The sequence below is a fragment of the Pan troglodytes genome, chromosome 18 (assembly GCF_028858775.2).
Source record: "Pan troglodytes isolate AG18354 chromosome 18, NHGRI_mPanTro3-v2.0_pri, whole genome shotgun sequence".
Lineage (NCBI taxonomy): Eukaryota > Metazoa > Chordata > Mammalia > Primates > Hominidae > Pan > Pan troglodytes.
In genome coordinates this window covers 32,151,518-32,267,760 of record NC_072416.2, presented here as the reverse complement: position 1 = coordinate 32,267,760, position 116,243 = coordinate 32,151,518, and the positions used below count along the sequence as shown (strand labels likewise).

The 116,243-nt window shown below is 52.1% G+C and overlaps 7 protein-coding genes across 34 annotated transcripts; 4 read left to right on the top strand and 3 right to left on the bottom strand.

The window, feature by feature from the left end:
* Window positions 1–26,408: 26,408 nt before the first annotated feature.
* TMEM219 (transmembrane protein 219) lies at window positions 26,409–37,433 on the top strand. Of its 6 annotated transcripts, none has more exons than XM_510915.8 (6): window positions 26,409–26,521; window positions 27,500–27,698; window positions 27,798–27,987; window positions 32,398–32,627; window positions 35,785–35,955; window positions 37,335–37,433. In XM_510915.8, exons 2-5 carry the CDS (start codon window positions 27,534–27,536, stop codon window positions 35,920–35,922), a joined length of 723 nt encoding a protein of 240 aa, XP_510915.1. In that variant the 5' UTR covers window positions 26,409–26,521; window positions 27,500–27,533; the 3' UTR covers window positions 35,923–35,955; window positions 37,335–37,433. The 6 variants fall into 6 exon arrangements, with proteins under 6 accessions (XP_510915.1, XP_054525174.1, XP_009428878.1 ...); XM_054669199.2 differs by having other exon boundaries at window positions 36,427–37,433; XM_009430603.5 differs by having other exon boundaries at window positions 26,419–26,521; window positions 27,497–27,698.
* A 678-nt stretch (window positions 37,434–38,111) lies between these two features.
* On the top strand, window positions 38,112–56,666 carry TAOK2 (TAO kinase 2). 3 transcript variants are annotated; one of them, XR_010152324.1, is made up of 20 exons: window positions 38,112–39,033; window positions 42,121–42,287; window positions 42,472–42,543; window positions 42,635–42,736; window positions 43,184–43,229; window positions 43,359–43,455; window positions 43,580–43,693; window positions 43,801–43,892; window positions 46,052–46,145; window positions 46,250–46,331; window positions 47,128–47,295; window positions 47,466–47,726; window positions 47,897–48,058; window positions 49,619–49,984; window positions 50,064–50,267; window positions 50,671–50,910; window positions 53,999–54,211; window positions 54,949–55,053; window positions 55,190–55,372; window positions 55,453–56,666. XR_010152324.1 is itself a non-coding variant. In XM_016928702.4 (19 exons), the coding sequence occupies exons 2-19, from the start codon at window positions 42,156–42,158 to the stop codon at window positions 55,972–55,974; spliced, it is 3,150 nt and encodes a 1,049-aa protein (XP_016784191.1). In that variant the 5' UTR covers window positions 38,112–39,033; window positions 42,121–42,155; the 3' UTR covers window positions 55,975–56,666. The 3 variants fall into 3 exon arrangements, 2 of the variants coding, with proteins under 2 accessions (XP_016784191.1, XP_510917.3); XM_016928702.4 differs by lacking the exon at window positions 54,949–55,053; XM_510917.6 differs by lacking the exons at window positions 53,999–54,211; window positions 54,949–55,053; window positions 55,190–55,372; window positions 55,453–56,666 and having other exon boundaries at window positions 50,671–52,804.
* A 730-nt stretch (window positions 56,667–57,396) lies between these two features.
* On the bottom strand, window positions 57,397–60,083 carry HIRIP3 (HIRA interacting protein 3). Of its 2 annotated transcripts, NM_001280458.1 has the most exon segments (7): window positions 57,407–57,777; window positions 57,866–57,964; window positions 58,047–58,215; window positions 58,315–59,252; window positions 59,512–59,626; window positions 59,752–59,872; window positions 59,950–60,017. In NM_001280458.1, coding segments are annotated over 7 exon segments (1,671 nt in total). In that variant the 5' UTR covers window positions 60,015–60,017; the 3' UTR covers window positions 57,407–57,613.
* Window positions 60,084–60,670: 587 nt separating this feature from the next.
* On the top strand, window positions 60,671–70,208 carry INO80E (INO80 complex subunit E). Of its 5 annotated transcripts, XR_010152328.1 has the most exons (9): window positions 60,671–60,805; window positions 60,961–61,031; window positions 61,222–61,274; window positions 65,179–65,257; window positions 65,349–65,460; window positions 65,834–65,950; window positions 68,989–69,078; window positions 69,171–69,303; window positions 69,788–70,208. XR_010152328.1 is itself a non-coding variant. In XM_063796982.1 (8 exons), the coding sequence occupies exons 1-7, from the start codon at window positions 60,725–60,727 to the stop codon at window positions 69,055–69,057; spliced, it is 582 nt and encodes a 193-aa protein (XP_063653052.1). In that variant the 5' UTR covers window positions 60,671–60,724; the 3' UTR covers window positions 69,058–69,078; window positions 69,788–70,208. The 5 variants fall into 5 exon arrangements, 4 of the variants coding, with proteins under 4 accessions (XP_063653052.1, XP_063653051.1, XP_001147208.3 ...); XM_063796982.1 differs by lacking the exon at window positions 69,171–69,303; XM_063796981.1 differs by lacking the exon at window positions 69,171–69,303 and having other exon boundaries at window positions 69,641–70,208.
* DOC2A (double C2 domain alpha) lies at window positions 69,934–87,675 on the bottom strand. Of its 12 annotated transcripts, XM_063796938.1 has the most exons (13): window positions 87,384–87,672; window positions 77,870–77,999; window positions 75,292–75,382; window positions 74,382–74,652; window positions 73,899–73,978; window positions 73,623–73,697; window positions 73,417–73,526; window positions 71,595–71,721; window positions 71,453–71,512; window positions 71,207–71,370; window positions 71,018–71,099; window positions 70,835–70,931; window positions 69,934–70,754 (listed from the first exon to the last, which is right to left on the bottom strand). In XM_063796938.1, the coding sequence occupies exons 4-13, from the start codon at window positions 74,641–74,643 to the stop codon at window positions 70,609–70,611; spliced, it is 1,203 nt and encodes a 400-aa protein (XP_063653008.1). In that variant the 5' UTR covers window positions 74,644–74,652; window positions 75,292–75,382; window positions 77,870–77,999; window positions 87,384–87,672; the 3' UTR covers window positions 69,934–70,608. The 12 variants fall into 12 exon arrangements, with proteins under 12 accessions (XP_063653008.1, XP_063653009.1, XP_063653010.1 ...); XM_063796939.1 differs by lacking the exon at window positions 75,292–75,382 and having other exon boundaries at window positions 74,382–74,656; window positions 87,384–87,675; XM_063796940.1 differs by lacking the exon at window positions 75,292–75,382 and having other exon boundaries at window positions 74,382–74,656; window positions 77,870–78,003; window positions 87,384–87,618.
* C16H16orf92 (chromosome 16 C16orf92 homolog) lies at window positions 87,588–92,098 on the top strand. Of its 3 annotated transcripts, XM_024349484.2 has the most exons (5): window positions 87,588–87,794; window positions 88,117–88,275; window positions 88,389–88,476; window positions 91,488–91,569; window positions 92,003–92,098. In XM_024349484.2, the coding sequence occupies exons 1-5, from the start codon at window positions 87,611–87,613 to the stop codon at window positions 92,078–92,080; spliced, it is 591 nt and encodes a 196-aa protein (XP_024205252.2). In that variant the 5' UTR covers window positions 87,588–87,610; the 3' UTR covers window positions 92,081–92,098. The 3 variants fall into 3 exon arrangements, with proteins under 3 accessions (XP_024205252.2, XP_001147584.3, XP_024205250.2); XM_001147584.6 differs by lacking the exons at window positions 91,488–91,569; window positions 92,003–92,098 and adding an exon at window positions 88,597–89,095; XM_024349482.3 differs by lacking the exons at window positions 91,488–91,569; window positions 92,003–92,098 and adding an exon at window positions 88,597–89,095 and having other exon boundaries at window positions 87,721–87,794; window positions 88,386–88,476.
* On the bottom strand, window positions 88,818–100,980 carry TLCD3B (TLC domain containing 3B). Of its 3 annotated transcripts, XM_024349455.3 has the most exons (7): window positions 100,788–100,971; window positions 100,575–100,634; window positions 99,767–99,897; window positions 93,838–93,921; window positions 91,010–91,244; window positions 90,127–90,222; window positions 88,818–89,868 (listed from the first exon to the last, which is right to left on the bottom strand). In XM_024349455.3, the coding sequence occupies exons 1-7, from the start codon at window positions 100,824–100,826 to the stop codon at window positions 89,584–89,586; spliced, it is 930 nt and encodes a 309-aa protein (XP_024205223.1). In that variant the 5' UTR covers window positions 100,827–100,971; the 3' UTR covers window positions 88,818–89,583. The 3 variants fall into 3 exon arrangements, with proteins under 3 accessions (XP_024205223.1, XP_016784274.1, XP_054525170.1); XM_016928785.4 differs by having other exon boundaries at window positions 100,575–100,980; XM_054669195.2 differs by lacking the exons at window positions 99,767–99,897; window positions 100,575–100,634; window positions 100,788–100,971 and adding an exon at window positions 94,809–95,677.
* Between the last annotated feature and the right edge of the window lie 15,263 nt (window positions 100,981–116,243).

The window sequence follows — 116,243 nt, the reverse complement described above, 5'->3', positions numbered from 1 at the left end:
GTTGATGTTGAGATGGAGTCTCGCTCTGTCGCCCAGGCAGGAGTGCGGTGGCACGATCTTGGCTCACTGCAAGCTCCGCCTCCCGGGATCACGCCATTCTCCTGCCTCAGCCTCCTGAGTAAGCTGGGACTACAGGCGCCCGCCACAACGCCCGGCTAATTTTTTTGTATTTTTTTTAGTAGAAACAGGGTTTCCTCATGTTAGCCAGGATGGTCTCAATCTCCTGACCTCGTGATCCACCCTCCTCAGCCTCCCAAAGTGCTGGGATTACAGGCATGAGCCACTGTGCCCGGCCTGCTAATTTTTTAATTTTAAATTATTATGGGTGTATTAGTCCATTTTCATATTGCTATGAAGAGATACTTGAGACTCGGTAATTTATAAAGAAAAAGAGGTTTAATAGATTCACAGTTCCACATGTCTGGGGAGGCCTCACCATCATGACAGAAGGCGAAGGAGGAGCAAAGACACATCTTACATGGTGGCAGGCAAGAGAGTGTGTGCAGGGGAACTGCCCTTTATAAAACCATCAGATCTCGTGAGACTTATTCACTATCATGGGAACCGCATGGGACCATCTTGGTTCACTGCAACCTCCACCTCCCAGGTTCAAGCGATTCCTGTGCCTCAGCCTCCCAAGTAGCGGGGATTACAGGTGCCTGCCACCATGCCTGGCTAGTTATTGTATTTTTAGTAGAGATGGGGTTTCACCATGTTGGCCAGGCTAGTCTCGAACTCCTGACCTCAGGTGATCCACTCGCCTTGGCCTCCCAAAGTGCTGGGATTAGAGGTGTGAGCCAAATTTTTCTTGAGTTACAAAAGAAGACCATAGAGAGTCAAAGGTAACAGGATGAAGATAAGGAAGATCAGATAAAGAAAACTTTAATTAAAAGGGTATTAAAGACAATAACAGGCAATATGAATAACAGAACAAAGGGTAGGAAAACGGGTAATGCACAGCCATAGAAATGAACAAAATCATGTCCTTTGCAGCAACATGGATGCAGCTGAAGGCCATTATCCTAAGTGAATTAACACAGAAACAGAAAACCTAATATCATATGTTCTTACTTGTAAGTAGGAGCTAAACATTGAGTACACATGGACATAAAGATGAGAACAATAGAAGCTGGGGACTGCAGAGGGGAGGGAGGGAGGAGAAAGGGCTGAAAAACTTGCTATTGTTCCCTACTTGGGCGATGTGATCAGCAGAAGCCCAATCTTCAGCATCACACAACATGCCCTGGTAACCTCTGCATATAAAATTAAATTAAATTGAAAAAAAGGAAAAGGGCCAGGTGTGGTGGCTCACATCTGTGATCCCAGCACTTTGGGAGGCTGAGGCATGAAAATTATTTGAGGCCAGAAGTTCAAGACCAGCCTAGGCAACACAGCAAGACCCTGTCTCTACAAAAAAAAAAATTTTTTAATTGGCTAGGTGTGGTGATGTATGCCTGTATGTCTAACTACTCAAGAGGCTGAGGTGGGAAAAAATTGCTTGAGCCCAGGAGATCGAGGCTACAGAGAGCTATGACCACCACTGCACTCCAAACTGGGCGACAGAGTGAGATGAACCCATCACCCCCCTACCATAAAAAAGCAGAAGAAGAAAGGAAGAAAATAAAAAAGGTACCGAGTAATCAAATAACTAATCTTGTTCTGTTGTATTCCGCAGAAGGTGACATATGTCTTTTCATTTGGGAAATGTGAATCCAAGGATCAACAAACAAGTTTTATTATTGTGTCAGTTACCTGTTAAGATACTTTCCTTGGCCAGGCTTGGTGGCCGACATCTGTGATCTCAGCACTTTGCAAGGCTGAGGTGGGTGGATCACTTGAGACCAGGAGCTCAAGACCAGCCTGGGCAACAAAGGGAGACCTCACTTCTAAAAAAATTAAAAAGATTAGCCGGGCATTGTGGTGTGCACCTATGGTTCCAGCTACTTGAGAGACTGAAGCAGGAGGATCCTTTGAGCTCGTGAGGTAGAGGCCGCAGTGAGCCTTGATCATGCCATTGCACTCCATCCTAGGCAAAAGAGCAAGACCCCATCTCTTAAAAAATAAATAATACTTTAAATTTTAGAATACATTGCATGAAATTTACCATCTTGGCTTTTTTTTTTTTTTTTTTTTGAGACAGAGTCCTGCTCTGTTGCCCAGGCTGGAGTGCAGTGGCGTGATATGGGCTCACTGCAAACTCCACTTCCCAGATTCAAGCAATTCTTATGCCTCAGTCTGCTGAGTAGCTGGGACTACAGGCACACATCACCACGCCCAGCTAATTTTTGTATTTTTAGTAGGGACGGGGATTCGCCATGTTGGCCAGGCTGGTCTCGAACTCCCGACCTCAGGTGATCCGCCTGTCTCGGCCTCCCAAAGTGCTAGGATTACAAGCATGAGCGGCTGTACCTGGCCCATGTTGGCAATTTCTTTTTTTGAAATGGAGTTTCGCTCTTGTCACCAAGGCTGGTGTCAAGTAGCTGGGATTACAGGCGCCCGCCATCATGCCCGGCTAATTTTTGTTTTGTTTTGTTTTGTTTTTGAGATGAAGTTTCACTCTTGTTGTCTAGGCTGGAGCGCAATGGCGTGATCTTGGCTCACTGCAACCTCTGCCTCCCAGGTTCAAGCGATTCTCCTGCCTCAGCCTCCCGAGTAGCTGGGACTACAGGCGCCCGCCACCACACCTGGCTAATTTTTGTATGTTTAGTAGAGATAGGGTTTCACCATGTTGACCAGGCTGGTCTTGAACTTCTGACCTCAGGTGTTCCACCCGCCTCGGCCTCCCAAAGTGCTGGGATTACAGGTGTAAGCCACCGTGCCCGGCCTAATTTTTGTTTTTTTTTAATAGAGGTGGTGTTTCATCATGTTGGCCAGGCTGATCTCAACCTCCTGACATCAGGTGATCCACCTGCCTTGGCCTCCCAAAGTGCTGAGATTACAGGCGTGAGCCACTGCACCCAGCCAACATCAACAATTTTATAGAACACCACGACAGAGACAAGGCCACTCTATGACTGTGGTGGATCAGACAAAAACAAGGCCACTGTGTACTCATGATGTCTGAACACAGACAAAAACAAGAACATTGTCCAAACTATTTAGTCCTGCTCCTTTCTCCCACCTTTCAGTTGAAAATTACGGTACTCAGACATAGAATTACCTCTTCCTGGCCGGGTGCGGTGGCTCATGCCTGTAATCCCAGCACTTTGGGAAGCCAAGACAGGCAGATCACGAGGTCAGGAGATCAAGACCATCCTGGCTAACACAGTGAAACCCCGTCTCTACTAAAAATACAAAAAAATTAGCTGGGTGTGGTGGCGGGCACCTGTAGTCCCAGCTACTCGGGAGGCTGAGGCAGGAGAATGGCATGAACCTGAGAGGCGGAGCTTGCAGTGAGCCGAGATCGTGCTGTTGCACTCCAGCCTGGAGACAGAGCGAGACTCCATCTAAAAAAAAAAAAAAAAAAAAAAAAGTATTACCCCTTCCTTCCTGATGCATCCAAACCAGAGCAAACCCTCTTGCCTCAAATCCTCTCCTGAAACATAACACGAGCATAAGTCCTACAATAAGTCTTTTTTTTTTTTTTTTTTTTTAATTAGACACGTGGGGTTTCACTATGTTGCCCAGGCTGGTCTTGAACTCCTGGGCCTAAGCGATCTTCCTGCCTTGGCATTCCATATTGCTGGGCTTACAGGCGGGAGCCACCATGCCCAGTCTAAGTCATCTTCAACACCTCTTTCTGAGATGCCTTAGAGTTCCCCATATTATGTGGGTCTGCCTTATTGCTATGAGTCCGTAAAACTGCCTTTGTTTTTTGTTTTGGGTTGTTTTTTTTTTTTTTGAGACATGGTCTCATTCTCTTGCCCAGGCTGGAGTACAGTGGTGCAATCATGACCTACTGCAGCCTCAACCTCCCAGGCTCAGGTGATTCTCCCACCTCAGCCCCCTTGAGTAGCTAGGACTACAGGCACATGCCACCACACCCCACTAATTTTTTGTATTTTTTGTAGAGATGGAGTTTCATCATGTTGCCCAGGCTAGTCTCAAACCCCTACGTTCAAGCAATCCTCCCACCTTAGCCTCCCAAAGAGCTGGGATTACATGCATGAACCACCACACTCAGTCCTCCAACGTTGTTTTAAAACTTTCTTTTAGGTGTGTTCTTGGTGGCCCTTAACAGAAGGACATTGACACTGGAATCTGGATGTTTGTTTGTTTTGGAGACAGGATCTTGCTCTGTCACCTAGGCTGGAGTGCAGTGGCACAATCTCGGCTCACTGCAACCTCTGCCTCCTGGGTTCAAGCGAATCTCGTGCCTCAGCCTCCCAAGTAGCTGGGATTACAGGTGCCTGCCACCACACCTGGCTAATTTTTGTATTTTTAGTAGAGACAGGGATTCACCATATTGGTCAGGCTGGTCTTGAACTCCTGGCCTCACGTGATCCACCCACCTCGGCCTCCCATAGTGCTGGGATTATAGGTGTGAGCCACTGCACCCGGCCTGGATTTTTTTTTTTCAGTGAAAGATACTGATTTTTTTTAAGTTGACTCAAAGCAAGTTTTAAACACTCTGTGTCCACTTCATGTTGCTATCACAGAATATCACAGTCTGCGTAGTTTAGGAACAATAGACATTTATTTGGCTTATGGTTCTAGAGGCTGTGAAGTCCAAGATACAGGAGCTGCCTCTGGTGAGACATCATCACGTGGCAAGAGAGCATGAGAGAGAGAAAGAGGGGGCTGAATTTGCTTTTATAACAAACCCATTCCTGAAATAATGGCATTAATCCATTGACCTAATTGCTTCTTAAGGATCTCACCTCTCAACAGTATTACATCAGGGATTAACTTTCCAACACCTGAGATCTGAGGGACTCATTCAAACCATAGTACTCTGAAATCGGATATATAGGTCTATGGGTGAGATTCCCACTGAGGGTTGCCAGTTTGCAACCTTTCAGTTGAATGGTCTCCCTTCTGGATGTCAAGGTTAATACTGCTATGAACAGCTATTATGCACCTAAGTTGAACCAGGGAGAGAACACATCCTTCCGCATGTACTATTTTATTTAATGTTCTTTTCTACTAAGTCATTCAGAACTCTCTGGACTCTCTTCATGCTGTGTAATTTGCAAGGTTGCCTGCTGCATGTTTGCTTATAAATGAGGTCAAATCCCAATTTTGCAGGAGGACGTGGATGTATGCCCATTCCCTTCACACTGTGAGCCAGTAGCCATGGGAACTATAATCAAGTACACAATAACTCCCCCATGAACAAATCCTCAGGGAACAAGCTTCATTTGAATGAAACTGGCTTGACCACAGAGGAATCTGGGGGACTTTCTGAGCTTCGCGGCCTTGTGCTGCCTCCTGACTTTAAGCTGGCTCTGGAGGAGGAGGAAGTGGAGGTATCTCAGGTATGGACCTCTTTCTGGAAGCTGGGACTTGGACCAGGCAAGGAAAGGAGGCGGTGGGGAAAATTCCCCCAGAGAAGGCAGGAGTGGGCCCTGCATACCAGGTCCCCAGGTCTCTGAGAGCTTTACTAGTTCTGGGAGTGTGTGGATCAAGCCTAAAGTCTAGAAGGAATTCTAGCATCACCCAGGGCGTTGGCTGGAATATCTTTAAGGACCCTTCCAGCCCTGGAATCATAGCAGCAAAGGACCCAATTGTATGACAGCTGCTTTGGCCAGTGAAGATGGAAAGACCAGGAAAAGCTTTAGGCTAAGCAATGGAGTTCACACCCCGCTAATTCACCTCCCTTGCGGCATCCCTGACATTTCCCACACAATATGTCCTTCATTCTGTTCTCCAAAAAGCCATTGCCTTCCTCTAACTGACTGAGATGAGCCCTGGAAACCCTGATGCCCACCAGACCCCTGCCTTTCCTCTTCTCTGCTGTTGGCCAAGGTTTCTGCCTCAGTTGCCCTGTCTGACAATACAGTTTCCCTAGGACTGGAGCTAGCCCTGGCATCCCAGAATCCCCAACAGGTGCTAGCCCCTGGAGTCAGGACTGTCTTCCTGTGTCCCTGTGCTTGCTGCAGAATAAACTGATTACTTTTAACTACCATTCTGAATATAGTCACTACCAGGAACCGCTGACTACCTGTGACATGTCATCTAGCATGGTACCACAGCACCTGGCCCAGCATCTTGGGAGGCCAAGGTGGGAGGATTGCTTGAGGGCAGGAGTTTGAGATCAACCTGGGCAACTACATAGTGAGACCCCACCTCTACAAAAAATTTCAAAATTAGCCGAGTGTGATTGCACATGCCTGTAGTCCCAGCTACTTGGGAGGCTGAGGCAGGAGGATGGATTGAGCACAGGAAGTGGAGGCTGCAGTGAGCTATGATTGCACCACTGCACTCCAGCCTGGGAGACAAAGGGAGATTCCGTACATAAATAAACAAATAAATAAAAAACAAAGGAGATGGATTTTTTCTACAAGAGAGTTACATGCAGGGTGCTAGGTACTATAGGTGGAGACTTGCCGAGGTTCAGTGGGAATGGGAGCTCAATCCTGAGAGTGGTGATAGGCATTACAGAGGCTGTGACCTTTGAGACTGGTCTTGAAGAAAGAGAAAATGTGTACAAGGCAGAAAGAAGGGAGAAAGTTACCCGAAGAGAGAACTGCACCAGCCAAAAATATGGAGGTATGGAGTAGGTAGAATTGTGAGACATTTATGTGACTGGAGTGAAAAATGAGAGATGATGCTGGAAAGGAGAGTTAAGGCCAGGTTTTGAAGGATCTCTTAAAAAAATAATAGGCTGGCGAGATTGTGCCACTGCACTCCAGCCTGGGCGACAGAGCAAGACTCCGTCTCAAAAAAAATAATAATAATAGTAATAATAGGCTGGGCACAGTGGCTCACACCTGTAATCCCAGCACTTTGGGAAGCCAAAGCGGGCAGATCACTCAAGATCAGGAGTTTGAGACCAGCCTGGCCAACACGGCAAAACCCTGTCTCTACTAAAAATACAAAAATTAGCTGGGCGTGGTGGTGTGCACCTGTAGTCCCAGCTACTAGGGAGGCTGAGGCAGAAGAATTGCTTGAACCCGGGAGGCAAAGGTTGCAGTGAGCAGAGATTCTGCCACTGCACTCCAGCCTGGGTGACAGAGCAAGACTCTGTCTCAAAAAATTAATAATGATAATAATACATTAATTTTGAGATAAGATCTTGCTCTGTCGCCCAGGCTGGAGTGCAGTGATATAATCACAGTTCACTGCAGCCTCAAGCTCCTAGGCTTAAGCGATCCTCCTGCCTCAGCGTCCCAAGGTGCTGGGACTACAACCATATGACACTGACGGAGCAAGAGCACTGTCATCTCAGACAAACACCGCCCCTTTAAGTTCCAGCTCCCTTTCTAGCCTCATGCATTTCAAGGAAATCACTTCTCTTCTAACTACAAGCAGACAGAAAGAGCAGACAGGAAAACACAGATAAGACAGTTTGGGCATAGAGGGAGGTGGGGGCAAAGTCTCTTGGGTAACTGCCAAACTTCACCCTCACACAATGGGCCCCAGTAAAACAGTGGGCCTTAGGCCGGGCGTGGTGGCTCATGTCTGTAATCCCAGCACTTTGGGAGGCTGAGGTGGGCAGATCACGAGGTCAGGAGTTCGAGACCAGCCTGATCAACACGGTGAAACCCCATCTCTATTAAAAATACAAAAATTAGCCGGGCATGGTGGCGCGCGCCTGTAATCCCAGCTACTCAGGAGGCTGAGGCAGGAGAATCCCTTGAACCTGGGAGGCAGAGGTTGCAGTGAGCCTAGATCACGCCACTGCATTCCAGCCTGGACGACAGAGAGAGATTGTCTCAAAACAAACAAACAAACGAAAATGGGCCTTAATAAGCACATTTCTTTCCCTTCAGTTGCACTAAGATAGGGAAGTTAAAAGCAGACTCAGGGGATATGCCTATAGCTGCAGAAAAAAGATAAGCACAAGATAAGCACAACAAAGAGACACAGAAGCAGTCCAAGCCTCTGATAAACTCTCCCAACCTGAATCCTTACAAACTCTTAGTCTGTAAGAGAGGGTGGCTCTGACCTAACTTGGCCAGCCGCCAAGTTTATTATTCAAAATAAACCTGTCCCTGATGACTGTCAAACCACCCTTCATGTTTCTCTCCTCTTTCTTTAATTCTTACAGCCACCACGCCTGGCTAATTTTTTTGAATTTCAGTGGAGGTCTTGCTGTGTTGCCCAGGCTGGACTTGAACTCCTGAGCTCAAGTGATCCTCTCGCTTCAGCCTCCTAGTGTTGGGATTGCTGGAGGATCATATCTGTTTCAAAAGGTGGAGCTTTCTGCTGGAGGCAGCAGAGTTCTTCAGGCAGAGCAGCTGAGTCTTGAGGTTGCTCTTTTAGGAAACAAACTCAGGAGGCACTGTGGAAGATGCATTGAATGGAGTAGGAGGTGGAGGCAGCGAGAAGGGTGAGGAGACACTGCTGAGCCCTGATGAGAGACAACGAATGTCTGAAGGAAGCAAAGGGAATGGAGAGGAGGGGAAGGCTTTGGGAAGACTGTGATGCATGCATTGCGTGGGATAAGGGCAGAGGGTGGAGTCCAGGCTGACTCAGAGGTTTCTTGCCTGGGAGACTGGGTAGATGATTACACTGTAACCTGAGATGAAGATACAGTAAGAGGAGTTTATATGAAGAAAAAGTAGGCCAGGCGCAGTGGCTCACGCCCATAATCCCAGCACTTTGGGAGGCTGAGGCGTGTGAATCACCTTAGCCCCAGAGTTCCAGATCAGCCTGAGCAACATAGAGAAATCTCATCTCTACTAAAATTAAAAACAATTAGCTAGGTGTGGTGGTGCAGACCTGTAGTCCCAGCTACTTGGGAGTCTGAGATGGTAGAACCGCTTGGGCCCAGGAGGTCGAGGCTGCAGTGAGTCATGGTCGTGCTACTGCACTCCAGCTTGGGCGACAGAGCAAGACACTGTCTCAAAAGGAAAAAACAGAAAAAGTAATAAGCTCAGTTTTTAAACAGAAATTGTAGTAAAATACAATGTAAAATTTACCATTTAACCATTTTACAGTGTACAATTCAGTGGCATTAAGTAAATTCACAATGTTTGAAAGCATCACCTTGTTCTAGCTCCAAAACATTCTCATCACCCCAAAGGAAACCCCCAAATCCATCAGGCAGTGATTCTCTATTCCCCTGTGTGCCCAGCCCCTGGCAGTCCCTAATCTTCCTGTAGATTTGCCTGTTCTGGACATTTCATATGCACAGAATCATACGATATGTGACTATAGTTTATGGCTGGCCACTTTGACTTAGCACAATGTTTTCTTTCTTTCTTTTTTTTTTTTTTTTTTGAGATGGAGTCTCGCTCTGTCACCCAGGCTGGAGTGCAGTGGCACGATCTCGGCTCACTGCAAGCTCCGCCTCTCGGGGTTCACGCTATTCTGCCTCAGCAGAGTAGCTGGGACTACAGGTGCCCGCCACCACGCCCGGCTAATTTTTTGTATTTTTAGTAGAGATGGGGTTTCACCGTGTTAGCCAGGATGGTCTCGATCTCCTGACCTCGTGATCCGCCTGCCTCGGCCTCCCAAAGTGCTGGGATTACAGGCGTGAGCCACCGCGCCCAGCCAGCACAATGTTTTCAAGGTTCATCCATGTTGTAGTATGTATCAGAATTCTTTTTTTTTGGAGACTCAGAGCCCCATTTTTTTTTGGAGACTCAGAGTCTCATTCTATCACCCAGGCTGGAGTGCAGTGGTGCAATCTTGGCTCACTGCAACCTCTGCCTCCCAGGTTCAAGTGATTCTCCTGCCTCCCGAGTAGCTGGGATAATAGGCAAACGCCACCATACCCAGCTAATTTTTGTATTTTTAGTAGAGAAAGGCTTTCGCCATGTTGGTCAGGCTGGTCTCGAACTCCTGACCTCAAGTGATCTATCCGCCTTGGCCTCCCAAAGTGCCGGGATTATAGGCGTGATCCACCGCGCCTGGCCCCTTACCCATTTTTCAATTGGTCAATTTTCTTTTTCTTATTGAATTGTAAGAGTTATTTCTATGTTTTAGATACAAGTACTTTATCAGATGTAAGATTTGCAAATACTTTTTCCCATTCTGTGAGCTGTCTTTTCACTTTGTGGCTGGTATTCTTTTTTTTTTTTGAGACAGAGTCTTGCTCTGTTGCCCAGGCTGGAGTACAGTGGCAGGATCTCGGCTCACTGCGAGCTCCACCTCCCGGGTTCACGCCATTCTCCTGCCTCAGCCTCCTGAGTAGCTGGGACTACAGGCGCCCGCCACCATGCCCGGCTAATTTTTTGTATTTTTTTTTTAGTACAGATGGGGTTTCACGGTGTTAGCCAGGATGCTCTCTATCTCCTGACCTCGTGATCCACCCGCCTTGGCCTCCCAAAGTGCTGGGATTACAGGCGTGAGCCACCGCGCCTGGCCTTGTGGCTGGTATTCTTTGAAACACAAAACTTTTTATTTTGATGAAGTCCCCTTTATCTATTTTTACTTTTGTTACCTGTGCTTTTGGTATCATATCTAAGAAATCATTGCCAAATACAATATGATGAAGATTTTCCCCTATGTTTTATTCTAGGATTTTTATGGTTTTTGCACTTAAGTTTAGATCTTTGATCCATTTTGAGTTAATTTTTTGTATGTGAGCTAAGCTTTCTATGTGGGGTACAGAAAAGGTCTAACCTCATTATTTTGCATGTTTCCCCCTCCCCCTGCCCACCAACATTTGTCAAAAATACGAATCCTTTCCCCCATTGAATAGTCTAAACAACTATTTTCAACAAGGGAAAATAGTTGAAAATCAATTGTTGAAAATCAATTAACCATATATGTGAGGATTTATTTCTGGGTTCTCTATTCTACTCCATTTGTTTCTCTATCTACCCTTAGGTCAGTATCACACTGGGTTTTTTCTTTTGTTTGTTTTAACTTTTTAAATTTCTTGTTTTTAATTCTTGTGGGTACATAGTAGGCATATATATTTATAGGGTACAGGAGATACTTTGATAGAGGCATGCAACACATAATAATCACATCATGATAAATGGGGTATCCATCCCCTCAAGCATTTATCCTTTGTGTTACAAATAACCCAGTTATATTCTTTCAGTTATTTTAAAATATACAATTAAATTATTATTGACTGGCCTGGCGCAGTGGCTCGTGCTGTAATCCCAGCACTTTTGGAGGCCGAGATGGGCGGATCATTTGAGGCCAGGAGTTCAAGACCAGCCTGACCAACATGGTGAAACTCCATCTGTACTAAAAATACAAAAAAAGTTAGCCAGGCCTCAGGCGCCTGTAGTCCCCACTACTCAGGAGGCTGAGACAGGAGAATGGCATGAACCCAGGAGGCAGAGCTTGCAGTGGGCTGAGATCGTGCCACTGCACTCTAGCCTGGGTGACAGAGCGAGACTCCATCTCAAAAAAAAAAAAAAAAGTTAGCCAGGCCTAGGGGTGCATGCCCATAGTCCCAGCTACTTGAGAGGCTGAGGCAGGGGAATTGCTTGAACCTGGGAGGCGGAGGTTGCAGCAAGCCAAGATCATGCCACTGCACTCCACCCTGGTTGACAGAGCTAGACTCCGTCTCAAAAAAAAAAAAAAAAAAAAAAGAATGGCCTGGCGCTGTGGCTCATGCCTGTAATCCCAGCACTTTGGGAGTCCGAGGCGGGCAGATCATGAGATCAGGAGTTCGAGACCAGCCTGACCAACATAGGGAAACCCGTCTCTACTAAAAGTACAAAAATTAGCCAGGCATGGTGGTACATGCCTGTAGTCCCAGCTACTCAGGAAGCTGAGGCAGGAGAATCGCTTGAACCTGGGAAGCAGAGGTTGCAGTGAGCCAAGATGGCACCACTGTACTCCAGCCTGGGCAACAGAGCAAGACTCTGTCTCAAAAAAAAAAAAAAAAAGAAGAATCATATTGCTAAAAAAAATAGTTTTTCATTCTGTCTATATGTCATAAGTGAGATGACTTGAACTCCCTAAGCATATGTGTCCATTATTTCCACCATTAAAATGAATTAAGGTGCTTGGCATGACTGCCCCCTGTTTATTAGTTCTGATAGTTTTTTAGTGGAGTCTATGTTTTTTCTAAATATAAGATCTTATCATCTGCAAACAAGAATAATTTTTACTTCTTCCTTTCCAATTTGGATGCCCTTTGTTTCTTTCTCTTGTCTAATTGTTCTAGCTAGGTCTTCCAGTACTATGCTGAATAACAGTGGTGAAAGTGCGCATCCTTGTCATGTTCCAGATCTTAGAGGAAAGTCTTTCGGGTTTTCCTCATTCAGTATGATACTAGCTGTGGGTCTGTCATATATGGTTTTTATAATGTTGAGGTATGTTTCTTCTATACCCAGTTTTTTGAGGGTTTTTATTATGAAGTAGTGTTGAATTTTATCAAATGCTTTTTCAGCATCAATTGAAATGATCATATGGTTTTTGTCTTTCGTTTTGTTGATATGATGTACCACATTAATTGATTTGTGTATGTTGAACCATCCTTGCATCCCTGGGAGAAATTCCACTTCGTCATGATGATCTTTTTTTTTTTTTGAGGTGGAGTCTTGCTCTGTCACCTAGGCTAGAGGGCAATGGCACAATCTCAGCTCACTGCAGCACCTGCCTCCTGAGTTCAAGTGATTCTCCTGCCTCAGCCTCCCCAGGAGCTGGGACTACAGGTACATGCCACCACACCCAGCTAATTTTTTTTATTGTAGAGTCAACATTTTGCCATTTACCCAGGCAAAATGAGTAACATTGTGAACTCCTGGGTTAAAGTGATCTTCCTGCCTCAGCCTATCAAAGTATTGGGATTATAGGCATGAGCTACCATGCCCAGCCAAATACTATCTTATTACCCATTATTTTAAACTGATAACTGATGACAACTTTTTTTTTTTTTTGAGACGGAGTCTCGCTCTGTCACCCAGGCTGGAGTGCAGTGGCACGATCTTGGCTCACTGCAAGCTCCGCCTCCCGGGTTCGTGCCATTCTCCTGCCTCAGCCTCCCGAGTAGCTGGGACTACAGGCACCCGCCACCGTGCCCAACTAATTTTTTGTATTTTTAGTAGTGACGGGGTTTCACTGTGTTAGCCAGGATGATCTCGATCTCCTGACCTCGTGATCCACCCGCCTCGGCCTCCCAAAGTGCTGGGATTACAGGCGTGAGCCACCACGCCCGGCAAACTGATGACAACTTAACACTGGTTGCATAAACAAACAAACAAGCAAAATGAAAAAAAAAATAATAAAAACTCTACACTTTAACTTCCTCCCCCCTTGCTTTTTTTTTTTTTTTGAGATGGAGTCTCGCTCTGTCGCCCAGGATGGAGTGCAGTGGCGCGATCTCAGCTCACTGCAACCTCTGCCTTCCATGGTTCAAGCGATTCTCCTGCCTCAGCCTCCTGAGTAGCTGGGACTACAGGTGCACACCACCACACCTGGCTAATTTTTGTATTTTTAGTAGAGACGGAGTTTCACCATATTGGTTAGGCCTGTCTTGAACTCCAGACCTTGTGATCCACCCGCCTCAGTCTCCCAAAGTGCCGGGATTACAGGCATGAGCCACCGTGTCCAGCCCCCACTGCTTTTTAATGTGGTTCCCTTTATGTCTTATTGTACTATGCCTTGAAATGTTGTAGTTATTGTTTTTTTATTGGTTCATTGTTTAGCTTTTCTACTTAAGAGTAGTTGGCCAGGCGCGGTGGCTCATGCTTGTAATCCCAGCACTTTGGGAGGCCTAGGTGGGTGGATCACCTGAAGTCGGGAGTTTGAGACCAGCCTGACCAACACGGAGAAATCCTGTCTCTACTAAAAATACAAAATTAGCTGGGTGTGGTGATACATGCCTATAATCCCAGCTACTCGGGAGACTGAGGCAGGAGAATCTCTTGAACCCGGGAGGAGGAGGTTGCAGGGAGTCGAGATCGCACCATTGCACTCCAGCCTGGGCAACAAGAGTGAAACTCCATCTCAAAAAACAAAACAAAACAAAACAAAAACAGATAATGGTAGTTTATATACCAAAATTACAGTGTTATAATACCCTGTATTTTTCTGTGTGCTTGCTATTACCAGTGAATTTTGTACCTTCAAATGATTTCTTATTGCTCATGAACATCCTTTTCTTTCAGATTGAAGAACTCCCCTTAGCATTTCTTGTAGGACAGGTCTGGTGTTGATGAAACCCTTCATTTTCGTTTGTCTGGGCAAGTCTTTATTTATCCTTCATGTTTGAAGAATATTTTTACCAGACATACTATTATAGGGTAATTTTTTTTTCTTTTAGCACTTTCAATATGTCATGCCATTCTTTCCTGGCCTGTAAGGTTTCCACTGAAAAGTCTGCTGCCAGATGGGAATTGGAGCTCCATTGTGTGTTTTTTTGTTTGTCGTTTGTTTGTTTGTTTTTCTGAGATGGAGTCTCGCTCTGTCGCCCAGGCTGGAGTGCAGTGGCGGGATCTCAGCTTACTGCAAACTTCACCTCCCAGGTTCAAGCGATTCTCCTGCCTCAGCCTCCTGAGTAACTGGGACTACAGACATGCACCAATACACGTGTGTGTGTGTGTGTGTGTGTGCGCGCGTGTGTGTATTTTTAGTAGAGACGGGGTTTCACCATGCTGGCCAGGCTGGTCGTGAACTTCTGACCTCAGGTGATCCACCCACCTCAGCTTCCCAAAGTGCTGGGATTACAGGCGTGAGCCACCACGCCTTCTAATGCATTCTTTAGTATGTCAATTGCATTTTCCAACTCTAGAATTTCTGCTTATTTTTAGTTATTTCAATCTCTTTGTTAAATTTATTGATAGAATTCTGAATTCCTTCTCTGTGTTATTGTGAATTTCTTTGAGTTTCCTCAAAACGTCTTTTTTGAATTCTCTGTCTGAAAAGTCCCATCTGTGTTTCTCCAGGATTAGTCCCTGGTGGCTTCTTTGGTTCATTTGGTGAGGTCATGTTTTCCTGGATGGTCTTGATGCTTGTCAATGTTCATCAGTGTCTGCACATTGAAGAGTTAGGTATTTATTGTAGCCTTTGCAGTCTGGGCTTGTTTGTGCCCATCTTTTTTGGGAAGGCTTTCCAGGTATCCAAAAAGACTTGAGCTCCAAGCCCAATAACACTGTGGTTCTTGTGGACTCATATAAGTACCACCTTGGTGGTCCTAGATAAGATCCAGATGAATTCTCTGATTACTAGGCAGAGACTCTTGTTCTCTTTCCTTACTGTCTCCCAAATAAATGGAGTCTCTGTCTCTTTGCTGAGCTTCCTGGAGCTAGGGGTGGGGTGATGCAAGCCTTCTTATGACCACCACCATTAGGACTGTGCTGGGTCATACCTGAAGCCAGCACAGCAGTGGGTCTCACCCAAGGCCCACTGTAACCACTACCCGAATACCATCTATGTTCACTCAAGGCCCTAGGGCTCTACAATCAGCAGCTGGGGCCACCAGTCTGATTTCTATCTTTCCCTTCAGGGCAGCGAGTTCCCCCAGGTCCTGGGAGGGTCCAGAGATACTGTCTGGGAGCCACGGATTAGAGTCAAAAACCTTAGAAATCTACCTGGTGTTCTATTCTACTGCAGCTAAGCTGGGACTCAAACCACAAGACAAAGTGCCTCCCACTCTACCTTCCCCTTTCCATGGACAGAGGACAGAGGAGCCTCTCCCAGTGGCCACTACCACCACTGGCCTGCAGAGAGTTCTGAACACTCACTTAAAGCCCAAGGCCTCTTCAAGTCAACTTGTGGTGAATGCTCTCAGGCCTGGGACTCACCCTTTAGGACAGTGGGTCCCCCTCTGGCCCACAGCAGGTCCAAAAATGTTGTCCAAGAGCTTAGGTCTGGACTCGGGGACCCCAAAAATCTGCTTGGTACCCTACCCCACTGTGTCCGAGCTGGTATCTAAGGTGCAAGACAAAGTTCCCTTTACTTTTCTCTCCACTTTTCTCAAGCAGTAGTCTTTCACCAGAGCCACCACAGCTGGTAATGTGCTGGGCCCTACCTGAAGCCAGCACAACTCAGACTCTTATCCAAGGTCCACAGATACTACCTGGGTATTGCTGTTGGCTATTCAGGGACCAAGGGCTCCTTAGTCAGCAGGTGATAAGCCCTTCCAGGACTGCGTCCTTCCCTTCAGGACAGCAGGCTCCCTTCTGGCCCAGCGCATGTCTAAAAATGTCATCCAGGAGCTAGGGCCTGGAATGAGGGCCTCATGACTGCCTGGTGCTCTATCCTATTGTGGCTGATCTGGTATCCAAGATGCAAGACAAAGTCATCTTTACTCTTCGCTTTCCTCTCCTCAAACACGAGGAAGGAGTTACTTTCGTTGCTGTGAGCTATGCCGCCTGGAATCGGGGGAAGGGTGGTGCATGCACTCCTTTAGCTGCCCCAACTACTGCCTAGCTAGGTCATGTGCCATCCTAGTCCACTGGCTCTAAGGCCAGCCCAGCACTAGGACTTGCCTAGAAGTTGCAGTCCTTGTATCCTAAAATGCCTTTCAAATTTACCTAGGACCCCAGAGCACTTTAGCCTGCAGTGGCAAGGCTTGCCGCAACTTGAGTTCTGACCACTAGGATGGACAATTCCCCTCTGGTTTGGGCTGATACAAATGCTCCCTCCTTGGGCAGGCACTGGCTGAGTCCAGCATGGCTTTGCTCTCCACTGTGACAGGGCAGCACTGAGTTCACTGGCAAGTCCCTCAGTTCAATGCCAAGTCCCCCAGTCCATGTGCTCTCTCTGCTCCAAGTGCACAGTTTCTCTCTGTGCCATGCAGCTACTGCTAGGGGGTTGGGGAGGGGTGGTGTCAGCGATTCAAGACAGTCTTTCCTGCCTGGGCACGGTGGCTCACACCTGTAATCCCAACACTTTGGGAGGCCAAGGCAGGCGGATCACTTGAGGTCAGGCCAACATGGTGAAATCCCGTCTCACTGAAAATACAAAAACCCGGCGGGCGTGGTGGCACATGCCTGTAGTCCCAGCTACTAGGGAGGCTGAGGCAGGAGAATCGCTTGAACCCGGGAGGCAGAGGTTTCTGTGAGCCGAGACTGCACCATTGCACTCCAGCCTAGGCAACAGACAGAGGGAGACTTCATCTCAAAAAAAAAAAAAAAAAAAAAAGGCTGTCTTTCCTACCCTCTTCAGTGCCTCTTTCAGTGATATGAAGTTAAAATCAGCTACTGTGACCACTCACCTGATTTTTGGTTCTTATGATGGTTCTGAGGAGGCTTCTATTCTGCCATCTTGCTCTGACCTCCCACTACATTGTGTTTTGTTTGTTTGTTTTTGACATTCACTCTATCACCTAGGCCGGAGTGCAGTGGCCAAATCTGGGCTCACTACAACCTCTGTCTCCCAGGTTCAAGCAATTCTCGTGCCTCAGCCTCCTGAGTACCTGGGATTACAGGCGCTTGCCCCCACTCCGGCTAAATTTTTGTATTTTTAGACGGGGTCTCACCATGTTGCCCAGGATGGTATTGAACTCCTGGCCTCAAGCGATCCTCCCGCCTCAGCCTCCCAAAGTGCTGGGATTACAGGCATGAGCCACCACGCTTGGGCCCCCTACAGTTTTTGTTTGGTTGTTTGTTTGTTTGAGACAGAGTCTAGCTCTATCCCCCAGGCTGGAGTGCAGTGGCGAAATCTTGTCTCACTGCAACCTCCGCCTCCGGGGTTCAAGCGATTCTCCTGCCTCAGCCTACCGAGTAGCTGGGATTATAAGCACTCGCCACCCAGCTAATTTTTGTATTTTTAGTAGAGATGGGGTTTCGCCATGTTGACCAGGCTGGTCTCCAACTCCTGACCTCAGGTGATCCACCCACCTTGGCCTCTCAAAGTGCTGGGATTACAGGCGTGAGCCACTGCACCCAGCCCCTACACTGTTTTGATTATGATAGCTTTGTAGTAAGTTTTAAAATCAGAAAATTGAGTCCTTCAACTTTTTTTCAAGACCATTTTGGTATTCAGGGTCCCTTGAGATTCTGTATGAATTTTAGGATGGGTGTTTCTGTTCCACTGCACTCCAGCCTGGGCGACAGAGCGAGACTCCATCTCAAAAAAAAAAAAACCAAAAAACAACAAAAAAAAACATCATAGGGATTTGATATGATTTGTTAGGAATTTGCATTGAAACTGCAGATCGCTTTGGGTAGTATTGCCATCTTAACACTATTAAGTCCTTCAATCCATGAATGTGGGATGTTTTCTCTTTTGGGGGTCTTCTTTAATTTATTTCAGCAGTATATTGTAATTTTCAGTGTACAAATCTTTGAGCTCCTTGGTTAAATTTCTAAGTATTTTATTATTTTGATGCTATTGCAAAGGAAGTTATTATCTAAATTTCCTTTTCAAATTGTTTGCTGCAAGTGTATAAAATCTGAGTTGATTTTATGTCCTGCAACTTTGCTGAACTTAATTCTAAAATTTTTGTGTGGATTTCTTATGATTTTTCTATATATAATTATATAATCTGTGAAAAGAGATCCTTTTACTTCTTCCTTTCCAATGTGGAAGTCTTTTGTTTCTTCTTGGCGAATTGCTTTGCCTAGAACTTCTAGTACTTTGTTGAATAGAAGTGGTGAGAGCAGGCATCCTTGTCTTGTTCCTGGTCTGAGGGTACAAGCTTTTAGTCTTTCCCTGTAGAGTATGATGTTAGCTGTGGTTTACGGCCTTTATCATTTTGAGGACATTCCTGTCTATTTCTAGTTTATTGAGTGTTTTAATCATGAAAGGGGTTTGGCTGGGCGCAGTGGCTCACTCACGCCTGTAATCCCAGCACTTTGGGAGGCCGAGGCAGGCAGATCACCTAACGTCAGAAGTTCGAGACCAGCCTGACCAACATGGAGAAACCCCATCTCTACTGAAATACAAAAAAATTAGCCGGGTGTGGTGGCGCTTCCCTATAATCCCAGCTACTCCAGAGGCTGAGGCAGGAGAATTGTTTGAACCTGGGAGGCAGAGGCTGTGGTGAGCCGAGATCACGCCATTGCACTCCAGCCTGGGCAACAAGAGTGAAACTCCGTCTCAAAATAAATAAATAAATAAATAAATAAATAAAATCATGAAAGGGTGTTCATTTTTTCAAAGCCTTTTCTGCATCAATTGAGATGACCATGTGTTTTCTCCCCGGTTCATTCTATTAATGTGGTGTATTACATTGATTTTTTTCTTTTTTTTAAGACAGAGTCTTGCTCTGTCGCCCAGGCTGGAGTGCAGTGGCTTGATCTCAGCTCACTGCAACATCTGCCTCCCAGGTTCAAGTGATTCTCTTGCCTCAGCCTCCCAAGTAACTGGTATTATAGGCGCCTGCCATCATGCATGGCTAATTTTTGTATTTTTAGTAGAGACGGGGTTTCACCATGTTGGCCAGGCTTCTCTCAAACTCCTGACCTCAGGTGGTCTGGCTGCCTCGGCCTCCCAAAGTGCTGGGATTACAGGTGTGAGCCACTGCACCCAGCCACACTTTGCATATTTTGAAGTGCATCTATTTACTTAGCATTCGTGACTTGAATAATTTCACCAAATGAATAATTTTGGGTAGTTTGAAATTCGTTCTTCCAATTGTTACACCTTGTTTGGTGTTTGTAATAAACACGTAAAGGTAAAAAAAAACAACAGTTTTTCTGTATTCTGCCAATCATACTTTTATATAATAAATCATCCATTTTTTTCCCATAAAAAAAAGAAAGTTATTGCTTAATGTTACAGAATTTCTGTTTGGAGTGATGAAAAAGTTTTGGAAATAGTAGTGACAGTTGCACAAAATTGTGAATATAATTAATACCACTGAACTGTGCACTTAAAAATAGCTAAAATGGCCAGGTGCGGTGGCTCATGTCTGTAATCCCAGCGTTTCCGGAGGCCAAGGTGGGTGGATCACCTGAGGTCAGGAGTTCAAGACCAGCCTGGCCAATACGGTGAAACCTCGTCTCTACTAAAAATACAAAAAATTAGCCAGGTGTAGTGGCAGACACCTGTAATCCCAGTTACTTGGGAGGCTGAGGCAGGAGAATCACTTGAACTCAGGAAGTGGAGGTTGCAGTGAGCCAAGATTGCACCATTGCATTCCAGCCTGGGCAACAGAGCGAGATTCTGTCTCAAAAAAAAAAAAAAAAAAAGCTAAAATGGCAAGTTTTATATTATATATGTTGTTTACCACACACACACACACAAATACTAAGAAAAAAATCAGGCAGATCCTCTTCTAACAACACTTACAGTCTATTAAGTGAATCTGGGCATTTTAAAGAAAAAAATAACTATTTTTGGTTACGGAATCAGGATAGTAGTTGCCTATGGACACGGGCAGTGGGGACTGACTAGAAAGGGAAGGGAAGGAAGTTCTTGGAGCCAGAAGTGTTTTATGTCTTGATTGGGGTGTTTAGATAGGCATTACATTTGTCAAAACTCATGAAATTTTATACTTTAAGATCTGTGCATTTCACTCTATGTAAATTTTACCTTAGTAAAAAACAAAACAGGCTGGGCGTGGTGGCTCACGCCTGTGATCCCAGCACTTTGGGAAGCCGAGGTGGGTGGATCACTTGTAGTCAGAAGTACGAGACCAGCCTAGCAACATGGTGAAACCCCATTTCTACTAAAAATACAAAAGAAATTAGCTGGGTGTGGTGGCAAGCGCCTGTAATCCCAGCTACTTAGGAGGTTGAGGCAGGAGAATCGCTTGAACCTGGGAGCTGGAGGTTGCAGTCAACTGAGATGGACCCACTGCACTCCAGCCTAGGTGACGGAGCGAGACTCCATCTCAAAACAAAACAAAACAAAAAATGTTAGCAACTTCTAATCCCTTGACGGTTTATATATACTGCAGTGATTTTCTCCCACTTCTCACTCACGTGGGATCTTATCATACAGAAGTTTTAAATTTTAAACAATTAAGTTTATCAACCTTCTTCATTTATGGTTTCTATATTTGTGTGTCTTGCTTCAGAAAGTATCTCTTATTCCAGGTAATCATATTATCCTATTTTTAAATTCTATTTTGGAATAAATATTTCTTATTCCAGGCAATCATATTATTCTATTTTTTTTCTATATTTTCATTGTTCTTTCCTGTGTGGGACATGTAGCTGGTGGGCTAGCTGCAGACCATGGGCAAGTTTGCTAACATTGCTAAGTCTTGGTTTTCTCATCCATAAAATAGGGATAATAATTTGTTTTGTTATTGACATGATTTAATAAAGTAATATTTATTTGTTTATGTATTTATTTTAGAGACAGGGTCTTACTCTGTTACCTAGGCTGAAGTGCAGTGGCAATCTCGGTTCACTGCAGCTCAAGTGATCCTTCTGCCTTAGCCTCCAGAGTGGCTGGGACTACAGGTACTGGGACTACAGGCTGGGACTACAGAGTGGCTGGGCATCCAGCTAACTTAAAAATTTTTGGGGGCTGGGTGCGGTGGTTCATGCCTGCAATCCCAGCACTTTGGGAGGCCAAAGAGGGATTAAGAGGTCAGGAATTCGAGACCAACCTGGCCAAGATGGTGAAACCCCGTCTCTACTGAAAATACAAAAATTAGCCGGGCGTGGTGGCAGGCACCTGCAGTCCCAGCAGGAGGCTGAGGTGGGAGAATCGCTTGAACCCGGGAGGTGGAGGTGGCAGTGAGCCGAGATTGCGCCATTGCACTCCAGCCTGGGCTACAAGAGTGAAACTCCACCTTAAAAAAAAAAAAAAAAAAAAAGCCGGGCGCGGTGGCTCACGCCTGTAATCCCAGCACTTTGGGAGGCCGAGGCGGGCAGATCACGAGGTCAGGAGATCGAGACCACCTTGGCTAACACGGTGAAACCCTGTCTCTACTAAAAAATACAAAAAATTAGCTGGGTGTGGTGGCGGGCACCTGTAGTCCCAGCTACTTGGGAGACTGAGGCAGGAGAATGGTGTGAACCCGGGAGGCGGAGCTTACAGTGAGCAGAGATCATGCCACCGCACTCCAGCCTGGGCAACAGAGCGAGACTCAGTCTCAAAAAAAAAATTTTTTTTGGCCAGTCACGATGTGTCACACCTGTAATCCTAGCACTTAGGGAGGCCAAGGCGGGTGGATCACTTGAGGTCAGGAGTTTGAGACCAGCCTGGCCAACATGGTGAAACCCCGTCTCTACTAAAAATACAAAAATTAGCCAGGGACGGTGGCATGCCTCTGTAATCCCAGCTACTCAGGAGACTGAGGCAGGAGAATCACTTGAACCCAGGAGTTGGAGGTTGCAGCGAGCCGAGATCACACCACTTCACTCCAGTCTGGGCGACAGAGCAAGACTCCATCTCAAAAAAAAAAAAAGTCTAGATGGGGCCGGGCAGGGTGGCTCACACCTGTAATCCCAGCACTTTGGGAGTCTGAGGCGGGTAGACAGCTTGAGCTCAGGAGTTCGAGACCAGACTGCACAACATGGTGAGACCCCGTCTCTACTAAAAATACAAAAAGAAAGAAAAAAAAATAGCTTGGCATGGTGGTGCACACTTGTGGTCCCAGCTACTTGGGCGGATGAAGTGGGAGGATTGCTTGAGCATGGTGAGGAGGGAGGTTGCACTGAGTCAAGATTGCGCCACTGCCCTCCAGCCTGGGTGACAGACCAAGACCCTGTCTCAAAAAAAAAGAAACAAAAAAAAGGTGGGGCTCACTGGCTCACACCTGTAATCCCAGCACTTTGGGAAGCTTAAGGTGGATGGATCACTTGAGGTCAGGAGTTCGAGACCAGCCTGGACGACATGGCAAAACCCTGTCTCTACTAAAAATACAAAAAAATTAGCTGGGCCTGGTGACGCACGCCTGTAGTCCCAGCTACTAGGGAGGCTGAGGCAGGACAATTGTTTGAACTCAGGAGGCAGAGGTTGCCGTGAGCTGAGATCGCACCACTGCACTCCAGCCTGGGTAACCAGAGTGAAACTCTGCCTCCAAAAAAAAAAAAAGAAGAAGAAGAAAAAAGGTTTAGGCAAACATGCACTTTTCCTGTTGCTTTTTTTTTTTTGAGATGGAGTTTCGCTCTTGTTGTCCAGGCTGGAGTGCAATGGCGTGATCTTGGCTCACTGCAACCTCTGCCTCTTGGGTTCAAGCGATTCTCCTGCCTCAGCCTCCCAAGTAGCTGAGATTACAGGCATATGCCACCACACCCAAATAATTTTGTATTTTTAGTAGAGATGGGGTTTCTCCATGTTGGTCAGACTAGTCTTGAACTCCCAACCTCAGGTGATCCTCCCGCCTCGGCCTCCCAAAGTGCTGGGGTTACAGGCATGAGCCACTGCGCCCAGCCTGAACATACCAGATTGTAGTTCCAGGAGGCCAGAGATCATGAATACTTTGTCCACCACTATATTCCCAGCCCACAGAATACACAGCCTGGCAGCCAACAGATGCTTATTGAATGAACGAGCCTCAACAGGGCTTTCTCATTCCCACATGCCATGCTGTGGTCAGGCTTAAATCATAACCCAACTTCTGCCACCTAATATATGTATGACCTTGGTTAAATTAAACCAGCAGTCCCCAACCTTTTTGGCACTGGGGACCAGTTTCATGGAAGACAATTTTTCCACCAGGGGAGCAATGGTTTCGGGATGATTCAAGCACATTACATTTATTTTGCACTTTATTTCTATTATTATTACATTATAAGGTATAATAAAATAATTATACAACTCATCATAAAGTAGAATCAGTGGGATCCCTGAGTTTGTTTTCCTGCAACTAGATAGTCCCATCTGATGTTGATGGGAGACAGTGAGAGATCATCAGGCATTAGATTCTCATAAGGAGCAACCTAGATCCCTCGCATGCGCAGTTCACAATAGGATTCATGCTCCTATGATAATCTAATGCCGCTACTGATCTGACAGGAAGCAGAGCTGAGGCGGTAATGCAGGCAATGGGGAGTAGCTGTAAATACAGATGAAGCTTCTCTCACCAGCCATTCACTTCCTGCTGTGCGGCTCAGTTCCTAACAGGTCACGGACTGGTACTGGCCCCACGGCCCAGGGGTTGGGGACCCCTGACTTAAACTAAGGGCCAGCTTTCCAGAATAACATCCACTTTGAGGGCTTGTTGAGTGGATTAAGTCAAAATGTTGGTATACTTGGCTGGTGCGGTGGTTCACACCTGTAATCCCAGCACTTCGGGAGTCTGAGGCGGGTGGATCACCTGAGGTCAGGAATTTGAGACCAGCCTGGCCAACATGATGAAACCCCATCTCTACTAAAAATACAAAAAATTAGGCTGGGTGCGGTGGCTCACGCCTATAATCCCAGTACTTTGGGAGGCCAAGGCGGGTGGATCATTTGAGGTCAGGAGTTTGAGATCAGCCTGGCCAATATGGTGAAACCCTGTCTCTACTAATAAGTACAAAAATTAGCCAGGTGATAGTGGCGTGCGCCTGTAATCTCAGTTACTCGGGAGGCTGAGGCAGGAGAATCCCTTGAGCCTGAGAGGCAGAGGTTGAGGTGAGCTGAGATTGGGCTGTTGTTGAGTTGCAGGAGTTCTTTATATATTATAGATATTAACCCCTTATAAGATATATGATTTGATATTTCCTCTCATTCTGTTGGTTGCCTTTTCACTGTCCTTTCCTTTTTTTGTTTTTGTTTTTTGTGGGGCAGAGTTTTGATCTTTTGCCCAGGCTGGAGTGAAGTGGTGCAATCTCAGCTCACTGCAACCTCCACTCCCCAGGTTCAAGCGATTCTCCAGCCTTAGCCTCTGGAGTAGCTGGGATTATAGGCGCCCGGCACCATGCCTGGCTAATTTTGTACTTTTAGTAGAGACGGGGTTTCACCATGTTGGCCAGGCTGGTCTCAAACTCCTGACCTCAGGTGATCCACCCGCCTCGGCCTCCCAAAGTGCTAGGATTACAGGCTTGAGCCACCATGCCCAGCCTGTTGTGTCCTTCGATGCACAGAAAAGACTTTTTTCTCTACTGAACGCCCACAGCACCCTTGTCAAAAATCATTTGACTAGTCAGGGCACAGTGGCTCACGCCTGTAATCCCAGCACTTTGGGAGGCCGAGGCGAGAGGACTGCTTGAGGTCAGGAGTTCGAGACATGCCTGGGCAACATGGCAAATGGCAAAACCCCGTCTCTACACACAATGCAAAAGTTAGCTGGGCATGGTGGGTGGCATGTGACTACCGGCTGTCTCAACTACCCAGGAGGCTAAGGCGGGAGGATCTCTTGAGCCCAAGACGTCCAGACTGCAGCGAGCTTTGATTGTGCCACTGAACTCCAGCCTGGGCGATGACAGAGCAAGGCTCTGTCAAAAAAAAAAAAAAAAATCGGCCGGGTGTGGTGGTTCACGCTTGTAATCCCAGCACTTTGGGGGGCCGATGCGGGCAGACCACGAAGTCAAGAGATCAAGACCATCCCGGCCAACATGGTGAAACCTCGTCTCTACTAAAAATACAAAAATTAGCTGGGCGTGGTGGCGCGCGCCTGTAGTCCCAGCTACTCGGAAGGCTGAGGCAGAAGAATCGCTTGAATCCGGGAGGCGGAGGTTGCAGTGAGTCGAGATCGCGCCACTACACTCCAGCCTGGCGACAGACTGAGACCCCGTCTCAAAAAAAAAAAAAAATCATTTGTATATGCGAAGGTTTTGTGCCACAAACTTTTGTGGCTGTTGATACAAACGACATGGCCTCTGCCTTAAGGAAGCCACAGTCGAATTAAATAGATTCCGTTTCAAGTAGCATCTGTCCTGTGTGCTTAGTGGGCACTGGGCCCATGTTTTCCCACATTTTACCCTTTAAGCTTCTGATCCAACCGGTGAGATAGATAGGATGATCCTCTTTAGTAGAGGGGTAAGCTTAGTCCCCTGAGAGCGCGGCTATGGCTTATGCGAGGGTACGGACAGTCAGGATTTGAACCCAAAGTTCCTGGCTCCATGTGTCATGCTACCTCCAGTCAGATGTTCTCACCTCCAAAACTTGGGCAGAAGTGAACTGAGATGCTCTCTACTGAGCAACTCTTCAGCTCCAGCATCCTATACATTAAGGAGTCACTAAAAGTCAGGGTCCACGAGAAAGGTGCAGATCGGGGTGCACAGAAGAGCGGAGTCCAAAACACCACTCCCAGCCCCAGTGGACAGAGTCCTCAAGTGGCAGCCCTGCCACTCTGAGCGGATGCCGAGTCCTCACCGGGAACCCGGGCGCGGCTGGTCTGTGCTATTGGCGCGGGTAGGGGACGCACAGCCCAAAAATGCCCGCGACAAGCTTCTGGGGCAGTTCTTGCCAGTCTCTCTGGAGGGAGCCTACGGGTTCTGCGACGTTTCTCGCACTTGCTCCCTGGCCTCGCTCCCGTTTCCACCCCTCCCACGGAGGTTTTCCTTTCTGGTGGCTCCTTCCTTGGGTGTCCCTTTGGTACGCCCCCACCCTGGCGGTGAGGGGCGAGGCTGGCGCCCGCGTGGCCACTGCGCATGCGGACCCGGCCGCGGGGCGGGGCCGCGCGAGGAGGAGGGTCGGGGACGGAAGCGCAGAGCACGGACCCCGCCCCCTCGCGGCCCCGCTCGTGACGTCGCGGGGGGCGCCGGCATCCGCCCGGCCCCGAGGGGTAAGAGCGAGCGGCTGGCGGATCCGACGCGCGAGACCGGGAGGGGACGAGGGTGTTGCAATCGTTCGGGGCGGGGGCTTTCCGGGGAGGGGGTGCTCAGGTGCACCAGCGGCCGCGGACCCTCAGACTCTGCCCTCCCCTCCCTTTAACCCCCTTCCAGCCGGACGGGAGGCGGGGCAGGGCTGAGCATTTGTGACACCTACATTTCCGTGGCTCCCTTCTTTTCCCCCCGACCCCTGTTTATCTCTTCGCCTTCCAGAAGTTCTTTTCCATCAGGCCGTCGCACCTTGCGTGGGAAGGAGCACCCCACTTGGAAGCAGGAGGCGGGGTTCAGATCTTGGCCCTACCCCTCCTGTGTTAAAGTCCACGAGCCTCAGTTTCCCTCACAGTATTTTTTGCCTCGCCTTACCCGGTTTTGAGGATCTGTACGAGAAAGAGAAAGGAAGTGGACATTTGTTGAATTCCTGCATGGCCAAATACCACGCAGACTGCTTCATCCGCCACGTTTAATCCTTATTACTTGGTGTTCTCAGAACTCCCATTTCATGGATTCTTAAGCTCACAGAGTCAGTGAATAACAGAAAGGGATTCAGATCTAGCCGTTTAGCTGCACAGTGGAGTTCTTCTCCAGAGTCTTCCCTTGTCTGGGCTCTGGCTGGAACTATTCCTCAGCCAAACCCTCGCCCCAGAACAGTGCTTCCTGTTTCTCCAGCTGAGAAGTCTCCCTTTCAGTTTCCTTCTTCCAGCACGGAGTACACTGCTCTGCCTCCACTTAGATTACTTCAGAAATGAAATGCAGCAAATATTTATCCAGCAGTGCAGGGAGTTGAACTTTTGGAGTCGGGAACCTTGGATTCTTGTTCTGGCTCTGCCACTTACTGTGTGGCCTTGGGAAGTCCTTTGTCTTCTCTGAGCTTTCTTTTCTCTTTGCGTAAAAGAGGTGCTCTTGTCCCATTCTCCCTCCCTGTCTTCCAGCAGGCTCTCCCCGGAGGCTCAGCCCCCTCTGCTCCCCATGGGCAACTGCCAGGCAGGGCACAACCTGCACCTGTGTCTGGCCCACCACCCACCTCTGGTCTGTGCCACTTTGATCCTGCTGCTCCTTGGCCTCTCTGGCCTGGGCCTTGGCAGCTTCCTCCTCACCCACAGGACTGGCCTGCGCAGCCCTGACATCCCGCAGGTAAGTTCCCCACCCCCGTACCCGCTCTTCCTTCCAACCTAGACAGGCTTTTGCTGCTAATCTCATCTCACCCGTCTCCCACCCTTCTTTTGCTCACAGGACTGGGTCTCTTTTTTGAGATCTTTTGGCCAGCTGACCCTGTGTCCCAGGAATGGGACAGTCACAGGGAAGTGGCGAGGGTCTCACGTCGTGGGCTTGCTGACCACCTTGAACTTCAGAGACGGTCCAGACAGGAACAAGACCCGGACATTCCAGGCCACAGTCCTGGGAAGTCAGATGGGATTGAAAGGTGAGATCAGAGGCTGGGTGTGGTGGCTCACGCCTGTAATCCCAACACTTTGGGAGGCTAAGGTAGGTGGATCATTTGAGGTCAGGAGTTCAAGACCAGCCTGGCCAACATGATGAAACACCATCTCTACTAAAAATACAAAAATTAGCCAGGCATGGTGGCAGGCGCCTCTAATCCCAACTACTCGGGAGGCTGAGGAAGGAGAATCGCTTGAACCCAGGAGATGGAGGTTGCAGTGAACCGAGATCGCACCATTGCACTCCAGCCTGGGTGACAGAGCAAGACTCTGTCTCAAAAAAAAAAAAAAAAAAATCAGGTGCGGTGGCTCATACCTCTAATCCCAGCACTTTGGGAGTCCGAGAAGGGCAGATCACGAGGTTAGGAGTTCGAGACCAGCCTGGCCAACATGGTGAAACCCCGTCTCTACTAGAAATACAAAAATTAACCTGGTGCTCTGGTTGCGGTGGCTCACAGCGGTAATCCCAGCAGTTTGGGAGGCCGAGGCGGGCAGATCATGAGGTCAGGAGTTTGAGTCCAGCCTGACCAACATGGTGAAACCCCATCTCTACTAAAAATACAAAAATTAGCCGGGCATGGTTGCACGTGCTTGTAATCCCAGCTACTCAGGAGGCTGAGGCAGGAGAATCACTTGAAGCCAGGAGGCGGAGGTTGCAGTGAGCCGAGATCGTACCACTGCACTCCAGCCTGGGCAACAGAGCAAAACTCAGTCTCAAAAAAAAAAAATTAGCCAGGCTTGGTGGTGCAAGCTTGTAGTTCCAGCTACTTGGGAGGCTGAGGCAGGAGAATTGCTTGAACCCGGGAGGTGGAGGTTGCAGTGAGCCAAGATCGTGCCACTGCACTCCAGCCTGGGAGACAGAGCAAGACTCCGTCTCAAACAAACAAACAAACAAAAATACAAAAAGTAGCCAGGTGTGGTGGCAGGTGCCTGTAGTCCCAGCTACTTGGGAGGCTGAGGCAGGAGAATCGCTTGAACCTGGGAGGCGGAGGTTGCAATAAGCAGAGATCACACCACTGCACTCTAGCCTGGGCAACAGAGACTCTGTCCCGCCCCGCGCCCCCCCCACCACCCTGCGCCAAAAAAAAAAGTAAGGTGAGATCACAGAGGACTGTGGGGTCGGGTATCAGAACACTCAGGGCTGGGCCCTGCCTCTGACCTCACCAATGATGACCTTGGGCACATCCCTGGACTTTAGTCACTTCTGTGATTAGGGCTTTCAGTGAACATGCTGCCGACAGGGTAGGTTTTCTATGAATGCTTTCTTCCTCTGCCAGTTCTGATGTTCTTTGAGTCTATCCTTGGAGGTAGGATGAAATGGGCTAGGTTTGACCTAATGTGTTCTCATCCTTTAGCCACCTCCTCCTAGAGGCCCCTTTTTCCTTAGCATAGTTCTGTATGCCACAAAAGATGCAGAAAAAAATTAGACACCATCAATTTCCAAAGAGCTATAGTCTTCTGGGAAAATGACAAGCGATAGGGAGAATGTGAAAATGTCAGTGGATGCCAATAATCCCTGTGTGACATTTGGCCTTATCTAAAATATGCTAAGATAAAGAGGGATGGAAGAGGGTGGTATTTTCTGACTTCTGAGGTCCTTTACAACACTATCATTCTAAGATTCTCCTGTGAGTATATATGTGTCGGGGGAGTGGGTCTCTGCATGTCCAGGTGTACATGTATGTTAACAAAAATAAGGAATGTGTCCGATATATGCAGACTTGGGACAATTCTTTCCCATTCTTTTTACTTTTAAATAGATATATAATAGTTTTATTGAGATATGATTCATGTACCATACAATTCACCCATTGAAAGTGTACAGTTAGGGCCGGATGTGGTGGCTCATGCCTGTAATCCCAGCACTTTGGGAGGCCAAGGCAGGCAGATTGCTTGAGCGCAGGTGTTCGAGACCAGCCTGGACAAAATGGCAAGACTCTGTCTCTACTAAAAATACAAAAAAAAAAAAAAAAAAGCCAGGTGTGGTGGTGCACACCTGTGGTCCCAGCTACTCGGGAGGCTAAGGTGGGAGGATTGCTTATCCCTGGGAGGCAGGGCTTGCAGTAAACATTCTCCTGCCTCAGCCTCCTGAGTAGCTGGGATTACAGGTGCTCGCCATCACGCCCACCTAATTCCCGCCCCCCAGCCCAAGGAGTCTTGCTCTGTCACCCAGACTGGAGGGCAGTGATGCGATCTCAGCTCACTGAACCTCTGCCTCCCAGTTTCAGGAGATTCTTCTGCCTCAGTCTCCCAAGTAGCTGGGATTACAGGCATGTGGCACCATGCCCAGTTAATTTTTGTATTTTTAGTAGAGATGGGGTTTCACCATGTTGGCCAGGCTGGTCTTGAACTCCTGACCTCATGATCCGCCCGCCTTGGCCTCCCAAAGTGCTGGGATTACAGGTGTGAGCCACTGCGTCTGGCCAATTTTTGTATTTTTTATAGAGATGTGGTCTCACTATGTTGCCCAGGCTAGTTTCAAACTACTGGGCTCAAGTGATCCTCCTGCCTCACCTCCCAAAGTGCTGGGATTACAGGCATGAGCTACCGGGTCTGGCCTATTACCCAATTGTTTTATTTACTTTCTCTTGATTGCTAGTAAGGTTGAGCCTCTTATGGTTTATTGTCTGTTTTCATGTTGCCTGTGAATTACCTGTTTGTTTCCTTTGTTCGTTTTTCTTTTCAGTTATTTGTCTTTTTCTTCTTGATTTGTAGGTCTTTATTCTAGATAGTAAACCTTTTGTCATTTAAATATATTATAGGTATTTTCAATATGTTACTTTTTTTTAACTTATCTTTCATTGCATAGAAGTCTTTAATTTTTATGAGGTTAGGTTTATCACTCTTGTCCTTTATTAAGACTTTTAGGTTTTGTGTCTTTCATAGGAAGCCCGTCCTCATTTTAAAATTAGAAAATATTCTGGCCAGGCGTGGTGGCTCATTCCTATAATCCCAGCCTTTGGAAGGCTGAGGCAGGTGGATCAGCTGAGGTCAGGAGTTCAAGACTGGCCTGGCCAACATGATGAAACCCCGTCTCTACTAAAAATACAAAAAATTAGCCAGGCATGGTGGTGGGCGCCTGTAATCCCAGCTACTCGCAAGGCTGAGGCAGGAGAATTGCTTAAACCTAGGAGGTGGAGGTTGCAGTGAGCCGAGATTGCACCACTGCACTCCAGCCTGGGCAACAAGAGTGAAACTCTGTCTCAAAAATAATAAAATAAAATATTCTGTATTTTCTTTAAATGTTTTTTTTTTAGTTTGTATAGTTCTTTAATACATCTGAACTTTATTTTATAAGATAACAGTTTGACGCTATGTTTTTTTCTACATGGAAATTTTCCCAAGGCCATTTACTGAGGCCATCCTTTCCCCACTAATTTAAAACAGGGTGAGAACCTTTTAATGGATTTTGGTACCAAGTGAGAAACTGCTTTCTTAAAAAGAATGAACTAGTTTATGCAAACTGACATGGGCAATGTGTATCTGCCCATTTCACTGCAGCCTTGCGAGTATTGGTATGGTTGTTGTATTGATTGTAATTTAAGTTAATTTAAATTACAACTTAATTTGTGTTTATATTGATACAAAGTTATTTTCATTTCTCAGTGATATAAATAATGGTATATGGAATACTTTATTGAATAGAATCAATGCCAAAACACCTGGTATTATAGAAAGCCTTAAAAAATGACTAGGGTCAGGCGTGGTGGTTCACGCCTGGAATCCCAACATTTTGGGAGGTCAGGGTAGCAGGATGGCTTGAGCCCAGGAGTTTGAGTCCAGCCCGGGCAATACAGTGATACCCTGTTTCTACAAAAAAAATTTTTTAAAATTAGCCAGGTAGGTGGCACACGCTTGTAGCCCTGCCTACTCAGGAGACTGAGGTGGGAGGATCACTTGAGCCTAGGAGGTTGAGGCTCCCGTGAGCTGGGATCGTGCCACTGCACTCCAACCTGCACGACAAAGTGAGACCCCATCTCAAAAAAATAAAGAAAGAAAGAAAATACAAGAAAAGGGCCGGGCACGGTGGCTCACGCCTGTAATCCCAGCACTTTGGGAGGCCAAGGCGGGCGGATCACGAGGTCAGGAGATCAAGACCATCCTGGCTACCACAGTGAAACCCCGTCTCTACTAAAAATACAAAAAATTAGCCGGGCCTGGTGGTGGGCACCTGTAGTCCCAGCTACTCGGGAGACTGAGGCAGGAGAATGGTGTGAACCCGGGAGGCGGAGCTTGCAGTGAGCCGAGATTGCGCCACTGCACTCCAGCCTGGGTGATAGAGCGAGAATCCGCCTCAAAAAAAAAAAAAGAAAATACAAGAAAAGAAGCGTGAAGACAGAGGCTCCCGCGTCACCTCTCATTTTCTTCCATTTTCTCTTCTGCGCCTTTCACAGGATCTTCTGCAGGACAACTGGTCCTTATCACAGCCAGGGTGACCACAGAAAGGACTGCAGGAACCTGCCTATATTTTAGTGCTGTTCCAGGAATCCTACCCTCCAGCCAGCCACCCATATCCTGCTCAGAGGAGGGGGCTGGAAATGCCACCCTGAGCCCTAGAATGGGTGAGGAATGTGTTAGTGTCTGGAGCCATGAAGGCCTTGTGCTGACCAAGCTGCTCACCTCGGTAAGAGCCTCAGATGGGTCGCCAGGGTTTTGTAGACTGCCTGCTAACTACTGTATCTTGAAGGTCCCTGGAAACAATTCTACCTTGTAGAAAAAGCACAGGTTTTATAACCCTGCCTTGGGGGCTGTGTGACGTAGAACAAGTGTCTAAACATCTCTGAGTGTCAGCATCCTCATCTGTAAAACAGAAAACATGACCCTATCTCTTAATTCCATCAAATAAGGATTAAATGAGAATGACCGTGAAGTGCCCAGCACAATGCCTGGGACATAGAGATTTGATAAGTGACAGCTATTGTTGTTTACTATTGTCTTTAAAACATTCTCTCTACTTCAAAGGAGTTCAGAAGCTATAATAAGAGGCAAATGGGCTAATTGCTATTAGAGAGATGTGAGCAAAGTGTTATGCAAACACAGAGAAAGGAGCCATTAACCCTAACTTGAACATTTATGGAGAGTGCTTCACAGAGAAGGTGGCATTTACCAAAGAGCATTGTGCACAGTGGTTTATAATGCACAAAGTGCTCTCAGGGTTCATTAATTCATTTGATCTTAAAATAGCCTTTTGAGGTAGCTGTTATTATCCCATTTTACAGATGAGGAAACAGGTTTAGAGAAAGGGAGTGAATTGCTGCAGGCCACACAACTGGTTAAGTGGCAGAGCCAGGGTTGCAACCCACACCTTCTGTCAGGTCAGAATGATCCTTGAAGAATGAGGAAGATTTGGACAGGGACTGCAGTAGAGGAGGTTCAGGAGAGGGGGAGGTACACTCCAGGCAAAGGCACCAGCATGCGCACAGGCCTAGAGATTGAAAAGTGTTCAGCCAGGTGTCACATCTGTAATCCCAGCACTTTGGAAGGCCGAAGCAAGGAGAATGCCTGAGGCCAGGAGTTCCAGACCAGCCTGGAGAACATAGCAAGACCTCGTTTCTTTTTCGCTTTTTTTTTTTTTTTTTTGAGACGGAGTCTCGCTCTGTTACCCAGGCTGGGGTGCAGTGGCACAATCTCGGCTCACTGCAAGCTCCACCTCACAGGTTCATGCCATTCTCCTGCCTCAGGCTCCCGAGTAGCTGGGACTACAGGCGCCTGCCACCATGCCCGGCTAATTTTTGTATTTTTAGTAGAGACAGGGTTTCACCTTGTTAGCCAGGATGATCTCAATCTCCTGACCTCGTGATCCACCCACCTCGGCCTCCCAAAGTGCTGGGATTACAGGTGTGAGCCACTGCGCCTGGCGACCCCATTTCTTAAAAAAAACATTTTTTTTTTTAATTAGCAGGGTGTGGTGGTACACACCTATAGTCCCAGCTACTCAGGAGGCTGAGGTGGGAGGATCCTTTGATCCCAGGAGTTTGAGGCTGCAGTGAGCCATGATTGTGCCACTGCACTCCAGCCTGGGTGCCAGAGTGAGACCCTGTCTCAAGTAGGAAAAAAAAAGAAAGTGTTCAGCCTTTGGGAGCACTCCATGTTGAGAGGCTTAGGAAGGAGAAAAGGCAAGAGAGACCACAGGGATTTGATGGAGAGGCTCTGTGAATGCAGGATAGAGGGCTATGACCTGATGCTGAAGGCCGTGGGGGCCACTGAGGAGTTTTAAGGAGAGAGAGGTGCTTCCCTGGTGCTGGGTGGAGAATGGCTGAGTGGAGGAGGGCCATCAGTCAGGAGGCTGCTGCACACTCCACTCTCACATTTGAAAATACCCCATGAGGCACGGTGGCTCACGCCTGTAATCCCAGCACTTTGGGAGGCCAAGGCCGGTGGATCACTTGAGGTCAGGAGTTCAAGACCAGCCTGGCCAACATGGTGAAACCCCATCTCTACTAAAAATTTAAAAATTAGCTGGATGTTGTGGCGGGCGTCTGTAATCCCAGCTACTCAGCAGGCTGAGGCAGGAGAATCTCTGGAACCTGGGAGGCGGAGGTTGTAGTGAGCTGAGATCATGCCACTGCACTCCAGCCTGGGCAACAGAGTGAGACTCCGTCTCAAATAAAGAAAAAAAGAAAAGACCCCATGAGGAGCACAACCTGGGACTTGGAATCAGAGATCTGGTTTCCAGATCTAGCACTGCTTGCACTTTTTTTTTTTTTTTTTTTGAGATGGAGTCTTGCTCTATCGCCCAGGCGGGAGTGCAGTGGCGCAATCTCGGCTCACTGCAAGCTCCGCCTCCCAGGTTCACGCCATTCTCCTGCCTCAGCCTCCCAAGTAGCTGGGACTACAGGCGCCCGCCACCATGCCCGGCTAAGTTTTTGTATTTTTAGTAGAGACAGGGTTCCACTGTGTTAGCCAGGATGGTCTCAATCTCCTGACCTCGTGATCCACCCACCTCGGCCTCTCAAAGTGCTGGGATTACAGGTGTGAGCCACCGCGCCCGGCCACTTATACATCTTTAAACTGTGGATCATAATGAAGTTTCCTATCTCATGGAGTTATGATGGGGGTTCAGGTTGATAATTGGGCAAGAAAGTAGTTTTTAAACCATCAAGACAAATGTTCGAGCCTGGGCAACATGGTGAAACCCCATCTCTACAAAAAAAACACAAAAAAAATTAGCTGGGCGTGGTGGCATACACCTGTGGTCCCAGCTACTCAGGAGGCTGAGGTGGGAAGATCGCTGGAGCCCAGGAGGCGGAGGTTGCAGTGAGCTGAGATTGCACTACTGCACTCCAGCCTGAGTTACAGAGTGAGACCCTGCCTCAAAAAGAAAAAAAAAAAAAAAAGGGCCAGGCGCGGTGGCTCACGCCTGTAATCCCAGCACTTTGGGAGGCCGAGGTGGGCAGATCATGAGGTCAGGAGATCAAGACCATCCTGGCTAACACGATGAAACCCCGTCTCTACGAAAAATACAAAAAATGAGCCAGGCGTGGTGGCGGGTGCCTGTAGTCCCAGCTACTTGGGAGGCTGAGGCAGGAGAATGGCGTGAACCCAGGAGGCGGAGCTTGCAGTGAGCTGAGATCGCGCCACTGCACTCTAGCCTGGGCGACAGAGCAAGACTCCATCTCAAAAAAAAAAAAAAAAGACAAATGTCAGCTTATATGAAAATAACATTTTCCCTTCAGTTGCTCCCTAGATGTGGAGAGCCCTCTCCCTCATGGAGGCTCCTTCTATAGCCCTTGGACTGGATTAACATGTCCTCCTCCTCCCCTCCTTGTACCCCTCCCTAGGAGGAGCTGGCTCTGTGTGGCTCCAGGCTGCTGGTCTTGGGCTCCTTCCTGCTTCTCTTCTGTGGCCTTCTCTGCTGTGTCACTGCTATGTGCTTCCACCCGCGCCGGGAGTCCCACTGGTCTAGAACCCGGCTCTGAGGGCACTGGCCTAGTTCCCGACTTGTTTCTCAGGTGAGGTTCTTTGCTCCAGTCCTGCGGGAGCAGGGAATGGGGTGGGGGTGGGGGTTGTAACCGGGGTAGAGCAGATCCTTGGACTTTTCCTCAAAGACTGCTGCTTCTGAGTCCCCGAGAACCCCTTCAACCACAGCTCTCCCTTAGGGACTGGGAACAATTTGACACCGTCAGCATTCAATATTTTTCTAATTACTTTAACTTTTTTATTATAAAATATTTAACGCTTATGTAGAAAAGTCCAATAGCATAAAAGGACAGCTTGGCAAATTATTATAAAGTGGATACTTATAAATACCACTGAGGGAAGGAGTAGAATATTACCAGCTGTCCAGAAACCCCCCATGGTCCCTTCCTTCCTGACAATGCCCTCTCTCTCCCTTGAAATTACTGTCCTGCTTTATAATGTATTGCCATGTATGTATTCCTAAATAATATAGTTTGGTTTTACTTATTTTTGAAACTATGTAGACAGAATCATACACATTCTTTTGTGGCTGACTTCTTTCAAGCAACATTGTGATTTTAAGACTCATAACTAGTTCACATCCAAGCATTTGGGTAACAATGGTGAGTTAAGAGGGTTCACATTTGATGATTCGTCCTGAATATGAACCATGTTTGTCTTGCTTTTGTCCTGAAATTCCAATACCCAGTTTTATGATGGAAATTTTGTAAAATTCAACTTGAACCGCTCAGAAGAGTCTAACTGATGATACCCATTTACTGGGGACATAGTATGTGCCCAAGAACTTGACATGCACCTTCTGTCTTCCATTTAGTCATCGTTACCTTTAGAAAAAGCTGATTCCGTTAACAAGATCTTTGGAGGGAATCAGCTTCACAAACGTAGCAGTGGGTGGGGGTCATGTTGGTTAACCAGTTCACACATCAGCTCACTAAAGGAAAAAATATTTCTGCAAAAAATCTTCACTTGTCAGAGGGGGGTGCATGAAATTTGAGAGCCATGTGTTATGCATCCAGCTCTTGAACTGGTCTCAGCTTCAGCTGGCTGCAGTGCCCTAGGAAGTTACTATGGGAAAAGTGGAAATAGTTGAGGCCCAGGGAACTGATCAGGCCAGAGGAAGTGGAAGCTCAAGATCAACTGTGCTTATTTTGCTGATGGCTGGGCCTAAATGCCCCAACCACCTACTTGGGACAGGAAATGACAGGACCCTCTCAACCTTGGACTGGGAAAGGAGGGCTTCCTGGCCCCTGACAGACCCTGGGGTCCTGAGGCTACCTTAGTTGGGATTAAATGCCCATATTGGTCTCTAGCTGTCACTCCCTCTGCTCCTTCCTCAATTTCTGCACACATCTCAGAGCTTCCTCTAGCAGCTCTTCGACCTGTTTTGTTGTTTTATTTTCTTTCTCCCCAGGTGTGAATCAACTTCTTGGGCCTCGGCTCTGAGTTGGAAAAGGTTTTAGAAAAAGTGAAGAGCTGGAATGTGGGGGAAAATAAAAAGCTTTTTTGCCCAGTGGCGTGTATGGTGTTTATTGGGGGTTGGATTGAGGTGGGGATTTTAGGGTAGGCAGGCTTAGAAGTTTTGGGGGACTCTTTCCTGTTGACTCTCTAGTTTGGACACAGGTTGGCATAGGGCATAGGTTACTTGAGCTCTCCCCATGGTTGACTTGGCTTTGGTAAACACTTGTCTTGTTTTTCTCTACGAAATAAAATGGATAATTACAGTTAGTTGGGCGGGTGGGGTGTCAGGTCATGGAAATGCTGTGACATAAATGCACTGTGACCTTGGCAAGTCTTGCAACCTGCAGCGCCTCAATTTCCGTAAGAGATTTGACCGATTGAGTTTTCCCAGCGTCGACGCGCAAAGATTCCTCGCACTTGGAGGCCCTTTTCCAGGTTAGATGGTTGCTAACCTCGGAGCAGTCTATTTTCCCGCCTTTTCCGCGCCCAGCAGCAGCTTCCTTTGCCCCTCCCAACTTCCACCCTGCGCGCAGTCGCAGATCGCCGCTGCTGTCCGTCCACCCGCGCCCCCTCAAAGCTTCCCCTAGCAACAAACTCGGGCTCAGAGCGAAGGCGGGGCGAGCGCATGCGCTGCAGCTCTGTCCACCGCCAGTCGTGGGACAGAGTGCCGGGCTCCTCCCCTTGCAAGACTAGCCCTTCTCCCCGCCTCCTCCGGCCGGGGGTCCGCGTGGCGGGGCGGGCGCGCACTCGGGCTTGGCGGCTGCCGGTCTCCCAGGCCGCGGCAGTGAGGAGAGAGGGCGGGGCTGAGTCCTCTGCGCCCCCGCCCCCTTTAGCCCGGTGTCCCTACCGCGCCTGCGCGCTCCCGCCCGGTCTCCATCTTGGAATTGGGAGGAAGAGGGAGAGGGAGACCGGGACGAGACCGGGGCTGTGGTGCGGAGAGAGGCTGAGACGGAGAAGAGGAGAGGCAGAGAGGGCGCGGGGACCGTCAGCAGCGCCTTAGCTACAATCGTTCAGCTATTCTCGGAAGAGAGAAGGGAGAGGGAGGAGGCCGGGGCGGGAGTGGGGGCTGTCACCCTCGGACCCCGGCGTGAGAGGGGCCGTGCGGCCGGACGTCCTCGGGGTGGGCGCCCAGTCGGTGGCCGAAGACCTACAGCTCAGGCCCCTGGGTCCCAAATTTCCAGGCTTTGCCCCTCCTCCCTTCTCAGATACCCGGGTAACAGTCCTCATAGTCCAGATATCCGGGACTCGGGTCCCAACCTCTCTAAACCTGGGTCTCTGTTTCATAGAATTTCAAATATCAGGTTCAGGCCCCTGCGTGCACCAGTATCCGGGGTTCATTCCCCGGGCGTTCAAATATCGGATTCAGTCTCCATCCCGTTCAGATATTCGGGGTTCAGACCCTACAATCAGAAATCCGGAATTCGGCAGCTGTCGCCCTCGACGAGGGGGAGGACTGGACCGCGAGGTCAGATTAGGTTGTCACCCCCTCCCCTCCAGGGGAGGCTTCCCGGGCCCGCCCCTCAGGAAGGGCGAAAGCCGAGGAAGAGGTGGCAAGGGGAAAGGTCTCCTTGCCCCTCTCCCTGCTTGGCAGAGCCGCTGGAGGACCCCAGGCGGAAGCGGAGGCGCTGGGGCACCATAGTGACCCCTACCAGGTGAGACACGGGGTGCAGGGGCGCGGGTCCCTGTGTCTAGTTCTGAGAAGAAAGGGTGCGCCTTTCTGAGAAGCTGGACTTGGGTAGGCCCTCTCAGGATGGGGAAGCCCAGCTGAGCGAGTGGTCAGCCTCTGGCTAGCCTTGCCTTCTGTTGCCACCCCCTTCCCCTTCCTCTTCCCTTCATTGTGTCTGGTTGGTGGGGGACCTCAGGTGACAGGGTCTCTGATGTCACCGGGGTTCACACCCTAGGATGCTTCAGCTAATCAGATGGATTTGCACTTCAGTCTTCTCCCCTTCACTTTGCCCCTCACAGCCACCTTTCCTCCCTGATATGCCCCGTTCTCCTGGCTATTCTGTGATTTTGATTCCCATGCCTCTGATTCCCATGGTGGGTCTGCTTATCTGCTTTTCAGGCCTGGTCTGGTTGGATTTCTTGTCCTTGCAAGGAAGTGTGTGTATATGTGTTTGTGTGTATGCGTGTGTGTGTGTGCTTGGAGGTGCCTGGCAATGTTTTCCCCCAGCTGCAGTTACCTTCCAACCTCTTGCTGTGATGGTGTCAATAATCTCATCCATTTGTCAAACGATCTGTCTTTTACAAAGTGCTTTGACAGCCATTCTCTCATGTGACATCCCCGCATTCACCCTGTGGGGGCCTCTTTTATTGGCATCTTCCCATTTTACAGTTGAGAACATTGAGGCCCAGAGAGGTTGCCCAAGGTCACACAGTGGCAGAACCAGAATTTGAACTCAAGTCCTCAATCACATCTTTCCCTGATGCATGCCTGGTTCTTGCCATCTCTTTTCCTCTGAGTTTGGGCTCGGCCAGCGTTCCCTAGGAGTCCAGGCTGGGGTGAGGTTTAAGAATGGGGATGAGATGAGCTTCCTTTCCAGGAGGGCTCTACTCAGAAGCTTTTCCTGATGGGAGCCTCTGGCTTTTGCCTCTGCCTCATGGAGTTTTCTATCCACTGTGACCTTCATCTTTACCCCGATCCCAGGATTTGGCCTGGATTCCTGAGAGGGCTCTCTCCTGACAAATGGTAGCACTAGTGGCATCTTTGAACTGTTCAAGCCAAGCTGTTGGGGTAGAATGATCCCCCAAAGGATTAAAGCTTTGTGGGGACCTTGGAGGCAGGGAAGGAAAAATCCATATGCTGAGTGTCTGCATGGTGTTCCTAAGTATGAGATCTCATTAAAATCTTAACAACAGCTCCATGCTGTAATCCATTTCACTGAAGAGAAGACCAAGAACTGGAAGGAACTTATTCAAAGCCCTGTTGCTGTACATTGCAGACGGGATGTACTGGTAGCATAGCTTAGGAACAGATAGATACGGGTTTCCTCATCTGTAGAATGGAGATAACATTGTTCGTTTTGGAAGGTGGTTATGATTTAGCACAGACCTTGGTTATTGTTCAAGTGTTCGTTGTTATTATGGGGAAGGGGACCTGCATGATGTTTTGCCAGTGGGTGGCACCCCTCCATGTGGCCTAGGTTAGCATTCTGGGGCCTTGTGTTGGTAAAGAGGTCAGGAAGATTCCTTTGGCAAGTTGAGAGCACCTGCCTTTGTGTGTGGGTGTGTGGTGCTGGTGAGGGGTGCTTGGCACTGTTGCTGGCAGAAGGGAGAAAAGGGCCGGCTTCGAGCAACCTGGGAGCTGCTGAGGGCTGAGCAGAGAGCAATCAATCAGTCTCCCAGGCTATTCTGAGCCCTCTGCACCCTGGGGGCCCACTGGAGAGTCAGGCTCCCTCCTTGCCCTCCAGCTTCCAGTTGGGCTGAGACAAAATTAACAACACAACAGGAAACAATGCATGACAGAATAAATTACATGCTAAAATTGTTAGGTGCTTTTGAGTAGCTAGAACTCTGCCCCAGGAGTCCAGCTCTGCTGAAGGCTCCTTTGTGCCTAAATTCTGACAAGTGCTTAGGCTGGAGCCTGTCTTGGAATCTCCTTGAGGGTTTTGGTTCTGGTATCCTGCAGGAACTTTCTCCGGGTGTTTGGCTGGGTGCCTTAGGTGCTCTTCCCAATGGCTGGAGTGGTCAGGACAGGCTTCCTGCAAGAGGGGAGCTGAGCTTGGGGTGACAGCTGAGAGAGTAATGGATACAGGCCTAACCGGGGAGCAGAAGGTCCTGTTCTCTGACCTTGGAGAAGTCCTTTTTCTTCTCTGTGCCTCAGTGACCTCACCTAGGAAATGGTGATCATGATTCTGCCCTGCCTGTTTCGAAGGGCTGCTCTGAAATCATAGTGATGGAGGACCAGCTTTGGACAAGGCACTTAACCTTGCTGAGCCTGTTTCTTTATCTGTAAGATAGGGGAAATCATAATACTTGCTTCATAAGGTTGTAGTGAGGACTGAATAGAGATAATGCACGTAAGGTACTCAATAAATGTTATTTGTACCCTGCAAATGTCCTGTACCTGTGTGTGATGCTTATGCAATTGGACAGGACAAGTAAGGTGGCCCAGAGCACAGAGAGGCCCTCATAGCCAGATGCCATTTATATCCCTATTCTTCCCATTCTAGATCTCCCCCTGCCCTTTTTGAGAGTGACTCTGCGGGCTCCTCTGGGCCAGTACCCACTTCTAACAATGGACGGATTTCCACCGCCTCCGGCCTGGCCATTTCCTGTTCTCTTCCAGGGTGTGAGAGGTTGAGGGAGGAGGGGGCCTCAGCGCCAAGGGGAACAGAAAGGTGCCTGGAAACAGTTGGGGTATAGGACTTATGGGACAGGACACTTGGGGCTCTGGAGTGCTGGCTGGGAAGCAGAATGTTTTATCCTTGAGGGGAGATACAGGGGCTATAGGGAAATGAGAACTTGTTGAGCATTGAAGGGGGTGGTGAGGATGCTTAGCTTCCCAGAATCTTCCTAGCAGTTTTAGGGACTCCAGGGACCCAGCCCGCGTGATCTGGTTGCCAGGGCAACTTCATTTTTTGGAGCTTTGATGTTGTTCCTAATCTCCCCCTCCCCTTCCTCAGCAGTGCCTCCTCCTCATCAGGGAATGAGGGGAGGAGATGGCAGAAACTTGATGGGTCCCTTCCTCTCCCTGAAGGCTCAATCCTTGATCTAAGGGTCCCATTTCCATTCCTCAGGCCAGGCCCCACTCTCAGGGCCCCCAGGGGCCACCATGCCAGCTGGGGGCCGGGCCGGGAGCCTGAAGGACCCAGATGTGGCTGAGCTCTTCTTCAAGGATGACCCAGAAAAGCTCTTCTCTGACCTCCGGGAAATTGGCCATGGCAGCTTTGGAGCCGTATACTTTGTGAGTTGGGTCTTGGGAGGGTGTAATAGGGATGGGGACTCTTCCTACCCCTGTGGACCTCCCAACAGCCCTTGCACACTACTCCATCACACTGGTCTTTCCTGCCTTCTCTTGCTGGGCCAGCAAGTCTTCCCATGCCCGGCTCTCAATGGGGCCTTCAACACCTTCTGGTCTGGTCCTCTAGGCCCGGGATGTCCGGAATAGTGAGGTGGTGGCCATCAAGAAGATGTCCTACAGTGGGAAGCAGTCCAATGAGGTGGGCCAGGTGCAATACAGCCAGGTTGGGGACAGGGGACTCCTGTCTCAAGATGCAAGCTGGGTAATCTCTGCCTACCCTGACCCCCTAGAAATGGCAAGACATCATCAAGGAGGTGCGGTTCTTACAGAAGCTCCGGCATCCCAACACCATTCAGTACCGGGGCTGTTACCTGAGGGAGCACACGGCTTGGGTGAGCTGGTGCCAGATTCTGGCCTGATCTTTACTCCTATTCATGCCCGTCCTTATTGTAGTCCAGTCTCTTAGGTGGTCCCTGTTCGTGGTGCTGTTGTGGGATCTTGGGAAGGAGGAAGTCTCTTTTGACCGCTTTAGTCCTCAGACATACCCACTGAGCAAAAGCCTGGCTCAGAGTGACACAGGCTGTTAGCAGGTGGGACAGGTCACTGTGGGCTGGAGAAGGTGGAGATTGAATGGGAGTTTGAAGGGATTCAGATGGGCAGTGGTGAATGTCTTGGGCCCAGACTCCAGAAACTCTCCCACCACCCCCTCATTGTCTCCAGTTGCGCTTCCTCCCTGTCATCACCCCAGGGACATAGCTTGAGTACAGGACAGTCAAGGAAGCTCTGTTTTGAGTCCCTGCCCAGGAGACTCTGATCTCTGACCCTTGTCTCTTCCTTAGCTGGTAATGGAGTATTGCCTGGGCTCAGCGTCTGACCTTCTAGAAGGTAAGTGACTGATAGGCCAATAAGTGGAGAAGGGAGAAGAGCAGGGGAGCCATAGGGAAGGGTTAAGGGGAGTTTATTCCAGTCCCACCCTCGCGCTCCCTCGGGTTGATGTTCTTCCTCACTCTCCAGTGCACAAGAAACCCCTTCAGGAGGTAGAGATCGCAGCTGTGACCCACGGGGCGCTTCAGGGCCTGGCATATCTGCACTCCCACAACATGATCCATAGGTACAAGCAGCATCGGCAGTGCCTGGGAGGGGAGTGCTATCTGCACCACCTGTCACTTAGCTGGGCTGCCCCTGCCTAGCTTTCTTGAGACACATGTCTCATCCCTGTACTTTGCCTCTGGCAGGGATGTGAAGGCTGGAAACATCCTGCTGTCAGAGCCAGGGTTAGTGAAGCTAGGGGACTTTGGTTCTGCGTCCATCATGGCACCTGCCAACTCCTTCGTGGGCACCCCATACTGGTGAGTGAGTGAGTGGTGGTGAGTGGAGAGACCTCCCAGGATGTTGGGAGTAGGAGTGACAGGGTCTCGGCGGGTGATTTGCCTCTCTCTCCTGACCATTCTCCTAGGATGGCACCCGAGGTGATCCTGGCCATGGATGAGGGGCAGTACGACGGCAAAGTGGACGTCTGGTCCTTGGGGATAACCTGCATCGAGCTGGGTAAGAACATCCTCCCTGTTCCCTCATCATCTTTTCCATTCTTTCCTGTTAGTTCCCAGACTCCGGACTACCCCCTTCTCCTAGGGATGGGATCCCAGGCCTCCAAGTTCCTGTCCGTTGTGACTCTACCCTGGAGCCCCAATACAGGCAGCTGGCAAATTCTGCCAGCTCTTAGGCCTAGAGATTTTGTAGCATTCATCTCTTCCTGTCCACTACCCTGGTTCTGAATCTTTTCTTAGTGCCCACCATGTGCTGTGCCATGGACTGTGATTCTGGAGGGATAGCAGTGAATGAAAATCCTGCCCTCATGGAACTTACATTTGATTTAGGGAAACCAGGCAGGCATGTTTTCTTTCAGTGTGATGAACGCTGTGTGGAGAAGTTACAGGAGCGGTTCAAATGTAAAACAGGGGACTTGACCTAGTTTAGGGGCTGAAGAAGGCCTCCTTGTAGGAGAATATTGAAGCCAACCCGCAAGATAAATAATAGCTGTTTGCAGAATGTAGGGAAGAGCTTTCCAGGCAGAGAGAACAGCATGTGAGAGGCCTAGAGGTAAGTGCAGGCCTGGAGAACTGGGACTAGCTTCAGTTATTTGGAACCTAGCATGTAATGCAGAGAATATTGAAGGATAAGGCCAGAGAGTTAGGTCCAAGTGAGTTCCTAAGGCCTTGAAGCCATGCCAAGGTTCTCATCTCTGTCAGCCAGCACTATTGAAACAATTCTTTAATGAGGTAGGTAACATTTATAAGGCTTCCAACACAATGCCAGGCACAAAACAGTTGCCTAAGAGTTGCTGTTAGTTTCTCCTATCAACAGCCTCCTGCAGTGATCTCTCCAGTCTCTTCTCCCTTCCAGTCTGTCTTAAGTACTGATGCCAGAGAGGTCTGCCTAAGCTCAGTGCTGTCATTTCACTCCCTGTTTGGAGCCATGAGTGGCCCCCTGTTGCCTTCAAGACTGAAGCCATCCCCATCCTTCCTCCCACCAACCTAGAGGCTTTGCTTCGTAAATGCTGGCCGTTTCCTTCATGGGCTCCACCCTCTGAGTGTGTCATGAACTCTTCCACTTCCTTGCCTTGGTTCGTATTGGGTCCTCTGCCCGAGGTCAGAGATTTGGACGAGCCCTTCTCCTCCATCTTCACAGTCTCCATTTACCATTAGATGCCAGGCCCAGACAGTTGATGAAAAATGTAAGAAACGGACCCAAGTGTAAGAAAAAGCTAGATCTGTCCATTTTATTTCTAGTTTTTGGAAGAGATGTGGATACAGAGAAATATTACTCTACTATTGGAAAAAATACATATCAAGTCTGATATAAATGTCAACTCATACTAAGTCAATATCAGGGAAGCAGTGTGGAGAAGGATGTGGCAAACTGGAGATTGCTGTTTCCATAGAAAGGGGGCAGCTAATGCTTATCTCCAGACCATTGTTAGGCAGTAATGTAGACTCCATTTCACCAGATTTAATTCTTAAGGAGAAACTGGAAACTTGTATTATTATTTGATTATTACTTTTGGCAGTTAATTTTAAAAATCACCGTTTAGGCCAAAACAACATGACATTTGTCTGGGCTACAGGGGACTCTTAGCGACTCTTAGCTTGCACTTAACCTTTCTAATCTCAGGGCTTTTTACAAAGCCCTTCTCTGAATTCCCTGAAGATATGCTAGCTTGAAGGCTCACTGCATACTCTCAACTTCCCAGCGACTTCCCTGTTTCCCTCTTATACCAGTTAATACTTTGATGTTATTTTTTCAGTCCTATTTAATCTTCTCTTTTAGACTGGAGGTTCCTTGAGGGTGGGGCCTAATTCTTGTTTTTATCTTCCCCATAGCAATTATCAAGTTATCTGCTCCCTTTGGCACCTAAGAAATATTAGTTGGGGTGATAACTGAATGGCTGTCCTTCTGCCTTCGTTACTGCTTTTGTGGATGTTATTTTCTTTGACCCCTATTCCACCCGTGTGCAGTGGAGAGGATGGGTGTTGTATTTTACAGAGGAAGGAATTAACTGAGACGCAACAGGATGATGGGAACTTCTCAAGGTCATGTGGCAAGGAAGTCAAGGAATTGGGGTTTGAACCCAAGTCGTCTCAGTTCCATTCCATTGTCCTCTACCCCCTGCCACCTCTCACCTTCTTCCCTTTCACCTTTTTCTGTAGCTGAACGGAAACCACCGCTCTTTAACATGAATGCGATGAGTGCCTTATACCACATTGCACAGAACGAATCCCCCGTGCTCCAGTCAGGACACTGGTGAGGACTGAGATTCCGAATCTGGGCCCAGGGGTTAGGCCATGGGGTATGGATGCCTGACTCATGCCTTCCCCACCCCTCTCCCACCCTCCTCTGACTTTCAGGTCTGAGTACTTCCGGAATTTTGTCGACTCCTGTCTTCAGAAAATCCCTCAAGACAGACCAACCTCAGAGGTTCTCCTGAAGGTGAGGGCCTGCTGGCCTAGCATTCTCCTGGAACTGTAGCTTGTTACAGCCACAAGAACCCCCAGGGAAATTAGTGGTTCCCAGTTCCTCCTCCACCAAGAGCTTCGTTGATGAATTCCCACCCCATCCCCAATGCCCAGTGGACTCTGTGTTTTACAAGATTTTGTCTACCAGACTGCCTTAATTTATTAAGTAATAAACTGTTTTCCCATCTTTTATTAATCAAAGATTTATGTAATTGCCAGCCAGAGCTTCTGGTCAGCGTGTGGTAACCAGGGTTGCCCCACTGATCTGATGTAATGCAAGCCAAAAGCCTGTGTAGCCTTATCATGGGTAAATGTATGATTTCCCTTAGGTGTTTTTTGAATTATCAAAAATGGAGGGGCCCCATTCCCTTCACAGACCCATGGGGGCCTGAGGAGCCCTAGTTGGAAACTTCAGATTATGTAGTTGGACCCACTTGTTTTATAATTGTCGGATACTGTATGAAGCCCAGAGGGGCCTCATGACATGTCCAAGGTCACATAGCCCTTTAGTAGAGGAGCTGGACAAGAATCCAGTTCTCCTGACTGTCCCTGCCTGTCAGCCATGCTTAGAGGAAGAAGAGTCTGTCTGGGGAGTAGGTACTGGGTGGTACAGAAAATTATTGTGAGAGAAGGGCTTGGGATAAGGCCAGCATCAACCCATGGTGGGCGTGGGCCCCAGAAGAGTGCCTCAGGCCTGAGGGAATGCCAAGGGCTGTGGGTTGTGGGGGGAAGGGGAGTTGGCAGCAGACCTCAGTGCCCTCTTCCCCTAGCACCGCTTTGTGCTCCGGGAGCGGCCACCCACAGTCATCATGGACCTGATCCAGAGGACCAAGGATGCCGTGCGGGAGCTGGACAACCTGCAGTACCGCAAGATGAAGAAGATCCTGTTCCAAGAAGCACCCAACGGCCCTGGTGCCGAGGCCCCAGAGGAGGAAGAGGTGACCCAGCTTGCCCTAACACCCCTCTTTATACCCCATGTGTGCCTGCCCCCTGCAGCTGCTTGGCCCCTTCCCCAGCCCTACTCACACCACCATCTTCCCATGCTACCTCCATGCATATGCCCCAGGGCTTCCCCTTCCCTGCCCAGCAGCCTACGCCCTGTTCGCAGGAGGCCGAGCCCTACATGCACCGGGCCGGGACTCTGACCAGCCTCGAGAGTAGCCACTCAGTGCCCAGCATGTCCATCAGCGCCTCCAGCCAGAGCAGCTCCGTCAACAGCCTAGCAGATGCCTCAGACAACGAGGAAGAGGAGGAGGAGGAGGAGGAAGAGGAGGAGGAGGAAGAAGGCCCCGAAGCCCGGGAGATGGCCATGATGCAGGAGGGGGAGCACACAGTCACCTCTCACAGCTCCATTATCCACCGGCTGCCGGTACACAGCTCACCCTTGGGGGACCCGAGCCACCTGCTCTAGAACCGCCTGGGTCTTCGCCCTCCTTCCCTAAGTGCAGCACTCCTCTGAGTCTGATTGGCTGTCCTCAGGTAGCTCTCTTTGGACCCAGTGGCCTCTGAGCCTTGGGTGTTCCTTCTATCTCCCTCTAGGGCTCTGACAACCTATATGATGACCCCTACCAGCCAGAGATAACCCCCAGCCCTCTCCAGCCGCCTGCAGCCCCAGCTCCCACTTCCACCACCTCTTCTGCCCGCCGCCGGGCCTACTGCCGTAACCGGGACCACTTTGCCACCATCCGAACCGCCTCCCTGGTGAGTGTAGCCATCCTCACTCAGCCTGCTCGCTGTCTGTTTTTTCAGTCTTTTTAAGTCTAGAAATGATTTCCTCCCTGTGGCATGGGATTGAGTCTGGATTCTACCCTCATTTTCTGTTGCTGGCTCCTGCCTGCTCCCCTTAACCCTCCTGCTTCCCTCCTCTTCCCAGTGGACTGTTTTGGTCATATGGCCCAATCTGGGTGTTTCTAGCTTGGCAAACTCTTACTCCATTTTTGTGGCCTGACTTAACTGACATCTCCTGGGTTGCCTTCCCAGGCTCCTCTGGTGAGTCAGGTGCTTCACAGTTGTGTGCTGGGGAAGCCCAGTGCTGGGGGAGCCCTGTGCCTGTGGAGCCCTGTGCTGGGGGTGTCCAGTGCTGGGGGAGCCCTGTGCCGGGGGTGCCCTGTGCTTGGGTGGTCCTGAACAGCATCATGATAGCTTTGCCAGATTCTGTGCCCCAGAGGGCAGGGATGGTGTTCAGATATCTGTCTCATGCCAGCAGTTAGCTCTCAGGCTTACACACAGGCCTGTGTTAACCCTCCCAGCCCCCCTGGGAGGGGAAGGGTAAGATCCCATTGGAGAAATGAGGCACCTGTGGCTCAGAGGGGCCACTTGCCCCAGTGCCTTTGGTGGCTCTCCGCTCCTGTAAGCAGGCCCTTAGTCTTCTCCTAAAATCAACTCATGGCAGTCTTTCTCAGTTCACAGGAAAAAGTGTTTAGGCTTTTCATAAAACATAGCTTTTCATCTATGTTTTTAATAAGCCTTTAGATCACGTTCCTGCTGAGCTGCATTTGAGCGTCAACAATCCCCTTAGAGGCCACTGATTCAGTCTAGTATGTTCTTATGGCCTCTGCTTGGTGCTGGTTGTGTTCCAACAATTCTTCAGATCCCATGGTGTTGTGCGGTACTGTGCTGAGGTGTCTTGACTGCCAGGGGCTTGGCTGCCGGGACTAGTTTGAGAGCCACTCATAGAGTCAATTGAGAATGAGACCTGAGATCAGACTTTGGATGAAGGTGTCCAAGCCCAGTGTTCTTGTTATTCCAGCATCTTGTGGCCCCGATCCCAGCTCAATACCTGGGGAGTGATAGGCCGACTATGTTTGCTGAAGGGGAAGGAAGCCAACACTTGTTAGATAGAGTCCGAACTTACCCCACAGCCCCTATGAGGAGGTATTATTTCCCCATTTAACAGATGAGGGAACTGGTGCTTTGAGAAGTTAACTTACTTGAGATCACATGCTTGGTAAGTGGCAAAGCTGGGATTTGATCCCAGGTCTGTCTGACTCACTGTTTCAAATTAGTATGGATTGTTCCTACTTTTGTGCCAGGCCCTGTGCTTGCCACCTTTTATCATTCGGCCACACCAACTTGTGATGTAGATAATATCACCATTATCCAGTTGAGGAAACAGGCTAGAGTGGCCGTGTGTGAGGAAGGTGTTAAATGAGAATGAAACCCATGAGTTGAAAACCCATGCTCTTCCCCACGGAAGACCCCTTGTGTTAATTAACTAGGGGCCAGGCTGAGCCCCAGCTCTCACCCTCTCTCCTTCCCCAGGTCAGCCGTCAGATCCAGGAGCATGAGCAGGACTCTGCGCTGCGGGAGCAGCTGAGCGGCTATAAGCGGATGCGACGACAGCACCAGAAGCAGCTGCTGGCCCTGGAGTCACGGCTGAGGGGTGAACGGGAGGAGCACAGTGCACGGCTGCAGCGGGAGCTTGAGGCGCAGCGGGCTGGCTTTGGGGCAGAGGCAGAAAAGCTGGCCCGGCGGCACCAGGCCATAGGTGAGAAGGAGGCACGAGCTGCCCAGGCCGAGGAGCGGAAGTTCCAGCAGCACATCCTTGGGCAGCAGAAGAAGGAGCTGGCCGCCCTGCTGGAGGCACAGAAGCGGACCTACAAACTTCGCAAGGAACAGCTGAAGGAGGTGAGCTAGGGCTGCTTGGGGGCGGAGCCGATGGCGAGCCAGGTGGGTCCTGACCCTGCTTCCCTCTGCCCTCGCCCAGGAGCTCCAGGAGAACCCCAGCACTCCCAAGCGGGAGAAGGCCGAGTGGCTGCTGCGGCAGAAGGAGCAGCTCCAGCAGTGCCAGGCGGAGGAGGAAGCAGGGCTGCTGCGGCGGCAGCGCCAGTACTTTGAGCTGCAGTGTCGCCAGTACAAGCGCAAGATGTTGCTGGCTCGGCACAGCCTGGACCAGGACCTGCTGCGGGAGGTAGGCATCCCAATCTCTGTTCCCCTCCCGCTCACTCATGGATCCCAGGGACCCACCCTTTTCCATTTGCCTCATTCTTGTCTCCTTTCTCCTTGGCCCTCGAGTGTTACAGTTCAGCTTTGCTTCAGTGCCCCTTTTACTTCTCATCCCCAACAGACCCTGCCAGAATTTCCTTAGGCCTCTTTTCCCAGGCCAGGGAGGAGCTTGCCTCATCTACACCCTCATCTCCTGCCATCCCCAGCTCCCTCTGCCAAGGAGCCCTGGCCCCTCACTTCCTTGATACTGACCAGGCCCTGGGCCCTGTGTTTCTTCCGCCATCCCCAGCTCCCTCTGCCAAGGAGCCCTGGCCTCTCACTTCCTTGATACTGACCAGGCCCCGGGCCCTGCATTTCTTCTGCCTCAGGACCTGAACAAGAAGCAGACCCAGAAGGACTTGGAGTGTGCACTGCTGCTTCGGCAGCACGAGGCCACGCGGGAGCTGGAGCTGCGGCAGCTCCAGGCCGTGCAGCGCACGCGGGCTGAGCTCACCCGCCTGCAGCACCAGACGGAGCTGGGCAACCAGCTGGAGTACAACAAGCGGCGTGAGCAAGAGTTGCGGCAGAAGCATGCGGCCCAGGTTCGCCAGCAGCCCAAGAGCCTCAAAGTACGTGCAGGCCAGCGCCCCCCGGGCCTTCCACTCCCCATTCCTGGGGCTCTGGGCCCACCCAACACAGGCACCCCTATAGAACAGCAGCCCTGCTCACCTGGCCAGGAGGCAGTCCTGGACCAAAGAATGCTTGGCGAGGAGGAGGAAGCAGTTGGAGAGAGAAGGATTCTGGGAAAGGAAGGGGCCACTTTGGAGCCCAAGCAGCAGAGGATTCTGGGGGAAGAATCAGGAGCCCCTAGTCCCAGTCCACAAAAACATGGGAGCCTGGTTGATGAGGAAGTTTGGGGTCTGCCTGAGGAGATAGAGGAGCTTAGGGTGCCCTCCCTTGTACCCCAGGAGAGGAGCATTGTTGGCCAGGAGGAGGCTGGGACGTGGAGCTTGTGGGGGAAGGAGGATGGGAGTCTTCTGGATGAGGAGTTTGAGCTTGGCTGGGTCCAGGGCCCAGCACTGACTCCCGTCCCCGAGGAGGAGGAAGAAGAGGAAGAGGGGGCTCCGATTGGGACCCCTAGGGATCCTGGAGATGGTTGTCCTTCCCCCGACATCCCTCCTGAACCCCCTCCAACACACCTGAGGCCCTGCCCTGCCAGCCAGCTCCCTGGACTCCTGTCCCATGGCCTCCTGGCCGGCCTCTCCTTTGCAGTGGGGTCCTCCTCTGGCCTCCTGCCCCTCCTGCTGCTGCTGCTGCTTCCATTGCTGGCAGCCCAGGGTGGGGGTGGCCTGCAGGCAGCGCTGCTGGCCCTTGAGGTGGGGCTGGTGGGTCTGGGGGCCTCCTACCTGCTCCTTTGTACAGCCCTGCACCTGCCCTCCAGTCTTTTCCTACTCCTGGCCCAGGGTACCGCACTGGGGGCCGTCCTGGGCCTGAGCTGGCGCCGAGGCCTCATGGGTGTTCCCCTGGGCCTTGGAGCTGCCTGGCTCTTAGCTTGGCCAGGCCTAGCTCTACCTCTGGTGGCTATGGCAGCGGGGGGCAGATGGGTGCGGCAGCAGGGCCCCCGGGTGCGCCGGGGCATATCTCGACTCTGGTTGCGGGTTCTGCTGCGCCTGTCACCCATGGCCTTCCGGGCCCTGCAGGGCTGTGGGGCTGTGGGGGACCGGGGTCTGTTTGCACTGTACCCCAAAACCAACAAGGATGGCTTCCGCAGCCGCCTGCCCGTCCCTGGGCCCCGGCGGCGTAATCCCCGCACCACCCAACACCCATTAGCCCTGTTGGCAAGGGTCTGGGTCCTGTGCAAGGGCTGGAACTGGCGTCTGGCACGGGCCAGCCAGGGTTTAGCATCCCACTTGCCCCCGTGGGCCATCCACACACTGGCCAGCTGGGGCCTGCTTCGGGGTGAACGGCCCACCCGAATCCCCCGGCTACTACCACGCAGCCAGCGCCAGCTAGGGCCCCCTGCCTCCCGCCAGCCACTGCCAGGGACTCTAGCCGGGCGGAGGTCACGTACCCGCCAGTCGCGGGCCCTGCCCCCCTGGAGGTAGCTGACTCCAGCCCTTCCAGCCCAAATCTAGAGCATTGAGCACTTTATCTCCCATGACTCAGTGAAGTTTCTCCAGTCCCTAGTCCTCTCTTTTCACTCACCTTCCTCAGTTTGCTCACTTACCCCAGGCCCAGCCCTTCGGACCTCTAGACAGGCAGCCTCCTCAGCCGTGGAGTCCAGCAGTCACTCTGTGTTCTCCTGGCGCTCCTCCCCTAAGTTATTGCTGTTCGCCCGCTGTGTGTGCTCATCCTCACCCTCATTGACTCAGGCCTGGGGCCAGGGGTGGTGGAGGGTGGGAAGAGTCATGTTTTTTTTCTCCTTTTTGATTTTGTTTTTCTGTCTCCCTTCCAACCTGTCCCCTTCCCCCCACCAAAAAAAGAAAAAGACAAACACAAATAAAATATCTGAGCGGAACTGTGCCTTTGGCCCAGGCTGCCTCTGTCTGCTTTGTCCTGCCGCCTAGCCTCCCTGGTATGCCCCCAGGCTGACCCTCGGCCCGGCTCCATGACCTCTTCACCCCATCTCCGTTATCTCAGCCCCTCTCACTCCTCAGCCTCATGCTCTCTGCCTTCATAGCTTCATTGCACCATGACCACCACCGGCTCTGGGGTCTGGGCCCCTGTAGAACTTCACCGAACTTCTTGGTCCCACAGAGCGCCTGTTTGCGGGTTCCTTCCAGAGGTCTTAGTTTCCAGGCCCTTGGTCTCCTCATCCCTTGCCTTTTCTCCCAACCATGGCTGCAGGGGACCAAATTGCTCTCCTGCATCAGGCATTACCCTAGTGGGTTGGGGGACGGGGCTGCAGACCCTCCACAGTAGGGGGTGCTGAGCTGGGGGCAACCAGGCGGAGTATGAAGGCTGTGGCAGCAGGATTGAGTGTGGGCCTGGAGTGGGAGCTGAGTGTGTGAGGGGCCGGGCTGGAATGCGGATCTGGTCAGGGTGGTAGCTGCTGGCCGGTTGAACTTGTCAGGCCCTTTCTGGCCACCTCCTTTGCCCCTTTCTCCTCTGCGGCCCAAAATGGGGCAGCCCCTTCTTACCCATTTCTCAGCTCGGTGCTTCTCCTCCTTCCCTGCCTTCCTCCCTGAGCTGCTGGACCTGGGACTTCCTGTGTCTGTCCTTAGTCGTGTTGCTTTCTTCACGGGTGTTTTGTGTGACTGGTTCTTCTCGCTTGTTCTTGTACACGTTCTCATATTTGCTCACGTGCTTCTGTCTCTAGGTCACAGTCTCTCCCTCTTTGCCTGGTCAGAGCTTCCAAGATCCTCAGTTCCCTGTCCAGTAACTCCGATGTTCTTTCTCGTGGGTATCGCACCCAACTCCGTGCACGTGCTCTTGGAACCTCTTGTCTTCTCTGCATCTCTTGCCCATCGAGACCTTCCTGATCTCTGTCAACACGATCCCACCTCTCCATGTCTGTCTGTCTGTATACAGCTCCCCCCACCCCCTCTGTCTAACATGTTTTCTGTTTCTCTCCCTCTCCCTGTCTCTGCTTCTGTCTCCTCTCCTCTTCTCTCTCTTCTCCCCATTTCCCCTGGTTGTTCCTCCTCTTCCTCTTCCTCCTCTTCCTCCTCCTCTTCCCCGCTGCCCCCATCTCCCCTTGATCCGTCCACTGCATAGTCTAAGGAGCTGCAGATCAAGAAGCAGTTCCAGGAGACGTGTAAGATCCAGACTCGGCAGTACAAGGCTCTGCGAGCACACTTGCTGGAGACCACGCCCAAAGCTCAGCACAAGAGCCTCCTTAAGCGGCTCAAGGAAGAGCAGACCCGCAAGCTGGCGATCTTGGCGGAGCAGTATGACCAGTCCATCTCAGAGATGCTCAGCTCACAGGCGGTGAGGCCTGGGGTCCAGGGAGGGAGTGCGCTAGAGGCCAGGCTCTGTACTTTGCTTTAGAGAAATGGACGGTGCAGGGCATGCACAGAGCTGGGGCTTTTTTACTTGGGAAACTCACATACTCTCCCTCTGTTCGTGTTCTCCACAATGATTTATTTCATATTCTCCTCAGTGGTTTTATTCTTTCTCTTAGTATTTTCTTAAGGTCTTGACAAAGCCATGTGCCTCTTCCCAAGAACCACCAAGGAAAAGAGTGGCTATTATTTTTTTCCTGGGCCTGAGTTAGTTTAATGGGTAAACAGGGTGCAGATTAAAGTGAGTGTGGCCCTCAAGCCCATTTACTCAGACTTCTGGAGGATTTTGAAAGTTGCTGTTTTAAAAAAATGATCACACCTAACACTGGAATGGGCCACTTAAAATGTGCGGAGAGGGTGGAGAGTGGAAACGCCCCACCCAAGGCTGTTCTCTCACCCAGTCCCACCTCTCCCAGGTAACTTGTTAATAATTAACTGTATTTTGTGTTTTTTCAGTGCACATTTTGAAAAATTATATGAATTTTAAACACAGATGGAATCATACTTTACATTTACTTTCTGTAACTTCTTTTTTCCACTTAATATTTCTTGGACATCTTCCCCTGTCAGTACACCTGTCTCATTTTTTTTACAGCATAGAATTTTCCATGGTATGGCTGTACCATAATTTATTTAACCCATCCCTTATTGGTGGACATTTAGGTTGTTTCCAGTATTTTGCTATCACAACGCTTCCGTGAACACCTCGAGCACATGTGCAAGTATACCTGGGGGATAGATTCTGCAGTGTAATTGCTGTGCCACAGGGTATGACCATCTTCCATTCTGATAGATGTTGAGACCGCTGCTTCTTGAAACCTTAGGGCCCAGGCCTACCTGGGGCAGGGGAGGATAGTGGGGGTGGGGGAGGAGATCCCTACAACTGGTTGTTCATCTTCCCCAGCTGCGGCTTGATGAGACCCAGGAGGCAGAGTTCCAGGCCCTTCGGCAGCAGCTTCAACAGGAGCTGGAGCTGCTCAACGCTTACCAGAGCAAGATCAAGATCCGCACAGAGAGCCAGCACGAGAGGGAGCTGCGGGAGCTGGAGCAGAGGGTCGCGCTGCGGCGGGCACTGCTGGAGCAGCGGGTAAGGGGCCCAGCCTCCAGGACTGGGGAGGGAGGGTGGGCTCCTGCCCCCAACTCTAACCTCTGTTCCGGATGCCCCAGGTGGAAGAGGAGCTGCTGGCCCTGCAGACAGGACGCTCTGAGCGAATCCGCAGTCTGCTTGAGCGGCAGGCCCGTGAGATCGAGGCCTTCGATGCGGAAAGCATGAGGCTGGGCTTCTCCAGCATGGCTCTGGGGGGCATCCCGGCTGAAGCTGCTGCCCAGGGCTATCCTGCTCCACCCCCTGCCCCAGCCTGGCCCTCCCGTCCCGTTCCCCGTTCTGGGGCACACTGGAGCCACGGCCCTCCTCCACCAGGCATGCCCCCTCCAGCCTGGCGTCAGCCGTCTCTGCTGGCTCCCCCAGGCCCCCCAAACTGGCTGGGGCCCCCCACACAGAGTGGGACACCCCGTGGCGGAGCCCTGCTGCTGCTAAGAAACAGCCCCCAGCCCCTGCGGCGGGCAGCCTCGGGGGGCAGTGGCAGTGAGAATGTGGGCCCCCCTGCTGCCGCGGTGCCCGGGCCCCTGAGCCGCAGCACCAGTGTCGCTTCCCACATCCTCAATGGTTCTTCCCACTTCTATTCCTGAAGTGCAGCGGGGAGGAGCAGATGAGCTGGGCAGGGCAGGGGTGGGTGGAGCCTGACCCTGGAGGGCACTGAGCTGGAGGCCCCTGCAAGGGTAGGGGACAAGATGTAGGCTCCAGCTCCCCTCAGACCTCCTCATCTCATGAGCTTCTTGGGGCTGGCCAGTGGCCCAGGGCCAGCTTGGGGATAGGTGCCTCAAGGCTGCCTGGGAGCCCCGCCTCCCTACCATGGTGCCAGGGTCTCCCTCCGCCACCTAGGAAAGGAGGGAGATGTGCGTGTCAAATATTCATCTAGTCCCCTGGGGGAGGGGAAGGGTGGGTCTAGACATACTATATTCAGAGAACTATACTACCCTCACAGTGAGGCCCTCAGACCTGCCACAGGGCAGAGCAGGTCTGGGGCCTGAGGCAGGGAGAATGAGAGGCCACCTTACTGGCAGGAAGGATCAGGATGGGGTCTTGGGGTCAGGATGCCTGGGTCTCTTCCCGTTACTGTCTTGACGTCCTGTGCCGTCTTGTCCTTTATCTTTTTTTTTTTTTTTTAATTGGGATCAGGGCTGGGGCGGGGAAACAAGGGAAGGACCTTGGAAGGGGCTGCTCCCAGGCCTGGGGGGCAGCCGTGGGAGCCCCTCTCAGCTGTGGGGCTGGCACAGAGCCCCAGGCAAGCTTTTAATAAACTGTTGGTTATTCTAACAGATCTCAGGACTCACCCTTCTGTCTTTGGTGTGCGTGAAGGACTGCTCAGTGGCCACTGAATAGTACTGCTTGTGTTTTATAGAGAGAATTTATTGGGCTGTGTATCTAAACATTTCAGTGATTTTAATGACTTTAGGTGTGACCAGATCTCGGATCTCAAAGGTGGTCTTCAACCCCTTGACCTCTAATTCCTGTTTTCTTTGCTTTGACTTCAAAGATTCTTAGGTTTGCCTCCCACACAGACCCCGGGCAGCTCCATCCTCACCAATCTTCCCACAAGCCTCAGCAGCCAGAGTTCAGTGGAGACCTCATGTGACTGCAGAGGCTGGGCCTGTAGCCAGAGGCCTAGAGGGCTGGGACTGGCCCAGGAGGTCTGGGCTTTTCCCCACCCCTTTGAGGCTAACAGCCCGTGGACAAAGTGGCTGTTTGCATAAGGGAGAAGGCTTAAGCACTGGCTGCCCTCAAGTCATTCTATCCCTCTCCCAAGTGGGCATTAGGTTATCAGACTAGGCTAAAAGCAGAGGGGCCACTGGGTAGGCGGGCAGCACAGGAGCCACACACCCTTCTCCAAAAGGGTCTGGTGGCTGTTGGATGACAGGGTCTGGAGGCAGGGACTTCTTCCAGGAACCCGGGGGAAATTAAAGGGAACCAGGCCAGGGGAGGAGGTGGAGGCAGTGACTACTGCTCAGTTTCCTGGCCCAAAATACAGGAGGTGAGAATGGGGGACCAAATTTGACGAGGTGATTAAAAACACTCCTTTATTGAGTCTTAAAAAATAAACACCTTAAATGGACAGCGTGAAGCTGAGAAGTAGCATCCCAACAGCTTGTGTCCTTGGGAGCTGCAGTCTTCTCTGAAGGAAGCTGCTTCTGTTCCACAGACACAGGGCAAGAGGTGCTATGTATGCTTTGTACATGTATCAAGGGTCCCTCCTGGGGATGGCAGAGCTCAGTTACTCTCGCCATCACTGCTGATGATGCCACGCATATGTGACCAGTCTGGGGGTGCGGGACGGGGCCGCTCTTCATCTGAGTCCAGGGTCCGTCGGTACAGCTCCCCTGGGGGTGCTGCTTCTCCTAAAGGGTTCCAGGCTGTACGTCTGCGTGGCCGGCCTAGGGGAAAGGGGAAACGAGAGATCAGATGTCTGAGAATGTCCAACCCCACCTATCTGCTCCTGGGCAGTGAGAGGAAACCCCTTACCCGAGCCACTGATGATGTTTGCAACATCCAAGGAGGCCACCTCAGCTGCCTCCTCCCTCTGCTCCTTCAGGGCCCGACACTTCTCTAGGGAAGGGGTACCTGGGGCAGAAGAAGCTGGTGATTCTCTCCTCCCCAGCAGGAAGGCCCTCTCCTGCAGCCCCCAGGGCACGCCGGGCCTCACCCTTCATGCCTAGTGCTTCCAGTTCTGCCCGGAGGATACTCAGGCGCTCCTTGTGTGAGCAACAGGAGCCCAACAGCTTCTTGTAGTTTCGATGGGCACCACAGGCCCGAATGTAGCGCTTCAGCCTCATCACAGCCGGGTGGTCCTCTCCACGGCGACCTGAGCCAGCCTAGCAAGGAAAGACAGCAGCTGAAGGCCAAGCCTGCTGGGCCTGAGGCAGGGTCTCCCTCTTCCCTAATAGTGGCCTCCCACCCCTCCTCACCCTCACCTTCCCTCCTTTGGCCTCTGGACTTCCGTCTGAGGAGGAAGAGGAGCTTCGTGTCCTGCCTTTCCTGGAGCTCTTCTTGGAAGAGCGGTTCTTCCTCTCCCCCTGGGGGCCTCCCCCTGCCTCGCTGTCACTTACCTCCCTCTCCAAGTCACTTTCCTCACCACTGGTGCTGCCCAGTCTGGCCATCTTTCTAGAGCCTTTAGCTGTGGGTTCCCCCTTCCCACTGTCTTCCTCGTCCTCGCTGCTTCCACTCAACCTCTTCCCACCCTTAAGCTGGGTCCTGTCCTCACTGTTCCTCTGCACTGGGGGTTCTCTATCTCCCCCACTGTCATCCCCACTGCCTGCTGCCTCTTTCTGCTCTTCCTCGCTGTCTGAGTCTCCCAGGAGCCTCTTTGCCTGGCTTTTCTGCTTACAGCTTCTCTCCTCCCTAGCTGACTTTCTCCGGCCATTGCTCCTGGTTCTGGGTTTCCAATCCCCCTTTTCCTCATCCTCTTCTTTCTCTTCCTCCCCCACTTCCTCCTCTCTGTGCTCTTTCTTCTGGGCTAGGATCTCCTCTTCACTCTCCTGTTCACTTTCCTTCAGGCTTTTAGTTCCTTTATTTCCCTCCACCTTCTTTGCTGTCCTCTGAACGGGTTCTGCCTCGCTCTCCTCACTTTCTTCCCTGGCCTGCTTCCTACTGACTGAGGCCTTGCCTGGTGCCTGCTTCTTTACCACAGGTTTCTTCCTAGTCTTCCCCTTGTACCCCTTTTCCTCCTCCTCACTGCTCTCCTCTCCCCTCTGTGCGGGCAGGTCCCTCTGCCGTTCCTCATCACTGCTCTCCTCAACTGCCTTTGAGGCTCGCCTTGGATTCTCCTCTTTGGCTGGGCTGACTTCTGCTGCCACCCCATTCTTTGCTGGGGGTCCAAAGTAGTCTGGGCTGGAGGCTTCAGAGCCGGACTCTGGAATATGGAGAGGAGAGAGGGTTGAGACAGGCTCCTCCTGTCCCTTCTCCCTTCACTTCGGATAGGTTGCCTCGAGCCCTGCCCTGACAGTTGGAGGGGCAGCAGGAAACAGCTATCTGTACTTGCTGTTCCCGGTTCTTGACTCACTAGCCTTGCTCCCTCATCTAACGCCTGGGGACATAAGAGATGCGCAGTGAATGCTTCTTGATTGAACCAACGATGCAGAAGGCCCCCACAGCAGGGAGGAAGCACTAACCCGACTCTGAATTGAAGCGGAACCTTTTTCTCTCCGGGTCGCTACAAGGGGTGGGAGGCCTCTTGCCCTTCTTGGTAAGGTCCAGTTTGTCTTCCCTGGAAGCGGCTTCATCCACCTGTGTGTGCGCCAAGAGGGCAAACTATGCACCAAGGCTGCGCTCACCGCGCCCCGTCAGGCCCCTCCTCCTCAGCAGCAAGCCCCGCCTCCGCCTCCCGCGGCCCAGGCTCCGGCCCGGCACACCTGCATCTTCAGCAGCTCCTCCTCCACCAGCCGCTTCAGTGCCTGCTTCTCCTCGGGCTCCAGGTGGCTGCGGCCGGAGTGAGCCAAGTACCTCCGCCGCACGATGGAATGCGTAAGCGTGCTGCAGGGACATGGTGTCAGGACGGAGTCCCGTCCCACCCGCGCCCTTTCCAACCCCATCTCCAACCCCCTGGGCACCTGAGGTCCGGGCGGCCTCGGAAGAAGCTACGGGTGAACTCCTGCATCTCCTTCTCCCGCGCCATTTTGCTCAACCCGGGATTGACGGCTCCCGCCTTTTTTTCTTCTCGGCCTCCGTCAGCGCGTTTGACAGCGGCTCGCGCACGCGCAGTGCTGCGGCAACGTGGGGCGAGGGACCGTTGGCCCTTGGCCGCGGACCGCGTGGGCCGAGAACTTTGCCAGACGAGACTTGTTTTCTCTGGGCAGTTGGAGGGTCTCGCGGCTCCTACCCTTTTTTGGAACGGATCATTTTTAAAGTTCTCGTTAGAAACCAATTCGGCGCCGGCACCCTTTGGGTGAAACGTAATCAGCCCGCGACGCTGCCTTCCTCACTGGTCACGGGCAACAGCTAGGCTGCTGTTATTTCGCAAGGCAGAAGAGAAAAGGCATCCTCGCGAGCAGATGAGGAACCTCGGGGATAAATCCTTTTGTGGCTTCAAGTGTCTAAGTACATTAGAGTCAGGAACGGCGCTTTCCAGCGTCCGCCATTTTTGTGGCGTCACCGCGTCGCTGCTACGCCATCCCCAGCGCAGCCACTCGCTGCCGCGCTCCTGTCCCAGTGTCCCCCGGGAGGTCGGCCCATGCGGTGACGCCGCCTGAGCGCGGAGTACGCCGGGAGTTGTAGTCCTGACGGCACAGCCTTGCAGCGTCTCCGGAAGTGGAGGCGGGAGCGGCAGGGCAGCCCCTGCTTGGGGTAGCGGGAGGGCAGACTCTGGGCGCCACTCCCGGGCCGGTCATGAACGGGCCGGCGGACGGCGAAGTGGACTACAAAAAAAAATACCGGAATCTGAAGCGGAAGCTCAAGTTCCTCATCTACGTGAGTGCTGCCGCGGGAAGGCTGTGGGGGATGAGGCCTGGCGCGGACAAGATCTCAGTTTACCCAGGTGTAAAGTGGGTGGGGCGAGCGGCCGCTGGTTCCGGGGCCCTTCACAGAGGACCGTTGGCCCAGCGCACCCCTTGCCCGTGATACAGGAGCACGAGTGCTTCCAGGAGGAGCTGAGGAAAGCGCAAAGGAAATTACTGAAGGTGTCCCGGGACAAGAGGTGAGGCACGTTGCAGGGGCGGAGGGCGATGTGGTTCCTAGGGAATCTACATTCGGACCCCATCCCCGAGTAGGGCCACAAGTGCATGGGCTCTTTCAAGGATCCGATGGGCCAGCTGGGAGGGACAGGTACCCAGGAGGACATTGCTGCGCTGGAAAATCACTGTCCGTGTCTCCTTCCCTCCCCTCAGTTTCCTCCTAGACCGACTTCTGCAGTACGAGAACGTGGATGAAGACTCTTCGGGTGAGCAAGGTCTTCAAAAATTGGTGGAGAGCATGGTTCCTGGTACTTAGCAAGCTTCCTGGGCCCCCGCCTTTTAGGCAGTGGTGGCTGATGCAGCCCCCAGTGGTCCTTAAGCCTAGTTGCTTGCCTTCCACCTCCACCGTTCTTTCATTCAGGCACTTACTGAGCACCTATTGTGTTTCAGGCACTGTGCTTGGCACAGGGGATACAGCAGAGGCAGAGATAGGCAAAGCCCTTGGCCTCTTGTAATTTATATTCTAGTTGGGAAGAATAAGTAAATGAAGACAATAGACTAGAATTTTAGGTCATAGTAAGGACTTGAAGGTAATGAAAACAGTTATGCGGTAATGATTATAGTAGAACAGGGATTGATGAATTGTTTCTGCAAAGGGCCAGATGGTAAGTAAGCTTTTTGCAACATACAATCTTTGAAGCACCTACTGAACTCTGCCATTGTAGTAGCAGCCGTACCCCATAGGCAAATACATGAGTATGGCTATGTTTCTATAAAACTTTATAGGCACTGAAATTTGAATTTCATATTTTTCCATATGAAAAATTTTTCTTTAGTTTTTTTTTTTTTCCAACCGTTTAAAAGCTTAAAAGCCATTCTTGGCCAGGTGCAGTGGCCCACGCCTGTAATCCCAACACTTTGGGAGACCGAGGTGGGCGGATCACAAGGTCGGGAGTTCAAGACCAGCCTGACCAACATGGTGAAACCTCGTCTCAGGAAGATACAAAAATTAGTCGGGTGTGGTGGCGTGCACCTGTAATCCCAGCTACTGGGGAGGCTGAGGCAGGAGAATCATTTGAACCCTGGAGGCAGAGGTTGCAGTGAGCCGAGATCGCTGCCACTGCATTCCAGCCTGGGTGACAGGGCGAGACTCCGTCTCAAAAAAAAAAACAAAAAAACGCCATTCTTAGCTTGCAGACCACACAAGCAGGCAGCAGGCAACCTCTGAATGGAGTACTCAAGAAAGGCCTTTCACAGAGTGACATTTGAGTTGGGACCAGAGAAGAAACCAGCCTTCCATCCTGGGCAACATAGTGAGACCCCATCTCAATTAAAAAAAAATTAGCCATGTATAGTGGTGTATACATGTGGTCCCAGCTACTTGGGAGGCAGAACCAGGAGGATCCCTTGCCTGAAAGGTCAAGGCTGCAGTGAGCCATGATAGCACCGCTGTGCTCCAGCCTGGGTGACAGAGCAAGACTGTCTCAAAAGAAAGAAACCCCATCCTTGCTAATACAGTGAAACCCTGTCTCTACTTAAAATACAAAAAATTAGCCGGGGATGTTGGTGGGCACCTGTAGTCCCAGTTACTCGGGAGGCTGAGGCAGGAGAATGGCGTGAACCTGGGAGGTGGAGCTTGCAGTGAGCTGAGATTGCACTACTGCAGTCCAGCCTGGGCGACAGAGCCAGACTCCATCTCAAAAAAAAAAAAAAAAAAAAAAAAAACCAATCTTGTGAAGAAGTGGGCTAGAGCTGTCCCGGCAGAATAATATAAATGCAGCTACCCTGAGGTAAGAACAGGTCAGGCTTGGTTGAAGAGCAGAGGCATGAAAGAGAGAGAACACTGTTTTCGTCCTTTTAATTGAATATTGTCTGCAGTTAACTATATTTTACATCATAACCAGGGCCCCACATGTTAAACAAAACAAAGTTTAACGAAACATTTTTAAGATCACTGTATCCAATTCATCCTGACACTTTTTAGACTGCTTTTTTCCCCTTCTTTTAATGCTGGTTGCAAACCAATAAATTGATTTCATGACCCACTAATGGCTTGAGACCCACAGTTTGAAAAAGCCCTAAGGTAGGCATTTGTGGGCCTCTTCCTGGGTGAGGCCCTCGTAAGCCATGTCACGTAGAATCACCTCTCTCCGTGGTGCCTTTAAACATTGGTCTGGGCTGGGCATGGTGGCTCACGCTTGTAATCCCAGCACTTTGGGAGGCCGAGGCAGGCAGATCACAAGGTCAGGAGATCAAGACCGTCCTGGCTAACATGGTGAAACCCCGTCTCTACTAAAAATACATAAAATTAGCCGGGTGTGGTGGTGGGCGCCTGTAGTCCCAGCTACTCAGGAGGCTGAGGCAGGAGAATGGTGTGAACCTGGAAGGCGGAGCTTGCAGTGAGCCGAGATTACGCCACTGCACTCCAGCCTGGGCAACAGAGCAAGACTCCGTCTCAAAAAAAAAAAAAAGCACATTGGTCTGAGGCAGGGATTGGCATGTGGCAGCCAGCCACGTTTTAGGACGTAGTGTTTTGTCAGAACGCATGATACCCATTTGCTTGTTATTATAGGAGGATTGTAGATAAGGTTGGGGAAATAGGCAGGGGCCCACTCAGGTAGGTCATAGTAGGAGATTTGGCTTTTATTGTAGCCTCTCATCCCCTGCCTCTTCCTTCCCTAGGGGCTTCCAGTTAACATCCTGTTTGAGGGGAATTCAGGGCAGGAGGTGGGAGAGAACCCAGCATGTTCATGGCCAGAGTGGGTTGCATCTGAGGAGGAAGAGCCAGCGATGCGAGCCCCACTCCTGTCCTGGAGGCTCACGCCCTGGCCAGGGAGACACTCGCAAACGACGCTTTTCAGCACAGTGTGAGGGCAGCCATGACGAGAGTAGAGCGTTCCAGGAGAGCCTGCAGTTAACTGGGCTTGAGGGATTCTGGAAGACTTCACAGAGGAGGTGGCATTTAATCTGCTTCTTAAAGGGTCTGTCTGAGCAGAGACATTGGTAACGGCTTCTATAGGTGTAGCAGTCGTTTGTTCGATGAAAGATGGCCCTTCTAGGCAGAGGCACTGAACTAGGAAATACATTTCCTTTTTGACGAAATAGGTCAGTGTGCTTTAAAGAATACAGTTATGTTAGTTGACCAGAAAGGTACATTGAAGCCAGATTAAGCAGCACCATGAATTCATGCAGGTAGTGGGTGATGTCATCAGGAAGGATGTGACCAGGTTTGTTTTAGGTCACTCTGGGGTTGGGGGTGGACAGTGGGTGGCACGGTGAGGTGAGACTGCTTAGCAGGTGATTTTGACGTGCTGGTGGCCTGACCTGTGTTAGTTGGTGTGGGGACCAGTGGCTGGAGGGGAGGACTTCAGGGGTAGATGAACAGGACCCTGGTTATGGGGAGTGGGGCAGAGGCAGGAGTTGAAGACTGCTCAGCTCAGAGGCAAGGAACCAGTGGCATCAAACAGCCAAGGAGTCACAGACCTGGCTTGGAGTCTTAGCCTCACACCTTACTTTCTGAGCCTCGGTGACCTCATGTGACAAGTGGAGGTGCTGCCCTTCCCATCCTTCCTTGGATCTGATGACAAGGAGAGGTGGTGAGTGGGAAAGAGCCTGGCACCCTGGCCATGCGTGGCAGGTGTGTTACGGAGGAACCAGAGCGGGCGGGGGGCTGGGGAGGCTGGAGAGGCTATGGGCCTCCCTGGGACAGCTCGAGTGTGTGGTGCATGCGTGTGTCCACCAGCTGGTGAGTCAGATTCCCCCAGGGCCCTTCTGTTGGGTTTTGGTTTGTTTCATTTTTTTGAGGCAGGGTCTTGCTCTGTCACCCAGGCTGGCGTGCAGTGTTAAAATCACAGCTCACTGCAGTCTCAATCTCCAAGTAGTTCTCCTGCCTCAGCCTCCTGAGTAGCTGGGACTACAAGCACACGCCACCATGCTTGGATAATTGTTTTTGTTTTTAATAGAGATGAGGTCTTGCTAGGTTGTCCAGGCTGCTCTTGAACTCCTGGCCTCAAGCGATCTGGCCACCTCAGCCTCTCACAGTGCTGGGATTCCAGGCGTGAGCCCCCGCACCTGGTCTTCCGGTGCCCTTCTGTAGTGTAGAGGAGGTTATACCTTTCTGGGATGGACTGGGATCCCCCCATCCCCACTGACCAGCTGTCCCCATCACAGACTCAGATGCCACTGCATCATCAGATAACAGCGAGACAGAGGGGACACCCAAGTTGTCTGACACACCGGCCCCTAAGAGGTGAGAAGAAGATGCATTCCTCTCGCTGGGGAGGGTCAGGTGGGCGCCTGGGCTCCTAGCCACCTCTGACCTCGCCCTGTCCTTTCTCCAGGAAGAGAAGCCCTCCGCTGGGGGGCACCCCCTCTCCCTCCAGCCTCTCCCTGCCTCCTTCAACAGGGTTTCCCCTTCAGGCCTCCGGGGTCCCCTCCCCATACCTGAGCTCGGTGAGTTGGGGTCAGGGATGGGAAGTGCTTGGGAGTAAGGTGGGCGTCATTTGGGCAGAAGGGCTGGGCCTCGGGGCAAGGCCAGCCCAACTTTGGGGACATCTGTCTGGGTGTGGCCCAAGTGTCCCGTGGAGGGTGTGAGTCGGGGCTGCCCCCTTCTCTCTGGTATAGGAACGGGGCCAGGCCTGACAGAGGAGAGCAAAGCCCAGGACAGCATCCTGCTGCTGCCCGGCCCTTCTGTGCTCGGGAGCCCCGGGAGCCGCACTCATCACCATCTCTTTTGTTTTTCCATCCTCCTTCTGTTTGCATTTCTTCCCCCACCCTCACCCCGGTCCATTCCACCTCCCATCTCCATCCCCGCTCCCGCCCGCAGCTGGCCTCCCCCCGCTACCCCCCATTCCCTTCTGACTACCTGGCCCTGCAGCTGCCCGAGCCCAGTCCCCTGAGGCCCAAGCGGGAGAAACGGCCCCGCCTGCCCCGGAAACTCAAGGTACCCTGACGTGGGGGTGCTAGGGAGGGGCAGGACGGCAGGAGGACAGTCACCTGAGGGAGGCTGAAGGCGGGGGCCTGTCAGAGAACCATGAACAGTTAATTTGGGGACCCAGTCGGCACTTAGCACTGAGGGGTGGATCACAGAAGTCTCGGCTTACAGGCTTGTATGGAGACAAATCAGGGCAGAACCAGCCTTGGGGGACCCGGTGTGCGGATGCCAGGGATCCCGCCCTTTCATGGCTGCAGTGTAGCGGGGCCAGGCTCATTTTCCCAGGGGGGCGTGTTCTGTGATGCCAGGTAGCCCCAGACCGGGTCAGGATTATGGGATCTAGAGTCAAGTCAAGACTGCGTGTTAGAAACCACGTGGCCTTGAGCAGGTCTCTGCTACCCTCTAGGCCTCCTAGGCTTGGCACCTATAGGGTGAGTGGTCCTACTCGATGTGACCAGCAAGCGCCCCTGGAGCGCCTCCTGTTACACGGCAGTGCACAAAGCAGACCAGTGCCTGCCCTCACAGAGCTCACAGTCTAGCAAGATAGGCAGAAAACACACCAGAAAAGTAGGTACTTGTGGAAAAGAACAGAGTGAGGTCCAGAGCATGGGGACGCCAGGGGGACGAGGCTGACACTTAGGGCCCAGCAGTCTGGGATGTTCTTTGATCAGAGACTTACAGGAAATGGCAGCAAGCCGTGTGGCTCCTGGGCAGTGTTTCTGTCGGGCAGAGTCTGTGTTTGGGAGAAAAGTAAGCAGGGAATTGGGTCCCGGAGCAGGTCAGAGGGGGAGCTCCTGAGGTGCCAGTGTGCAGGATTCGCTGTGAATGAAGCCTTGGAGACAGCAGTTCCCTGGCGGGGCGCAGGTTGCAGGTGTGGAGGGGGAGTGATCTAATTGCATCTTAACAAAATTGCAGACACTGGTGGTCAGAGAACAGATTGAGCGGTGGAGTGAGTTGGGACGGGAGTGAGGAGGCCACCACGGTAAACCAGGCCAAGGGCAGAGGGTCCAGAGGGAGCTGCGGACCCATTTCAGAGAATGAGCATGGGAGTTCCTGGAGGACCTGGTGTGGTCTGTGCGGGAGAGAGGCCAGGATGCCTCCAGGGCTTTAGTCTGAGCACGAGTGGAGTCTCCCTCCCTGGAGATGGGAGGGCTGTGGGACCACAGGCTTGGAGGAAAGCTGAGTCTGGCCGCGGATGTGTCAGGTGCCATCTGGAAAGGCAGCTAGATAGCGGCCCGTGAGGGGCTGCGCATTTGGAAGCCGCCAGGCTGGCGGTAGATGCAAGCCTTGGGAGAGATGGGGATGGGCTGAGGGGCAGAGCGGAGTGGGGACCAACTGGGCGGCTCCCAGGGTTCTGGAGCCAGAAGCAGAATGAGAGGCCGCATTTGCGGTGGTCTGGAGTACAGGATCTGGAGCTCTAATCCCAACTCTGCCATTTTCTCCGTGTGACCTTGGCCCTGTCAGGCTTCACCTCTTGAGCCTGAGAAGCAGAGGTGACAGTACTGGCCCTGGTTCTTAGCAGGGGGGTGGCGGGCAGGGTAGGGGGTGGCGCAGCACTGGGGGGCACTTTGAGGCTTTCTGGCTGGGTGCTGAGTCCTGAAGCAGAGTCATGTCCGGGAGCAAAGTTGTAGACATTCTGGAGAGAAGGTTTGAGAGGGTGGCCCAGGTCCATGGCTGTCGGGGGAGGTGGGGAGAAGCCAGGAAAGGCCTCAGCAAGGAGAACGTGTGAGCCCAGGGTGAGTGGATTTGGATATTCCTGGCTGAAGCCATAGTGGGAAGGGAGACAGGGCCATAGGGAAAGCACTGCCTGGGCCAGAGCAGGAGTGGTAAGAAATTGGCAAGAAGAACTGGGTGGGGTGGGGTCATGGAAGCCCTGGACAGTGGCCTGAAGTGGGAATTTGTCTGTTACTGTCAGGGGAGCGGGAGTCCCTGAAGGGTCAGGGGAGTGAGGAGATGGAAGGAAGGGAGTCCAAGCAGAGGAAGGATAGCTGTGAAGACAGAAGCAGGTTGGTTCTGTCAGGCCTGAGTTGGACTTGGCCGGCTTTGAATCCCAGCTCTTCCAGTGCTCACCATGCGACCTCAGCGTTGTCATTTCACTCTTTAAGCCACAGCTCTCTTTCTCCATTCAGTGGCGGCATTGTGCGGAGAATGTGAGTGAAGGGATGAAAATCGCTCGGCCCGTGCCTGGCCCCTAGTAAGCCACAGAGAAATGTGAGCCGCTGCCAGTCAGGCTGAGAGGACGCCACTGAGGAAGTCCAGGCCAGGGTGGGACATGCTGCGCACAGTGGGGAAGGAGAGGAGGTGGCCAGAGAAGGGGATGGTCCTTTCCAGTCATACACGCATGTCTGCTTCTGTGTGTACATGTGGGGGCCTGGTGCAGGGCGTGGGGGTGCTGTTCAGAGTTGGACCCCCCGTCATCCATCCTGCCAGCCTCCTATACCCTGAGGCCTGACCCACCCTGGCCCCCACACCACCCCAGCAGCGGAGATGAGAGTGAGTGAGGGCTCCTTAGGAAGCAGAGAGGAGGCTACAGGGCCAAATGTGACACTCAGAAGGGCCACTGGAGACCACGCATGGCGTTTCCTGCCAGCCCACTCAGCATCTAGCCCAGGGCCAGACTGGACACTGCCCCGCAGGACCCAGCAGGCCTAAGCCTCAGGACCTCCATGTCCACACCAGGTTCAGCCTCCTCTGCTGGCATGTGACTTCTCCCCGCTTCCCGCTCCCCAGTGTCCTGAGGCTGGGAGGGCATTAACAGAAACCACCTGACACACAGCAGGTGCCCAGTTTGTGCCCACAGACAAAGCACGGGGACTGCAGAGGAGACCCACAGAGCTCTCTAGGGAGGGTTTGTGAGGACCTGGCAGCGGGGGGGAGCTGAAGGGTTGAGCAGGGCAGAGGCCACTTCCCACCCTCAGAGGACAAAGCAGGACTTCTGACAAATAGAGCAGGATGCCCAGGTGGAGGGGCTGCCTGTCGTCCCGCAGGCGGCACTCCCGCCCCGAGGCCCCGAGTGGCACGGTGACGCGCTCAGGTCTGTGTTTTAGAGCGCGCGCTCTGGCTGCCGTGCGGAGGAGCTGGATCTGGGAGAGGCTGCGGGCAGGGAGTCCAGTTAGGAGGCTGGGACCGCAGCCCAGGTGAGCTAAGAGGAGGGCTGGGCCTAGGCCACAGCTGCGGGGATCCCGAGGAGGGGCCCATCCAAGACATAATACAAGCTTCTTGGGGGCAGATAAGCCGCTGGGGCTCCTGGCTCAGGCAGCCTGCAATACCCTTCACCGAACCAGTGAGTGCCGCAGAAGAGGGAGAGGAGGAGTAGGGAGAGGAAGCTGGTGGCAGGTGGCACCTCCGGGGCCGGCAGGCAGGCAAGCACTCCAGGCCGACTCCGCCTCTGGCTTAACCCCTGTCTCAGGGCAGCCCAGGCGCCTCCCTGGAGAGGGCAGGTGCCCGGGCCTTTCCCTCCCGGTTTCCTGTGAGATACCCCCATCCCCTCATCTCACCTCCATCACCACCCCCAGGCACTTGCTGGTTTGAGGCTCTCGAGGGGCTGAGGGGGCAGGCCCTGAGTGCAGCATGGGTTGGCCCAGCTGTGCCCAGGGCCTCTTCCCCCTCCCCAGAGCTGCCCTGGGGGGCAAAGCCCAGTCTCCTGAGGCCCCAGTGCCTCCCTGACTAGTCCCCCTGTGTTTCTTCCCCCTGCTGCAGATGGCGGTGGGACCCCCCGACTGCCCTGTGGGAGGGCCGCTGACCTTCCCTGGCCGGGGTTCTGGGGCTGGGGTCGGGACAACCCTGACCCCCCTCCCACCCCCCAAGATGCCCCCCCCCACGATCCTGAGCACGGTCCCTCGGCAGATGTTCAGCGATGCAGGTAGCGGGGACGATGCCTTGGATGGAGACGATGACCTGGTGATCGACATCCCGGAGTGACCGTGACATCACGCCATGCCCACCACGGCCCCGCCCGGCGCCCTCCCCGTGCCAGCACACACGAGTCCAGCTTCCTTGGAGGTGTTTATTGATGCCCAGCTGCCATGCTCCGGCCACTGACACAACCAGAAAAGGCGTAAACATGCACGGGTGTCCCCCAGGAGGGTGGCAGGGGCCCTGCCTTCAAACCCCGGCCCCCTCCAGGGGACAGTTATTTAAACGAGTGGCCGGGAGCATCTGCCACCTGCTGGGGAGGCAGAGACCCTGCAATGGCCACCTCTTTAAAAGGGCAGCTGTACAGGGCTGTTTTTTCAATGAAGTTTCTGTATTAAAGGAGTGGCTCTGGGTTTGTTTTTTGTCCTTTTTTTTTGAGACATTCTCCTCCTCTGAACCTCCCCTAATCCGACCTCCTCCCTGTTGGGGGAGAGGGACGGGGCAGCGTGGAGAGGCAGGAGTGAGGAGCGCGGGGGCCTGGGGCCGGGCTCTGAGCACTGCCCGGGTGTGCAGATGATGGGGGGTTTGCATATTTGCAGGGACTAGCGAGTCAGGCAGGAGGTTTGCATATGTGAATATAGAACTCCACAGCCCCTCATGAGCAGACAGACCCGGGTCACGGAGACTCACAAAAATAAGACAGGTAGTGCAGGGTGGGGGCAGCCCACCCTGTGTAAACGTGCAACACACTCGTGCGAAGGTTGGGTACTGGACCCGGCTCGATGGGCCTGTGCCGGGACACTGCTGTCCACTCAGGCTGAGGACAGAGCCCCGGCCGCAGGGGGCAGCTCACTGGTGAGGGTGTGCCAGCGCTCCAGGGCTGCGTCCGGCTGCTGCAGGCAGTCACTCCAGTGCTTCCGAGCCTCGCCTCGGGCACCTGGCCCCAGGGACACGCCACCTGGGGAGCAGGTGGCAGGGTCAGGGCCACCTCCCTGCCACTTGCCCGCCCTCAACACCCGCAGCCAGCTCCTCCCTCACCAATGAAGTCATTGGATTTGCCAATGTCATAGTCCCAGACGGTGACTTCCAGGGTCTTGGTGGCCAGAGTGGAGAGCTCTATCTCGTAGAAAAACTCCTGGGGACAAGGCCGGCCACCCGTTCGTGAGCCAGCTCCCCAGCCCCTCCCTGGCCTCCCTCCATGTCCCGTCCCCTCCTGGGTACCTCGTTAAATTCTGGGTTGAGAGTCTTCTTCTTCACGCACGTCTTATGCTTGGATTTCTTGTCCACATCGGGCCTCAGGTACCTGGGGGTGGGGTGGAGGGAGACGAACTGAGGGGTGAGGGACAGGCCAGGCCCAACTCAGACCAGGGCAGGCTCCCTGGGGAGGAGAGGGTCAGAGCAAGGGCTCACGTCTTGACGTAGGGGTCCGAGTAACCGTTGACGTCCATGGCAGCCAGATGGGCGCAGCGCAAGATGCCTACCAGCAGTCCCCGGCGCCGCGAGCTGTAGCTGAGACTCAGCAGGATGCGGCCACGCTCCTCCAGCAGCCCCTGCCCCTGCTCCACCTGCTCCAACTGCGGGGCACAGACTCAGGGTCAGCCTGGGCCCCTGCAGCCTCCCACCCACATGCATCCCCATCCCCATGAGGTGCCTCACCTCCTTCAGATAACAGGAGATGCCCCTCAGCGCCGCTGACATGGAAGAGGGGGACGCCAGCTGAGGGGGCAAAGAGAAGGTTCTGGAAGCCTGGCCTCCCCAGGGCCCCCTCCCCTGGCGCCCCTGCAGCCCCCACACAGACCGGGACCTGGCGCTCGAGGCAGATGTTAAAATGCTTCTTCTGCGAAGGCTTGAGGCGGCGGAGGGGCACACGGATCTCCCCAATAAACTCATTGTGACTCAGCTTGTCCTCATCACAGACGGCGATCCTGGTGGGGAACTGCAGTGTCAGGGCCCCTGGGGTACCTGAGCCCCATTCCGGGGTGTCGGAAGGGCCTTGGACCAGCCCAGCTCTGCCCTAAACACTACGTCTCATCTGGAAGACAGGCTGGCACTTGAGAAGGACAAGCAGATTTGCCCATTCCTCTGTCCCTCCCTCTGCAGCCACCCGGCTGTCCCTGGTCCATCAGCACATGCTCAGCCATTGTGGGAAGCCCTCAGAAATCTTGGAGCACGCTGCTCACTGCCTCCATTCAGGGCCTGGGGGCAGGAGCCGAACACCACGGTGGATGTGGCCATAGACACAGGCCGTGAGAGCTAGAAGGGCCTTGGAGCCTTGGGCAGCCAGACGAGTACCCCACGCCTCCTCGGGAACCCCCGTCCTTTTCCTGCATGCAGCAGAGAGCCAGCCCCGCAGGGACTCACTAAGAAATTATTGCTTTCCAGCCATCTGTCCTCCTGCAGTCCCTGCCCTGCCTCCGCAGTGACCCACTACCAGGTTGGGCATCTGTGGCATGGAGGATGGGCAGATCCCAGCCCTGCCACTTCTGAGCCACCTGTGTGACCTTGGGCAAGTCACTTGATCACCCTATGCCTCAATTCCCATCTGTAAATGGAGATAGTCAAGGGAAAGAAAGAAATGTGAAAATGCTAAGCCTGGGCTGGGCCCTGGTGAGCGCTCATTTTTTGGTCTCATTCTGGTTTTGGCCTCTGGCCTCCCCTCCATTCCACCCGAATAGCTGACACCAAGGTGGCCTCTCTGCCGCACAGCCCTGACCATCAGGGAAGGTCCCAGCTGCAAATCCAAGCACAAAGGCAGAGGTCTCTCCAGAGCCTGGGTTTCGCTGCCCGCCACCTGACTTGAGGGAGTACTCTCCCTACATCTCCATCTCCTAGGATGGTGGAGCAAGTTCCCTGTCCCTGAAGATTTCACTCCTTAAGAGATTTTAGGGGAACTCAAGGCACGGAAGGGGCAGACCAAAGCTGCAGAGGTCTGGCTTAAGCCAAGGGCTCTGAGAAGGGGTCTCGGCAACCCAGGAACGTTTTTGGGAGGGGGCAGAGCTTGGACTGAACCTCAGATGAGCGGAATTTAGGCTGGCAGGAAGGAGCTTTCCAGATAGAAAACAACAGGAAAAGTTCAGGAGTTGTGGAACTGGCCAGTTGGAAGAAGGGAGTCCTCTGTTTGAGGGGCAGAAGATACTTTGTTTTGTTTTTGAGATGGAGTCTCCATCACCCAGGCTGGAGTGCAGTGGTGCGATCTCGGCTCACTGCAACCTCTGCCTCCCGGGTTCAAGTGATCCTCCTGCCTCAGCCTCTCGAGTAGCTGGGATTTACAGGTACATGCCACCACGCCTGGCTAATTTTTGTATTTTTAGTAGAGACGGGGGTTTCACCAAGTTGGCCAGGCTGGTCTCGAACTCCTGACCTCTAGTGATCCGCCCACCTCGGCCTCCCAAAGTGCTGGGATTACAGGTGTGAGCCACCACACCTGGCAGGCAGGAGATATTGAGGGGCAGGAATGGCAGGGAAGAATTTTGGCCTGCTGCCAAAGGGGCTAGGGAGCCGCTGATGGTTCTTGAGCATCAGAGAGGTACGGGCTTAATGGGACATAGATCAACCAACCAGCAGTTACAATGTCAGCTGTCCCCGAGCTGCTGCTGGGTGGTGGGGAGGGGGGCCCTCACCTGAGCACCTTGTGCGTGATGTCGTCATCTGTGATCCCGCTGTAAGTCAGGTTCTCATTCCACACGGGATTCAGTGTGTTCCTCTGAGTCTTCGTTTTTAGCTTATTGGCCTGGGATGTGGGGATGAAAGGTTCTCAATACCTGTCCTCCAGCCCCACAGGCTGGAGTCATGGGCTGGGCCAGGCGGGGCGAGAGGAGGCTGTTACCTTACAGGCTCCAGGCAGCAAGTGCAGCTTGACGTAGGGGTCGGCGAGGCCATTGAAATCCATGGGCTTGAGGCCCTGGAGAGGAGGGCAGGGGAGAGGGCTAGAGGCTCCCGGCACCTCTCTCTATCCCTCTTGTAGAGCTGGACCCTGGAGGAGCCCAGAAGGAGGGGGCAAGGGCAGGAGGAAGGAGCAGGCCTGGGAAGGGAAGGAGGAATGGGCCCCCCCTGGGGGCTGCACGCAAACCGGGCCCGGGCTTGGGTGGCAGGGAGTGCCCACCTTGGCCCTGAGGATGCTACAGTGCAGAGTGCAGGAGGCCCGGTCGTAGAGAAGGTCAAACTCCAGCGTGCCTAGGGCGGCTGGAGAGAGAGGAAAGGCAGCATGGGTCGGTATGGAGACAGGTGTGTGCGAGAGGCCAGCAGGTGGGCACTGGCTCTGTGTGTCTCTCTCTCTTGCCAGCCCGCGAGGGTGAGTTCAAGAGGCTGAGTGGGCCCATGCATGTGTGCGTCTGGGTCCCTGGCTCGGCCGCAACTGGGGCTGTGTGGGTGGTGGAGTGTCTCAGCAGAAATACTGAATATTGAGCCTTGCTGAAGCTGTAATCTCCACGCTGACTGCAGCTGTGGTGGCCGTCCCTGCCACCCCCCCACTGCCCTCCTCCCCTACCTACATGCACAGCCAGCAGGGCCCATCCCCCTCTCCCCCTACCACGGCAAGCCTGGAGACCCCCACCAGCACATGGGGCCTCCAAGCCCCCAGACTCACTGGCATCATCCGAGTCATAGCTGTCCACCTCCGCACCATCCTCAGGCGTGGTGGCCCCAAGGAGGGCTGCAGGGGGGGCCAGAGCCAGGGGGACCAGATGGGCGGGGGCCTCCCCGCCGCCCCCGCCGCCCCCTTCAGGTCCTGGTCCCCGGGGGAAGTAGTCAGAGATCTGGCGGATGGGCCGGATGGGCCCGGGGCACACGTTGATGGCCATGTGCTCCTGGATGTTGATGGTCATGCGATCGCCCCTGCGGCCCCTCATGCAGCACCCCTGGCTAGGAGAGGGCGTGTGAGCCAGTGAGCCCATCATACCTAGCCATCCTGGCTGAGGGCCAGGCGACGGCCTCCTCGGTCTGCGGGGCCCTCACTGGCCTCCCTTCCTAGGTGTCGAGGGAGAGGGTGGCGTGTGCCAGCCGGTGGCACACGGCTGACCCCAAGCTGACTCCACAGGGGCCACTCCTCGCAGAAGTCGAGGTTGCACCACCCTGTCCTCACCCACCCACTTCTAGGTTGTCCCTGTATCATCTTGCCAGCTCCTTCCTCTCCTCCGGGGCTCCCCTCTGCTCCTGAGCCTGCCTGTCCCCCAAGGGGCCCTGCAGGGCCCCGCCTCTGTTTCTCGGAGGCTCTGTCCTCCTCTGCACCAGGCGCTGGTCTAGTCAGCGTGTCACCCACCCCTCTAGGCTCCAACTGCCCACTGTCCCCTCATTCAGCCCCAGGACCTGTCTGCCTGCCTGGTTCCCCCGCTCGCTCACCACAGCCCACGGTGGAGACCCCAGCCTCAGATGCCACCTCTGGCTCCCCAGGGGAGCCAGAAATTGCAGCCGCAGAAGAGCCGAACACCCCCGTAGCGCACACAGGCTGGCACGCTTCCCCGCACCCTCACGCCCCCGGCCTGCCCAGCCCCCTGCACCTGCCTCTGCCTCCAACAGGTGCCCAGGCACTGGGGGGACGGCGGGCGCAGGCTGGGCGGCGGCGGCCGGCGAGGAGAGCGCGGAGTCGAGCTGTGCGAGCCGAGAGGGAGGGAGCGCCGAGAAAGTGCGGGGAGGAGGGGGTGAGCGAGGTGGAGGCGAGGATGCAGCGGGCGCGGCGGCGGGGGACGGGGAGGGGCGCCGGGGCTGGGGAGGGGGCGGGATCTCGGACTCCCACCCCGGGCCCGCTCGGGAGCGCACGCGAGCGCGCACACACACGTGTGCTCGCGCGCGCACACTCACGCAGGGGCACGCGGACCGGCACACACTCGTGTGCACACATCCAGCCGGGCACCCCCGCGCGCACACGCCCGTGCCCACGTGTGCACGCTCGCACCCTTGCACACACCCAGGCGCGCGCTGGCACACTTACCCGGAGAACTTCGCACACACACGCACTCGCAAACACGCGGGCTCCCTGCGCCACCAGGAAGCAGCCGCCAGAATCGCCGGGTGTTCCCCAACTACTCCTGGGAGACCTGGCCCCCCGCCCCCGCCCGCGCGCGCGGCCACGGCGCCTCCCTCCCTCCCGGGTCCCCAAGGCTGGACCACCGGCCTCGTTGTCATGGCGACGCCGGCTCATCTCCCCCCACCCCCGCGCGTCTTCACGCCCCTCCCCCGCAGGGAGCTGGGGCCTCCCTCCTCCCTTCCCCATGTCCGTAGGGACCCACAGGTTGACAGGAGCAGGGGGTCGCCTGCTGTCACCGGCCGGGGATCTCGGGGTCTCCCGAGCCAGGCTGGGGAGCCTCACGATCTGAGGGAGGAGGCAGAGGTCTGATGCTGCGGCTTCCCCCACGCCCCCTCCCTTTGGCCGTTCAGGCCTCTCTCCTTGTGGCCCAACCCAACTCCCAGGGGCCTATGTCCCCTTACCAGGGATGGCATCTCCTTTGGGAACCACCCTCCCCCCTGCCATCCCCAGTTCTGCCCCGCAGGTGGGAAGGGACGTCGGGGCTTGGCTCTGAAGGCCCCAGAGCCCTGCGGTAGTTCCCCATGGGCTGCCATTTCTCACCCAAACCTTGCCACCCCCAAGCCGCCCCCCTGCCCGGCCCTGCGCCTGCCACGGAGTGTCAGTCCACCCCTGGCCTTCGGTCTTCACTCACCTGTGCCCCAAACTTACCATCCCGAAGACACGAAGGGGCTTATCACCCCCGCTGCCCACCACTGACTCACCCAACCGTTTCCTGCAGTTCCTGGGACACACCTAGACGGCTCAGGCCTAGGGATCTTGGCTCACATGCGCTCCTCTACCTGGGAACCGCGCTTCCTTAGCGAGTCACCCTGGGTCCCCTCTTCCTAGGAGCCTTCCTGGGGCATCCCGCACTGCCCCTCAGCTCCAGCGCCGTCAGGACTCCGCTCGCTCAGCACCGCTTCGCCAGTGCCTCCCCCACCAGCAGGGAGTTCCACTGGAGCGGCTGATTCATCTGGGAGTCTCTAATGTCCCAAACTGGGCCTGGCACGAAGTCGGCATCTCTAAGTGCTGTTATTTAAAACAGCAATCTGGTTGCACGACAAGTGAACATACCTAACACCACCTAATCTTACCCTTAAAAATGGTGAAGATGGTACATTTCGATATGCGTATTTCATGGCAATTTTTTTTTTTTTTTTTTTAATAAGAGAAATGGGGCCGAGAGTGGTGGCGGGTGCCTGTAATCCTAGCTACTCCAGGGACTGCGGCGAGAGGATCGCTTGAGTGAAGCCAGCCTGGGCAACACAGTGAGACACAGTCTCTTAAAAAAAGAAAAAAAAAAAAAAAAGTAAGAGAAATTTAAAGTCAACAACACTGAGGGGGCGGGGTGCAGTGGCTCACGCCTGTAATCCCAGCGCTTTGGGAGGCCGAGGTGGGTGGATCACCTGAGGTCAGGAGTTTGAGACTAGCCTGGCCAACATGGTGAAACCCCATCTCTGCTAAAAATACAAAAAATTAGCCGGGCGTGGTGGCATGTGTCTTGGGAGGCTGAGGCAGGAGGATCGCTTGAACCCGGGAGGCGGAGGTTGCAGTGAGCTGAGATCGTGCCACTGCACTCCAGCCTGGGCTGTAAGAGCAAAACTCAGTCTCAAAACAAACAAACAAAAAACCCTGAGATATCACTTATTACCCATAAAATGGGCAAAGCCAAAGTGTCTGGGCTGGGGGGAAGCTGAGACGGACTGATCCCTTGAGCTCAGAAGTTCAAGACCAGCCTGGGCAACATGGTGAGGCCCTGTCTCTACAAAAAAAAAAAAAAAAAAAAAAAATCCAGGCATAGTGGTGTGTGCCTGTGGTCCCAGCTACTCAAGAGGCTGAGGTGGGAGGATCTCTCTTCTTTTTTTTCCTTTTTTTTTTTTTTTTTTTTTGAGATGGAGTCTCGCTCTGTCGTCCAGGCTGGAGTGCAGTGGCGTGATCTCGGCTCACTGCAAGCTCCACCTCCCAGGTTCACGCCATTCTCCTGCCTCAGCCTCCCGGGTAGCTGGGACTACAGGTGCCCGCCTCCACGCCTGACTAATTTTTTTGTATTTTTAATAGAGATGGGGTTTCACCTTCTTAGCCAAGATGGTCTCGATCTCCTGACCTCGTGATGGTGGGAGGATCTCTTGAGCCCAGAAGGTCAAGGCTGCAGTAAGCTATAATCACTCCACTGCACTCCAGCCTGGGTAACAGAGTGAGACCCTGTCTCAAAAAAAAAAAAAAAAAAAAAAAAATCCTTAGACCCAGAAATTCCACTTTTAGGATTTTATCTTACAGATATGCCAACCCATAAGCCAAATAATAGAAGTTCAAATTCTTTTTTTCTTTCTTTTTTTTTGAGACAGACTTTCACTCTTGTTGCCCAGGCTGGAGTGCAATGGTGCTATCTTGGCTCACCGCAACCTCTGCCTCCTGGGTTCAAGCAATTCTCCTGCCTCAGCCTCCCAAGTAGCTGGGATTACAGGGGCGCACGCCCCACACTTGGCTAAATTTTTGTTTTTTTAGTAGAGACGGTGTTTCACCATCTTAGCCCCGCTGGTCTTGAACTCCTGACCTCATGATCCGCCTGCTTCGGTCTCCCAAAGTGCTGGGATTACAGCTGTGAGCCACTGCGCCTGGCCATGAAGTTCAAAATTCTTAAATGTAGCATGTTCCAAAAGACTGGAAACAACTGAGATACCCAGAAGCAGGGGACCAGTTAAATCAGTCATGATGTAATTCCATGCAGTGAAATAGGGTGCAGCCACAAGAGGCTGTTTTGCTCTTATTTAGAATCATCTTTTTTTTTTTTTTTTTTTTAAATATACAAGGTCTCACTACTTTGCCCAAGCTGGTCTCAAATTCCTGGACTCAAGCAATCCTCCCGCTTCGGCCTCCCAAAGTCCTGGGATTACAGGCGTGCGCCACTGTGCCTGGCCCTAGAATCATTTCACAGTTTCATTTTAACTTAGAAAAGCCAAGTGCAGGCCAGGCGCCATGGCTCATGCCTGTAATCCCAGCACTTTGGGAGGCCAAGGTGGGTGGATCACGAGGTCAGGAGATCGAGACCATCTTGTCTAACACGGTGAAACCCCGTCTCTACTAAAAATACAAAAAATTAGCTGGGCGTGGTGGCGGGCACCTGTAGTCCCAGCTGCTTGGGAGGCTGAGGCAGGAGAATGGCATGAACCCAGGAGGTGGAGCTTGTAGTGAGCCGAGATTGCGCCACTGCACTCCAGCCTGAGTGACAGAGCGAGACTCCATCTCAAAAAAAAAAAAAAGCAAAGTGCAGGCTGGGCATGGTGGCTTACACCTGTAATCCCCGCAATTTGGGAGGCCGAGGCGGGAGGATCACGAGGTCAGGAGTTCAAGATCAGCCTAGCCAACATGCTGAAGCCCTGTCTCTATTAAAATTACAAAAATTAGCTGGGCATGTTGGTGGGCACCTGTAATCTTGGGAGGCTGAGGCAGGAGAATTGCTTGAACCTGGGAGGCGGAGGTTGCAGTGAGCCGAGATCATGCCACTGCACTCCAGCCTGGGCAACAGAACAAGACTGCATCTCAGAAGAAAAAGAAAAAAGATCAAAAAAGAAAAGCAAGTGCAGAGAAGCATGCTTGGAATACTGCCATTTGAGAGGGAAAGAGCTTAGCCGTGTTTGCTTAGTTGTTCATATGTTGTTTCTGGAGGCCTGCACAAGAATGGTAACTGTGTCTCTTGACAAGCTGAGAGAGTGAAAAAATAAAAATAATAATAAAAAAATAATAAATACACAAAAGAAAATATAACTATGGTGACCTCTGGGGAGACAGGGCAGGAAGAGGAAACACTTTTCAACGTACATCCTTTTGTATTTTTTGAACTTTGTGCCACATGCATAGGTTACCTGTTCCAAAGAATACATTAAAATAATAAATTTTGGTCTTTGTTTGTTTGTTTGTTTGTTTGTTTTTGAGATGGAGTCTCGCTCTGTCACCCAGGCTGGAGTGCAATTGCTCGATCGCGGCTCACCGCAACCTCCGCCTCTCGGGTTCAAGTGATTCTCCCGCGTCACACTCCTGAGTAGCTGGGATTACAGGCACCCGCCATCATGCTCGGCTAATTTTTTTGTATTTTTGTAGAGATGGGTTTTCACCATGTTGGCCAGGCTGATCTTGAACTCCTGACCTCAGGTGATCCGCCTGCCTCGGCCTCCCAAAGTGCTGAGATTACAGGCATGAGCCACTGTGCCTGGTCAAATTTTGGTCTTGTCTTTTTCTTTCTTTTCTTCCTTCCTTCCTTCTTTCCTTCCTTTCTTCCTTCCTTCTTTCCTTCCTTTCTTCCTTCCTTCTTTCCTTCCTTTTTCTTTTTCTTTTTTTTTTTTTGAGACAGGGTCTCACTGTGTTGCCTAGGCTGGAGTGCAGTGGCAAGATCATAGCTCAGGACATCCTCGAACTCTTGGGCTCAGGCGATCCTCCCACTTTAGCCTCCCACGTAGCTGGGACTATAGGTATGCACCACCATGCCTGGCTAATCTGTTTTTGTTTGTTTGTTTGTTTTGTAGAGATGGGTCTTACTATGGTGCCCAGGCTGGTTTCAAACTCCTGGCCTCAAGCCATACTCCTACCTTGGCCTCCCAAAGTGCTGGGATTACAGGTGTGAGCCAAAGACCATGCCCAGCATAATAATATATATATATATATATATATATATTTTTTTTTTTTTTTTAGACAGAGTCTCGCTCTGTTGCCCAGGCTGGAATGCAGTGGCACGATCTTGGCTCACTGCAATCTCCACCTCCCAGGTTCAAGCCTCAGCCTCCCAAGTAGCTGGGATTACAGGTGCACACCACCATGCCTGGCTAATTGTTGTATTTTTAGTGGAGATGGGGTTTCACCATGTTGGCCAGGCTGGTCTCGAACTCCTGACCTCAAGTGATCTGCCTGCCTTGGCCTCCCAAAGTGCTGGGATTACAGGCATGAGCCACTGCACCCGGCCAATATTTCTAAAGTAAAGGCAACCATTAGGTTTCCTTCGTGGCTCTCCAGAATAAGAAAGGAAGCAGGACGAAGGGAGACACTGTGCAGTGTGAAAGCCGGTGAGTTTAGCAAGAGGGTGTCCATGACCTGGGCGCAGGGGGCCTGCAGTGAGGGGAGGGGGACACTCTGGTCAAGGAACCTGCCGAGTCCTCTCTCCTGTGCTCTCTTCCCACGATGCTTGCTCAACCCCAGCCCTGCCTGCCTCCAGAAGAACTTGTTGAAGACAGGTAAGGATGAGGCTGGAGTTCAAGCCAATTTCAGAGGAAAATGATGGACAGTGCTGAGCCCTGCTTTGTCCAGAGACGGGAGGCTTTTGCACCAGTCACCCAGTCATTCAGTAAATATTGACTGAATATCGACTATAGATTGTGGGGATACAACCAGGCCCAAGGTCAATGAGCTGTGACTTCACAGCCTCATAGGGAAGATAGACAAATACACAGACAATCCCCATCCAGGGAAACTGACTTGGGGACAGGGGATGGTCAGAAGCCATGGGAACTCAGGGTCCTATGAGGTAGGAGGGAACAAAGATTAACACCTCACTTCCCAGAAAAGGAGTTGTCTCAACTGAGACCTGAAAGATGAGGAGGAGTTACCCAGGTCAAGCTTGGGGGCAAGTGTATTCTAGGCAGAGGTGTGTGCCAAAGCTGGGAGGCAGTCCAGAGTACGGCATATTCAGAAAAGAAATCATTCTACCAGCCTGGTCAACATGACGAAACCCTGCCTAAAAAAAAAAAATTAGCCAGGAGTGGTGGTGTGCACCTGTAGTCCCAGCTACTCGGGAGGCTGAGGCAGGATGATCGCTTGAGCCCAGGAGTTTGAGGCTGCAGTGAGCCGAGATCAAGCCACTGTACTCCAGCCTGAGTGACAGAGTGAGACCCTGTCTCAAAAAAAAAAAAAAAAAAAGAGAAAAAGAAAGAAAGAAATCATTCCACCAAAAAGACACCTGCACTTGTGTGTTTATTGCAGCACTGTTCACAATAGCAAAGACACAGAATCAATCTAGGTGCCCACCAACAGTGGACTGGATAAAGAAAATGTGATACGTATATGCCATGGAATACTATGCAGCCATAAAAAAGAATGAAATTATATCCCTTGCAGCAACATGGATGCAGCTGGAGGCCATTATCCTAACTGAATTAATGCGGAAACAGAAAATCAAATACCACATGTTCTCGTAAGTGGGAGCTAAACATTGGGTACCTATGGACATAAAGCTGAGAATAACAGACACTGGGGACTCCAAAAAAGGGGAGGGAGGGAAAGAGTCGAAAAACTACCTATTGCCGGGTGCGGTGGCTCATGCCTGTAATCCCAGCACTTTGGGAGGCCAAGGTGGGCGGATTGCTTGAGGCCAGGAGTTTGAGACCAGCCTGGCCAACATGGCGAAACCCCATCTCTACTAAAAATACAAAAATAATTAGGTGGGCTTGGTGGCATGCATCTGTAATCCCAGCTACTCAGGAGGCTGAGGCACAAGAATCACCTGAACCTGGGAGGTGGAGGTTGCAATGAGCTGAGATCGTGCCACTGCACTCCAGCCTGGGCAACAGAGTGGGACTCTGTCTCCGGAAAAAAAAAAAAAAAAAAGAAAGAAAGAAAAGAAAATTGAGGCTGGGCGCTGTAATCCCAGCACTTTGGGAGGCCAAGGCAGGAGGATCCCTTGAGCCCTGGAGTTCAAGACCAGCCTGGGCAACATAGTGAAATCCTATTTCTACCAAAAAAAAAAAAAAAAAAAAAAACTTAGCTGGGCATGATGACTTGATGATGCAGTCCCAGCTACTTGGGAGGCTGAGGAGAGAGGATTGCTTGAGCCTGGGAGGTCGATGCTGCAGTGAGCTATGATTGCACCACTGCACTCCAGCCTGGGCAACAGAGTGAGATGCTGTCTCAAAAAAAAAAAAAAAAAGAAAGAAAGAAAATTGAACCAACAGATCTTTTTATTCTTATCTTTTACAGATGGGATTCTCTGTCACCCAGGTTGGAGTGTAGCAGCACGATCATGGCTCACTTCAACCTTGAACTCCGGGCCTCCAGTGATCCTCCCACCTCGGCTTCCCAAATTTCTCGGATTACAGGCATGAGCCCCCGAACCTGGCCTAACAGGTCTCAATTTGGGGTTCATTAGATGAGAGATAAGGAAGCAGGATGATTCCTAGGTTTCTGTGTTGAGCAGACCATCTAGAGGAATGATGGGACCATCCACTGAGATGAAAAGATGGGAGCAGAGCAGGTCTGGAGTAGGACTCCATTTGTGATCCATTGCCTTGGAGATGTATTTGGACATCACAAACAGACATCTCGGAGTCTGGAGCTCCAAGGAGAGGTCTGGGCTGGAAATATACATTTGTGAGTCACTGGCATATAGATGGTATTTAAAGCCACGAGTATGGATGAGATCACCTAGGCAGAGAATATAGATAGCAAGACAAGGCCCCATGCTGAGTTGGCTGGAGAAGGAGTCCTGAGAACTGGTGAGTGTGGTTCCAGGGCTCTGAGTCAGGGACAGGTGCACCTGCTGGGAGGCAGACGGAATGGAAAGAGAGAGAACCATTTGATTTGGCAGATTATGAGCTCTTTCGTGGACTTGATCAAAGCAGCTTCAGTGGATTGGTGGGGACTAAGCCAGATTAGAAGAGGTTGAAGAATTGGCTGGGCGACGTGACTCATGCCTGTAATCCCAGCACTTTGGGAGGCAGAGGCAGGCAGATCACCTGAGGTCAGGAGTTTGAGACCAGCTTGGCCAACGTGGTGAAACCCCATCTCTACTAAAAATTAAAAAATTAGCTGGGCGTGGTGGTGGGTGCCTGTAATCCCAGTTACTCAGGAGACCGAAGTGGGAGAATCGTTTGAACCCGGGAGGCAGAGGTTGCGGTGAGCCGAGATCGCGCCACTGCACTCCAGCCTGGGTGACTGAATGAGACTCCATCTCAGAAAAAGAAGAGACTGAAGAGTCCATTAAAGATGAGGGAGTGGAGACAGCAGGTGTAGATGACTCAGAGTTGCCCGTCTACTCTAGAATGATGCACATCTATGAGTTCTCTCCCTTGTCATTCTTGAGGTCAGGGACCGTGCCGTGGTGATTTCTGAGTCATAAATGGAGTCCAGCCAGTGCGTAGCAGGAGCTCAGCATGTTTATGTCATGGATGAATAAATGGGTGAATGGATAATGCACTGTTTGGGTCAAAATGGCCTTTACTAGTAGAGATAGCTGAATGTTTTTGAAGCATTTGAGGAAACAAAAGAAAGTTAACCCCAAAGGCCATAGGTTCTGTGTCCCTTCTCCCAGCTAACCTCAAGGAGCAGTTGCCTGTGGGCCTGGGGCACGAGCCCTGGCCCAGCGTCGGGAACCAGGTTATTTATTTATTGAGACAGAGTCTCGAGTGTCACCCAGGCTGGAGTGCAGTGGTGCGATCTCGGCTCACTGCAACCTCCACCTACCGGGCTCAAGTGATTCTCCTGCCTCAGATTCCTGACTAGCTGGGACTATAGGCACATACCACCATGCCTAGTTAATCTTTTTTTTTTTCTTTTTCTTTTTGAGATGAAATTTCACCCTGTCACCCAGGCTGGAGTGCAGTGGCGCAATTTAGGCTCACCGCAACCTCTGCCTCTTGTGTTCAAGCAGTTCTCCTGTCTCGGCCTCCCGAGTAGCTGGGACTACAGGCGCATGCTACCGCACCCGGCTTATTTTTGTATTTTTAGTAGAGACGGGGTTTCACCATATTGGTCAGGCTGGTCTTGAACTCCTGACCTCAGGTGATCCACTTGCCTCGGCCTCCCAAAGTGCTGGGATTATAGGTGTGAGCCACCGCGCCCAGCCTTTTTTTGGATTTTTAGTAGAGAGGAGATTTAATCATGTTGGGCAGGCTGGTCTCGAACTCCTGGCCTCAAGTGATCCACCCATCTTGGCCTCCCAAAGTGCTGGGATCATAGGTGTGAGCACCACGCCTGGCCCAAAAACCACATTACTGAGTCCCTTCTGCTGCCTCTCACATGCCTTGTGGCTTTGGATAAATCCCTTCCTTTTTCTTAGAAGTGATCTGCGTGGCGGCTCACACCTGTCATCCCAGCATTTTGGGAGGCCAGGGTGGGAGAATCACTTATGCCCAGGAGTTTGAGACCAGCCTGGGCAACATAGCAAGACTCCATCTCTGCAAAGAAAAAAAGAAGTAGGCTGGGCGCAGTGGCACACGCCTGTAATCCCAGCACTTTAGGAGGCCGCGGAGGGCAGATCACTTGAGGTCAGGAGTTTGAGACCAGACTGACCAACATGATGAAACTCCGTCTCTACTTTAAAAAACTACAAAAATTAGCCAGGCATGGTGGCATATGCTTTTGATCCCGGCTACTCGGGAGGCTGAGGCAGGAGAATCGCTTGAACCAAGGAGGCAGAGGTTGCAGTGAGCCAAGATCGTGCCACTGCACTCCAGCCTGGGCAACAGACAGAGACTCCATCTAAAAAACAAAACAAAAAATAGGCAGGTGTGGTGGTGCACGCCTGTGGTCCCAGCTACTTGGGAGGCTGAGGTGAGAGGATCGCTTGAGCCCAGGAGGTCGAGGCTGCACTCCAGCCTGGGTGACAGATAGAGCAATATCCTGTCTCAAAAAAAGGGAAGCCATCAGCGCAGCACAGGGGAAGCAGCCCACGTGAGCCAGTCCCATAGATATTCGTTTCCCTCCTTCCCCACCCCCGCCCCGCTGCCCCCTTTTTTTCTCTCTCTGGGCTTTTTACTTGTTTAGGAACTCGAAGCGGTTCATGGCAAGTACCCCGAGTCCTAGCCCACCTGCTCTCTGCATAGGGTTGCGGCAGAGCACCTCACACGCGCAGATACACGCCTGGCTTTAGGGGAAGTCGCGGCACTGGGTCTGCAGAGTCCGCTGAGCACGCACCTTGGTTGTGAAACTAAGGAAACCCTGGAGTGTCCTTGGGCTTGGGTGGGATGGAACATGCCCGTGACAGACAGGCCCACCTGCCAATCAGAAGGGCGCTCTCCTTAGCTGGGATGGGGCCGCAGGAGTGGAAATGGCTGTTGGGAGGTGGCAGAGATGGGAGATGGGGTGGCCACGGGGGAGCCGCCGGCCACAGAAGAGGAAACGGAGGTGCAGGGAGCGGAGTCTGCGAAGGACGCGTGGATGGCCAAGAGATGTGCCTCGGAAAGGGCCGAGGGACTTCCTCTGACCAACCCCCGACGGCCATTCCCAGCCATCCGTTTTCCTGCAGCCGCGGATGCAACCTGTGGAAGAGGCGGGAGGAGGCCCGGGAGTCCGCCCCGCTGCGCCTTCCCTAGGGTGGGAGCGTGGACTCAGGCGCGACCGCTGCTGCCACCTAGTGGGAGACGCCTGCTACTCCTCTCGGTTCCTAACCCCAGGGTCGTTCCCGGCTGAGCACTAAGGAGGGGGCGGGGGAGGACGGAGAGAGCCCTGTGCCCCTGGATCTGCGGATAGGATGCAAGGGGGAGCCTCAGAGAGGAACCCCCCCCGCCCCAGGAAGTGTGCATTGCCCACACTACTTTTCCCCTCTGTGCCGTGATTTCCTCCCGTGTATAAGGGAGGCAAGAGTACCTGCCTCTGGGCTGGGCTTGGTGGCTCACGCCTGTAATCCCAACACTTTGGGAGGCCGAGGCAGGCGGATCATCCGAGTTCAGGAGTTCAAGACCAGCCTGGCCAACATGGTGAAACCCCATCTCTACTAAAAATACAAAAATCAGCCGGACAGTGGTGGTGCGCGCCTGTAATCCCACTCCAGGAGGCTGAGGCAGGAGAATCGCTTGAACCCAGGAGGTGGAGGTTGCAGTGAGCTGAGATTGTGCCTCTGCTCTCCAGCCTGGCGGACAGAGTGAAACTCCATCTCAAAAAAAAAAAAAAGAGTACCTGCCTCTGAGGGTCAGTGCAAGAGCAAATGAACCAATTTGTGCAAGGTACTTGGCCATAAATGGGGTCCAGCCAGCATAGTAATAGGTGTTCAATAAATGCTACCCGCTGGGCATGGTGGCTCATGCCTGTAATCCCAGCACTTTGGGAGGCCGAAGCTGGAGGATCACCTGAGGCCAGAAGTTCGAAACCAGCCTGGGCAACATAGCAAGCCCTCATCTCTACAAAAAATGCAAAAATTAGCCAGGCATGGTGGCACATGCCTGTGGTCCCAGCTACTCAGGAGGCTGATGTGGGAGGATCACTTGAGGCCAGGAGTTCAAGGCTGCAGTAATCATACCACTGTACTCCAGCCTGGGTGACAGAGTGAGACCCTGTCTCTGAAAATACATAAAATAGGCCCGGCGCTTTGGGAGGCCGAGGCGAACAGATCACCTGAGGTGAGGAGTTCAAGACCAGCCTGACCAACATAGTGAAACCCTGTCTCTACTAAAAATACAAAAATTAGCTGGGTGTGGTGGCAGGCAGATAAAAGGAAGGGATTTATCCAAAGCTGTAATCCCAGATACTCAGGAGGCTGAGGCAGGAGAATCACTTGAACCCAGGAGGCAGAGGCTGTAGAGAGCCAAGATGGCGCCACTGCATTCCCACCTGGGTGACAGACAGAGACCCTGTCTCCAAAAAAATGAAAATAAATAAAACAAATGTTACCTGTGGTTGATCCAAGGGGTAACCGGAGGTGTGTGGCCCTGTGCCACCACCCCAAATTGTGCCTGTTGTCCAAACACAGCTTCCTTTAGTTCGGGCTTTCAGCAAGATGGCCCTGCCGCATCCCTCCTCTTTGTAAATGCTGGGGCTGCCACCATTATGGTTTTATCATCAGTGACATTCCAGGGGGTGAAGACTGGTCCCAACCTCTCCTCTCCTCTCCTCTTCTGATGAGAGTGAGGGATGGGGGAGGGGTCCCAGCTCCTAGCACTTTCTCCCCTCACCCCAAAGTGCCATCAGAACAGCTCTGGGCTGTGACATCACAGAGCCCCCACCTCATGATAGGAGTCATGAGGCTGTGGCCATGGGTGCTGGTGTGGGTGTGGCTGGCTGCACTAGGGGCCATAGAAACTGGTAAGAAGCTGTCTTGGGAGCAGCAGGAAGGCAGGCAGCTCTGGGAGCATAAAGTGTGATGCCCACTTAGGGACTCGGAAGCCAACCCTGCACCCTCTCATTTTCTCTCCACTCTTCTCTCCCATCCTGCTGGTCCCACCTACCCCCCAACAACTGCGGGCCTTGTCGTGGTGCACCCAGCTGACCCTGAGGGAAATCAAGACCCTCCACAGCCTCTGCAATAAGGCTGGGTAGTCTCACAGGGTCCCAAGTCAGCTTCCACCTCGAGAGATAAAGGCAGGGGTCAGCTTGGCTGTTGTCACAGAGTTTGCTTGGGTCCTAGCCCCCAGACCCAAGCGTGCCACGGCGTCAGCCCTGGGGACAGAGTCTCCGCGCTTCTTAGACAGACCTGACTTCTTCGATTATCCGGACTCAGACCAAGCCAGGCTACTGGCTGTGGCCCAGTTTATTGGAGAGAAACCCATCGTGTTCATTAACTCAGGTATGAACCAGCCTGAGAAGGGACCTCCCTCCCCGCCAGGGTCTGGAGGAGAGCAGCCCCAGACCCTTCATTGGGCCATCAGAGGGGAGTTAAGGGTCCTGTTTGTCTAGCAGGTTCCAGCCCCGGGCTCTTCCATCACATCCTGGTGGGCTTCCTGGTGGTGGCGTTCTTCTTTCTCCTTTTCCAGTTCTGCACCCACATGTAAGGCCTGCCCCCTTTCTCCAACCCCCCCCCACCACCACCTTCCTTGGGAGCGGCTGAAGACCCCAGTTCTAGCGGGGCAGGCTGTGACCTCTCCCCTCTGATCTCCATGCCCCACAGAAACTTCCAGAAAGGGGCCTAAAGAGCCGGACAAGGACTCTGGACTCAACCTGAGCACCCACACCCACCTCCTCTCCTGTTGATGAGCAAAAGTTCCCTGCTTTCCTCCTCCCTGACTGCCCAGCGAGCAGCCGGGGATCCTGTCCCCTCTGTTTCCCATGGCCCAAGCCCCCCACCTCCTCCCTTCCCAGCCCCAAAGAACTTGGTGGCAAGGGCCTTGGTGGCGTTCACGCAGATCGTCTTTTATTAGCGGTCTGTAAAGCACCTCCCAGGGTCCCCCGACCCCAGATTGGAGGAAGCCTTGAGAGGTCAGTAGCACCAGGGACATGGCAGGGCCCGAGGGCGCGATGTGCAGCCGATGGTGAGGGACTGGGCGCCCTCGCCTGCCCCCGGGGTTGTCAGCACTGGGAAGGCTTGGGGGTAGCAGCCACCTCCTTCCCCCAACCCAACAGACTAGTTCAAATTTGGGTAAATAAATAAAATAAATAAGATTCCTCAAGCTGGCCTACCCTGGAGAGGAGCCGTGGTTGCAGCCGGCCACTCGGGAGGCCCGAGGGCCAGCGGGGGTTAGTTGGGGCATCCTCTCCTCTCGGGTGATGGGGAGCCCTGGGGGATGGCAGCATAGGGGCTGGGATGGCCTTGGCAGAGGCGTCTCCCCACATTCTGACTCCTGGTCCCCTTGAAACCCTGTTGGTCTCCCTCCCCACAAGCCCTCCTGCCCTCAGTGGGTGGGAGGCGGTGCCCCCTCCCCTCCTCCAGCGCAGGGGTGTGCAGGAAGGGGGCAGAGTAGGGAGAAGAGGTCCCCTCTCTCCACCCCCTCAGTCCCCGAGAGATGGGGCCTCTTCCCTTTCGGGGTCATCGTCAGTCCTGGGGTTGTCCGGGCAAGAGGACCCTGGCTCCCAACCCCAGCCATCAGCCCCAGAGCCCTGTCTCCACGGGGGTGGGGGTGGGGAGAGGGAGGGTCCCGGAGGGTCCCGGCCCCCGGCCTCAGTCCTGGGCCTGGCAGGCCGGGGGCGGCCGGGAGCGGGGCCAGAAGAGGCGGCAGGCCCCACGGCAGATGAGGAAGAACCAGTAGAGCTGAGGGGCCAGGAGCAGCGCAGCGCCCAGGTTGACGTGGGCAGGGATGGCCAGGGGCACGGCCAGCAGGGGCAGGCCGGCATGGCGCCCGTAGGCCCAGTACAGGTAGGGAAAGAGCAGCACCCGGCAGCAGAGGAAGCTGAGCAGCATCAGGGCCCCGTTCACCTTGTGCAGCAGCGTGTGCTGCTGCTTGTACTGAGGAGACACAGACACAGTGGCCACGGCAGCAGAAGGGCTCGGCCCCCCTTGGCCCTCTCCCTGCCTCCCTGTGACCCTAGCAGGCAGCTCCTCCCAAACCAGACACTTTGCCAGGACACAAGCACCAGGTGCTCAAAATGCACGGGGTGAGGGGGGGATGACGAAGGGGCTAGAGCCCTTGGCAGCAACCTTGAAGGTCCCTCCCCTTCCTGTGACCTCCCCATTGGGCTCCCGCACCCTCCCATGCTCACTCACCTGGATGAGGATCTTGCCAAGGCAGACGAAGGGCGTGCTGACCTCTGCCATCAACATGCAACCCAGAAAGAAGTCTCCCTTCCCCTGTCGCCACACCTGGGCACAGAGGCAGGAAGGTGAGGAGCTGCGGCTCTCCCTGGGTTCTTGGGCAGCCCCCGCCCTTCCTCTTTCCCCTCTGTCACTTTGGGAGATGCTTGACTCTGAACATCAGAACACCTGGGTGCAGGGCTCGGTGCGGTGGCTCACGCCGGTAATCCCAGCACTTTGGGAAGCTGAGGCAGGTGGATCACGAGGTCAGGAGTTTGAGACCAGCCTGGCCAACATGGTGAAACCCCGTCTGTACTAAAAATACCAAAAAAATTAGCCAGGCGTGTTGGTGGGCACCTGTAATCCCAGCTACTGGGGAGGCTGAGGTGGGAGAATCACTTGAACTCAGGAGGCGGAGGTTTCAGTAAGCCGAGATCACACCACTGCACTCCAGCCTGAGTGACAGAGAGAGACTCCGTCTTGGAAAGAAAAAAAAGAGAAAGAACACCTGGGTGCAGGAGCAGGTGCATGACTTGGCTGCATCCCTCTCACGGTCCTGCAGAAAGACTGTGTCCCTTATGTAACAGGTGAGGAAACTGAGGCTCAGAGACGTGCAACCACAAATCCAAAGAGCCACAGCCGGGCATCGTCCAGCCCGGGGCCAGGCTGCCCCCACACCCTGGTGCCCTGGGCTGGTGCTCAGTGAACCCTGCCTGTCCACAGCTTTCCCTGGGAATGCGCTGGGTCTGCTTGGTTGTCAGTACGCAGACCCAGGGCTTCCCAGGCTCCTGCCAGCACCAGCAGGACCAAGGAGCAGGCCACCCGCACCCCGCCCACCCAGCTCCCCGGGACTCACCACTGAGAGTGGGAAGCACACCAGCACCATGGCGGCATGGTGGAGCACCATGAGGAACTCCTTGTGCAGGTAGCCACGCGCTATGGCCCACATGCTGCCCGGGGCTCTGGCCGCTCCGTCGTCCCCTCCATGCCCTTTGACCTGGTGCTTGTGCCAGTGACAGAGGAACATGGCGTAGATGTCGTAGATGAAGTAGGGCACAGCAAATTGCGTGTAGGCAGAGGACAGCCAGTGTCTGTTGGGCAGAGAGACGGGGTGGGGGAGCAAGGAGGAAAGGGGACACCAGTGAGTGGGGGCAGATCTCGGGGTCAGCACAGCAGCCCTGGACAGGAGCGGAGTCTTGGGTACAGATGAGGGATCCAGAGGGTAGAGGGTGAGAAACTTGCCCAAGGTCACACAGTCATGCAGCTAGTAAGAGATGGTGCTGGGATTCAAACCTGTGGTCTCAGAACTCACCCATGTTCCTCTCTCTCTGCAGTATAGTCGGGGGAAAAGAAAAGACCAGAAGATGCCCACAGACCAAAAGGCACAGATACAGTGCCAAAATAAGCCCAGGACAGGCAGGTGGGACCTTGCCATGGTTATTTGTCCTAACCTTACCATGAGGTTAGGACCAGCAACAGCTGAAGGGGCGAGAGTGCTGGAGAGAGAGGTCACAGGGGTGGACGCCCATTCCTGCCTCCTGGGGCAGGCGATCTTCCAAACTTCCCATGCATGCCCTTATTTACCCCTCCCAAAACCCTGTAAAAGGCAGGTGTGGCCATCATCCCCACTGTACAGGTGAAGAAGTGAGTCACAGAGGGGCTAGGTAACCTGGCCAAGGAAGGGACATGGGCGGTGTGGCTCCACAGCCCTCACTGTCATCCCCACCGTCCCCAGAAGATCCGAGAGGCATCAGAGACAGACCCTGTTGGCAAGTGAGAGGTCTTGTCAGCGCTGTTCGCCCTGCCCCAAAGTCACCCAATCTCTTGTCTGTTTTGTGTTGTTTTTCAGGGACAGCCAAGCATTAAGGGGAAAATGCAGAGCAAAAGGAGCCAAGGACAAAGAAAGTTCCATGTACTTGGAGAGTAAACAAAAACGAGAAATGGATGAATAGACAAGACAGCATTTTTCTTCTGGAGTCAGCACATTGGCAGTTTCTCTTAAATCCTGTAGTCCCAAGACTGGCCTGGGGTGGGGGCAGGAGGTCAGAGAGGCAGGACCTGGGGTGCTCGCCCCACAAGGGGTGGAGGGATGAAAGCAGAGTCAGCCAGAAGCCATCACCAAACATGAGGCACGTGGAGGGGGCTGTGGAGAAGTTGGGGCTGAGGCCTCTGAGGATGGGGAGCCTGGGGCAGGCGGCCTGTGAGTGGAGCCAACCCATTCTCCAGCAGGGACGGTACCAGGGAAAAGGGAACCTGAGACTGGTGCAGTGGTGTGGAGCTGCGGCCCAGAGGCAGGGAAAGATGAGAGGGGAGGGGCAGCTGTAGAGAACGCGAAGCGGGAACACAGGGAGAGAGGGCCCAAGTGGCCTGGAGGAGTCAGGGCAGGAAGCTGCCCAGAATGCAGGCCCAGCAGAGGTGATGGGAGATGGGACAGCTGGGCTGGTGCAGGAGACCAGGAGGGGCCACCAGGCCCTGGGCTGTCATGTGAGGTGTTAGATCCCATCCCCACCCTCTTGGCAATTAGGTGCTCAGAAGTAGGAACAGCTGCTGCCCTGGATTAACCCGGATCCTCCCCACCTACCTGAGGATTAAAGCAGGGAAGAAGGACAGGAACAGACACAGGGGGGCCTGGGGAGCAGGGGGTACAGAAGCTCAACGGTGACCTCTGCATGTGAAGGCTGGGGAGGAAGTGCTGGATCCCAGGCTCAGCTTGGAGCAGGGGAGGGAAGGGGTGGGCAGAGGCCAAGAAGCAGCCAAGTCCCTGGGCAGGGTCTGAAGAAAGAGTTAAGCCAAGAACTGTCCTCTGCAGCTGCCACTTAACTCAATTCCTCTCGCTGAAGCCCTTCCAGGAAGGGCCGCTGCCTCACCACAGAAGAGGCAACTCATCTTCAGGAAAAGAGGAGGCAAACAGAAACAGAGCACCCCCCATCAGGGGCGTCCAGATGTTCCCTGGGACTCAGTGGCTGCCACAGAAGGGAAGCGGTGCTGAAAGCTACAAAGGGGGCGTTGTGGGCACCTCTAAGGCAACTTGCAACGGGCCACCCGTGGGTCACCTAGGGCGGCCGTCAGCACCACGGACAGGGCCCCTCTCCTCCCCGTCCCCACGCCTCCTGCCCGCACACCTCTGGGCCTTTTTGGCAAGCACCAGACACTGCAGCAGCTGCCCGGCCACATTTTGGCCTCTTCACCCTCATCCCCTCCCGCACTGCCTGGCCGTGTGTGGCCTTGTGCGTGTCATCTCTCCCTTGTCCTCTCCCTCAGGCATGGAGTGGATGCCGGATGCCTGGATTATGGGAAGGGCTGAGGGGTGAGCCTGGCATGAGGAGGGGGCACCCCATCTGGGTGCTGGCTGGAAATGGGGTCTGCCTCCTGGGGTGGAAGGCAGGGAGGAGGTGGGGAACCACGACAACACAGGAGACCTGGAAGCCGACTAGAAAGCGCTTTGAGGATCCTCTCTGATCCCCGCTCCTTCTCCCCCTGGTTCTGACCTTTAAGGACAGGACAGGATAAATTTATCCCTGGGTGTTGAGTTGCGGTTATTGCAGTAAACTTGCTCAGGCCCAAGTTAAGGGCTTGGGGACCACGGACAGAGTTCCCTCCAAGATGTGGGGTCTTCCGGGATTACCCGTACACGCCAACCACTGGCACCTGGGCGGGGGGGGGGGGGGGTCTCGCAGCACTTACTGGTCATCGATGATGTGCTTGCAGGAGGTGGAGACGATGTAGCCGGCAGTGGAGGCCATGATGGCCTGGACAGAGGACACCAGCCTGGGGGAGAGAGGGAGGCGTGCTAGAAAGGCAGAAGGGAAGAGGCGTGTGCCTTGATTTCTCCTCGTTGCTAGTCTAACGACTGCGCTTTGTGTTCAGCCACTTCTCGGGCCAGTCCTTGCCCGCCTTCGCCCAAGGCTGGGCTGCCTGAGGTGTGCCCCACCACGGGTACCTCACGGCTCTCCGGCCCGCTCGGCTGCTGTTCCTCAGTCCACCCCACTCCTTGCCACCTTCTTCCTTCCCCATTTGTGGAAACTGAGTCTCCCTCTTCTCAAGCCGGCAGGGTGTCTGTCCTGAGGTGAGACTGAGAGTGAACTGCTGGCCTGGACCTCTCCCCACGAGGGGAGCCTGGGCCGGTTCTTGCCCCGCCTAGCTGTCCAGTCATGACGCGGGCCTCACTCTGGACCCTTTGTGACCCCGAGTTCCCCAGTCACTTTCCCACTGTCTCCTGACTGCCACCAGCCTCCACTCTGCACTCTGGCCCTGTTCTAGGGGTATAGAGTTGTACCATCCACTCCTCCATCCCTGGCCCCCAAACACTCACCCTGAATGACACCTAGCTGTCTGGCCCTGGCCTCAGTCCCTAATGTCTTATAGGAATGTCTTCGCCGCATGCTGGCCCTGTTTTGGAGGGTGGGAGGGTGTACGGGGAAGAAGAGAGAGGCGGGCTGAACACTAGTAGACCAGATGGCCGGGCTGGATGAGGTCTCCCAGAACAGTGAGCAAGGCAGGCAGTGAGGAGAGAGGAAGCCTGGGGGTAAAGCCCCGGACCCCCACAGGAGCTCCCAGTCCCCCACCGCTGAGGGTCCAGAGAAGTGCCAGGTCCCTTCCATTCCCTGAGAAGCCCAAGAAGCAGACAGGGGCTGAGGGGAAAGAAAGTGGTTTACCTGGCTGAGACAATGACTGCGTCGGCCTCCTCCCAGCGTAGCTGGGGCAGCCGCTGGAGCGTGTTCTTGGAGAGGAGGAAGAGTCCGGGGAACACCACCCCCCCGGCCACCATTGGGGTCAGCATGGTGGCTCAGGACTCGGGCAGGGAGGCAGGCGGGCCGTGAAGGGGCAGGGAGGCCGAGTGGAAGGAGTTAGGGGTGGAGAAGGGACGCCAAGCCCGGGAAGGAGGGAGAAAACGATGGGAAGGGGCACAAAGGGGCCAGGGCGGGGACGGGATGGGGCCAGGGAGTCCGATGAAACTGGGGAGTCGGGAGGGGGCTGGCTGGGCAGAGACGGGGGAGGGGAGGATGGGAGAAGGGGAGCAGGAGCAGGCCAGTGAGGGATGGGGAGAGGCGAAGAGGGGATGGCTTGGTGAGGGACAGAGAGGAAGAGGGGACAGGAGGAGGAGGATGCGGATGGGGGAGGGGAGGGAGCCACCAGGCAGGTGGGGAGGGGAGGCTTACGTGAGAGGCTGGGAGGGCCCGAGGAGGCAGGGAGGGGGTGGGGGTGGGTCTGGGTGCCAGCCCCAAAGGAAGGAGGTGGGCGGGAGGGAGCGGAGGAGCAGCCGGGCAAGCGGTCAGCGGTCACCACCGCTCTCCTGGCTCCACTGCCTCCTCTCGCTGCCGCCCCAGTCCCCGCCGCCCGGCACAGACACCGCACATGGCATCATCATAGAGACTCCGTGCCCAGCCCCCTGCCCCCTCGGTGGGGAGGGGGAGGGGGAGGGGAAGTGGCCAGCTTGGGGAGGACGGGGGAGGGGCAGGAAAATGATGGCACCGACCAGACACCGAGAAACCGGACCTGCAGCGGCGTCTCCCCATGCAGCTCTGAGCCACAGCCGCGGCTGCGACAGAGATGGGGGGAGCAGAGAAAGAGGGAGGGGGAGGCCCTTAAAGGAACAGCAGCTGCGGTGGCACAGGGGGCTGCTGGGGACAGGGGACAGGGGCCAGCTCTTCTCTTGGGGAGGAAGGGGGCCCAGGGCTCCTTGGCCAGCTGGGAGGGGGCCCTGAGCCCCCACAGGGGCCTGACCCTGCTTCCCATCAGCACTTTGCAAATGCCTGGCATCTCCTCCCTCACCAAGCCATCCCTCTGTGGCCTGCCCTGGGTCCGAGCTTTGGGTGCCCATTCCAGCGGAAGAGAGGGTTCCCTGGGAGAGGGAGTAAGTGGTGCTTTCTCAGAAGGAAGAGCTGAAGGAGGGGATAGGAGCAAAAACATCTCAACACAGCATCCTCAGAGCCAGAGGCCCCCTCACCCGATGGCGGGGAAGGAAGCTGACATTGGCCAGAGGGGGCACCTGACTGTGCTGCAGGGCTGCCCATGTCCTGTCTGCTGCAGGAGCTCCGAGGGCGCTGCGTCTGTCCTTCCCACAGGGCCATCAACGATCCTGAGGCTCCCTGAGGTCACCCAGTTCAGAAGTGGCAGAGCCCTCTCATTGCAGGCGTCGGAGGGGCAAGGAGTGGAAGAAGGGGAAACGGTGGCGAGAGAGCGGGGCAGCTGCCTCTCAGGAAGTCCCAGGGAGTCCTAGGATGCCCAGGCCCTGTTCTTCAGACTGCCAGCCCCTCCTGGCCTTCTCTAAATTCCCACCCCTCACTTTTTCCTCAGTTTCCTTAATGCTACTAGCTCCCCTTTCTCTGCAACTTCCACATACAGCCTAGTTTCAGAGTGGGAAAGGACTGCGGGGTGGGCTGGTGCAAGCTCCTCACTGGCCCATAAGGAAAGTGAGGCCTGGGGACTGGGCCCGGGTGGAGCTGTGGGACCTGAGCCAGAGACACTGCCCCCTTTGACTTCTGGCCTCCCATCCTGCTCCCAACTGTCCTGTGGACTTCAGCATGACAAGGGCCTGTTATGCAAACTCCTTTGGTCTCCAAGTTCAATAATCAACCCTATGGTTTGCCTTTCTCTGCCAGAGCCCACTCCTCGCCTCCCCCAAAGAAAGGCCAAGGACTGGGATTTGCTGTTTTGTGCTGCCCTCTAGCGGCAATCTGTAGGAAAGCACCCAAGAAGTCTCACGCTGATTTAGAGACGGTTGTAGAGACAATAGCGGACCTAGCTCCTGTCCTCAGCCCTTCACGGGAGGGGGAAAGGGGATCCAGCTCCCTGAGTTTTTACTACATGCTGGGCACAGTACCAGGTGATTTCTACTGATTCTTATTTGGTATCCCTGTTTTACAGAAGAAACAGGTTTAGAAATGTTGTGGGTTTTTTTTTTTTTTTTTTTTTTTTTTTTTTTGAGATAGGGTCTCATTCTGTCCCCCAGGCTGGAGTACAGTGGCGCGATCATGGCTCACTGCAACCTCAACCTCCCCGGGCTGAAATGATCCTTATACCTCAGTCTCCCCAGTAGCTGGGACTACAGGTGCACACCACCATGCTCAGCTAATTTTTGTATTTTTTGTAGAGATGAAGTTTCACCACGTTAGCCAGGCTGGTCTCAAACTTCTGGGCTCAAGCGATCCACCCACCTCTGCCTCCCAACATGCTGATATTACAGGTGGGAGCCACCACGCCCAGATGAAAGCTGGGTTTCAAACCCATGGTTGCAGCCGGGCAAGGTGTCTCACACCTGTAATCCCAGCGCTTTGGGAGGCCAAGGCTGGCGAATCATGAGATCGAGACCATCCTGGCTAACACAGTGAAACCCTGTCTCTTCTAAAAATACAAAAAATTAGCCGGGCATGGTGGCATGCGCCTGTAGTCCCAGCTACTTGAGAGGCTGAGGCAGGAGAATTGCTTGAACCTGGGAGGCGGAGGTTGCAGTGAGCTGAGATCGTGCCATCGCACTCCAGCCTGGGCGACAGAGCGAGACTCCATCTTAAAAGAAAACCAAAAAACCAAAAAACCACAGTTGCATAACCCCAAAGCCACTCATGAGCAAAACTGCAAAAAGGACAGAGGCTGGGGAGGCTGGGTGATGGGCGGCCACCGTAACTACTCGATTGAGGACTACAAGGCTGGTCATGGAACTGTGGTTTCACTTTGGATGAGTAGAGACAGGCTTTTTTTGTCTGCCAGGGAATCCACGTAGACACCCTAGTAAAATCTGTGTTCCGTGTACCTCCTACGCCTCCTGTGGTTTGCTGATAGTGCACTTTTATGGTAAGCTTTGTCACACAGGTCATAGATCTGCAGCCCAAGGGCCCAATTCGGCCCACAGACATGTTTTGTTTGGCCAGTATGCAGTTGTCAGTATAGTAGTTCTTAAATAAATTCTTAGTTACTTATCAGTATTCAAGAATTGGAAGAGGTTAGGCATGGTGGCTCATGCCTGTAATCCTAGCACTTTAGGAGGCCAAAGTGGGCAGATCACCTGAGATCAGGAGTTTGAGACCAGCCTGGCCAACATGGTGAAACCCCGTCCCCGTCTCTACTAAAAATACAAAAATTAGCCGGACGTGGTGGTGCACACCTGTAATACCAGCTACTCGGGAGGTTGAGGCAGAAATGTTGCTTGAACTTGGGAGGTGAAGGTTGCAGTGAGCCAAGATTGAGCCACTGAACTCCAGCCTGGGCAACAGAGTGAGATTCTATCTCAAAAAAATAAAAAGAATTGGGAGACAGCCCACTACAATGACATGCACCTGTAGTCTCAGCTACTCAGGAGGCCAAGGCAGGAGGATCACTTGAGCCCAGGAGTTCAAGACCAGCCTGGGCAACATGGAGAAACCCCGCCTCTACTGAAAGTACAAAAATTAGCCAGGCATGGTGGTGCACACCTGTAGTCCAAGAAACTCAGGAGTCAGCCCGATTCTCAGGGAGAATCACTTGTCAGGGAGGTCAAGGCTGCAGTGAATCATGGTGGTGTCACTGCACTTCAGCCTGGGTGACACAGTGAGACTCTGTCTCAAAAAAAAAGAAGAGGCCGGGTACAGTGGCTCATGCCTGTAATCCCAGCACTTCGGAGGCTGAGAAGGAACAATCCTGTGAGCCCAGGAGTTCAAGACTAGCTTGGGCAACATAGTGAGACCCTGTCTCTACCAAAAAAAAAAAAAAAAAAAAATTAGCCAGGCTTGGTGGTGCATTGCCTGTAGTCCCAGCTATGGCAGGAGGATTGCTTGAGCCCAGGAGTTCAAGGCTGCAGTGAGCCATGATCGTGCCACTGCACTCCAGCCTAGGCAACAGAGCAAGACCCTGTCTCAACCTGTCTCAACAACAATGACAAAGAATCATAACTCCGAAAACATTGGCCCACGTTCTAACCATATAACATTATCAGTGGCTGGAGTCGAGCAGCACTGGCCCTCAGCAGAGAAGGTGAGTCCTCCAGCCTATATCATCCCTGCAGAGCCCACAACCCTCATATTATCTGCAGCAGTTTTCAACCCCTGCTCTACAGACGCTGATTCATATGATCCTCACACAACATCTCCACGAAGAAAGGAAAGTGGGTGTTATTATTAAGCCCATTTACCAGTGAGGGATCTGAAGTTCAGAGAAGTTAAATGACTCACAAAAGACCCCACTGTTGGTGTCTTTTTTTTTTTCTTTTTTCTTTTTTTTGAGACAGAGTCTCACTCTGTCACCTAGGCTGGAGTGCAGTGGCGCCATCTCGGCTCACCACAACCTCCACCTCCCGAGTTCAAGTGATTCCCCTGTCTCAGCCTCCGGAGTAGCTGGGATTACAGGCACCTGCCACCATACCTGGCTAATTTTTGTATTTTTAGTTCAGACAGGGTTTCACCATGTTGGCCAGGCTGGTCTTGAACTACTGACCTCAGGTGATCCACCTGCCTCAGCTTCCCAAAGTGCTGGAATTATAGGCGTGAGCCACCACACCCAGCCTGCTGGTGTCTTTTGACTCCAAATCCCAGCTCCACCCCACACTCTGCTTCTGCTTTCACCACAAACTCATTCTGAAAGTAAAAGATCAGTTCCACCAGCCATGGCCCCAGGAAGGACACCCTCACCCTGGTCCTCTTACTTGGATGCTACCAGGACAGCCTCTTGTCTCTCCATCTGCAGGCTGGTGTGGTTCTGCAAGCCCCAGCGCAGGGCAGTGAAGCACAACGGGAAGAAGACGCAACCCACTGCGAACAGCAGGGTCATGCCTGCCTGCAGCCAAGAAGGCAGAAAAAGACGGCCATGAGAACACCTCAACACAACACCCTCAGACCCCCCGGCAGCCTTCTTCACCCCCAATGAGGCAAGCCCCAAGAGACCCATCCATCTGTGGCCATTGAAAGCCACCAGGCAAACCTCTTCTCTAAGCTCTTTGCATCCTTATTACTCTTTTAATATTCCTCATCCGGGGCAATTCGACATCCTAATTATCCCAATTTTTTGTTTTAAACACTCAATTTAGACAATTTCTTTTCTTTTCTTTTCTTTCTTTTTTTTTTTTTTTTTTTTTTTTTGAGATGCAGTCTTACTCTTGTTGCCCAGGCTGGAGTGTGGTGGCGTGATCTTGGCTCACTGCAACCTCCACCTCCCGGGTTCAAGCAATTCTCCTGCTTCAGCCTCCTGAGTAGCTGGGATTACAGGTGCCCGCCACCATGCCCAGCTAATATTTGTATTTTCAGTAGAGACAGGACTTTACTGTGTTGGCCAGGATGGTCTCGAATTCCTGACCTCAAGTGATCTGCCCGCTTCGGCCTCCCAAAGTGCTGGGATTACAGGCATGAGCCACTGCACCCAGCTCCTCCTACTCTTAAACTCCACCATTTTCCATCTTCTGCATGCCCCGCCTGCCGCCCACCCTAAGTCACCTCTACCTTCTCCCCAGTCCTCACCTCAGAGGGACAGGTTGGAAGACAGAAAGGGAGGTTGATGTTTCTCCTCAGCACCCAGAACTTGGAAAAAGGAAGGGAGGGGGTTGTCAAGATATTTGGAACTTTAAAATGACATTTGTTGAAAAAACAAAATAAAGCCAAAGCGATTGTTGTTCCATTAAAAAAGAAAACAAAAGAAATAACAGGTGCAAGCCTGAAACTACATATATTTACATAGATATCATTTTTGTTTAGAAAGACCTCCCCTCCCATCTACTCTGGGGAGCAGAGGTGTGGAGCAGGCACAGGCAGGATGAAGGGAACCAGGTCCTGCCATCCTGCCTTCCTGAAGTGTCTTCCAAGGGACCTTCTCGGGATAAAAGGAAGGTGTCAAACTGCAAAGGCACGAGGCTGCTCTGCAGAGGCAGTTGGGGAGGGCAGGAGTATGCTCTTCCATTGGTGGAGTGGCTAGAAGATGCCATCCTCCTAATGGCCCGCCAGTTGATACATGTGCCCTATCATTTGCTTCCTGTGGGGGCTGGGGGGCGGTTCCAGCAAGCCTTGCCTAGAATTGGCCAATTAGAATCCATTGGTGACTTGATGGACAGCTATGTTTCAGGGACGGGGCTCAAAGAAAGAAAAGGAGAGGGGAAATAAGAGCAGGTGCAGGGCCGGGCGTGGTGACTCACGCCTGTAATCCCAGCACTTTGGGAGGCTGAGGCGAGTGGGTCACCTGCGGTCAGGAGTTCGAGACCATACTGGCTAACATGGGGAAACCCTGTCTCTACTAAAAATACAAAAATTAGCCAGGCGTGATGGTGGGAACCTGTAATCCCAGCTATTCGGGAGGCTGAGGCAGGAGAATCGCTTGAACCCGGGAGGCAGAGGTTGCAATGAGCCGAGATCTCGCCACTGCACTCCAGCCTGGGCGACAGAGACTCTGTCTCAAAATAAATAAATAAATAAATAAAAAATAAAATAAAAAAAAACAGCAAGTGCAGTGGTTCAGGCTGGAATCCCCGCACCTCAGAGGCCGAGGTGGGAGGATCACTTGAGGCCAGGAGTTCAAGACCAGTTTGGGCAACACAGTGGAACCCCTGTCTCTACAAAAAATAAGAATAATAGGCCGGGCACGGTGGCTCACGCCTGTAATCCCAGCACTTTGGGAGGCCGAGGCGGGCAGATCACGGGGTCAGGAGATCGAGACCATCCTGGCTAACACGGTGAAACCCTGTCTCTATTAAAAATACAAAAAATTTAGCCAGGCGCGTTGGCGGGCGCCTGTAGTCCCAGCTACTCCGGAGGCTGAGGCAGGAGAATGGCGTGAACCCGGGAGGCGGAGCTTGCAGTGAGCCGAGATGGCGCCACTGCACTCCAGCCTGGGCGACAGAGCGAGACTGTGTTTCAAAAAAAAAAAAGAAGAAGAAGAATAAAATAGTCCAGTGCAATGACATATACCTGTGGTCCCAGGTACTTGGAAGGATGAGGCGAAAGAATGGAAAGAATTGCTTGATCCCAGGAGTTCAAGGCTGTAGTGAGCTATGATCATACCACTGCACTCCATCCTGGGCAACAGAGTAAGACCCTGCCCCCCCAAAAAAGTAGTCCTAAGTAATTATTGATTTAAAAGGCGGTGTAGGATAAAAGGTAAAGAAGGCCATTTCTACTGTGGGTGTACATGGACTTCAAATTCAGAGTCCACAGATAATCAAAGAAACATTTCACTTCCCTATTGCTGAAATAAAGAAACAAATAAAGAAACACACTGTATGGCTCTGTTTACATCAAATTCAGAAAAGCAAAACATCTATCATGAAAAATCTGAACAGCGTTTAACTTGGGGAAGGTATTGACTGGGAGGAGACCCCAGGGAACCTTCTGAAGTGTTGGAAATGGCCTTATATTGATCACCAGTGTATACATATGTAAACATTCTCGAGGCATCCTCTTAAAATGTGTGCCCCTTAAGTGAAGCTGCAGTTTTAAAAATTCTAAATTTAGGCTCTTCCTTTCTCTGAATGATGGTGGGCAAAGCCTTTATGGGCCTCAATTTCTTCATCTGTGAGGTTGGGTTAATAATTAGTGTCACATCATTAAATGCTGCTTAGACTACAGGTCAGACATTGATCTGCATTCTCTGACTCTAAAAGAAAAAAAAAAGGCCAAGTGTGGTGGTGCACACCTGTAGTACCAGCACTTTGGGAGGCCAAGGCAAGAGGATCACTTGAGGACAGGAGGTTGAGGCTGCAGTGAGCTTTGATCACGAGACTGCACTCCAGCCTTGGGCCACAGAGTGCGACTCCGTCTCTAAAAAAAGCAATTAAGGGCTGGGCGCAGTGGCTCACGCCTGTAATCCCAGCACTTTGGGAGGCCAAGGCGGGCAGATCACAAGGTCAGGAGTTCAAGACCAGCCTGACCAACATGGTGAAACCCCATCTCTACTAAAAATACAAAAATTAGCTGGGCATGGTGGCATGTGCCTGTAATCCCAGCTACTTGGGAGGCTGAGGCAGGAGAATCGCTTGAACCTGGGAGGCGGAGGCTGCAGTGAGCTGAGAAGCCGAGATCATGCCACTGCACTCCAGCCTGGGCAACAGAGCGAGACTCCGTCTCAAAAAAAAAAAAATTTAATTAAAAATATCAAGTCATTTATCCAAAGCAACCTTGTGGGTAGGGATTATTACTGCACCTCTGTTTTACAGATCAGAAAACAGAGGCACAGAGAGGTTTGGTACCTTGTCCAAGGTTAAACAGTCAGGAAGTGAATAAAAATTTTTTTAAATCATATTTTCTGAATTTATTTGTCCCTATAATGTTAAGCAGATATAGAAAACATAAACTTATTTTCCTAAGGAACTGAAAGGCTTTTTTAAAAAGGAGGGAAAAAAACCACTGAATACAATTTAGACATCCTCATTCATATTTTCAGAACTTATCCTTCTCCTCCTCCTTCCTCTAATTCTTTTTTTTTTTTTTTTTTTTTTTTTTTAGATGGAGGTTCGCTCTTGTTATCCAGGTATCCAGGCTGGAGTGCAATAGCGCAATCTCAGCTTACCGCAACCTTCGCCTCCCAGATTCAAGCGATTCTCCTGCCTTAGCCTCCCGAGTAGCTGGGATTACAGCCATGCGCCACCACGCCCGGCTAATTTTGTATTTTTAGTAGATATGGGGTTTCTCCCTGTTGGTCAGGCTGGTCTCGAACTCCTGATCTCAGGTGGTCTGCTCACCTCGGCCTCCCAAAGTGCTGGGATTACAGGTGTGAGCCACTGCGCCTGGCTTCTTCCTCATATTCTTTTGAGACAGGGTCTCACTCTGTTGTCCAGACTGGAATGCAATGGCATGATCCTACCTCATTGCAGACTCAAACTTCTGGACTCAAGCAATCCTCCTTAGCCTCTGCCTCAGCCTCCAGCATAGCTGGGACTACAGGTGTGCACACAACACTCAGCTAATTTTTGTATTTAAAAAAATTTTTTTAGCTATGTTCTATGGAAAGGAATCTTTGTACTTTTTATAGAGATGGGGTCTTGCTATGTTGCTCAGGCTGGTCTTGAACTCCTGGCCTCAAGCAATCCCCTTGCCTTGGCCTCCTAAAGTGCTGGGATTACAGGCATGAGCCACCATGCTCGGCCAGTGTTTGCTTCTTTAGCTACTTTATTTTCTTCCCTCTGGATGGGACTCTGAAAATTAAAAGTTAAACCAAGAGCGGCCAGGCATGGTGGCTCACGCCTGTGATCCCAGCACTTTGGGAGGCAGAAGGGGGTGGATCACCTGAGGTCAGGAGTTCGAGACCAGCCTGGCCAACATGGCGAAACCCCATCCCTACTGAAAATACAAAAATTAGCCGGGTATGGTGGTGCACATCCGTAATCTCAATCACTCAGGAGGCTGAGGCAGGAGAATTGCTTGAACCCAGGAGGCGGAGGTTGCAGTGATCCGAGATGGTGCCACTGCACTCCAATCTGGGCAACACAGCAAAACTTTGTCTCAAAAAAAAAAAAAAAAATATATATATATATATATATATATATATATATATATATGAAAAGATCCTGAGCTGGGGTCTGAAACCAGGCAGCCTGCCCTGCTATTTGCCCAGCTCCTGCATAGCTCATTGTGAGGACTAAATCGTGCCAATGCATAGAAACTACAATACTTCACACGGTAGCCAGTAGCCAGTTACTGTCATTCTGAGCCAGCTACTGTCATTCTGAGCACCCACTGTATGCCAGGCACCGGGCTGAAATACTTTATATACATGTTCCCATTTAATCATCTACGCCACCTTACAAATGACTTCCCCATTTTACTGCTGAGAAATCTGAGTCTCAGAAAAGTTGAATGACATGCTTCAGACCATACAGTACATGACAAAATCGGTAAATGTGACCGCTACCTTCCAAGTCTGGAGAAAAGGAGGCGAAGAGAGGGGAAGGCGTGAGGGGAGGAGAGAAGGTGGGAGAGGGAAAAAGGGGAAGAGAAGGGATGAGAGTAGGAGAGGCAGAAGGAGTGAGGAGGAGTAGCACCCCTCTGCGGTTATTTTCTTTTTCTTTTTTTTTAAATTTGAGACAGAGTCTCACTCTGTCACCCAGGCTGGAGTGCAGTGACACAATCACAGCTCACTGCAGCCTCCACCTCCCAGGCTCAAGTGATCCTTCCACCTCAGCCTCCTGAGTAGCTGGGATGACAGGCGTGCACCACCACACCTGGCTAATCTGGGGAGGTTTTTTTTTCTAGAGATGGGATCTTGCTATGTTGCCCAGGCTGGTCTTCAACTCCTGGGCTCAAGCGATCCTCCTGCTTCAGCCTCCCAGAATTCTGGGATTACAGGCGTGAGCCACTGAGTGTGACCAGGGATGGTCATTTTCCTCTGCACCTGTGCTTACCCTGGACAAGAAAATGTGGAAGGGAGGAAAGTTTACAGGCCATGAGCTGGTTAGTGTCAGGCCCGAGTCTCACTGGAATCTGGACTATCTCCTACATTTCTTCCTTTCCTTGTCGATTTCTTCTTGTTGAGAGCAAAACAGTCCAAGGCTGCACAGGCTTGTCTGAGAGAGAAAATATGAGAGGAGAAAATTGTGGTTTTGAGCAATGGCTTTAAATTTTTTTAATAGTGACCCACAAGAGATATCTTTTATTTTATTTCTTTATGTATTTATTTTTGTTTGTTTGTTTTGTTTTTTTGAGACAGAGTCCCACTCTGTTGTCCAGGCTGGAGTGCAGTGGCACAATCTCAGCTCACTACAACCTCCACCTCCTGGGTAGATGATTCTCCTACCTCAGCCTCCCAAGTAGCTGGGATTACAGGTGCATGCTACCACGCCTGGCTAATTTTTGTATTCTTAGTAGAGACACCATATTGGCCAGGCTGGTCTGAACTCCTGACCTCAAGTGAGCTGCCCGCCTTGGCCTACCAAAGTGTTGGGATTACACACACCTGTAATTCCAGCACTTCGGGAGGCCGAGGCAGGCGGATCATGAGGTCAGGAGATCGAGACCATCCTGGCTAACATGGTGAAACCCCGTCTCTACTAAAAATACAAAAAATTAGCTGGGCGTGGTGGCGGGTGCCTGTAGTCCCAGCTACTTGGGAGGGTGAGGCAGGAGAATGGCATGAACCTGGGAGACAGAGCTTGCAGTGAGCCGAGATCACGCCACTGCACTCCAGCTTGGGCCACAGAGTGGGACTCTGTCTCAAAAAAAAAAAAAAAAAAAAAGTGTTGGGATTACAGAGGTGAGCCATGGCGCCCAGCCGAGATATCTTTTATTTTGTGACTGCAGTTCATGCACCCACACGTTGAATGGAAAACCTTTGCACAACACATTCTGACTTACTATATGCAGTGCCCTGTGGAATTTTCTACATCATTTTTCCACCAAATATTGATCATGACCCATTAAGCCAATTTCACTGCCCACTAGTGGCTAAACAAGCCAAGCGGGAAAAATCTTGGTTTGGAGAGCAGTGTTTCTCAATTTTTCTTTCATTATTGTTCCCCTAAGGAGCCCTTTTTACACTTTTTTTTCTAATCGCTGCCTATCACGAAAGTTTAATAACACAGATATATTTATGTCTATTTACATGTATCTTTTCCATATTAAAAAGAGTAAGTTTTTTGCCCCCTTGGGGGCGATATTATACCAGTTGAGAAGGCATCATTGTCCTAATGCTCATTTTCTGAGCCGCCTTTATTTATTTATTTACTTATTTATTTTATTTTATTTATTTTTTTTCAGATGGAGTTTTACTCTTTTGCACAGGCTGGAGTGCAGTGGCACGATCTTGGCTCACTGCAACCTGCCCCCGTTGGGTTCAAGCGATTCTCCTGCCTCAGTCTCCCAAGTAGCTGGGATTATAGGCGCCCACCACCACACCCAGCTAATTTTTGTATTTTTAGTAGAGACGGGGTTTCACCATGTTGGCCAGGCTGGTCTCAAACTCCTGACCTCAAGTGATCCACCCGCTTTGGCCTCCCAAAGTGTTGGGATTACAGGCATGAGGCACGGTGCCCTGCCTCTGATCCGCCTTTATACACATCAATCCCAACATCCAATGAGATAGGATTAGTTCCATTTTGCAAGTGATTAAGTGGAAGCTGAGAGGTTATATTAATTATTGAAGATTGAAATGGCTGGCAATTAGACTGGGAATCCAGAAACTTACCAATATCCTAACTCAGCCTCTAGCTTCTCCAAACCTTTGTTTCCCCACATAAAAAAACCTCAGTTATGGTCAGTCATGGGTGTTTTTTGTTGTTGTTATTGTTGTTGTTGTTTTTTTCTATTTGACCTAATAAGAGCAAACATTAGGCCAGGCACAGTGGCTCACACCTGTAATCGCAATGCTTTGGGAGGCCGAGGTGGGTGGATCATGAGGTCAGGAGTTTGAGACCAGCCTGACCAACATGGTGAAAGCCCATTTCTACTAAAAATACAAAAAAAATTAGCCAGGCGTGGTGGCACGTGCCTGTAATCCCAGCTACTCAGGAAGCTGAGGCAGGAGAATTGCTTGAAACTGAAAGGCAGAGGCTGCAGTGAGCCGAGATCAGACCACTGCACTCCAGCCTGGCGACAGAGTAAAACTCCATCTCCAAAAGAAAAAAAAAAGCAAACATTTATAGAGCATTTACTAGACATCCGGCAGCAATCTAAGCCCTTTATATATATTAACTAACATAATATCCACAATAATCTTAAGACAGACATACTGGGGTTTTTGTTTTGTTTTGATTTTTGAGACGGGGTCTCTCATTTTGTCTCCCTTGATGAAGTACACTGGCACGATTAGCTCACTGTAACCTCAAATTCCTGTGCTCAGGGGATCCTCCTGCCTCAGCCTCCCAAGTGGCTGGGACTACAGGCTCTCAGGCTCATCACTACCAGCTTATTTTTTAAGTTTTTCCTACAGATAGGGGTCTCGATTTGTTGCCCAGGTTGGTCTCAAACTCCTGGCCTCAAGCATTCTCCTACCTTGGCCTCCCAAAGTGCTGGGATTATAGGCACAAATCACTGTGTCAGGTGATACATACTCTCAGTCACTGTTCGGATGAGGAAATTGAGGCACAGAGAGGTTGTGTGGCTTGCTCAAGGTCATGCAGGTAGAAAGTGGCACAAGTGGGGATTTGAACCAAGTAATCTGATTTTCAGAGCACAGGTTGTGCGTTCTGTTTTGTTTTTCACCATGTATTATTTTTTGAGATGGGGTTCTCACTCTGTTGCCCAGGCTGGAATGCAGTGGTGCCATCTCAGCTTCCTGCAACCTCCATTTGCCAGGCTCAAGTGATCCTCCTGCCTCAGCCTCCTGAGTAGCTGGGACCATAGGCAAGCCACCACCATGCACGGCTAATTTTTTGTATTTTTGGTAGAGACAGGGTTTCGCCATGTTGCTCATGCTGGTCTCAAACTCCTGAGCTCCAGCAATACGCCCGATCCTCCTGCCTCGGCCTCACAAAGTGCTGGGATTATAGGTGTGAACCACCATGGTTAGCATGAGCTAACCATGTCCTTTTTTTTTTTTTTTTTTTTTTTAACTTTGTCTCCCAAGCTAAAGTGCAGTGGTGCTATCTCAGCTCACTGCAACCTCCGCCTCCCAGGTTCAAGCGATTCTCCTGCCTCAGCCTCTGGAGTAGCTGGGACTACAAGTGTGTGCCATCACACCTGGCTAATTTTTGTATTTTTAGTAGAGATGGGGTTTCACCATGTTGCCCAGGCTGGTCTCAAACTCCCGACCTCAAGTGATCTGCCTGCCTCACACCTCCCAGAGTGCTGGGATTACAGGCATGAGCCACAGTGCTAAACTAACCATGTACTTTATTTTCTTTCATTTGAGATGAAGTTTCGCTCTTGTTGCCCAGGCTGGAGGGCAATGGTGCGATCTCGGCTCACTGCAACCTCCGCCTCCTGGGTTTAAGCTATTCTCCTGCCTCAGCCTCCCGAGTAGCTGGGATTACAGGTGCCTGCCACCACACTCGGCTAATTGTTTGTATTTTTTTTAGTAGAGACAGGGTTTCAACCTGTTGCCCAGGCTGGTCTCAAACTCCTGACCTCAGGCGATCTGCCTGCCTTGGCCTCCCAATGTGCCGGGATTACAGAAGTAAGCCACTGTGGCTACCATGTACTTTAAAAGGAAACTTTTTATCACTCTGGAAAATAGAAAACCAGTACCACCTGTGATAAACAGAAGGTAACAAAAAACATACAAAATGAAAACACATTTTATAACATTCTAGCTAGATACTATGGGCAGCTGCTCATTCTGAACTGGACGCTGGCTCTCTCCTTGTTCAAAAAAGAAAGATCAGGCCGGGCGCAGTGGCTCAAGCCTGTAATCCCAGCACTTTGGAGGCCGGCGGGCGGCGGGGGGGTGCAGATTAACTAAGGTCAAGGGTTCGAGACCAGCCTGGCCAATATGGTGTAACCCCATCTCTACTAAAAATATAAAAATTAGCTGGGCGTGGTGGCATGCACCTGTAATCCCAGCTAGTCAGGAGGTTGAGGCAGAAGAATTGCTTGAACCCAGGAGGTGGAGATTTCAGTGAGCCAAGATCGTGTCACTGTACTCCAGCCTGGGCGACAAAGCAAGACTCCATCTCAAAAAAAAAAAAAAAAAAAAAAAAGAACAAAAAGATAAGCACAGAGAGAAAGGTGTTAAAGGGTTTCTGGCAGCAAATTGAGAGTTTCTCCTCCAGTAATCAGAAGCGTTGAAAGGGAATTGGAAAGAGAAAGAGAGTAGCTTGTTCAGGGTGTGTGTGTGGTGTGTGTGTGATGTGTGTGGTGTGTGTGTGGTGTGTGTGTGGTGGGGTGTGTGTGGGGTGGGTGTATGGGGTGTGTGTGTGGTGTTTGTGTGTGTTTGTGTGTGTGGTGTGTGTGTGTGGTTTGTGTGTGTGGTGTGTGTGGGTATGGTGTGTGTGGTGTGTGGCGTGTTTGTGTAGTGTGTGTGGTGTGTGTGTGGTGCATGTGTGGTGTGTGTGTATTTGTGTGTGTGGTATGTGTGTTTGTGTGGTGTGTATGGTGTGTGTGTGTGGTGTGTGTGGTATGTGTGGTGTGTGTGTGTGGTGTGTGTGGTATGTGTGTGGTGAGTGGTGTGTGTGTTTGTGTGGTGCGTGTGTGTATTTGTGTGTGGTATGTGTGTTTATGTGGTGTGTGTATGGTGTGTGTGTGTTGATGTGTTTGGTGTGTGTTTGTGTGTGTGTGTTGTGTGTGTTTGTGTGTGTGGTGTGTGTTTGTGTGTGTGTGTGTCTTCTTGCTGACATACCACCTAAAATAAACCCAAGATGGGATGCACCGCACACTCTGAACCCTTATCGGGTGGTCAATGGGTGTTCACGACATCCCAGCAGAGGAAGGGAGACACACCAGCCTGTCCTGGCCTGGGTGTGCAGCCAGAAAGCATGGGGCCAGGCTGGGCAACACAATGAGACCTCCTCTCTACAAAAAGTCAAAAAAATTAGCTGGGCGTGGTGCTGTGTGCCTGTAGTCCCAGCTACTTAGGAGGCTGAGGTGAGAGGATCGCTTGAGCTAGGGAGGTGGAGGCCACAGTGAGCCATGATCACGCCACTGCACTCCAACCTGGGTGACAGAGGGAGACCCTGTCTCAAAAACAAAACAAAAACAAACAAAACATAGAGCATTAGGCAGTCCACCACGTGTGGAGGGGCAGTGCAGGGCAGGGGTATAGGAGGGCCCATCCAAGCCTCTGTGACTTTGGCCACCATCTTTCCTTCCCCTAGCCTGTCTCCCCAGGCGAGTTTCACCCCCAGGCAGTCCTTAGAGACCCACCACCCAATTTACCCTTGGCCTTGAGTTTACCGTTCTCTGTTCTTCCAGGTTCTGCCGCCCACAGGCTGTTTCACTCATCCTCTCCACCGGGTGCCCTGTGGAGGTGTGCAAGTGTGATATCATCGAAGGCTGTGAATAAGTAAACAATAAGTGGCCAGAAGTGGCCTGTTTCCCACATGATACCCAGGGAAGGGTCCGATTCCCCCCGCCTGGGCTCTGGGGCAAGTCCTGGCTGGCGTGCCAGAGCATTTATTATTTAGTATTTTTACTTACCTGTCCCAGGTTAGGGACTGTCCCAAGCAATGCCAGTCCCACTCTCTATCTGCACACCAGAAAAAGCTGAGGGCACAGCAGGTGATTGGAGTCAGACAGCTAAGGGTCCAATCCCTTTCTTCTCACATAGACTGGCTGTGTGACCTTGGCCAAATTTCACAACCTCTCTGAGCCTCCACTGAGCACACACCAAGTCCCATTGCCAGGCCTAAGTCCTGCTTCTGCCAGTCACTAGCCTGGCATCCTTGTGCAAGGGATTCAACTCCTCTGAGCCTTGGGCTCCTCATCTATGAAACAGCAGCACCTCTACCTGGGGCTGCTGGGGTGATTAAATGAGATCTGTGTAAAGCACAGTTGCTATACACATATGCATTGTGATATTCATTAATAGTCATTCAAAATGTATATATTTAGAGATGATCTCGATCTGTCGTCCAGGCTGGAGTGCAGTGGCATGATCATGGCTCCCTGTAGCCTTGAACTCCTGGGCTTAAAACTGATCCTCCCTCTTCAGCCTCCTAAGTAGCTAGAATTACAGGCATGAGCCACCATGCCCTGCCTGTTGTGTCATCTGTCTGTCTGTCTGTCTGTCTGTCTGTCTGTCTATCTATCTATCTATCTATCTATCTATCTATCTATCTATCTATCTAGTGCAATCTCGGCTCATTGCAACCTCTGCCCCCAGCGGTCAAGCAATCTTCCCACCTCAGCCTCCTGAGTAGCTGGGGCTACAAGCATGTGCCACCGTGCCTGGCTAATTTTTGCTTTTTGGTTTTGGGTTTTTTTCTTTTTTTGAGACGGAGTCTTCCTCTGTCACCCAGGCTGGAGTCCAGTGGTGCAATCTCAGCTCACTGCAACCTCTGCCTCCCAGGTTCAAGCAATTCTCCTGCCTCAGCTTCCTGAGTATCTGGGATTACAGGCACGTGCCACCATGCTCGGCTAATTTTTGTATTTTTAGTAGAGACAGGGTTTTACCATGTTGGCCAGGCTGGTCACGAACTCCTGACCTCAAGTGATCCGCCTGCCTCGGCCTCCCGCAGTGCTGGGATTACAGGTGAGAGCCACCACACCCAGCCTAATTTTTGTATTTTTTGTAGAGACTGGGTATTCACCATGTTGGCCAGTCTGGTCTCAAACTCCTGACCTCGGTGATCCACCCGCCTCAGCCTCCCAAAATGCAGGGATTACAGGTGTGAGCCACTGTACGTGGCCTATAATATTTTTTTTTTTGAGATAGTGTCTCACTCTGTTGCCCATGCTGGAGAGGAGTGGTGTAATCATAGCTCACTGTAGTCTCAAACTCCTGGGCTCAGGCCTGGTGTGGTGGCTCACGCCTGTAATCCCAGCCCTTTGGGAGGCCAAGGCGGGTGAATTACCTGAGGTCAGAAGTTCAAGACCAGCCTGGTCAACATGGTGAAACCCTGTCTCTACTAAATATACAAAAATGAGCTGGGCGTGGTGGCGGGTGCCTGTAATCCCAGCTACTTAGGAGACTGAGGCAGAAGAATCGCTTGAACTCAGAAGGCAGAGGTTGCAGTGAGCCAAGATCGCACAACTGCACTCCAGCCTGGGCAACAAGAGTGAAACTTCGCCTCCAACAGAAAAAAAAAAACCACCACCAACAACAACAAACAAAAAAACTCCTGGGCTCAAGAGATTCTTCCACCTCAGCTTCCCAAGTAGTTGGACCATAAATACACATGAAAATTAGAAAACATGCATGGCTAATTTTTCTTTTTTTTTTTTTTTTGTAGAGATGGAGTTCACTATGTTTCTGAGGCTGGTCTTGAACTCCTGGGCTCAACCGATCCTTTCACCTCAGCTTCCCAAAGTGCTGGGGGATTGCAGGCATGAACCACTGCACCTGGCTATATACTTTAATGAGCCTTCATTCTATGCCATGTGCCTTGCATACATTTTCTCAAATAATCACAGGAAGCCCTGACAGTCCCTGAGGGTTATCCCCACTTTCCACATGAGTACAACTGAGGCTCAGTGAGGTCAATTGACTTGTCCAGGGTTGCACAGATACACTGTGGCAGAACTAGAATTCAAATCCAGATCTTTCCTGGTTCTAAAGGCTTTTTTTTTTTTTTTCTCGCCCAGGCTGGAGTTCAGTGACATGATCTCAACTCACTGCAACCTCTGCCCTCTGCCTCCCCAGTTCAAGTGATTCTCCTGCCTCAGCCTCCCGAGTAGCTGAGATTACAGGCATGCACCACCACGCCCAGCTATTTTTTTTTCTTTTTTGAGGCGGAGTCTCTGTCTGTCACCCAGGCTGGAGTGCAGTGGTGCGATCTTGGCTCACTGCAACCTTCGCCTCGTGGGTTCCAGCAATTCTCCTGTCTCAGCCTCCCAAGTAGCTTGGATTATAGGCACCTGCCACCATGCCCAGCGAATTTTTGTATTTTTAGTAGAGATGGGGTTTTGCCATGCTGGCCAAGCTGATCTCAAACTCCTGACCTCAGGTGGTCCGCCTGCCTTGGCCTCCCAAAGTGCTGGGATTACAGGCGTGAGCCACTGCACTGGCCTAAAGGTTTTTTTCGTTTTGTTTCCAACTGGGCCATTATTATTTCCAACCTATAAGATGGAAGTAATTTTTTCTGCCACTCGTGCCTCCTGTAAGGATTAAATAAGATAAAGTCTGTGGAGAGGCCTCTGTTGACACCAGCTCTAGCTCAGCACTGCTTCTTTATTCCCCCAGGGTAATTACCTAAACACAAGCCTTTCATTTTATACTAAGGAGGCTGGTGAACCTCTTCTTAATCTCTGGGAGATGATATCGTTGGATGTCCATTGGAGGCAGCTGAAAGTATTAGATCAGAATCAGAACTGCCAGGTCCCTTCCCACGTCCAAGCCTGCTGAAGCTTCTTTCATCTTCTGGGAACTCTGCATCTCTGATCTCCCACCCACCCCACGATTATTGGAAGTATACAATCCTGTCTGCCCTTTCCTAGGGGAAGTGCGAAACTACATATGATACATCTGACATCTCCAGCTTCCAACTTCAGGGAGAGGAGACTTTGTGGTTAGCTGGCTATTGTGAAGTCAGTTTTTCTCTGCCCCCAGCAAATGTTGTGATGTGGATAGAAGTGGGGCCTCGGCACAGCCAGGCGCAGTAGCTCACATCTGTAACCCAGCACTTTGGGAGGCCGACGTGGACAAATCACAAGGTCAGGAGTTTAAGACTAGCCTGGGCAACATGGTGAAACCCTGTCTCTACTAAAAATACAAAAATTAGCCGGGCATGGTGGCATGCGTCTGTAATCCCAGCTATTTGGGAGGCTGAGATAGGAGAATCACTCAACTTGGGAGGCAGAGGTTGCAGTGCGCTGAGATCGCACCACTGCACTCTAGCGTGGGCAACAGAGCAAGACTCCATCTCAAAAAAAAAAAAAAAAAGAAAGAAAAGAAATGGGGCCTTGGCAAAGTGGGGTGCATACATCATCCCTTGTCTTGGCTTGCCTGGCAACACACAAGCCTGGGGCACTGCCCGTGCTCCTGCATAATGTATGAGCCCATGGTAGGAACAAAACACCAGCACCAGCGGGTCTGGGCACTGCAGGCCACGGACGTGTCCAGGGGCCTTGCCAAGGCTGAAGTCTCTCTGTTGGCAGAATATGCAGAATATGTGTTCCTGGAGGCCTTTTGTAGGGCTGAGGTGAGAACTGGCCTCAACTTGGTCCTCAGGATTCCATCAGACAATAAGACCGCCCAAGGCCGGGCACAGTGGTTCACGCTTGTAATCCCAGCAATTCGAGAGGCTGAGGCAGGAGGATCGCCTGAGCCCAGGAGTTCAAAAACAGCCTGAGCAATACAGTGAGACCCCGTCTATACAAAAAAATTTAAAAATTAGCTGGTGTCGTAGCATGCACCTGTAGTCTCAGCTACTTGGGAGACTGAGGTGGAAGGATCCCTTGAGCCAGGAGGTCGAGGCTGTTGTGGTGAGCCATGATTGTGCCATTGCACTCCAGCCTGGGCTACCGAGTGAGACTCTGTCTCAAAAAAAAAAACAAAAACAAAAACCGGAAGACAGCCTAAGAAGACAATCTTCTTTAGGATCAATAATGGTGACATTAGCAACAGCTAGACTTCTGTTTTCTGGGCTTGAAACGCCCTCTGAGAGGGCCAGGGGTGGCCAAGAGGGTGGCTGAGACCACCTCAGTATGGTTGACAGTGGGAGGGAAGATTTGGGATCCAGGGACACAGCCCCTGGCAGTTTCCGTGGCTGCCTCATGGTGTAGGAAACCCCAGGAGCAGCAGCTGTGGTGAGGTATGTTGGGGTGGAGAACATGGACAAAAATAGGTATATGGTGGCATTGTTTTTAGGGGAAAATGCCAGGATTCAGCCATCGTGTAGGAAGTCGGAGGCCTCCATAGAGAGGGGTACTTGTGTGAGCGTGCATGTGTGGGTGTGTGCAAGTGTCTGTGTGTGTGTGTGTGTGTGTGTGATCTAAAAAGGTTAGGAATGAAACGGGGAGGTCTGAGTGCCTTGAAAGCCAAGGAAATTAGGACGTGTGGAAAACAATGCTTCATTCGTGGATGGTGTTTGGTTTCAATTCATTCATAGAATCAGTGAGTATTGGCTGAGTGCAGTGGCTCTGGCCTGTAATACCAGCAACTTGGGAGGCCGAGGTGGGAGGATCATTTGAGGCAGGAGTTGGAGACTAGCCTGGCCAACATAGTGAGACCCCATGTCTACTTTATTAAAAGAAAAAAACAGGCCAGGAGCAGTGGCTCACACCTGTAATCCCAGCACTTTGGGAGGCCAAGGCAGGCGGAACACCTAAGGTCGGGAGTTCGAGACCAGCCTGACCAACATGGACAAACCCCGTCTCTACTAAAAATACAAAATTAGCTGGGCATGGTGGCACTTCCAGCTACTCTGGAAGCTGAGGCAGGAGAATTGCTTGAATCCAGGGCGGAGGTTGCAGTGAGCTGAGATCACACCATTGCACTCCAGCCTGGGCGACAAAAGCAAAACTCCATTTCAAAAAAAAAAAAAAGAAAAGAAAAGAAAAGAAAAAAGAAAGAAAGAAAGAAAAAGAATCAGTGAGTATTCACCAAGGCTCCCAGGGCTAGGCCAAGTACTAGAGCTCAGGATACGGAGATGACTCAGACCAGGCCCCAGACACTTG

Coding starts and splice junctions, on each gene's coding strand:
- TLCD3B (XM_016928785.4), bottom strand. CDS start 100,826: ATGGGAGGGGAGGTCTTTCTAAACAAAAATGATATCTATGTAAATATA. Junction 93,922..99,766: donor GCTGTCCTGGTAGCATCCAA/GTAAGAGGACCA, acceptor TCTCTCCCCCAG/GCTGGTGTCCTCTGTCCAGG. Junction 90,223..91,009: donor TGTGCTTCCCACTCTCAGTG/GTGAGTCCCGGG, acceptor CTCTGTGCCCAG/GTGTGGCGACAGGGGAAGGG.
- C16H16orf92 (XM_024349484.2), top strand. CDS start 87,611: ATGAGAGTGAGGGATGGGGGAGGGGTCCCAGCTCCTAGCACTTTCTCC. Junction 87,795..88,116: donor ACTAGGGGCCATAGAAACTG/GTAAGAAGCTGT, acceptor CTTGGGTCCTAG/CCCCCAGACCCAAGCGTGCC. Junction 88,276..88,388: donor CATCGTGTTCATTAACTCAG/GTATGAACCAGC, acceptor TTTGTCTAGCAG/GTTCCAGCCCCGGGCTCTTC.
- TMEM219 (XM_510915.8), top strand. CDS start 27,534: ATGGGCAACTGCCAGGCAGGGCACAACCTGCACCTGTGTCTGGCCCAC. Junction 27,699..27,797: donor GCAGCCCTGACATCCCGCAG/GTAAGTTCCCCA, acceptor TTTTGCTCACAG/GACTGGGTCTCTTTTTTGAG. Junction 27,988..32,397: donor AAGTCAGATGGGATTGAAAG/GTGAGATCAGAG, acceptor CGCCTTTCACAG/GATCTTCTGCAGGACAACTG.
- DOC2A (XM_063796939.1), bottom strand. CDS start 74,643: ATGAGGGGCCGCAGGGGCGATCGCATGACCATCAACATCCAGGAGCAC. Junction 73,979..74,381: donor CTATGACTCGGATGATGCCA/GTGAGTCTGGGG, acceptor CTCTCTCTCCAG/CCGCCCTAGGCACGCTGGAG. Junction 71,371..71,452: donor TCTCCTGTTATCTGAAGGAG/GTGAGGCACCTC, acceptor TGTGCCCCGCAG/TTGGAGCAGGTGGAGCAGGG.
- HIRIP3 (XM_063796289.1), bottom strand. CDS start 60,014: ATGGCGCGGGAGAAGGAGATGCAGGAGTTCACCCGTAGCTTCTTCCGA. Junction 58,216..59,511: donor CCGCTTCAATTCAGAGTCGG/GTTAGTGCTTCC, acceptor TTTCCTTGCTAG/GCTGGCTCAGGTCGCCGTGG. Junction 57,965..58,046: donor GGAAGCACTAGGCATGAAGG/GTGAGGCCCGGC, acceptor CTTCTGCCCCAG/GTACCCCTTCCCTAGAGAAG.
- TAOK2 (XM_510917.6), top strand. CDS start 42,156: ATGCCAGCTGGGGGCCGGGCCGGGAGCCTGAAGGACCCAGATGTGGCT. Junction 46,332..47,127: donor CCTCAGAGGTTCTCCTGAAG/GTGAGGGCCTGC, acceptor CTCTTCCCCTAG/CACCGCTTTGTGCTCCGGGA. Junction 48,059..49,618: donor CCATCCGAACCGCCTCCCTG/GTGAGTGTAGCC, acceptor CTCCTTCCCCAG/GTCAGCCGTCAGATCCAGGA.
- INO80E (XM_001147208.6), top strand. CDS start 60,725: ATGAACGGGCCGGCGGACGGCGAAGTGGACTACAAAAAAAAATACCGG. Junction 61,032..61,221: donor AAGGTGTCCCGGGACAAGAG/GTGAGGCACGTT, acceptor CCCTCCCCTCAG/TTTCCTCCTAGACCGACTTC. Junction 65,951..69,640: donor GCCTGCCCCGGAAACTCAAG/GTACCCTGACGT, acceptor CCCCTGCTGCAG/ATGGCGGTGGGACCCCCCGA.